General features: G+C 47.8%; 2 protein-coding genes across 3 annotated transcripts; one reads left to right on the forward strand and one right to left on the reverse strand.

Annotated features, from left to right (window-relative positions):
* Window positions 1–57,099: 57,099 nt before the first annotated feature.
* LOC142574181 (solute carrier family 2, facilitated glucose transporter member 8-like) lies at window positions 57,100–88,532 on the reverse strand. Of its 2 annotated transcripts, XM_075683331.1 has the most exons (6): window positions 88,169–88,532; window positions 78,845–79,106; window positions 71,109–71,348; window positions 64,912–65,094; window positions 60,946–61,128; window positions 57,100–57,852 (listed from the first exon to the last, which is right to left on the reverse strand). In XM_075683331.1, exons 1-6 carry the CDS (start codon window positions 88,495–88,497, stop codon window positions 57,241–57,243), a joined length of 1,809 nt encoding a protein of 602 aa, XP_075539446.1. In that variant the 5' UTR covers window positions 88,498–88,532; the 3' UTR covers window positions 57,100–57,240. The 2 variants fall into 2 exon arrangements, with proteins under 2 accessions (XP_075539446.1, XP_075539447.1); XM_075683332.1 differs by lacking the exon at window positions 60,946–61,128.
* A 29,627-nt stretch (window positions 88,533–118,159) lies between these two features.
* On the forward strand, window positions 118,160–139,157 carry LOC142574752 (solute carrier family 2, facilitated glucose transporter member 8-like). The gene is made up of 5 exons (XM_075683770.1): window positions 118,160–118,390; window positions 122,053–122,250; window positions 135,205–135,444; window positions 136,544–136,843; window positions 138,843–139,157. The coding sequence occupies exons 1-5, from the start codon at window positions 118,160–118,162 to the stop codon at window positions 139,155–139,157; spliced, it is 1,284 nt and encodes a 427-aa protein (XP_075539885.1).
* The last annotated feature ends 5,022 nt before the right edge of the window (window positions 139,158–144,179 follow it).

Raw genomic sequence — 144,179 nt, forward strand, 5'->3', positions numbered from 1 at the left:
TCGAACACTGTGTGCGGAGCTTCCGTCGAATCATAATCCTTGCTCTAGCTTTGTAACTATACCATAAAAAATATATACGCTATATAAATATGCTATCAAAGATGCTATATTGTAAATAAGGCAGCGTCAGCATTGCGATTCTTGCGGTGGAATTTTAGTCATCTACCGATTAACTTAAAAACGCAGCTGTACTTCATTTATTTACGCTCAATACTTGAATATGGAGGTGTTTACTGGGACCCACATACATCTGAGCTTATAAATAAATAAGAAAATACCCAGAACAGGGTAGTTAGACTTGTTATTGGTAACTACAGCCGGCAGCTTAGCATGACATTAAGCAAACCTAAACTTAAATGACAAGAGCTGAATGTCCGTCTAAGGCATGCCAGAAAAAAAAATTTCCACGATATTTATTGTTGTAAACCAGGCATAAACCGTGAACAATACATCCAGGCACACCATTAATATCAAAGTGAGTGGACCACTGTTTGAAGGTCAGGGAATATTCTTGTAGGGGGGGGGGGCTCTTGCGTTATTCTTATTTTTTTGTTAGAACTGTCCAAGATGGGAGCAGTTTGCCATCGAGCATTGTATATACCACATCATATGATGCCTTTTTCCAGGTATTTAAATAGTTTTTCATGTACCCAGTTAAGTCTCTAACCTCCCTGCTGCATTGCCCTACGGGGTGATGCAAGTAACTAATAAATGCAAAATAAATGAATGCGAAATTTCCCAACTCTTTTTGATAACGCGAACCTAATGTTGCCATTGATGTGACTCTGCCTAGGTCGCTATAACCTCTGAGGCGAAGCTTAGGTTCACTGGCCCTTAGGACAATAAATACAGTCTCTGTATGCAGAGTTCCAATAATTGTGAAGCTGACAATCTCAGTCTTGGTAATCGCAGTGTCACGTGAAAGTATGCGAGCAAGACAATCGTACTTAAGCTTCCACAATTTCGCTTTAAGCGTACTTTGCATGCACTGGTGATGTCATGTCCCAGGGCGCTATCCAGGCTCCCGTCAGGGGTTGAGGAAGCGAAGAACATGCTTCCCAGAGCCACCATGCTGCATGTGCAGATAGTCACCGAAACCGCCAACGGCTTCACGCGGCCGACCATGTCTAGTAGCTGAGAGGCCAGTAGCGTAGTCACCAACTGCATTGCAAACAGCATATCATCGCCCGATTGGAGCGGAACATCTGATAATTGTTGAGTAACATGGTTGAGAAATGGCAATGTGACGACTCCAGCGGCCTTTGCAGAAACTGTCCGACTGAGAACAGCTTTCTCGCGGCGAGAGGATCCCGAAGCGCTAGCGCGTGCCGTGCCTCTCATAAGTTCTATATATGGTGGCGAGAGAAATGTGGACATATGACACTGTTATAAACGCCAAGTGTGTTTCACACATCAGCGATAAATCTTCTGGGACACCATGCTTCAGATGTACGTGAATCAATACAACGTGAGCTAGTGTGCTTAGGAATATTCGAAACAAATAGACGTGCGGTTTATTTCTATTCTATTTGAAGCACACAACAACATTCCCGTTTTGATAAGTTCTCTTCTTACGGTTGGCACTCGTATATGCAAGCGATCACTATTTCTCTCGCTAATCGGCCTTATAAACAGACGCTCTGGTTTGTACGTGCACCTAATTTCGAGGGCTTTGACACGGTAGTCCAGTATCTCTGCGTTCACGCAATGAAACGACCCAACTGTATCACTGAAATTTCCACTTTGTGAGTTGGTTAAGCAGCTCGCACTCCTGACCTTATTCATTGAGCAATTCAAAAGAGCCTAATGTCGCTTTATAAGGAAACAACATATATAACCAAGTAATAAATGCTTTTTGTTTTCGTGATGACTTTGTGTTAGTAGTGCAATGTCTAGCAAAAGCGAATGACGAACGGCAAAACGGAGTGGTTGGAGATAACGTACAACTGCCAATTGTTTGCACAGATACTGAGTTCCTTCTTCCTACGCGTGGCACTCTCGCAGGCCTGGATACAAATCACGGATAATAGCCACGTTTGCCAGTTGACTTGCCAGTAAGACACGCTGTCGCTAATACAATATTTCGAAAAGTCTGTATTCTGTACGCTAGCCCGGCAATCTTTCTCAGACATCAGCTGTCCCTCAGCGCACCATATGTTGAAAGGGGCCAGCACTCGGTGAAAGCGTCTCGTACGTACGACGCTCACGAAAGTTTGTCGCTGCGCAGGTAACGGTCACTTCATTTACCGCGCAATGCGTATCAAGAAACAATGCACAGAAAGTCCTCTGGAAGTTGTCTAAGTATGCGTAAGCATAGTTCAACTTGTTGGTGTGCGCGCAGTGCGGCGTCCTTGTCAATGAAATGAAACTTGATCCGACTAGTACAAATGACAGCGCTGCGGCGGAACGAAGTGTAGCTGACGGTGGTGCAATGTTAACTGATGACGCAAGCAAGCTACTGCAGGCGGTGGCACCAGCTCTGCTGATGATGCCCCGATCATTAAAAGCAGTTATCGCTCTTAACGCCTTGTGCATGGGCGTTGAACCATTACGAACCCTGATGAACCGCACTACGGCGGCGGCTACGTCCGGCGCCGCCACGAGTGTATCTTGAAAGCGATCTGCGATGGCGGCAAAGAGCGCCGACTGCTGAAAGCCTCGTGTGCGTTGCGTTCTCGCCACTGAGTTCGCGTTGAAGAGAGACGTGCGGGCCCCAATCTTGAAAGCAACCTGCGACGAGGGCTCAGTGGGGCGAGTGCCGACAACTCCGTGTACTCTCTGTTCACGCCGCGTAGCTCACGTAGAAGCTAGGGGCAGCACGAATTTGAATTCGCTCGCTACTGCGGCCGCTACCTTGAAAGCAATAATCTTACGGGTCGGACGGATTGTTCTCGTTGGGTAAGCCCCGAAATGCATACGCATTTAAAAAGGCCTGCGATGGAGCCACCGCCGCTAGTGTCACGGGCGGTGAGGTTTTCGCATCTATAGCGTTTGACGCCTTACGTGCGTCAAATACAGACGCCTTTGCGTGACGTCATGGTGAGCGACCCTTTAAAACCTCTAATTTATGGCAATGCAAACGGAGAGACGGCATTAATAGGCAGGGCGCCGTCACATGGATCGCGCCATATGTTTCCGAAAGAAGACAAACCATTAGCACTCATCCTGTCGTACCTATGCCAATGCGTCTATACTTGCAGACAACTTTCTGTGGCTATGAAGAGAAAGCTACGGGGCGGAGATTCTCCACATGTGTTACCGCGTCAAACAGTCTGTCATCGTTAGACAGTGCTTTTGTTTGATCGCGACAGACGCTGAATCGACGCAGCTTCCATGTGTGGCGCTTTCGTGTTTGCCCAAACGAGAAAGGGAGAAGCCGTAAAATAAGTAAACTTTTACACTCAGTACTGCCTTTTGTCTTCTTTAACTGTTGTTAATAAGGTGTTTATGTTTTCTATTCCCCAGCTTCAAAATACCTTGGATTAAAACACAGGACCCTTTTCAGAAGCGCTCTCTTTTTGCGCGCTTTGCCTCCGGAGCTTTTCCCTACATAGCCACAGAAAGTTGTCCGCGAGTATAGATCGTCGAGCTCACGGACGCCAGAATTGCAGAATGGTCTCAAAAATTGGACGCGCTATGCGCTCTTAACTAGGGTCTGAGGTTAGTTGAAAAGAAGCGAAAGGTCATTTCAATAGTTACTGGCGATCAAAGATTGCGAGACCGTCCTTTACGACAACTTACGCTGACGGGGGAGCCATGGGTACGACCACATTGGAGCGCAATATTTCCGCATTATGCTGGACAACTGCAGAAAGTCAGTAGTGCACGTAGCATGCGCAGCTATACGCAAGGGCATTTCTCTAGAACGTAGTGCGTTTACGTTTGGTTGGGAACGCTAGTCAAACTGTCTAATAAAAACACAATTGACAAGAGAGAGCAGGACAGCTATCACATGTCGTTCTAAAAGAATGTGATGCCGTCAATGAGAATTTGACGTAATACAGCTTTTTCCCTCCAAAGAGCCATTTCAGGTTCCTGTGGTAGTGAGCCCACTAGAATTTTTTGCAAGAGCAAGCTTCGGCAAATATAAACACTGGATATATGATCTGCGAAGTCAATCAACCAGTGGCAAACGACAATTACCTACGGGGAGCTTTCTGAATTCGGCTCCTGTTTCGCAGGCCCTGTGGATTATCCCCGCAACCCTGCCAGAGCTCTGAGATTGGCGTCTTTGACTCAAAGCGCTCTAGCGCTTATAGCTAACGCCCTCGGTTAAGGACCCTTAAGTGTACCAAGCATAAATGAAAAAACAAATAGCAACACTCTTAAATTAACACTTCAGTACCTAGCAAGATGCTTTGAATTGAACACTGGGGTTTTATAGTCCAAATCCACGATTTCAGTATGAGGCACGACTTAGCGGGGGACTCGGGATTAATTTTCACCACCAGGGTATAGTGTGCCCCCAATTCACGGGAAGCTGCATTCAGGGGTTGTTTAAAAGCGGATAGTGTTCACCGTACACAGGCATGTACAAATTTTCAAGTAGAAACCCTTGAGTAGCTGTCACGCCGTAAGCATTCCAGCAACTTCTCAGATTGCTTCTTTAACGCCATTCCTGGTGCAAGCACACTTTTTGCCAGAGACGCAGACTGTGCCAGCCGAGTGTAACTTCGGTAAGCCGGCAATTCTTGAACGATTCGTTGTAAAGAAAATGCAAATCCCACGGACTCTGGGAATCGGTGTAAGCGAAGCTTTTTCTGCTATTTGCGTTCATTTACGTTGTTTCACGGGGACATATTTACGGCATACGACAGTCGTGACGTGATGTCAAATGGTACCTTGCCCGCTCCTCTTGTATTTGTTACTCTTGCTTGGTTCGACGATTTATGCGAGCCTTCGTCTCCTCGGAACTAAGTGCACGCTTCGGCGCCATTCTGGTTTTTGCTTTTGCGTTGTAGCTCACAAAACTGCCTCCTCTCTATCTGTCTATTCCCTCACTAACATTCTTACCTCCTCCCTCTACTGTCGTAGCTGTTGCGGGTGAGCATGGAGATAAGCGCGGCAGCTCCTGCACTGCATTTGTGGGGGGTCACGCCAGTTACGGCTTCCAGAGGGCACTGCGCGCATGCAACGCGGCGTCAATGTTGGCACGAGCTTCTCGGGTCGCATTTCCTCCGTGCCACTCTCTTGTCATGTACTAACGCGGTAGCGTTAAAGGCCCCGTGTCGTAGTAACCTCGCTGTCGACGCCGTGGGCGTTGCTGGGCGAATAATCCTCAACCACAACTGCACAGGCCCTGCACGTGGCGCATACCTTGTCTTACATTCTTTACAATGTTATTCCTCGGTATTTTGAGAATGACAGCTCTTCAACAAATATGACGAAACAAGACAACGACAGCGCATGCCTTTTATGTTTTTTAGGACATGGCCACTTCTCAACCACGTCCCGACGTGGTCGGCGTTAGCGGCGTGCAGGACCACAGCAGCAGCAGCAGCGGAAAGTCGAATAGGCAAAGAAAGCTTCACTTTAAAAAAAACCATGTAGAGGAAAAAAAACGCGCCTAATCTCCCGGAAAATTTTAACGTGCGACGGGTGTCATCTCACGAAATTGTCCTTAGCCGGGACTAAGTGATGATGACAACTTGAAGCTGAGCATGATATCGCGAGATCGACGCGAACTTAAGTAGACTTTAACAAAGCCTTATAACGTGAAAAGCGTCCCTAAGGCTGCGATATGACATCCTTCAGAGCCAATGGAGCAGACTTTGGACGTAGAACCTCATGAATCAAATGCGACTAGGAAAGCAATAAAACGCAGTGACTTCAAAATAGTGGCATGTGCGTTCTCACGGTTCCAGAAAAAAATACACCACTGTTCCGAGAAATCAACTGAATAACTGCTTTTCGCAGTAAACAAAGGCCACTTTTGTTCAAAGCAAACCGAACTGCCTCGTCGCGTTACGTTTTTCCTAATTCTAACCTTATTTATCCGAAAAATTTGCCGACGATTACGTTACTTCCTAATGCAAAATGTGAGCGCAGCTATTCAGCTGTTTCGGCTTTTCCATATATTGAGGCAAAGTATTCGAGCAAGATATGCATGTACAGTTACAGACAACCTTTTATTCTTCACACATATTCCTTCTTCAAGAAACACTCCACTCCAAGTCCTTGATTGTCATGAAGGAAGCCTTGTGGTCGGAGAAACAGATGGATATATGCTCGACATGCTGCATCAATGCCTGGTTCGGCGTAGCGTACTTCTGGATTCTGGCGGCGACGGCGATGGGCCTCTGCTCGGGCAGCTCGTTCAGTAGCAGCGGCAAACCAATGACTTCCACCGGTTACCTCGCTCATGGCTCAGAAAGAACTGGCGGAGAATAAACTATTTATATCAGACGCTGGGCGCGTCGGAGCGCCTTGGCTGCGTCCAGCTACGTTGACGGCACCAGTGCATCTAACAATCGGTCGAACTATAGACGCTTTCTCGCCAACGTCACGTAACGTGTCCGCGCGTTCACGCTACGTCGGACTATACTGCAGCGAACCTGTGTATGGCTAGCCAATTCGTCCGTCCGACTGTCCGTGTGTGGGTTGCCTGTACGCCGAAAACTCCTCCGGCGCAAGCCCATGCGCATGCGCAAAACAAAAAAGGGAGCACAAGCACAATAGCACAAGGCCTATTTACTCCAATCCATGACGTCATGCTACCTGCCCCGAAATTTCAATTGACAAGGCTGGCGTGATGAAAGCGGTGCCGCCAAAATCACTGTGGCCTGCTCTGGAGCACACCCATTAGATTCTGTGGCAGTCGGCCCAGGTAACATGACGCCATGGATCGGAGTGAAAAGGCCTTGTGCCGTCTAGGTGGTGTTGGATTAGCTGCGCCAATAGTGACGTCGTTGCTCTCTGTCGCAGCCCAGCACGCGCCCGGCAGTTTCTCTCCCACTCTGGAATGGGTAGGCCACACGTCATACGCACTCCTGAGCAGCAGGCAGCTTTAGATTAGGAACGCCGGGAGGAGAACCGAGAACGAGCGCGTCTACGTCGTGCCCATGGTACAGCTTGGCACAAGAACAGGCTCGTGCAACCGAGCGCAAGCAGCAACTGCGTACCGAGGAACTGGCAGCCTACCAAGGCGTTGTTTAATGAACGGTGGGGATTAACCCAGCCTACACGTTTCAGCTTCGCTGGTTAACCACCTGTGCGGAGTGCTTTGGTGGGGCTTTTTCTGGGCCTTAACGGCGAGCCCTTTCATGGGTGAGTTCTAGCCGTCGCTTGTCGAACGCTGCCCGTACCTCGGGGAACACACAACGCGTGGCCGTCCCATTCCCGAGAATGAACTGAAGGGAAACGAAGCCGGCGCAGCGCGCGCGAAACCCTTTCCTGTCCTTTCCCTTCCCGGCCAAATCGAAACGGCGCGCGTGGCGTTAGCGCGCCTATGCAGCTGGAATCCTTCCTAATGACTCATGCTCCGGCGCCTGCGCAGCTGTAACCTCATGAAATTGCCCTTTCCTGCAGCTGCTGTACCCTGGTAGCAGCTGGGTTTTTTTTTTTTTGCATGACCGCGGCAACGCCACCGAAGCTTGTGAGCCAATGCAAGCTTCGCTTGAAAGTAGGTTGGTTTCTAACTTTAAACATGTTGCTTGTATATCAGGTGTGCTAAGCACACTTGTGTACAGGACCAACATGGGGCTGTATTACATCAATGGCTTTGAGGTAAGGTAGGTAGGCACCGGACGTTCTTGCAGAACCTCCATTCCGAAAACATATGACCACGCTCGGGCGAGCTATGCCCTGCTTAAATGGTACTGTCCCTTGGGGGCTCCCCTCGTCATAATAGAAAATGAGCCTAAATACTAAAGTTTTTAACGTTATATGCCGAGAGTGATGCGGTATGGCAAACCTCTACGGCTAGCACTCTACCCCGAATGGTGCGCCAAAGCCGGACATAGTAAGCTCAGGATTATTTAGGAAAAACATGCTTCCAGTGTTCCGCACCTGCACACTGGCGAGTATGATGTAGAAGTCGCGTGATGTCGATGTGGAGCTGGTGCGCAGGGGCCCGGTGGCATAGTACAAGATCATGTTGACGCCAGAAAACTGCTGCAACACTATCATCATCACGGCGAGCATGTAGTGGCGGACGGGCGTCGGTGACTTGACATAGATGACTTCGATGGACTGCAGGACAATTCGTCAGCTTAACGAAAGCACCTTTAGCAGCGATAAAATAGACAAAGAACGAAAGCTGGTGGCCATATTTCTACTGGCGCGAACTTTTGTTTAGTCATTGCGCACGACACGCGGCCAAACGCTTAACGTCAAAGAATGGTCTACTGAGTTCTACATCATTAAAAGAAATAAAACGCGATTTCATTAACTTAGAGTACTTATTACAACACAAATATATTTACATTTCGCGCTATACAAACGAATTATGAAACAACAAGCGAGTAAAGCAGATGCTAACATAACAATAAAAACGTGACTTCCCATTGCCAGAAAACCACCAGTACTTTCGCCGATAAATAAAAAATAGGGGGTTTTACGTGCGAAAAACACTTTCTCATTTTGAGTCACGCTGTAGTGGAGGACTGCACAAATTTCAACCATCTAGGGTCCCTTAATGTGCACCTAAATCTAAGTACACTGGTGTTTTCGTATTCCGTCCCCATCGAAACGCGGCCGCCGTGGCCAGGATTCGATCCCGCGAAGTCGCGCTGAGCAGCCTAACACCATAGCCACTAAGCAACGACGGCGGGTGAGAGACTGCAAATAATTTTGCGTAAATGCTACTGTTGGTGCACTCACGCATGAGCAGTCACTTCCACCCATTTGTGAACCTTCCACTATACCATGGTTCACTAGTCGGATTGTTGCGCTTAGTTATGTTCTGAGCATTAACACTGGTTGGAAGTTAGCTATTTCCCTTCTCTTACCCTTTTGTTGCTTCTCGACGGGGTTTCTTTGCGGAAAAATGTTTTATCGTGCAACACCAACTAGCATGATCTCACACAAAGTTAAGCTTTCTGCAAGTGCAAAATGGAGTGCCATCTTGTGATTAGTTGCGCCGCACCAAATTCCATGCTGTCGTAAGCACGCACCACATGCAACTACAGGAATCACGGTATTCTCGTAATATTTGTTCAGTTTGAGGCAAGTCACTATTCTTGAAAAACAAATTTAGAGCTTTTTAGCAAAAAAGAAAGTCGCACTTTCTCCCCAAAAGGCGAAGCATCGATTACGAGAGCAAATTAGCAGACCGTCATATGTAGCAACGATAGCACCTTTATCGGCCTTATCAACTTGTAAACATCCGCTTTCTCACTAAATTAACAAGCATCGCGTCAGCACGCACAGAAAACATGAACGCACGACATTGGATGGCCGCAGACACGCTCTCAAAACAAGCAAGTGAAGTCATCTTCATACTGTCTGCCGCTTCAACGCAAAAATATGCCCCGAGAACACACAGCACGCAAAAGCTACGAGCCGCTGACGCACCTAGACTTTGTCCCCAACGCAGATTGTTCTCCACGCGACCGCGCGCAGCCGCCATATGTGCACATGCAGCGTGCACCATATGTGCACATACACTTTTCAGGTATTCATGCCGCCTACTGCAGCTCTTCCTTAGGACCTGTAAACTTCTTAAAGTACGCGATTTTTTACTGTGAAGGAAGTCAATCGGGACAAATGTGGCGTGATAGCTTTAATTAGCGTACGTTACAAGGGAAAGGTATCTTGAAACAGAACAAAAATATATTTCCGTTAACAGTGTTGTCTGACGGTAAACTGCCAATCAAGCGTCACCACGTTGTCCAAACGACTTCACTACAGTGATTGCATTGGTGCCAGCGGCGAAATAGAGCACGCAATGCTTTGCATTAGCCCTTTTTTACGTTGACACTCACTATCAGCTTCACTTACCTGCAGCTCACCATCGGCCTGCGAGATGACGAAGCGTAGTCGCCTCAACGCCGCCTGGGCCTCGTCGTGCTTGTCTTGTTCCATTAGCCAGCGCGGAGACTCGACTGCCCGCACCGCGAGTAGCGCAGCCAAGGCCGACGGGATCGCGCACCACAGGGCCAGCAGCGACCAGTCTGTGAACCGTCCCACCAAGTACGCGTAGAGCACGCCCGCGGCTATTCCAGTGTTTACCGTCCCACACTGTGAATGATGCAATCAGCGAATGAATGAACGAATTCACGAACAAACTTAGAAAGAATGAACATAAATGTACCGTATGTGCTCGTATAATGTTCACATATCTCGTCATTGGCAGTAAAGAATTAAGGGTCCTTTCGTCGAGGAATCACCACGCCCTACAGGATCGCTGCATCGACTGTTGTCTGCTGAATTCAGCTAGTGATGATCATATAGCATGACAGCCGACGACCATATGCTAAGTTTAATGCACGCAATTGGCCATGTGTTACCACAATCTATACCAAACCACAGAAGGCAAGGCTACCGCCATATTCTGAAGCTTATGAGTTGCACGTGGGTACCTACCATCGGCTTTGTATTTTTTCCAATTGCTTATCCATCGGGCGTTGTGGAAGCTGCACGGCTAGTTTCAAGCAGACGGCTGATGACAGTATGGATGCAGCGATGCGGTTAGCAATAAAACCGCCATCACCGACGTCAGTGATGACACCGATTCTGAATAAGCCGAGCTAGAGTCACTTTATTCGGTCGTTTAGTTGCTGTAGGTTGAGCTAGTGTCGGCAAATAAGATGCCTTTGCAGTTCCTGCTTCTGTAGAACATGTGTTATAATGACAGTGGTAACCGCGATTTGGAAGTCACATTTTCTTTAGAATTACTATAACTGACTTGACAACGGCAATTTACAGCCACTTCGCCTTTAAATTTTTGTCGAGTCCTCATAACATAGTGTTCAAGTTTTGTCAGAGTAAGAACCACACGCCCCTATTTCAGATAAATTTTCCGCCTAAGAAAGTACGACAGTTATGGCAGCGAATACGGTACTAGTTGTAACAGGCGGATAGCGTACCGACGCTCTTTCTCATAGGTAGCAGGCTCCGTGGCAATGATACTTTGTGTAGTGCTCAAGGACGTTTAGCATTTCTCTGATAAAAGGAGGAAATACACATTGCATCTGGGCGTCAGTGTAGAAGTGGGCGCGCTACAGGGCCCTGCGACAAAAAAGCGAAGCGACAGTTGTTTTTGCACAAGTTTTCAATTGTGACTGTCACACTTCAACTCTATGTTGTGAATCCCTTATGGTAACATGATGTCCTCAAGTTCTACGCAATATTTGCGATATTTCCAATATTTGCAATATTTGCGACATAGAACTATGTAGCGGACTTCGCCTCACCTCTGACATTGGAGAACAGTGCGACGGATAAAGACGATGCTAAGTCACTTACTGTAGACTGTCATCGGTCATGGTTTATTTATTTTGCTATCATCGCACGTTTTCCAGCTGTGATGCTACTGGCGTCGAAGAATGACCTCACATGTCGTAGCACGTCATTATGAAATGGCTGGAACGTGATCATGGCACATAAAGTAGTTGATATTTGCACAATGGGGGGGGGGGGAGCATAAAAATATAGAAAACAAAGAAATTTCATTTCCCACACGAGAGCCGAAACATTTTCTTATATCTAGTTTTGATGGTCAGCGCCCAACTTTCAACTACTTACATTCTGTCCTCCCGATCAGACGGGTTTCAGTGAAACCCTTGATTGCGTCATGATGATGTTCAACATAATCTTTGACTTGAGAGACGCAGTACGGGTCTATTACAGGCCGCAAAAGGAGGACTTGGCCTGCTAATTCTGAGGTCCCAAAAGGTTGCTCGGTTGGTAGTGGCCACTAGAAGATGGGTATTGACATTGCTGCGCTTGTACTCCGATTAAGAAGAGGGCAATGCGAGTATGCATGAGCGCTGGCACTTCCCGTCACCTGAGCGTCAAACTTCCCCAAACCGCCAGAGTTTCACCACTGACGTCGGCAGGGGTGGTCGTTCTCCTAGTCCCCGCTGGGGAAATTACCCGCAGCGCCCTCCGGGGTGCAGGTTGCCCTGTGTCGATACGCCAAAAATACGCCCTACGCTCCCCACAAGGACGATCTCACGACGACGATTACTCACGCCGACGACATTGCCCGTGCCGATCTCATGGTTCTGGTGGCTGGGTATCATTCACCGCACTTGTTGACACTGGCCCAGACTTCTCGGTTATGCGGCAAACGCTGGCCCACCGCATTATGAAAGGGACGACGATGTGGACAGGGCCCCACATAAGAAGTGCCGGGGGTCAGCTAACGGGAACATGCACCGCCCGAATCTACATCAGCGATTCCAGCTTCTTTGCCACCTTCACAATTCTCCTGTCTACTGCAAGGACCTCATCTTGGGATGGATTTCTTTTGCGAAGTCACGGCGCTGTCATAAACATTCCGGAACGTCTGGGGACGTTTTATGCCGGCCCATATGCCGATGCCATGAATGACGGGCAACCTGAGCGTTTACTTTACGAATCGCCGACGATCTGACCATTCAGCCGCGATCCTGCCGCCTTGTATCTGTATCATGCAAGAAGCCCTACCACAGGGATGTGATCGCTGAGCAAATCGTTGCGCTATTGCTCAGGCAAGGCGTTTCCATTGGTAGAGGCGCACTAGACATGGCTCACGGACATGCGGATGTCGTCCTCACGAGCTTCAGCAACGAACGCCGTCACATTCAGAAGGGCACCGCAATTGTGTACTGCGACGACATCACCCAACTAAAAGATTGATTCGCTCTACAAGAAACGACCGTCCCGCCCTCGGCACCTTTGTCTGGCGGCGTCATCTCCACCCTGTTGCCAAGCCCAGTGGCAGCGCCTATTGCAACTGATACAAAAGTTCGAAGATGCCTTTTCGATTACGTCAAACGTCAAACAAACAAGACTGACCAATTAAGCATCGTATAATCACTGATGATACTACGAGGCCAATTCGGCAAAATCCCTACAGTGTAGCTTCAAAGCAACGTGAAGAAGTTCAAAAGCAAGTGAATACGACGTTCGAGGATGATGTGATACAGTCGTCTAAACGTCCCTGGGCGGCATCCGTGGTGTTAGCTAAAAAGAAAGACGGCACTTTGCGATTCTGCATCGATTACCACAAATTGAACGAGGTCACGAAGAAACATGTCTACCCGCGTTGTACAGCAACGCATCGACGATTCGCCGGACAGGCAGTGGCATGCACGTTATTTTCCATCAATGGACCTACGAAGCGGATATTGACAGAGGCCGATGAGAGAGATCGTGAGAAAGCTTTCTTCGTGACCGCCGACGGTCTTTACAAATGTAAGGTCATTCCTCGTGATTTGTGGTCAGTGCCTGCCACTCTCCAGCGTTTTATGGACACTGTACTATCAGGCTTAAAGTGGCAAGCATGCTTGGTCTATCTAGACGATGTCAAAGTGTCTCAACTAGATTCTAGGAGCCCCTGAGCCGGTTACTAATTGTTCACGAAGCCATACGCTCGGCTGGCCTGATGTTCAAGCCCGACGAATGTATTTTCGTTTCAGTGAACTAGGCTTTCTACGCCACGTCGTCAGTTACAAGGGCGTACGACCTGACCCAGACAAAACAGAAGCTGTGGCAATGTTACCGACACCCTCTGACACGAAGGCAGTGAGGCGCTTTTTTGGGGCTGTGTGCCTATTACCCATGGTTTATTGGGAACATCGCATGTATTACTGCACCGTTAACACGCCTGACACCAGACAATGCTCCCTTTTCGTGGGGTAAAAATGAGCTAGTAGCATTTAGTGAACTGCGCCTGCAAACCCCTCCTGCTCTTGCATCGACCAGGGTGACTCTACAGAACTTCACACTAGCCCCGTTTACATGAATGCGACAGTGGCGCATCGCATTTCCAAGCGCATTTGGGAAAGGCGATGCGACGCCGTTTACATGTAGCGCCTTAACTCTCGCGAGAACGTAGCGCCACATGGTGTCGTATAAGGGAAGTGCAACCGACTTCCGGTGTAACTGGTTTCCGGTAGTAGGTCGAGTGCACGTTGGTGGTTGAGTGCCGAGAAATAGAAAGTTTTAGTTTAGCGTACGCAACTTATAGCGTACGCTATACGCTATAGTGTAGCGGACGCAAAGCCGCGCACGTGTTTTGCAGCTTTAGTAGGCCAGCGAGATTTTCGGATCTCAGAAGCCATATGCCGTCGTTGCGGCTATTTTCTGACTCTAGCGATAGGTAGCGCTGACATCTCGAATGTTTCTTTCGTTAGGCTTCGACTCGTTCGAAACGAGAAGCGATCTCGAAAACACCACAAGGGTATCTACAATACTCTGTCGTCGAAGCGGCCTGAGACTAAGCGAAAGCCGTTTACACAAATATTTGCTGCGAACAAAGTGCATTTTACAAAAGCAACGAAAAATTCAATTCGAAGCGGGCAGCCGGGACCGCCGCCATGTTGATGGCTAATTCCTTCCCATCATTCCTAATGCGACGATCCTGCGTTTACATGCTCCGCGAGAGTCGACTCGCGCCCGTAAATCTACCCTCGCCTGGCGCATTAATGCGATGCGCCTTCCTAGCGCATTACTGCTGTTTACATGAATGTGATGCGCTAGAAATGCGATGCGATGCGACACTGTCGCATTCATGTAAACGCGGCTACTGATGCGAGCAACGGTGATCTGGGTGCCGTGCTAGTGAAGTGGCAAGATGGCTCCGAAAAAGTAATCGCCTATGCCACCCGAACGCTCTCTCGTACGTGGGAAAACTACTGGACTACCGAGAGGGAATTTCTTTCCGTGGTTTGGGCGCTTACTAAATTTCGGCCACATTTGTACGGCCATTCGTTCAAGGTTGCCAGCAATCATGATTCTCTTTCTTGGCTGACGAACTTGAAAGATTGATCTGGCCGTCTGGCGCGCTGGAGTTTTTAGGTTCAGGTGTTCTACATGACCCCAATTTATAAATCAGGGAATAGGCACAAAGATGCAGACTGCCTCTCGTGGCGGCCTTTCGAGCCCGCAGGTACTGATGACGTGGATGTGGATGGTGCATTTCTGGGCATCGTCCACGCCGTCATCCCTTCACACGAACAGCGCCCCGACCCAGAGCTGCTACCATTTATTATTTCTTGGAAGGCCGAAGACGTTCCTCCACTCTGTGTCAGGGGACTGTCGTCGTTTTCTCTATGAAATGATGTTCTCGATAAGAACTTTTGTGCCAGCAGCAGCATGTACCTGCTTGTCATACCGGCATCACTTCGAAAAGAAATACCAAACGCATGCCCGATGAAACCACCGTATGTCATCTAGGCTACACGAGAACATTGTGCTAACTCCCATGCAAGTAATACTGGTCAAAGTTACCCACTGCTGCAAAACATAACGTACAAACATGCACCGACTGTCAAACACGAAGCACCTCCTGGCAAGCCTGCAGGTCTCTTACATCCAGTCGAGGTGCCAGGCCAGCCATTCGCCCAAGTCGGAATGCATTTCATGGCCCCATTTTCAACTTTTACAGCCGTCAACAGAGGGATTACTGTTGCCATCGATTACCTGACGCACTACGCGAAGGCGAAAGCTACAAAGCGGGGCACAGCAGCCGTAGCAGCTAATTTTTTCGTCGAAAACGTCGTCCTTAGCAACGGCGCTCCAAAGTAGTCTTCACAGACAGGGGAAATGCCTCCACTGCCAAACTCCTTGACTCGGTTCTCAGGCTCAGTGGTACAAGCCACTGGAAAACAACCACATATCCCGAGACCTAAGGACTAACCGAGCGTCTTAATAAGACCATCGCAGAGATGCTATGCATGTCGACGTGAAACATAAGAACGAGGATCAGATTTTGCTTCACGTAAGCTTCTCCTATAATACAACTCGACAAAAACTATTCGAATGACACTGGTCTTCTTCGATTTTCCACTTCTGGCTACCCATGGGCTGCCAGAGCCAGCCAGAGCCAGCCAGAGCGTCTTCGTTTTTCTCGGTTTGCTCCGCCCACCGCGCTACGCACTTCCGCCAGGCGTTCGTTTTGCTTGGGCTGGTTGGTTCTGGCTACCCGCGGGCTGCCAGAACCTGCCAGGACGATTTTGGTCTGGCTGCTCTCTGAAGTTCTCTGGCTAGCAGACGATGAAAGGAGGCGATGGGCGCTCGCCACCACCTTTGCGGGGACTTCGCGGATTGCAACGCGGGCGCTTGAGCACTTAAATATACCTCACTCAGCCAACTGCCTACGGTTATCTTCGGATTTCCTTGCCTCTAGCGTTATCTTTCTACATGCTAACGCTCCGTTCCGCATTGCGAAGCGGTGTGATACGAGCAGTGGTGAACCGTTTGAAGCTTTTATGTGTGTATGTGTGTCTGTCCCCTGAAGGCTTCTTCGCGGCAGTGATCAGCGCGACGCGCTCTCATGTGCACATGTTATCTGCATCCTGTTCCACGCACGTTGTAAACGCTCATTCACACATTGCAGTACATATTGCGTTCGTCTTTTTCTGGTGGCGTTCCTTTTCACATATCTAGCGTATGTATATATCTCCTTTTTCTGCAGATAGCGAAGGCTTTGCTGCTAGCCCGTGTTCGCATCGTTTCTCCGTCGTACGCTTAGGTGGCAGCTCGAAACCGATGTGTGTTCGACTCCAGGCCGTTGATCTAAGAATGCACTGATTGCACTCGGTACATTAGACACACGTACATTGGCTTATTGCGCTCATGATCCCGACCAAATTAATAATGTTTTTTTTTTTCGTGTGAAGCGTTTCGCTGGTCACAGGCGGCGTGCTCATGCGCCAGCCTCGTCCCCAGCTCCTTAGGGTCAAAATGAGAAGCACAATCAGCCACAACAAACTTACTGAAATCGAAGCCCAAGCAGGTCGGCACGAAATTTTATGCGTACGAGACATACTCGATAACCTGCTTTTTCATGTCTTGCGATGACACAACGCCAACTCATCAATGTCGCCGGTGGCCGACGTGATCGCTGCGAGCAGAGATCCTGGAGCTATCGCTTTCGAGTATACAATCACTTACGCACGATTTCGCGTCTTTTCTTCCGCCGCGTAGGAGGCCATAAGTTGCGCTGCGCAAGGTGAGGTTGGCCCAGTGCGCGTCCTGCGCCGAGTCGCCTGAAAGTTATCGTATTCCTGAATGCAACTATATATTTTCAAGCTGGCCACGCATAAATGGGCCGACTACGACGAGTGCGCGCCGGCCTCGCTGGGCGCTACCATGCTGGTAGCTTGTTTACATTTGGCCAGCTGTCCCGGCATTCGATTTTGCTAACTTCGGGCAGGCTCGGGTTGTCTTGGGATCCCAGCCCACGTGACTTCCTATCAGAACCGGAACTAGCTGGCTGCCATCTGGCTGCCAGCGGCCTGCCAGAACTCTGAATATCGAAGAGTCCCACTGTTCAGCTTAGTTCACGGTTCTGAACTCATGACCACGTTGGATACAATGCTCCCGCACGACTCTGACGACATACCTATCGACGTTGACGAATTTACTCAGCGCACCGAAGAAGCCAGACGGCTTGCCCACTTACGTAACTGCCTTCAGCAAGACCAAGATGAAGAAGGGCGCGATCTCTGATGCAGGTCCGTTTTCTAAACTCCCGGCTGCAAAGTGTGTGTCTGGATACCCATACAACGCGATGAACCTTCCGAAAAACTGCTAAAAGGGTACTTTGGGCAGTACAAAGTGATACGCCACCTGAGCTACGTGAATTGCGAGGCCGTTCCTGACAGGGACAATAGCTCCAGTTGCCGCAAGCACGTAAGTTTGCGGCGACTGGAGCTACCCAAAGTAGTGCATTCTTGCGTTTCGCCTCCGACGTGCGGTATAGCCGGCGCAAATGCAACGGACGCCGGGGCTTCGTTCACAGCGGCGGACATTTTGGCCATTTCAGCGCTCCCGCAACGCTTCTTGCCAAGCGCGTCCAGGCATGTTTCAATGCCACGTGTATTCGTGTGTGTGTGTGAGTGTGCGTGCATGTTGGTGCCCACGCTTGTCAAAGCGCGGCAGCCCGGGAGAGGAGCTCCCCTACTGTGAAGCGAGGAGGCCTGACCGGCGCCGGCCCGGCGGATGCGTCACTTCTTGTCTCAACGTGTCCGTGCGCCACCGTCACGGGCGCCTCTCCCGAGCCGTTCTTTCTTGCCTTCTACTCCGAGAGTATAAAAGCAGCTGCCCCCGGACGCCAAGAGAGCGGCTTCGAATTCTTCCGTCGAGTAACGTGCTCTTCCGTCTCTCCACTTCAGTCGACCTGACCGGCCGCTCTTTTGCGATGCTATATTAAACAAGTTGTTCTGTTAGCAATCGACTCATCCTTTGCCAGGACCTTCGGATGCTTCCAGCTGTGCCCCAGGCCACCAGGCCAACGCTACCCTTGGGGCTTGCGACCCATTTGCAACAGCATGCCGTACGGATGAAGTCGTACCTGTCCAACTAACTTTTCTTTGTTGTTTCTTTTTGTTTAGATTTTGCGTGTGCTACTTTGTGCCGTTGTACACCACCCTCATTCGCTTAAATTACGCATCGGGACGATGCTTCCTTCGGAGGCACGCAGATGCCGCACCTGTACTCCGATGAAGAAGAGGACGATGAGAGTACACATGCGTGTTTTTATCGAAGCGCAGTAAGGAAGTCTCCATTGCGCTCAGTATTAAAAAGGTGACCTGACGCTGTGCCTGCTGAATAGTGCTCTACGACCCCTGTTTTCGACGTTTCGACAATATGAGTGCAACCCCTGACGTCCAACACAACCGTGACCGAACGGCTGGCAAGGCACCGACAGGCGGAGCCACTAAACCGGTAATTCGCTAGAGAAAGCGCTTTTAAATATTCCTTGCTTGTGCGCACAATCACTGAGTAAAATGCATTACCCTTATTGCTCCTTACTGGCACAGGATGTATTGAGCGTCCTAACTTTTAAGCATGTTGGAGTAGACCATGAACTAAATAAGGAATTAATATGCTTTCAGTGAGCACAGAATCGTCGCATTCCACAGTAATTTCTACTGTAAGAGTTCTGTGGCATAATTGTGTGATGACCTCCATTGGCCCACTATCTGTCTGCCATTATAACTCCGCCAAGCTTAGGTGTCGCGAGACCGAGGTCATGCCAGGAGCTGCTTTACACGCGTTCTGCCGAATAATTTCAGCTGATGTCACTACATTAAGGCACCTTTAACGTGAATCTGGAAAACGTGGGTATCAAGTCGAGCTGATTGGACCTTATTAGGCCTCATTTCACTTCGATTTCACCAGCAACACGAAGACCGTCCACGTTTCGACCACAACTACATCCGGCTAGTGGGAGGCACTAGTCGACACATTTGTATTAAGTGGTCGCGTCTTTTGTAATGGCCGCAATTGTTATTCCCATTGAGTACAGGCGCGGCATTTGCGTGACTCCGAAGGCAGTATCGTCCCGATGCGCAGTGGAAGCGTATGAGGGTGGTGTACAACGGCACAAAGTAACAGACGGTAACCATCGGTACAGAGGTAAACATCCAGGATGTAAAACATATGCGGTTTCGTTTCCGCAATAAGCTGACCAAATCTATTTCTCGCATCGAAGTGAAATGCACTCCCCTGCCATCCCTTCGATTTTCCACCCTTTACGCCATCGCTACGCATCTCTGAACAGACGCTTTATATACCCTCATACCTTCTATCAATATTTGCTTGGATAACTGAACGATATATCCCACAGAGGTGATGCCACGTCAATCATATCATCGACAAATTTCGGTGATCCTTTCTATGTAACGTGGTTTATTGAACGTTCATGTAGACTGCGTGGCTGTTTCAGAGCTAAAAGAAGAGCGCTAATTAACGTAAGTACAGAGATGTAGTAGACACGTCGAGAGGTGACAGTCAGAGCTCACTGGTGGTGTACGCTGTATATTGCATGATCGCAGCCTTAGAGCGTCGTCGCGAAAAATTCACCAATTGCAGCAAGTTTCGTGCTGTGGACACATGTGGCGCATGTGCGGCTATGCGTGGCTACTCTCACTGCTATTCTATTTACTGTAATGAAGCCGTGCCGTCATGACCGGCTATTGGGCTATGATTTATCTTGCCAGAGACTCCTCTAATATGATCCCTTCAGCAATCTACTTCAAGCAAAACTATCATGAAACTGATGCCACTGTCAAGCTCTCGCCCATGTTCACGTGCCGCGGAGATTTCATTTCTGTCAAAACATCATCATCATCATCATCAGCCTGGTTACGCCCACTGCAGGGCAAAGGCCTCTCCCATACTTCTCCAACAACCCCGTTCATGTACTAATTGTGGCCATGCCGTCCCTGCAAACTTCTTAATCTCATCCGCCCACCTAACTTTCTGCCGCCCCCTGCTACGCTTCCCTTCCCTTGGGATCCAGTCCGTAACCCTTAATGACCATCGGTTATCTTCCCTCCTCATTACATGTCCTGCCCATGCCCATTTCTTTTTCTTGATTTCAACTAAGATGTCATTAACTCGCGTTTGTTCCCTCACCCAATCTGCTCTTTTCTTATCCCTTAACGTTACACCTATCATTCTTCTTTCCATAGCTCGTTGTGTCGTCCTCAATTTGAGTAGAACCCTCTTAGTAAGCCTCCAGGTTTCTGCCCCGTAGGTGAGTACTGGTAAGACACAGCTATTATATACTTTTCTCTTGAGGGATAATGGCAACCTGCTGTTCATGATTTGGGAATGCCTGCCAAACGCACCCCAGCCCATTCTTATTCTTCTGATTATTTCCGTCTCATGATCCGGATCCGCCGTCACTACCTGCCCTAAGTAGATGTATTCCCTTACGACTTCCAGTGCCTCGCTGCCTATTGTGAATTGCTGTTCTCTCCCGAGACTGTTAAGCATTACTTTAGTTTTCTGCAGATTAATTTTTAGACCCACTCTTCTGCTTTGCCTCTCCAGGTCAGTGAGCATGCATTGCAATTGGTCCCCTGAGTTACTAAGCAAGGCAATATCATCAGCGAATCGCAAGTTACTAAGATATTCTCCATTAACTTTTATCCCCAATTCTTCCCAATCCAGGTCTCTGAATACCTCCTGTAAACACGCTGTGAATAGCATTGGAGATATCGTATCTCCCTGCCTGACGCCTTTCTTTATTGGGATTTTGTTGCTTGCTTTATGGAGGACTACGGTGGCTGTGGAGCCGCTATAGATATCTTCCAGTATATTTACATATGGCTCATCTACACCCTGATTCCGTAATGCCTCCATGACTGCTGAGGTTTCGACTGAATCAAACGCTTTCTCGTAATCAATGAAAGCTATATATAAGGGTTGGTTATATTCTGCACATTTCTCTATCACTTGATTGATAGTGTGAATATGGTCTATTGTTGAGTAGCCTTTACGGAATCCTGCCTGGTCCTTTGGTTGACAGAAGTCTAAGGTGTTCCTGATTCTATTTGCAATTACCTTAGTAAATACTTTGTAGGCAACGGGCAGTAAGCTGATCGGTCTATAATTTTTCAAGTCTTTGGCGTCCCCTTTCTTATGGATTAGGATTATGTTAGCGTTCTTCCAAGATTCCGGTACGCTCGAGGTCATGAGGCATTGCGTATACAGGGTGGCCAGTTTCTCTAGAACAATCTGTCCACCATCCTTCAACAAATCTGCTGTTACCTGATCCTCCCCAGCTGCCTTCCCCCTTTGCATATCTCCCAAGGCTTTCTTTACTTCTTCCGGCGTTACCTTCGGGATTTCGAGTTCCTCTAGACTATTTTCTCTTCCATTATCGTCGTGGATGCCGCTGGTACTGTATAAATCTCTATAGAACTCCTCAGCCACTTGAACTATCTCATCCATATTAGTAATGATATTGCCGGCTTTGTCGCTTAACGCATACATCTGATTCTTGCCAATTCCTAGTTTCTTCTTCACTGTTTTTAGGCTTCCTCCGTTCCTGAGAGCATGTTCAATTCTATCCATATTATACTTCCTTATGTCAGCTGTCTTACGCTTGTTGATTAACTTCGAAAGTTCTGCAAGTTTTATTCTAGCTGTAGGGTTAGATGCTTTCATACATTGGCGTTTCTTGATCAGATCTTTCGTCTCCTGCGATATTTTGCTGGTATCCTGCCTAACGGAGTTACCACCGACTTCCATTGCACACTCCTTAATGATGCCCACAAGATTGTCGTTTATTGCTTCAACACTAAGGTCCTCTTCCTGAGTTAAAGCTGAATACCTGTTCTGTAGCTTGATCTGGAATTCCTCTATTTTCCCTCTTACCGCTAACTCATTGATCGGCTTCTTATGTACCAGTTTCTTCCGTTCCCTCCTGAGGTCTAGGCTAATTCGAGTTCTTGCCATCCTGTGGTCACTGCAGCGCACCTTGCCGAGCACGTCCACATCTTGTATGATGCCAGGGTTAGCGCAGAGTATGAAGTCTATTTCATTTCTTGTCTCGCCGTTCGGGCTCCTCCACGTCCACTTTCGGCTATCCCGCTTGCGGAAGAAGGTATTCATTATCCTCATATTATTCTGTTCCGCAAACTCTACTAATAACTCTCCCCTGCTATTCCTAGTGCCTATGCCATATTCACCCACTGCCTTGTCTCCAGCCTGCTTCTTGCCTACCTTGGCATTAAAGTCGCCCATTAGTATAGTGTATTTAGTTTTCACTCTGCCCATCGCCGATTCCACGTCTTCATAGAAGCTTTCGACTTCCTGGTCATCATGACTCGATGTAGGGGCGTAGACCTGCACAATCTTCATTTTGTGCCTCTTATTAAGTTTCACAACAAGACCTGCCACCCTCTCGTTAATGCTATAGAATTCCTGTATGTTACCAGCTATATTCTTATTAACCAGGAATCCGACTCCTAGTTCTCTTCTCTCCGCTGAGCCCCGGTAGCACAGGACGTGCCCGCTATTTAGTACTGTATATGCTTCTTTTGGCCTCCTAACTTCACTGAGCCCTATTATATCCCATTTACTGCCCTCTAATTCCTCCAATAGCACTGCACTGTCCAAACATAGTCCGCGTCAAATGTGGGCAGTTTCACGTCTAGCTGATTGCTTCTTCCTTTCATTTACACCCACCTGCGGACGTATTGTTGATAGAAAAGGTAGCTCGTACTCTGAGCGTTCTGGCTCATTGGAGAAACATATCGCTAATTTGGTAGGGACATCGATCTAATTTGCCTACGTCTCGAGCACGTTATGTGCAACTGAAAGATAAGTTATACTGCATGCAGTGAAGCCGTATTGGTCCTGAAAACTAATCACAATCAAATATAACAAAAATAGCACAAGCAATTCCATTTCGTCCTATTACGCAGCTAAAAACAAATGACAGACTCAACTGCAGTTACCGTCTACGTAATACGTAGCGTTCATATATTTGTAGGCGTAATACTAAGGGAACTGCTGCGAGGAAAATGGTAATGTAGATAGTATGTGCCGTAGGTCATAATCATCATCAGCCTGGTTACGCCCACTGCAGGGCAAAGGCCTCTCCCATACTTCTGCGACTACCCCGCTCATGTACTAATTGGGGCCATGTCGTCCCTGCAAACTCCTTAATCTCATCCGCCCACCTAACTTTCTGCCGCCCCCTGCTACGCTTCCCTTCCCTTGGAATCCAGTCCGTAACCCTTAAAGGCCGTCGGTTATCTTCTCTCCTCAATACATGTCCTGTCCATGCCCATTTCTTTTTCTTAATTTTATGATTTAGGTATTGTTCTTTAAAATAAGTAAAACAATCATTCGAATGACAAGATATAGGCTCGAAAGCGAACTAAAACCCAGTTGCGCGTTCCCAGTGGCCTGGGCGCTCATAGTAACCACTTTGGCGCAAAATTTTGCACTCCACTATCACGTGCATGAGTGAGTGAGTGAGTGAGTGAGTGAGTGAGTGAGTGAGTGAGTGAGTGAGTGAGTGAGTGAGTGAGTGAGTGAGTGAGTGAGTGAGTGAGTGAGTGAGTGAGTGAGTGAGTGAGTGAGTGAGTGAGTGAGTGAGTGAGTGAGTGAGTGAGTGAGTGAGTGAGTGGCTGAATGAACTTTTATTGGGTCCACCAAAACACGACAAAACATGCACCCGGCTTATGTCACGACGGGACGGACAGGTCTAGCCTGCCGGTCTGATCGCGGGCGCGTTTTACGGCCAGGATTTGGTCCTCTTAGACGGGACTTCGCAGGCGCGCGTCCCACTCTTCCTTGGTGAACTTCGGGCCCAACGACCCGCACTACCAGAGCATGTGAGATAAAGTAGCAACCTCACCACAGGCCAGGCAAGAACAATTCGGGTAAATGTCAGGATATATGCTGTTAAGGGACGCCGGATTTGGGTAAGAGTTAGTTTGCAGGAGTCTGAGAGTGACCGCCTGCGGCCTGCTTGTTGTTTGGAATGAGACGGCGGGAAAACCCTTCTCTCTAAGTAAAGTAATTCAGTAATTTCATTGTGCGTGATAGGAGCGCCTCTGTGTCCGGGGGAGAGTCGCCATATCGGGGGGCAGCTCGGTCGCTAAAGACTCACGCAGCCTCGTGGGCAGACTCGTTGATGTTCAGAGGAACCCCCTCAATCGCCCCGACGTGGGCAGGGAACCAAAGGATGTAGTGTATGGAGCGTTCGCCGTGTTTGGCGCCCTTAAGAATTTCAACTACCTACCGGGCTACCCGGCCTTTCTGGAATGCCCTGACGGCCGCTTTCGACTCACTGTACACTCTGTCTCTCCGACCGTCTTGCATGACGAGTGCAATGACCACTTGCTCGGCCACTTCGGGGCCCGTCGCCCGGACCGAGGCACAGTTGATGACTGTGCCTAGCGTGTCCACGACGGAAACCGCAAAAGCCTTGCCATCTCGGTACGCGGCTGCGTCCAAGAAGCTTGCTTCAATCTTGCCCTTTTATGTTTGATTTAGTATATTCGACGCTCATGGCCCTGCGACGACCTGCGTCGTGCACAGGATGAACGTTGCGTGGCAACGGGGCGACAACGAGCTTCTCCCCTATTTCTCTGCAGATTTGGGTGTTGTCAGCGAAATTCTTGGTGGGGACGAGTGAGATCTCCTCGAACATGCACCTGCCGGCCGGCGTGGTGGACAGCCCACTTAGCTGGACCCTTTCTTGAGCCTCCGCTATCTCCGCCACGGTGTTGCGTATGCCGAGCCGGAGGAGGTCCTCGGTATCCATTCTGACGGGCAGCCCGGGGGCTCTCTTGTATTTTCTAATGATGGCATTGGGCTTGTCCCGCCCGACTCTGAGCCAGTTGTGAATGACCGCCGTGTAGGTGAAGTGACACAACACAAAGCCGTTGATGAACCGAAGCAGGTTATCCTCCTGGAGGCCACAGTGTCTGCTCGTGACCTTTCGTCTGTTCGATCCCTTGTCGCTGAGCTTTGTAAATTGCCTACTGTAAAGAAAGCGCATACTTATTTACTTAGATTAAGCTTATCGCTGTACATACTGACAAAGTCATTCTTAAGAACACGTCACCTATAGTATTCCGATCATTGTATGTTGCGCTGTACTGTTTCTTTTTCCCGTTTGTTCCATTCTGTACTGTGCGGTTCATTTCACACAACGTAATGTTCCTGTGATGAGGCTTACATGCCGCTGAGCTTTGTAAATTGCCTACTGTAAAGAAAGCGCATACTTATTTACTTAGATTAAGCTTATCGCTGTACATATTGACAAAGTCATTCTTAAGAACACGTCACCTATAGTATTCCGATCATTGTATGTTGCGCTGTGCTGTTTCTTTTTCCCGTTTGTTCCATTCTGTACTGTGCGGTTCATTTCACACAACGTAATGTTCCTGTGATGAGGCTTACATGCCAGGTCATGACAGATAGCTGTCACAACTTGATGTTGGTATACTACTAAACTGTGAGGCAATATAGCCTCCAGTTTTCTTTCCTTTTTATCATTGCATACGTATTTATGATACAATTTTAGAATAGCTACGCAATTGTTACTTGGCAGTGGAAGCACTTCTTCTAATGTAATGCTTTTGTATTTTGCAAAATATGTTGTAAATAAGTAAAGAATCAATGAGCGAATGAATGAATGAATGATCGAGTAAGTCCCTGCTAACTTATTCGGGTAGAAAATACCACTATACTGGTGCCATGACTATACATGGTTCGTAAACTGACTGCGTCAACTAGTCGTATGTGCCACCTCCTTTGGGCAGCAACTTCACCTACCAGCGACCCCCACTAGCACCTTAGTGATGTTTTTTCGCAGCATTTACTAGCTTTCGGTCAGTAATTGATGTGGCCATTTTTACGAGAGTGTAGCCAGCCTTCGATCGCCAAACGCGATAACTGACTCGCATGGCGGCTGGCGATGTTTTGCGCCACTGGCGAACGCTGGGGAAACTAAGCTGGTGCATGGTGATATACGGTAAAGCGAAAAGCCTTTGTGATGCATCGTAACGGCACTTAGCCCGCCAAGCGATCACCTAACATGCAATGCAAGAAGTGCCTTCCACTACGCGGTAGGTCTGTAGCGTTTGAATCGCTGAGCGCTGTTCATTCCGTTCTCATTCGGCTTCTTCCATCTCATTTGCTTATTTCTTTCTGACAGGGCTCTTCGCTTGCCGACTTTCTTATTCCTTCCATGGCGCGCTGTATTCCCTCATAGGCAATAAACAAACCTGCTTGCCCCTGTTGTTGGGCGGCGCGATTTCGGCGGCGTACGCAGGCGCGATGAGCGAGACGACACCGGTGGCGGCACCCACCAGGAACCTTGCCGTGTAGAGGTTCCAAGAGTCGGTGGAGGCCCAACCGAGGCTTAGCCATGCACACAGCGAGCCCAGGCAACCGATCGTCATCGCCCACCGACGGCCCAGCCAGAAGGCCAGGCAGCAACCCCACATAGAACCGAACACAGCCGCCAGCGGAAGCAGCGATTCGAGCCTGCAATTAAAGATAGTTGTATCTTGTTGGGAACGCACAGACATTACACGATGACCGTAGGAGCTACCTAGCTGTGTAATGTAACGGTGTAATGTCTGTTTATACTGTTCAATAATTCTCTTTTTGTCTATGGATGGTTAGTCCGTGCAAATACATGCGTTTTTATATATGAACATAAAACGCATACATATGCCTAGGCAACTAGTCTACGATCTTTATTCGATGAATTTTTTTTAAACGAGAACTTTTGTAGAGATTAACCAACAGAAAGTACAATGTCACAGCTCACCTGGATATATCATTGTACAGACACCGCATTAAAACGTCTGGTGACTTTTCATGTACTGCATATATAAATTAAGGAAGGATGACAACTACGCTTTAATGAAGCTTATCTTGTTCGTTGCCATTCTTCTACAGGGCGTGGTGTTAATCTTAACTGGAGTGACTGAGCCTATTTTAGGAGTGTTCCGCGCAATGTAATAACTTTTTTTTTCGATTGAACGAATATTTTCTGTGAGGGTTTGAATCAATGGCAATTGCCCTTGAGAGGCCCAAATGAATCACGTGTTCTAATAAAGGCCTATTTTTACGCCTTCCAAGCAAACATTTGTAAACAAGTGAATACAGTTACGATGGACGCTTACCCTAACATTCTTCAACATGTGTGAGCAATTACTTAACCACTTGAAATATTCTTTGTATTCAGTGCATGACCCCATAATGATGTGATACAATCCCGTATAATCCGATATTTACGGTCGTGAAAGATTAGGCATTTACTTCCTACGCATTGCAATAGTGGAAGCTCGGAACTCTAAAAACGTGTTTCTCAACGGTGCCGACAAAGAGTGTGGCACTGCCAAATACCAGTTATTCAGAGTGGCACTTTTTGCGACATGGTGGATGTCGAGTCGACACCGCAGTAGTGTGCACCACTTGCCAACTTCCACTTTTCCTAAGAGAAATGAAAGGAACAATAAATGCTTTGAGAGATGCCATGGATACTATTGCAGTAAAAAAAAACCGGAAATAAGAAATTAGGCTGCTCGTACCTAGCGTACAACCTCACATCTGGCATATAAACGGTATTTCCCGTTTTTGAACGGCCGCTTCGACACAAAAGCCCGCTGCCAGCCCGTCGTGATTGCATTGGTTTGCCCTTAAGCAGCAGCTACAACATCTAGACTACGACAAGTTCTCGCGCACGCACACACACCACTATTAAAGTAGGGCGATTCAGAATAACGGACAAGTCCGTGTCCGCTTTCGTATGTTTGCAGAAGCTCATAGGACGGCCTATATCCTTTGGAAACACACTGTAGGAAATAACAAAAAATCAAACCCCTTGATTTTCATCATGTTTCTCGGTCAGTATGTTAGTTACCTTAACTCAACGGCAACAAAATCACGTGAAAATGTTTTCCTCGTATGTTCTCTTCGTTTTCTCAATCTGAGTCCTTCGTAGCTTGGTAGATCTTAGTACCATTTTTCGAGTGGCTCTGGTTGCTGCACTTTAGTCACGGTAGCGTTTGTAGTGCACTTTTTCAAATACAAAAGCAACAGCCACTTTACTACATTTGAGTAGAGGCAAGATTTTCATTGTTCTGATATATTTATTGCTTCTTTAGCTATGTCTACAGGTGCAACGAGTGAAATCAACCTTAAAGAACAAATAAATATGTGGATTCGGTGCCCGATCCTATGTTACTTTCGGCGCAGCAGCTTTTGATTCGGTATTATAACATCGTGTTTCGTTTACGCGAAAAGACGGAAAGAGCCGCAACGTACATCCGCAGTACGAGGTTGAAGCATGGTCGGGGTGCATGCTGGAACAATTACAGAGTCGCAGCATGTCGCAATTTGGGCAGCGGTGCTATTGTGTGATTTTTCATGCTTTACATCGTGTACTTGCTCGCATTTTACACATTTCGTTTGCGCACACGCACGCAAACAACAGAAGCATGTAACCGCGGTTTTTGAAAGGAGCCCTGTTTGGGACGCGGCCATTTTACTGCCTTATGTCAGTGAAGCACAGTGGCGTGGAAGACACTTCGATCATTCGCAAATGCTGCAGCCATCGCACAAGCTGAGTTTACACTTGCAATTTTGCGATCAAGTGTTGACAAAAGACATTTCAGCTTCAATCTTGTGTACCTCAATTGGAAACGGTCTAATGCGTTCACAATACCGCTGTACGCTGTTTACTCTTGTCGCCCGTTAGCCTTTGCCAATGGAACGCAGTGCGTTAAAAAAGGAAATATAGTTTGTGGGAACACATTGCGGGTGAATTAAGTGGCGCCGCATTGGGCCTGATTCACACAGCTGACATTCGTACCGGTACTGCTGTCCGTCAGGAGTGAGTTTCCTCACCGGTATCTCTTCAAAAACGAGACGCCGGTGGCGTCCTAAGTCAAAGTCTAACAACGGAACCATTATGTTAGATTTGTTTGCAGCGCAACGTACCATACGGTGTTATATGTACGATTTACAATTTTTCTATAGATATGCATGTTTAGTCATGTTAACTTTATACAAACGTCATATTCAGCAGCATGCAACGCAGGAAACTGACCCAACTCCTAAAGACAATATATTTCTTAGTGAGTTACCGCCACTTTTACGTATCGAGTGTATACGTTTCAGCCTCGTTTCGTGGGCCTTTTTCCCTGCTAGTGCACTCTAATTTTGCTTCAGTCATCGGGAAGGTTGATTTGAAACCAGTGATACCGGTGGTTTCCGAAGTAATGGTGCCAGTGATGCCTAGATCTCGAAGTTTCATCTGGTATCAGTTGTATGGTGCTTCTGGTCGAATCGGTACCGATACGCCTACCAAGATAGGCGCGATACCAGATAAATCTGCTACCTGTAGTAGGCGCTTTCGGTGAAGTCGGTACCTGTACGCCTATCCGTAAGATAGGTCTGGCACTGATTGTATGGTGCTCCCAGTGGTATCCGTACAGGTACGCCTATCGCGAAGATAAGTATGGCACCAGTGGCTCCGGTGCTCCCGAAGGTATAAGTACGAATAGTACCACTGTGTGGTACAGGCCGGTACCAGTGGTTTTGGTACCTCTGCCCATATCCCGACGATATTCCAAGTACCTGTGGTATCGGCACCTATAGTACGACTATGTGTTCCCTGCTACTGTTGGTTACAATGTGCGGTACCGGTACTGATGGCACGGGCAAATGGGGTAGCACGTGCAGTGTCAGTGGTATTGGTGGCACCGCCATTCAATACCTTTGGTACCGCCATGTTGTACCACCGTACAGTGCCACCACGCGGTGGTACTAGAAGGAAGGAAAGCGTTCTCACATGCTTTTCTTGTAACCGTGTTTTCATACGCTCTCACTGAGAGGCTGCGCTTCCCGTGAAAAATGCCGTCCCTGCTGTTTTAGGCACAACGGGCCTCTTCGAATAAATTTTATTATTTATGCGATCCACTTCCCCCTCCCCTGGCTCGCTCAAGAAGACATTTTAAGCATCGCCATCAACTAGAAGTTGAGTCTTCTAGTATTTTTTTATTAGCTCTTGCCCCTGCAGAATAAATATCTTCATACCCATTTAGTCCAATTGACAATGAAAAATGAAAATAGCTCTCTGCATCGACGCCTAGAAAGGAATTCTGAAGGGCGTTGTTTTTTAACGACAGTACTATACAATTTGCAGACTCCTATGTCCAATGAACACGGTCGTTTCTGCACCAGACGTCGTCCTTGAAGCACTGTACCTTTTAGGCTGGCAGTGCCACTAAACGTCATCGGAGTCGCCACTCAAATACTTCAACAAACCCTGATATCCTGCTTGGTAATGTATTGCATGAGAAACTGTGCATTATGCATTCTGCTTGGGAAAGGCAACATAAAATATTTTGTTATGGAAAGTCTTGTAATATGAGGCTGTACAATAATGTGCGTCTGTTGCTGTGACTAAAACCGTTTAATTTAATGACTTAGTTCACTGAAGCCCTTGATGAAGCGTTGGGTTTGGGCATCCTCATACCTTACCTTCCGAGAATTTAAAGTAAAATTTGCTGCTCCTGCTCCTGCAGGTAAGTATATCCACTAAAAATCGACTGAGATGCAATTGTACATTTTTAAGGAGAATTAAGTAACAAATATGGAATTTCTAAAGTTTCTTCAACTTGCATATGAAAACACAACTAGATGTGCTAATATGATACTTTGTATTGCAAATATGGTCCTTACCATAATGTGCTGTATATTGTAGAATTATCAAACAAATGTATTTGCTAGTATGACATTTTGGGTTTAAGTCGGGGTCTGAATCATCCTTCATTAAGTATAATTCTGTGGTTGTCAGCCTCTTCAGATACTCTTATCTGATGCTGTTGGATCTTGTAAGTCAGTTTCCGTAAGATGGTGCGTATTTTGCTACAATTGGGGATTATTTTAATTTGTGGGAGAAGGAAAACCACACAGACGCTGGTGCCTGGTGTCCACAAATTATAGCTTTAGCCGAGCCCGCTCAGTCAGTCGGGAGCCTGATTGCGCCGATTCCACGCGTTAAGTCAGCGGGCTCGGCGTGTCGTCCACGTTTCTTTTGTGTGTGTGTGTGTGTGTGTGTGTGTGTGTGTGTGTGTGTGTGTGTGTGTGTGTGTGTGTGTGTGTGTGTGTGTGTGTGTGTGTGTGTGTGCGTGTGCGTGTGCGTGTGTTTGTGTTTGTGTGTGTGACCGGACCATTGTGGCATGTAGTAGTATGCTACAATTTCATTCAAGCCGCTGAGATGAGTTTGATTCAACTTACTAAATAGATCATACTGTGTGCTGCTGAATACTAATCTCCGATTGTGAAAAAGAACAATAATGTTTCTAAGAAAGGTTGGTAGGTAAATTGAATGAAGTTTTTTGAGCTCAGCTAATGAGCGACCACTGTGTACAATTGGGCTACAGTTCGGGATGAATTCTAGCGGTCAACACTTATACAAAGACATCCGTGAAATGCACGAAGTGTCATGCCCAATAAGCGCCGCCTGCTTTTAGAACCAAAGTGACTGCACTGACACGCGAACATTATTGAAATTGTAAAGTGGAGTGCTGGAAATTTTGCCTATGGTAATATGGCCTGATATGTTTTTGCGCAGAAGCTGCAGATCAGACTTATGAATGGGTGCTTTCGGCTCACTCAAGAGAAAATCTGCGTGGTGTTCTTTATTCTATTTACCGAACACATATTATTTAGAAATATCGTAAGGCTCCATAAATATTTTGTTTTGCATCGTATGCCCAGATTTGCTTCTAATATTGCTAGCAATTGATTCACTTGCATAAATAGCTTACCAACCGTATTCCGATAAATTATTCTTGAACTTTCTGAAATTAAAGGCGAGATTCATTTTAGCTACACTTTATTGGTAACGGGACCACGCGTTTAGTGAGGGCTACGCAATTAAGAAATTACTGGAGCGCTGATGAGTACTTTATTCAAGAGGTATTTATGCAGTGATCGTCCTAAATTGAGAATAGCAAGAAAGCTACATTGTCAACTACATTAATGACATTTCATGTAAATAATTTGGCGTACATAATAAAATTTCAGGATCCTAGCCAGGTAAAGCTAATGGCATTTGGCACAAGCGCTTAAGTACCAATTTCGAGCAGGGTGGGTTCCAGAATTGTCGTTTGAATCAATGCTAATTGTACCAGTAATGTACAAATCACCAATCATTGTGGCACACTATAGTGTGTAAATTCAGTGTATTTCAGGCCAAGACTCTGGATAACGGCTTATTATCGCATTGCAAATGTTTCACAGCTTGATTTCCGTAACCAAACTCCGTGACCTATTGCAGGTTTAGAGGTTACACTGGACATTTTTTATGTTTTATTTGCTTACATGGTGACGGCGTATACTAAATCTAACGATGGCAGAACTGAAATGCTACTTGCAGATCACTAGCAAGTATCTCAGATGAATGTATGCTTCTAATAAATGCCACGTCATTTGAAATATAACTTTAATTTACATGTGCAAATGTACACTCCTATTATAAATCACAGTGTTTAGAGTACACGTCTAAATTATCGTCAGTTCTCTCACCGATAATATTACATCTACATATTAAACGGTACATTAAGTTACTTAAATATGTAACCGCTATTTAAATGTACACAACAATCTGAAAATTCACACTTATCTAAGTTACCGCGTTTAGAGTGAGGGCACAGCCACAACACGTGCGCGGCTACTCTCCCACCTCAAAGCATGCCGTACCAAAAGAGTTGGTGGTCGCCGTTTCTGGTTAGGTTGCTCGTGGTTTGCCTGAGGCTTTGGACAGCTGGCAGCGAGTAGCCCATGGAGGCGCCCATGCTCACTGAGCCCATCCATCCGGCCATCAGCGAAGAGAACAGCGTCATGGGGCCCTGGGCGTTGGTTTGCAGTTCCGGCGTCTCCCCACTCTTGCGAGTGGGCGGGGCCGCCTGCGTTCGGCCATAGTTCGGCGACCCGATCGGCGAACGCGGGCCGGGGCTGCCGGGAGGACTACGGGGCGCTTGCCCGAGAGAAGGAACCGGCGACGCCACCGTGACCGCGGCTGGACGCGGAGAGGACGGCGAGGCTGCCATGCTTGTCGGCTGTCCGTCTTCTTCTTCTGCGTCGTCTTCTCCCTGCTGTCTGCAGTTTTCGTGCAGAACGTTCAAATGATGAACGTAACGATGATAATTTCTTCAACAATGACATGCACGGCGAGTGATATCTCAATGACAGCGTGGTGTTATGAAAAGTAAAAATGAAAGTATGAAACAAACCGACGGTAATTCAAAAGGGAAATGCGTAATGGAGTAGTCAGGCTTGCGTAAATGACAGGGATATCTTAGGTACTATTAGATTTGGAGGTCGTTCCCACCGCTGTCAACCAGATGTAGGATTTGGAGTCCGGCTTGTAGGACGATCGGAGGAACTTGGGGCGACAGGACTAAGCGAGCAGGGTTTATTTACAATATTTACAGTTTAAACAAGATATACATCGACAGTCTAGCGTGACTCCCAAATGGAGCCCGCAAGACGAACATAAAGCACACAGCTTACGGGCACACAGCTCACGAGTACATTTTGAGCACAGAGCACGACGCCGAGCACGCTCTAGCAGCCGACAACCGCTGCTTATAAGCACTCGGTTCGACGTCATCGTTCGACGTCATCGTAAACTACCCGCCCCTTTTGGAGGAGGAGGGCTCACACACACGTGCCGCACAGGTTTCAGTGCTCTCTCCGAGGGTACACGACCTTTGCAGCGCAGTCGTCGTGGTATCCATTGTCCTGCGTCCCCGTAGTCGGGTGGTCACGCCCGAACAAAGCCGGCGCCGCTAAATTCCAGAGCTGCCGTAGTCCGCAGTTCTCCAAAGGACGTTCACGGTTAGTTAGCGCTGTCCTCGCTGGTTTTCTGAAGGTCGCCACCACCCTGGATTGATCGACGCACCAGCAGCGGGCTGAAATAGCTTTGAGAGCAGTACCCCTGCAGGCAGATCCTAACAGCTCCTCCATGGCCCGGAAAATCTCGCCTGGCCAGTGCTGGCAGCCGCTGGGCACGAAGAGAATGGCTGGCGAGCAACACGATGGCTTTGCTCTCTGCAACCCCTGCGCACTTGGAATGCCTTCAGCCGCCTCACAACAACTGGCACAGAAGAGTCGATCCCGGCAACACAATACCGCTCAGCGTGCAAACGCCCGGAATCAGCTATTAACCCACCAGGCTTCCTGTCAAAATTTCAACGCAAGCCACCCAACTGGGAAACCACAAATTTTGCCCCAAACTTGTGTGCCGCCAAAGCGAGCGTTCACGTTCCTCTTGAGTTCGACCAAACCCGACCGTCGCGCTGCACAAGAGTAAAGGTTTACACATAACTCAACCGAAGGCTCTCAACCACCAATACCCGAACATATCTTAAGCAGCCCAACTTCACGAACAGCCTGTTCTTACCCTATCGCAGTGGCGTACTTATCTGACGTACTGTTGCCACTGAACAGTCTGGCCAACTCCGTAGGCACGTAATCACAAACGGGCTAGCTTTGTGGTCCCTATTCCGAGCGCTTACTTGCGTCTTACGCAAACGTTTCATCATGCTTACTCACATTTGTCCCTTTAGTCCATTCAGGACACGTAACTTAACAGAGCAACTAAACGTGCGTAACTCACGCACTCCGCAGAACCCCTAAAAATTGCGTCTGCTAATAACTAGTTCTACGCACGCGTACTAGTGAAGTCAGAATACGGCTGCCCTCAACACACACGAGCAACCCAGTCATAAACCTGCTTCCTTCCGTCAGCACAGGATATGCGCTAATGAAACTAAGAAAGCATTTTAGTGCAAATTACGCACTTACTGAAATCCTACGCGTTTAACCTTAGAAAATAAAAAAAACAAAAAAGAAGGTTAACTAATACACACACGCGTTACGATAGGCCCCTCACCGATAACCTTGACACTCAGGTTACTCACGCACAAAAAAAGCCTATCTACTTATTAATTAACACCTCGCGAGTCTAAATGTTTGCCTGAAACGCATCTTTCCAATCTCGGAGCTTCTCGAACAAGAACACAAACAAAGCTCAAACCTTACACATTGAAAGAAATCCTAGTCTCAAATAGCGAAAATTATCCAATGCTCAAAAATAAAACAAAACAACACGTTTTACTTCTACGGAAGCTCTCTTGGCCTCCCGTTCCAAACGCTTACGACTGACTCATGCTTTTGAGCCGTACCCGAGGTGGTCGCGGTTCGAAAGCTACTCTGGCTACCCAGGAACAACAAAAGGGCTGACTCACTATCAGCTCCTTCAAGACGTTATAGTCTCCTGCCAATTTGTGTCGTGGCGCTCCTCGTTCATCACGAACTCGACTGACCGCGTCGCGACTCCCTACTACCTGGTCTCGTCTTGCTACCTTGCGCTCCTTCGCACTACATGCTGCACTACGAAAAGAACGACCGAACGACGAGGAACGTAACTGCCCCGTGCCCTTTGTCCGCGTCTGTGCAGAACATGTTTCTCAGTCGCTTTTTGACCGGTGGCTTGAATGTGCTTGATGCGCAAACGTCGTCAATGACGACCGCACCTTTCTTTTTATTGCGCCCTGCCTTTTAGCGCCTCTCGCCGTCTTTGGCTGCGCTACCTTAGTTACTGATTTCCTATCCTTAGGGCGCTTCTTTCTGCGGCGCTTTCTCTTTGAACTCCCTCTCATGTCGCCTTCTCGCGCCTCGTGCTGGCCGGTACACATTTCGTCGGCCCTGATCGGTCTCTTACCCGCACAGTCTGACTGATTCCTAACTAAATCATCGCTCTCGTGGCTACCTAAGCTGGCGGAGAGCTGCACCGATCCCTGAACAATGCAGTGGTCTTCCCTTGAGCTACGGAGCTCGCAATCCTGCGAACTGCCCTCGACTTCATCGTCCAGCTGGCACTTCTCTTCGGCACGCAGCTCTGACTCGACATGGGTGCTCGCGTCTGTCGGGTCAGCAGTACTCTCTACTTCGCTAGCAACCTCGCTAACATTACGAGCGACGCACACTCGCGGTAACTGTGCCAATTCATTCGCAGCTGGCCTAGCTGCCTCTACAGTGATCTGTTGGCACAGCACCTCGTCGCTCTCACTCGGGCCTTTAACGGCCTCTGCTGCCACTAAAGCTTTGTTAGCTGCTAGTACTTCGAGTTTACTTGTGAACGTGCTGCTAGTCTCGCAGGTGCTACTACTTTTCTCGGCTTTCGACTGAAATCTGCTATCAACTTCCTTCCATTTTCGCTGCGTCCAGCCTACACATTTCTCAAGCCGCTGTTGACTTCGCTCGATTTCCTGCTCCAAACCTTCAATCTCTTTGTTCAATGTAGCAACGTACTGCCTCGTTACTTCTGTTAGGCCTTCTTCCTGCGAAATTCTTTTCAGTTCCTGCCTAGCTTTTTCCTGTTCTTGCCTAAATTCTTCCTGTTCTTGCCTGATTGCTTCCTGTTCCCGCTTTTTGCTTAGAATTCGGTTACCAATTTGTTCTATGAATTTCAAGTTATTGTTACTTTCGAGAATGATTTTACGAATCTCTGCTTCCGTCAAGTCCTCCTCTACGTCTACCTCGATCTCTTCACACAACCACAACAGGTCAGCTCTCGTCAAATACATTAGGACCATGGTCGCTACTTTAAGCTTTGGCTCTGCTGTCACACAATACTTGCTGCGATACCCACGCAAATCAGAATACAAGTAAAAGATCCCCAGCGAATCAAATCCAAAAACACAGAGAAATTGAAGCCTGGTAAATCTTACAGCCACATATCACCAGTCCTTCTCCGCCGGATCCAGTCAGTTGCAAGAGGTGGTAAATCCCAAGTCGCCTCCAACTTGATCAGCATACCGGTCGGTCACCATGTGCCAACGCCCGTCAGCTGCCGTTGCTGTCTCGGAGTCGTAGGTCGATCTACGAGCCGTAGGCCGATCTCACCGCTGCCATTCAGTTATTAGATTTGGAGGTCGATCCCACCGCTGCCACCAGTTGTTATGATTGGGGGCTCAATCCCATCGCTCGTAACCCGTTGCCAAGATTGGAGTCCGGCATGAATTCGAAGGTAGCTGGTCCATGCCGTCGTCCAACTTATCCACGCTGAGGACGTTGATGAAGGGAAGGACTGCTTCTCATCGAGAACGAGGAATAACGGTTTATTTACAGTATTTACGTGCAGTTCATCAGTCTAGCATGTCTGCGAGAGAAAGTACGTCAGTCTAACACGACTGCTTGAGAGAGTGTCTTAGACTAACATGACTGCTTAAGAAAGTGTCTCGAACATCCGCACAACAGCCCTTTATAAACACTCGGTCTTCCCCCGATTCCAAGGTGGCGGAAACGTTCGTCCAGTCATCGTAAACACGCCGCCTCTCCGCGGGACGGTTTACACACACACACGCACACAGACAGGTTCTCGGTTCGAAACCGACATCACACGAATTTCGTAGAACTCGGAGCCCCGCGCAGTGCGCCCGGGTAGCCTTTGTCTTGCGTCTTGGTCGGCGCGTGGAAAGGGGTGTCCGACGTTCCCGCGGCAACTCCCCCACTCGTAGAAGATCAGGTCCGCGTTGGGGAGTTCGGTAACAATAGTTGGCCCGCCGAACTCGCTCAGTCACAACGGCGACGAGGCTAGAGCGTAACGGTGGCGGTTTCAGCACAAAGCCTGCTTCGTCAAGCGCATCCTAGCTGAAGCGATGGAGAGTTGAGGACGCGCGTATTCTTCTCGACACAAAGTCGATTTAGTCACGCCGTGGCTAGAGGTTGGCGGCGGCGCTCGAGGAAAAGATGATGCCCGCGGTCGCAACTGGTTGGCAAAACTTGCACTGCAGCTGGCCATTCTTAACAGTACTTAATAATGTGAATTAATCTTTTTTAAGAAGTTGAGCTAAATAACAACTCCGACAGTTTGAGGTGAGTAACTCATATGTTTAATTGGTCTTTTGATGGAGAAGGAATCATTCGTGGAAATTTGATATAGAGCTACTAGAATAAAGAAAAGGATTATTAGAATAGGAGAAAGTTATAGTGGTAATATTTTTCTTCCGCAGTGGTGATATTTGCATAACTTGAGAAATTTTCCTCTCACCGATGCTTCAAATGAGTTTGCGTACATCAACTCCGCCCTAGATCACGGTAAAAAATTGGCAGTGGTTTAGCTCGGCTATGCCAGGATATACGTGCTGAAAGCTAAGGCATAGCATGGTTAGCCTTGGTTAATCTTGATTTGCAAGTCCAGGTTAGTCTGGTTGTCTAGATATGTTGCGGCGTTTAGCCAGTTGTTCAGCGCGCCATTCGTCTGTATCCTGGGCGATACATTTCCTCTTCATCTCGTTCCGATGTCGATTACAGGCCTCCTCCTGCTTATCATAATTGTCGCATAATTGTCGCAGAATGTGTTTCAATCCTCCAACATGTTATCCGGCATGCGACACAGCAGGAGAAGCGAGCGGAGGCGAGCGCAAGGACGAGGAACGCAATGTGACGCCATACCAAACGACGGCGGCAGAAAGGCGCGGAGCTACGTAGCGGCGGAACACCTGTGGCGCGGTGCTACTAGTGACGCATGCGCAGTAGTGACTAGGGAGCGAGAGAGAGAGAGAAAAACATCCGCGACGAGGCGCGCGTTGTGACGTCATGTGTCTCCTCCGAGCACCGCCACGGCGAAATCGCAAGTTCGCGGCCAGTAAAGCTTTCGCTTTAAAAGTCTCCGAGGGTCTTTTTCGCTGGACGGAAATCACGTTTGACGACACTGCGATGAAGAAAATTTCATCATCAATACTGCCTTTTTTTATTTCGCTAAATACATTCTTAATTAGTTCCATCCTTGGCCAGTCCCCCACAGCGTGGATGAGTGATACACAAATTTGACACGAGATCAACGTGTAGGTGACAATACAATTGCCGCATCAGCGCGAATAGGTTCTCAGTGGCGCGCAAACGCGCACACACACCGTGGCGCTTTGATGCTGGTGATTTCAGTCGACTGTGGTCTGATAAAACACGGCAGAGGCAAAATTAGCCCAGTAAGTGTTGCCTTCCACTTCCGCATTATTGCACGAAACGGGTCTTTTCAGCCAATTAGATATGAGCCGCTCAGTGTAGGCAATGTTATTCATTTTTATAGCAAAATAACGTGACCCCCTATTAATGAGGAGAGCATTTGATTGGGCTGTTCAGACAACCCTGCCGGTCACCGCCCGATGCTTGCATCCGCGGTTACGCAAGTTTAACGCCAGGAGATTGGACTAAAATTATATCGGAATATTTTTATGTTCTAGGGCCCCATGACACTGTAGTGGTGAAGTGGGACGACTTGTCTAGCCTACGTATTTGTTAATAAATTTGGAATGCCTCTGTAATATTTTCCGTTCCTTGGTGTAGATAATATGTTTCATAACGTTTGGTAAAGCGCTGACACGCTAGAAGACACCATCTATGGCTCGTAGTTATGGTATCAAAGAATCCGGTGTTTCGGTGGCATAAACACGGGTATACTCGATTTTTTTCTTTCTTTTATTCTAGAGGCCCAAAGCGAAGAGATGTAGAAACCTACCTACTTACCGGTACGTATCTTGGATGATCCCTAGAATGCAAGCAGCGCTAACCGATTCTTGGCCGAGATCAGATGGCCGGCTGTGCCTTTTCACTGTGAAACGAACATTTCATTCATATGGTATCTTCCATGACCTCTTACTTTGTAAGTTGTTATTAGCGTATTCCAGGTCTCCAAAGATCTGTGTACGCGTCCGGTTTACGAAAGCTTTCACGAGCTCGAAGTACAGTTCAAGGTGTTTTACAAGAGTTCCAAGAGAAATACTGTGGTGATAATTATACTTGTATAGGAAACGGTGTTCAGTGTATTTTATGTCAGTTTTGTTTAATAAGGTTTCTTGCCCAATACTGGAAACCGATAGTAGCTGCTGAGTATTGCAAATATTCTTTGCGGTTACGCTTGCAAAATGACTGTCCCGGTCTCCGCGGGACAAATGACACTTATCAGCGTACAGGATAATAGTGAAGTCTTCATAGAAACCTATACGCTTTGCCAAGTGCCATGTTAAAGGGCGGCTACAAGAGTGTCGCTTTGGAAAGCTTTCAAGATTTCTAAGCAGACTTTGTATAAAACGGATAGGGAGCATTAGATGCACAGAACTTTGTTGGAAGATACAGCGGCCGTCTTAAATGCTCTTGCTGTTTTTAAAGCATCATTACTGCCAATAAAGGACAACATGGATTTAGTATGCTGAGGCATACCTCAGTCGGAATAATAACGTGGGAGGCGGTTGAATTGGAGCCGCCACGCGTCAGGTACGCCCAACTTTGTGTCGGGTGCTAAGCGCCCGCGTAATTTCGTGGTTTTTCAACAAGAGACTACACCAACTGGCCTAAACTGACAGCTTAGAAAATCTGAGTCACTTGATTTCTCACTTGGGTGCCGCATCTGTAGTGGTGCGATGAAGGCGCGCCATGCAATTATTACGAGCCTCTTTTTTACACTGTGCGAATATTTAAATATCGCTTGTTGCAGACAGTAAAATTGAAGTTCCTGAGCATGGTTTCACAAAGGGGCGGAGTATACATACCCGAGAACTCTAAACACATACTTCAAGATATGCAAAACATACTATTTAGGTTTTGAAGTTATTCAAAGAACATGTTGCAAATTACAATTTATAGCTGGTGAGTTTGCGAAGCATATTCATTCGAAACGAATTCCCAGGATGACACCAGTTTCGGAATATTTATTCCCGAAGTGCGAAATAAAATAAATCGGCGTGCCAGAAGCTTTTGCGCTTCAACGCTTAAAAGCGTGTATTCGTAAAAAAGAGGGAAAACTGCATTTTTACCACATGTTGCACAACGCGTATTTCGAAGCCGATGTCAGCCTCAGAATTTCTTCGAAGTGTAAATGTCTTAAAACTAACCGGATGTAGCTTGTGAATAGTAATATGTTCTCATAAAGTAATAAGGTAAAACCTAATTCGTGAAACTTCTTTGAGCGCAGCTCTTAGGCGCCCGCATCTACGGCGAGTGCCGGCGCCATCCCTCGGCGTCCTCAAAACCGAGGGAAGAATCACAGCGAAGAATGAAAGAACGAACGTGGAGCGCGGATGAAAGACGACGATAGCGAAGAGAGCGTGAAAAGGAAAGCGGAGGAGGAGGGTGCAGCGGAACCACGAGGTGGAAAACTGATGGGTGCGCAGCAGCTCAGCGGCGTCAGCTGCATCTTGCTCTCTACTACGAACCTGGTTCCCCGACAGGAGTCCATGGACAGCCTCGTCATGCTGTCGCTCATTCAAGGAAGTACAGCTTTTCCTTTGTATTAGTCGGACATTTCTCCCACATTTACGTTTACCAAGCCACTGTCTAAGACACCGTCCTGCTCGTAGGTGTATGGAAAAGGAGAGTTTCAAAAGCAGACTGGGAGTCATTAGATGTGCGGGCATATTGCGTACCTTGTAGAGTTTCCAGTGCACGCAAACGTGTAAGGCTACCCTCGCAAAGCTGTTCAGGAACACGTGCAGTCGTGCCTCACGACCCGTTGAGTTGTTTTGAAGACGATGGCTTTGTTTGGCGGCTTCACACAGCTTTGCGTATATGTGATTACGGTATCGAACTGGCGTCTCGGTCAATAAACTGCCTTTTGGGGGTTCGAAAGCGTCGCAACGGGTTACGAAAGGCACCAAAATGAAGGTCTGAACGAAGCGAAAAACGTTAATTAATCGTAGAGTAAGTAAAGATAACCGCACGGTTCTCTGTAGCGTCCATTTACTCGGAAATTAAGGACATGGTATGGTACCACAGACTCCACATCTACGGGATCGGCCCACCTACCCTCTTAAAAAAAAAGGAACGAGTGTTCACCGAAGTGAATGCGAAAGAAGACAACGGCGACGTACGCGCGTAAAAAACAAAAAAAACCAAAAGAATGCAATATCTCGACAACAATAAAAGAAAGAAAAATGGTCAAGAAAAAAGAACTTAATATCAATAAAACGAAGAAAGTACTGCAAATATGGGGAAGGTGCCGGCTGTTCCAGCGAACACTTCCAAAGTTTTTTAAAGGTTGCTGGGGCAGATAGCACAATTCTAGTTCATGAGCTGGTCTACTCGAAGACGCGGACACCACTTGCACAAAAATTGAAATGCGTATTCGACTCATTAACAAAAATACACTAATTAGGTTTTACACTAATTACCTTATGATCCAATTCTAGCCCTGGAGTTCGGAAGGTGGATCCACTTGGAACGATTTCTCAGGATGATACCAGCTTCGAGATAATAAGTCCCGAACTTTGCAGATACATTCATCGGCGTTCCAGTTACTTTCATTATAAAACTTTGTTTTTTGCTTTCAAATACAAAAGGAACAGGAACGCCAATACCTGTCCCCGCAAAGTTCGAGAATTAATATCCCGAAAATAATTTCAACCTGAGTCGATCTGAACAAAGCTGTGGTGAGAGAGAGAGAAAGAGAGATAGCAAAGAGAGGAAAGGCAGGGAGGTCAACCAGACGAGCGTCCGGTTTGCTACCCTACACTGGGGGAAGAGAAAGGGGGAACAGAAAGAGGAAAGCGGGATAGAGGGAACACTGTCTGTGCAGCAGGCAAGGCAAAACGACGCATCTTAGCATGAAACGCGCAATGAACTTCGGCGACGAGCACGTCTCGGAAACAGTAACCCAGGTTGCGGTAGTGACACAGCTCCACCGCCACCTAAATCATTTAAATTCTGAGACGTCACAAAGGTCACGCACGACAGCATATGCTTCTGAAAAGCTAGTTGGCGTGAGTGCGGCCATTTTAGCAATCCCTGGCTAGCTTTAGCAATTTTCTTCTCGATTTAGCGACGCATTTTACTATTTAACCACCGTCAATCTTTCTACGCCATGGCAGAACAATCCGCGATATTTTGGCGACTTATAAGTCGCTAAAGAACGAGAACAAACGAGAACATCCGCGCAAGTTGCAAGAACAAAACGAGATCCCCCGTCGTTTGTACAGGACCCAAGTACCTACGCTAGCCACTTCCAAACAAGTTACAAAACATTGTTTTTGAGTTCTTCCTAATGTTTGTTCACAATATCACTCAAGATGTAGCTTCTAGTACGCTGAAGTTTTATTTCTTATTTCCAATAGGCGATGTGGAAGCGACAAAAAAGAAGAAAGTACCCAACAAAAAAAAAGTTATTTCTAATTCGACGCCTTTTGGCCATTAGCCCTCGGCTATTGGTCAAAAGTTTTCGGGCTGCTCCGAATTCACCTGCCTGTGACGCGACGTCACAAAAAGGCAAAAACTCACCGCGTCAAAGTAACGTGTACGTGATAAAGATGTATTAATATACCGAAAACTGAATTTTCTTCTGAGTAGCCGCAGGCTGTCCCGTTCCGAAAGGAATAAAAAAAGGCTACCGCTGATCGCTCATGCATTGTCTGCTCGCACCTGCACTAAATCATTGGTTTATTTGCGCATAATAAAACATTTTGCGTGGCCATGTAACGTCTTACAGCCACTTTCGGCACGTATACGGACTCCCTAGGCCAACTCTTCCTTGCCGAGGATCCGTTTTATCGGCATTTTTAACCTTCCGTTGCGCGACACTGCCATTTTTGACTACCCACCGCAAGATAAGTAGGGGAAAGCGGACCAATCTCACACGCCGGCACCACCCCCTTCATCCGGTTATGTATTTTCAGTGCAATGACTCAGCCCTATTCAATCCCTCTCCCCCTGAGCGTGCCCCTTGCCCTTTGTCAGCCAGTTAGATAAGACACGCTGCTCAGTGTAGGCAATGTTATTCGTTTTTCAAGCAAACAAAAGTGACCTTCTATGAACGAGGAGAGTGTTTGATTGGTCTGTTCATACCGCCTTGCGGGTCACCGCCCGATGCTTGCCTCGGCGATTACGCAAATTTGACCTCAGGAGATTGAAATTAAAACATATTGGAATAGTTTTACGTTATAGGGCCGATTCATACTGCATGAAGCTTCCCGGTGAATAATGGGCAGAAAGGTACAATTCGACGTACAACATGGCTGGTCTGGAGTGCGTGTTGCATTTGGAACAGTAGGCGTGCGCCCCGGATGCGCCGTTGACATACAGAAAAATAACGCAGCTTTCATCGCCGTGCCATAACATACAGCCGAGCGCGCGTCAAAGAATAGTGTTATTCGTTTATGAACGCGGAGAACTACAAAATTTCCGGCGATATAGTAGTTCCAGTCCCTTAATGTTTGTGCTAAGAAAAACACGCCATCCTTGACCTCTTTTCTTTTTTTTGATATCGTACTGAAATTTTAAACATATAATCTCAAGGCAAAATCCACACTTCAGCTTCTCTTATCCGTTCTTATGCAGATATAGCAGTGAATTCAAAGCCCTATGCCACCGATCTGCACTATGTTAAAAATCAGTGCCCGCTGCAAACTAACGGTATGTTTACGGTATATTCCTCACATGCATGCACACTAGACAAACATGAAGCGCTTCGGTAGATGATTTATGCAATGTTAGCATTTGTTATTCCTTTCCAAAATTCTTACTTCATTTATTACTTACTCGACAGTTCTGGCAATTATTTTCACGAAGTTCAAGAAAAATTTAGCCGTAATTTATTTACTTTTCTGTCTTTGTTTAGCGAGATGCGCTACAAAATATGGCAACGTTAGTTGGCGTTCGGCAACAAACGCGCCGCTGCAACTTAGTTGCGGGAAGGCGCGTGCCCTTGCATAGGCGGCGAACGTCCGGCCACTGGTAATCATCCACTAAAATTCGAGAAACAGTATGAGAAATTTATTCTATTTAAAACGCGATCGCGCAATGTAGAAACGGACACGAAATGAATAATGTTCTCCAGCTTCTACCAGAAACGACCGACAACGGAGCTAGCGCCCAGCTGCTCAACAAAACAGTGGAGCAGTCTGGTACGGTCAAGTTAAGGACGCAGTAAGCGCAGGTGTTATGGGACGACCACGTCGATCAAGAGCCGTCCGGCTTGCCTGTACTGAGCGCGTTAGTGAAGAACGCGTGTTTCTTGGTGGGGAGCGAAAAGTCCTTCTACAGTAAGGCTTCACGAACTGGGAAGCCTATATTTAACCAGAGAAAAAGATCCGGTTGGCTGCCCTACACTGGGGAGAGAGGGGAGGGGGAGGTAAAGTGGTAACAAAGTAGAGATAAGGAAAGGAAGGAGCCTAGACACACAGTCACCATCGGTCACTGGCACCGAATACTGTCATCGCACAGCACGAATTGTTGCAGGGTGAGGGGCTCAAATACCGGCGAAAACGTGCCGGCGATAGGGTTCTAATTATTCCCCGCAAAGCCTCATCAGCAGGAGCAACGGTGGCAAGGGATCGTCGCTTCGGCGCGAAATTTCTTGTTCTCATCCTCTCCTTCGTCGCTTCGGTTCTTTTTTCTTTTTTATTATTATTTTTTTACTCGATTGTAGGTAGACGCGTAAGCGACGAAGTCCTTCTGCAGTGCAGCATGTGGTTTAAAGGCATTTCGCTAAAGTTCGGAATGCCGTTTGCCGCTTATATTATTTTCCGCTTCTTTACCGCGTTGGGCTAGCTAGGCAGCACGACTGCATGAGCGCATTGTGTTGTATGTTAAAGCTACAGAAGTTTGCAAGAACTGAAATTGTTAGTTTTATGTGGCCCGGTAAATCCTCGCAGCAGCTGTCGCGCACTTCATGTTTTTACATCTATTTTATGTGTGGCTACGCACATGTTTAACTGTTGCTAGTTGCTTCATGCATAACTCTTGATTCTTTTGAGCTGCGAGGTTTTCACCCTGCCTCGTTTGTAAAGGGTATAAATCACGCTGTGTCTTATCGGAATGACACCAAGCAAGTGCTTCTTTAACAGCTTTATTCATTTCGCCCGAGGGCATCTTAGATACCGTGGTATTTTGGGAAATGTGTTTAGAAAATAGGTAGCTCAGGGCGAGAATTGCTAATAGTTGCTGCATATGGTATTTTGTTCCATTTTTCGCTGATCCATTTTTCGCTGAATAGTTTGCGTCACGTTTGGTAAGTCATCACACCTTGATGCTGTCTGAGCAGACTTAACACGCCGAGTGATTTGTTTGTTTCACAACGTAGTCGCTTCTTGCAAGTGAATTTTGTACTCAACTGAATTATTTCTTATTATGCTTACGCCGCATAGGACTAAACCCGGCCTTGCCGCCAGCGCTGGATCTAATTTGACTGGCGCTGCTCTGCCTTTAAATATATCATGTGGCACCTCTCTCTAGTAACATTTAAAAAAAGTACTGCAACATTAAACTATAACTTTGTACGTTTCCAAACAGCTCCCTTAGGGAATTTAAAATTGCAAAAACTGCAGCGCGAACTGCAGTTCATCGGCGGTACAGCGCTAACACGCGCTTTTATTAACCCGTGCGTTTGGCGGCTTCGTTGACTATAGTGTACGCGTTTCTATCAATAAATTCGCAATTATTCTTCTTCAGGCGACTTTCACTACACTTATTCAGCGGCGTCACATGTATTCATCGGCAGAAAAATCACAACGGCATATGCAGACATCGCACCGTGCGGATTTGTTATCTAAGTCTGCACTAACGACGGGTGCTTATTATTGAGGTACAGAAGCAGCATTACGGCAAGGGTAGAATTAAAAAAAAACACGGTCGAGACATCGCATTATTCAACAAAATTTGTCGGCTAGTTTACATGAGCTCCACTTAATGTAAATGTTCTTCACGGCGTTTGTCTGCGGGACGCACCTGGCGCGTATGTGGACCATGTTGCCCCAAACGCCGGTAACATCTTGTTCATACCCGCTCCCACAGAGGTCTGCGTCTTCCCTACAGCTGTCACCGCAGAAGAAGTAGTCTGGCGCCCAAACAAAGGACAAATCGCAGCCGCGAACTTCAGTCACCCTTGCTGCAAAGCGTTGTCGTCTGCTACTGCTCCCGCGCGTATTGTTGGAAGCGCCCGCTAGGTGGCTATCAGTGGCGCCTCTATAGGCGGTGCACGAGGCCTATATGGTCCCGATATGCATCTCACCATACACATAGAGGAAACACTGGCGGCACTCATCTGCCACTACAGTCAGCGATTTACCTACTAAAATTTCACAGTAACACTGCTTATCTCTACTTCGTTGCTCTTTGCATCTACTGCAGTCTCTGGTGGCATCACTGGCAGTGCCGTTCCTGGACTTGGCAGGTCGACGCAAGCAGCTTACTCTCTCCGTGATGGCGTGTTTGGGGAGCCTGGTCACGTTGGGCGTCGTCTACTATTCAGCCTCCCCAGCAGTGATGAGTGGGAGCGAAACTACCGTGACGGATAACTCGGCTGCGGCTGCACTCGCTGCCACTGCTTCCACTATAGACGACTCAAGTACGTTGACGTTCGCCATCCAGGTGAATAAAATTAGTGCGTGAAAGACACTCCTGCAAGGAATTACTTAAAATTGCAGTTTTGCTTTTTCAGTTCTGTTTTGGATTGGCTGGCAAAAAAAAATTTAAAAAGAAGCGCGGAAGGTTTTCTGTCCTCTGCGCACTCCCTTCTCCGCTAATTGCAATTACGACAGTGTGTGCTCGCCGCGTTTTTCTTTTTCAGCATTATGTAACGCACGAGACCTACAATTCTATTGTCTTTAGACGATCCTTCTATCAGGCGAGAAAGAATCCCCGTTATCGCTTGCGAAGCGTTAAAGAAACGCCTGTATGTTTTTTCTCACCTGAAATGGTGAGTAGTGATGAGGCCCCTTTTAATTTATTTCTTGATGCCTTTAGACTGACATGTACTCGTAAACAAAGGTCACCTCTGTTTCCTTCTTATAAATGTCAAACTTTTCGTTTTGATTTTGTTCCAGTCTACGGATGCCTCGGGGTCTTTTATAAGAAGCCAACAAACACTGAAACTAAGGACAAAATAGGGGAAATTACTTGTGCTTAATAAATGGAATAATATAAACGATAAAATAATGGAAATGAAAGTGGATGAAAAAACAACTTGCCACAGGTGGGGAACGATCCCACAACCTTCGCATTTCGCGTGCGATGCTCTACCAATTGAGCTACCGCGGCGCCGTTTCCCCAACCACCACCTTCGGGAAATGCGAAGGTGGTGGTTGGTGGACCAACCTGAATGAAATTTCCGGCCTTTCAGATAGAAAATCAAATTCCAATGACGGTTGGAAGCGGAATATTGGCCTGACTTTCTTTTGCGGCGATTCCACATAATTCACAACTTCAATAAGAAAAAGCACGAAGCTTACAAATCTATTACTCAGCTCTATGAACATCGCAATTCCATGAGCTGTATCCGTTAGAACATCCAAGGCGGAGAAATCTGATATAATAATTTTTATCTTGCATGAGTTCTTGACAGTGTTTACAAGGGTTTCGCAAAGTTCCTACTCACATTTAGATGTTGTACTTTAGACCTGCGTATACTACATCAATTTTGTCCATTTTTAACGTAGCATTCGATGAAATTGATAGAAATGTCATATCGTTTTTCACTACTGAGTTACAAGGTTGCAAACTTGAAACTGTCGTTTTTTTAAAGCTAGCAAATATCATCATGCTTATTAAGAAAATTGGCCGCGTGAAGCAAAATCTGATGTCTGCATTCCATGGAACATAACTCTCTTCTTTTGAATGCTACAAACTCTCTTCTTATGAATGCTACAAACCCCATCACTGGGGAATGCTACAAACCCCATCACGTTGCACTGGTTGCCGAGGAAAGTGATTTCTTTTTTTTTTCCACGTAATAGGATAGGCACCTCCGAGCTAAAGCTTCCTGGTAATATTTTGTTCTCATCCTTTTTTTTACCCTAGTCATGCTTACTCCAAATGCGCGCCCATTTCTCTCCAGCAACATCACAACGACGAAAGGTCACGTTCTAAAAGTAACGCACAGCCTTCAGAAGCACATTCAGGCTATTGCCTCCAAGCAAGACGTCGCACCGGCATCTCAGCACGTAATGCAGCCGACTGCCGCCGTTGCAGCCCCTTCCGGTAATTTGAGCAAAGCAGCTGTGGCCTACAAGCAACGGGCGCCTCACTCAGTAACGACTGGCACTTCATCTAGCTCGTCGGGACGTTCCACGGCGTGTCGAAGTTCTACGGCGTCCGGAGCGAGCGACGCTTCCAGGCGCGCTTCAAGCGCCAGTTCCCTGCAACCACCGCAGTGAAGCGCGCGAGTGCTACGGTACCGGCGCTCGAAAGACGGAAGGCAGGGGTCCTAAACTACACGAAAGGGCTGCTGCGGCTGCCACAATGGCCGCAAAACGTTTAAAGTTTGCCCACGCTCTATAACGGATGGCCGTTATTTTTTTTTTTTTTTGTGCGCGTGCTTGGGCCCCCTCAGGTACTCGCCTTATGTTTTCGCTTCAGGAACATCAGAGATAGGCACACGTTCGTTATTACCAAACACACATGAACTCTGGAACTCCCAGGTATTGTGATCTCAATAATAGAGTCCTTTTATCTGCAACCTGAATAGCCGCTCGGCGGTCGGTCTTTTTCTCTTTTGTTTCTTTTCTTCTTATATATATAGATTTCTAGAGAGAATGTCGAGCGCTTGCAGACTCCGCAGAGCGGAACTATCTACAGCTCTTTACCTCGAAAATTATTAACGTGACGTTCGCAGGAACAAACAATGGGATTAGTTCGTTCTCGAACAGAAATTTGCCTCACACTGGAAAAAACGGTAACTCTATGCCTATATCGTCATTTGTGCCACACTCGTGCGCCGCAACTTTCGGAATGACATGGTTGCGTTCTTGTGTTTGCATGATGTTTCTAGGTGCACCAAGCGCATTGTTTCATATGACACCTTTGTGTTTTAATTTCTGACGCACGTCATTTGACGAATTATCACGTTGACAGGGGCACATTCGTCTGCATCGCCATGCGCACGCTCCCTGTTTGTTATAGTTCTATAGCACTCTCTGGGAACCAGTCCCCAGTTGTATGTTAACATAAGTTCTTTTGGTGGTGGTGGTGGTGGTGGTGATGTTGATGTTGAAGCAGGCGGGGTTAGCCTGGCATACATGGCCGGCAATTGTTCCGCCTGATCCTCCTTCGAGTTGTGATCAGGAATGTGTCACCAGGTGTCGATGAGCCCCGTGTCTCGCAGGGAGGCTATCAGCAGTCGTTGCGGTCTCTTCCTGAATGCCGCGGGCCCTCCGGGAAAACAACGTCTTCAAAGGTCCTGTGCGTCAGACCGCTCTTTTGTAGGTTGGTGACCATCGCTTTTCTTTCTGTGCAAACTGCGGGCATAACCAAATGAAATGTTCGATGTCGCCAATGTCACCACAGAAAACACAGAGTGGGGAAGCGCGAAGCCCAGTCTTGAATAACCAAGCTGGGGTGTACGCGGAGTCGGTCCTGATGCGGTATAGAAGCGTCGCTTGTTCGCGTGCAAATCCATGAGTCACACAGGATTCGTGTGGATTCTTGTGCATCTCTCTAAAGTGAAGGCGGATTGCACCCTTAGGGTTTTGAAAAGCTTTTGGAGCTTTCACTTTTCGAACACATGTCAGCGCTAGGCGAGCAAGGGCGTCAGCTTCCTCGTTTCCATCAATTCCTTCGTGTGATGAAATCCACTAAAACCTTATGTTAAATCCTTTGCTCGTTAGGTCGTCAATCAGTGCCAGAAACTGCCTTGTAAATTTCTCTAGAGGTAGGCCCCGATGTAATGCTGACTTGGAATCCGTCAGCACCACGACATCTCGTGCAGAAAAGGCCCGTAGTTTCCGCAAAGCCGCGGTGATTGCGGCGCTTTCTACTGTTGTAGAGGAAACTACGCGATCCAGTCGGCCAGACCATGACACATCAAGGGATGGTATGCAGAATGCCGCTGCACAGCTATCTGTTTGTGCGCACACCGAACCGTTGGTGCACACTTGTAGATGGGTTTGAAACACAGTGCTCAAGTGGTACAGCACAATAAAGTTTGCTTCGGCAGTTGAAATGGTGCCTTTAGTCGGTAGGTGGGGTACATTGAGGCTGCAGGTAACGTCCGAAAAAGACCATGGAGGATCAAGGCGACCTCGTTTAGGCCATTCCAATCCTAAATATCGGAAGGTGTTCAGCGCCGCATGGAATTCTGAGCGAGTTCTTGCTCTTAGCCGCCGGAGAAGCCCCGTGCCTGCGCGTGACTCGCCCAGCCTTAATAGCTGCGTCAGCAAGGCCTGAGATGCCAAGAGGCGGAGTGGAAGAGACTCTACCTCATTAGTGACTTTCTTGTTTGAAGCCGCCGTTGGAACTACCATCGCCAAGTGAAGTCCCTTTCTGTGCACTGCCGCCAAGCGCTCGAATTGACTCGATGACGGTGATATCAGAGGGAGCTAATAGAGAATGCGGCTTGTTATCAGTGCAGCGTTCAATTTAAGCACGGATATAGGATTGTTTCCCCAACGTACACCTGCCAATCAACGAAGTGCGTTGACTCTTTGCACTGATGCAGCCACAACACTTTCGACCGCACCACGCCATAGTAGCTTGTTGTCGATGGTGACGCCCAGGAATGAGTCGCAGGAACATGAGTTGCACGAAGAATTGAATGCCCTCTGATATTCAGCGTCAGACGTGTTGACTTGCGTCTCACTCCCGGGAAAAGCATGAAGGCAGATTTTGCTGCTGATAAAGATAGGCCAAGCGTCGATAAGTGGCGATCGATAGTGGAGATTGCGGCTTGGGCTATCCGGGCCAAACGTTTGTGTTGGTACCCGGAGATCCAAATGCAGATGTCATCTGCGTAGATGGACATTTTAACTGCCGTCCGACCTACTTTCAGGGCATCTGGAAGGCTGGCCATGGCAACGTTAAAAAGAAAGGGAGATAGGACACTTCCTTGTGGGACGCCGAGGGAAATTCGTCGCTTGTGACTCATTATACTTCCGAGCTTAACTTGGACCCATCAATCACTGAGAAATTCATGGACGAATCGAAGAGCATTTCCCGAGATGCCCATGGCTCGGAGTCCGTTGATGATGCCTGTATGAAGCCTTGGCAACGTCCATAAAGATGGCGAGTGTGGAAAGGCCGTGTACGCGATGGAGCTCGATATAGCTTAGTAGATCCAAGACACTGTCCTGGGCACTCAACCGTGGACAAAATCCGGTCATACATGATGGCAGTCTATTTCCTTGCTCAAGATACCATGTTAACCTCGTACATATTAGTCTTTCCATCAACTCTGATACGCATGATGTTAGCGATACTGGCCGATATGAGGTGAGGTTTGCAGGATCCTTTCCGGACTAGAGCACTGGCACCACCCATGCTGTCTTCCACGCTTCTGAATTCTCTGCTGTGCTCTAGACGTGATTAAATATGTCCAGAAGGGCTCGTTTTCGTTCATATAGCACATTTGTCTGCATCTGATTGCTGATCAAATCGGGACCCACAGCACAGCGTATTCTTAATTTGCTAAGCGCCAAATCCAACTCACGAAAGGTGAACGGCGTATCCATGGTATGGAATGCTTCAGACCGCAAAATCCGCAAAATAGTCAAGATGGCTCTTGGGCTACCCATCAGGACCCATACCGAGGATCTCTTGAAGCTGGGGCTACATAACACCGCCGAGGAGATTGCCGAAGCCCAAGAACGCGCGCAACTCAGTCGCCTGACCACCACAGCGGCAGGTAAACGCATCCTCGAAGAGCTGGGTTACCACCCTGCGGAATTCCCGATTGTCAGTACCCCGATCCCTAGGTGCATTCGAGACAAGTTCGCAGTGGCCCCTGTGCCCCGAAACGTCCATCCCGTCCACAACGAGGGCAGACGCAAGGCCAGAGCAGCAGCCATCCTCAAACAGATCAAGCAACACGACATTAGAGCAAGCTTCGTCGACGCCGCGGAGTACAGTGACAGGAAGACCTTTGCCGTCGTTGTGGTCGACTCGAGCGGGAACATTTCCAATAGCGCCTCGATTCGCACTTCAGACGCCGGAGTCGCCGAGCAAGTCGCCATCGCCCTCGCCCTGCTAGACGGTCGTGGGTCTGAAATCTATAGTGATTCGAAAACGGCAGTTAGGGCTTTTCAGAAGGCCAAGGAAGTTGTTCGTCTTCTTAGCGGCTCGAGTCCAAATGCTCGCAAACCATTCAATTCACTGGTTTCCTGCTCACGTAGGATCAGTCGAGGGTGCTCCCACGAACCTCAATGAGTCTGCCCACGAGGCTGCGCGTGACCTCACCGACCGCGCTTCCTCTATAAGGAGCACTGACTCCCCTCCTCTCTACGGTCACAGGGACGCTCCCGCTACTCACAACGAGATTATTAAATATTTCTACATGTCCAGAAGGGTCTTTCCACCCCCTCACCCCAAGTTGAATAGGGCGCAAGCCGTTTAGCTTAGGCTTCTACAGACCAGCACATATCCGTGTCTGTCCGCTCGGCACGAGGCTTACCCCGACGTAAATTGCGCGACGCCTGCCCGTCCTGCGGCCAGACCTCGGCTCTACCTCACATGCTCTGGGAGTGCGGGTCGACATACCCCAAGTTCATCAAGGAGGAGTGGGACTCGCTTCTGCGAGCCCCGCTCTAGAAAACCAAATCCTGGCCGTCCGGCGTGCCCGCGACCGGGCCGGTGGGCTAGACCTGCCGGTCCCCACGTGGGACTAGTCGGGCGTGCGACGAATTCGCGTCCTCGCCGGACCTGCAATAAAGTTTAGTCACTCACTCACTTACTCACTCACTCACTCGGGGGCGCGCGCAACGAGTCACAAAAGTAGTGGCGTTTCGTCGCCTTCTCACATGGCCTTTTCCTTCTCCCGCCCTCCCTCCATGTATGTGTGTTGAGAGCGCGGAACGCCAAGACTTTCGTGGCTGTTTTGGTTCTGCCTGTTCTCTGCTTCTTATCACCTACCTCATCTGTACTATTCTATACACCTGCTATCTGGACGGCTGCACGTTAGTAGAAAGGCAGGCGCTGCAGTTTCTGCAATGATTTTGCGGGGAGTCACGCATAATTACAGCCATCGATAAGGTATTTGGTGGTGCCCAGGGGGCTCCAGAGGGCTTTGTGGACATTCGACGTGGCGCAAAAGCCCAAACGAGTTTCTCCTGTCGCCTATCCTCTCTGCCACCCTTCTAACTTGTATATACAAGCTCTGAGCCACCTCCCTATGCGGCGTGCAAGGAAAAGAAACCCCTCTTTACACCGCCTCATGCACACGCCTCTATTTTGCGAGTGTTGAATGACACCAAGACATTCATCACCTCTTGGTGACAAGTGTGGCGAACCTTTCCGCACATCCCCTTCTGGGGAATTGCGCTTAGAGGGAGGAACATGCCTTACGGCTGAGGTTGAAAGAGAGCCTGAGAAGACATTCGGCTTAATTTTGTTGTGCAGTTAGGGGCTGTGTAATTTTATGTTCCACGACAATTATTGTTCTGAAAACCTACTTTTTTGGAAATGTAATAAAAATTGATAAATAAGAGCATGTAGGGTAAATTACGGGGTTATTCTATTTTACACAACGACACGTTTTAGCAGTTGCCGCTTTCGAAGAAAAAAAATTTTGCTTCTCGGCGCCTAGCGCCTTATAATGCTGAAGCCTATTGTAGTAGTAATTTTATACTTTACTAGATTTTCAAAGCATGGCGGCTATGACGTTACCGGTTTTCAGGCGCCTGAAGCACTGCAAAAATAGGGCCTTTGATATCCTGGCTCTTGGTACTGCGGAGTGCCATAATTACGGATGTCGTAAGGCCACCGCGAAACCTTATCCTATCTCAGAAATTTGTTGCCGTGTTATGAAGCGATATCACTGAATATGAAGAGTAGGTAATTAGCACTTTTCGATCTGTTTTTTTCGCGCCAATCAACCATCGACGTAAAGCAGATCAGTTGGCATAGTTACTTTGTCTTTGCCTTGATGCAACGTGCCATCAATTTCGTGTATTGTAAACAATCCGCCGGCAGGAGGCAGGGACGACAGCCTGTGAATAGGGACGCTAACAAAGTTACATCTTTTTATACACTAAGGATAATTTCATTCTTTTCATGCAGAAAAGTGACACTTGGAAACAGTTCAGCTTCTATTTGTCTTCGACTTGTGCCGTTTCTCAGCTCTCTCACTCAGCAGCAGCTCTATTTTTCAGACTTTTAGATGTTTAGGAGGCAACGTTCCAGCACCATGTTACTTTGAGCTTCGCCTCTTTTTCTTCTTTTGAAGAATTATCGTGATGCTACTATGCTGAAATGTTCCAGCTTAGCGCGTAATATTTATGTATCGCAGTGCACTGGCCCGATTATCTCGTTACAAAGCTGATAGGTGGCCTTGCAATAGCAGTGCGTAGTAAAGGTCTATTTCCGCTCGAGCAGCACGCCACACCGCCCACCTGCCCACACACATGTGGTAAGACGAAAACTTGCAGATTTCGCAGACTGTTGCACACATTTCTGTTTACGCTGCATGTGCGAGCCCAGTGTGTGCCAAATATTGTGCACGAACCTGCGAAGTGTGCAGTTTTCTGCACGACCTAACGCGTGCGGCAAGCAAGCGGCGTGGCTCAAGCGCAAATCGGCCTTTAATTAACCAGCCCGAAGGCCGGGGTAAAGCTGTGTAACTGGTGCGCGGCCTGCAAAGTACTCCTCTATCACCACACCGGTCAGTTGGTGTAGCGCAAGCTAATTTTCTTGAAGTGTGCTGATGTCACCGCAGGCTTGTTTAGTTCCGTAGAACCTTTCAAAAGATCAGTTCTAACAGTTTACGAACATATTTCTTTAAACACTTTAGTAGTATTTTGTCAACAATTCGCCGCCGACTTGGATTGGAACTGTGATTTAAAACGAAGATCTTGATTCCCGAGTGCGTTATATATCGACATTAGTGTGTGTTACAAAAATTCATCAAAAACTGTCAAGTTACATCCCATTTTAAATATTTTAGGCAGAGAGCACGAGCTCTTGACGTATTGAAGGTACATGTCCTTCAGAAAAAAATATATTTTGATATATAATAAAACATATTCTTTACACAAAAGTACCATATGTATTTTAAAGGAGTAGTAATGTTATTACTTAGACAAAAATTAGAAGGTATGTTAACGGTGTACATAAAATATTCTTTATAGAAAAGTAAGTAGGGGCCTTTTAAGGGTTTATGAACAAATGTTCTTTATACAAAAATAAGAAGGAAGTCTTTTAACAGCGTAATTGAAATATTTTTTATACAAAGTAAGAAGGAAGTCTTTTAACGACGTTTTGAGAATATTCTTTATGAAAAAGTAAGAAGGAAGTATTTTAATGGTGTATTTAAAACATTCTTTATACAAAAGTAAGAAGAAAGTCTGTTATAGAGTATTTCAAATATCCTTTATGCAAAAGTGAGAAAGAATTATTTTGACAGTGCATGAACAAATGTTACTAGTATATAAATGAAACTAGACATTGAGTAAGGTAAATAGAAAGTTGGTAGGAGTTCGAAATAATGTTAATAGGCTGCTCACATAAAAGAATATATTAGGTAAGCATTAGGTGGTCACCTTCTACAATAGTATGATAAGTACGAATTAGGTAAGAAGTGCTTCGATGAAAAATCACTTGCTATATGTTAGTCAGCACCGCGTTATTTGATAAAGTTAACACACATTGAGGATATATCGCAGAGTTTGATTTTACAGCGAAGCAAATGACAAAGAAAAAGTTGGTTCTTATGAATATAGTCTAGGATAAAATAATAATAAATACTAGAAGAGCGTAATAATAAATGGCTGCAGTGTATTTATAAACAATGCGAAACTACAAGTCAGCCCACGGCTTGAAGCCAAGCACGCGGACACTGCGGCGCTGTAGCAAAAAAAGGTTATCCTTTCAATGTTCCCCCTTGTGATGGGGCTATTGCTTGCTTGGGACGGTGGCGGCCGCCGCTTTATCGGGCTTTGGTGCTGCGCCGCCTTCGTTTTTGGGGGACATTGTGGCTTCGTGTGGATCTTGTTTCGCGTGGCCATCGGCGTGAAGGTTGTGGGCGCGGGGGTGAGCGCGCTCCCAGTGCAAGGGCGAGCGCGGGGTTGGTTTTGCTGTCGGAGCGAAGGCATTTTGATGCCCGAAATCCGCCACCTTGCGGAGCTCGTGCTCCTTTCCCCGCTCTCCCTGCTGATTGGTCGAGGAAGCGGTAAACTCGACGGGCGCCAAGGGTTTCTTGGGTCTGTCCTTGTGGCCTTCGAGCAGTATCGTCTCAAGGGACACGCAGCTGGTGTCCGGAAGCAGGAAGACTGCGGCAAGGCCGCCGGCGAACGTGGAAACAGCTGCCAAGCACGTGAGCACCGCGAGCCACGGGGCGGAGAGGCCGACTGTCGAGACTAGGCTGACGACGGCGAGCGCCGAGGCCCAGTGGAAGACGCAGACGCTGCCGAAGTCACTGCCGCAGCCTCGAAGAGGGGCCAGCTCGGTGGCCAGCACCCAGGCGGCGGGTCCGAGGCCTATCGAGTAGCCGATGCAGAAGACGACCTGCGAGCACAGCCCGTGGTTATATTGCTCTTGCGGAGCGCAAGAACTAGGACACGCCGATGGAAACCAATGCAGGGCGCTACTTCCAGCTAAATGATGCAGTCTAATTTGATAAGCATCCTAATTTCGTAAAAGCCAGTGTGCATATATATCCTGTTGTCCATGCAGGCACATACGTCGGGGCCGATACCGAGCGACCCAAGTTGTTTCGTAATTGGCAATCGAGCAGCAGCCAGCACCCACAAGGAGCGAGGCAAAGGCAAATGGAGCTTGGCTTTAAAAAAATAATAAGGAAACGACTTCTTTAAATAGCGATTACCTGCACGCTCGAGGTGCGTAGGAGCTGTCAGCATCCGCGTGCTGGTACTCTCATGGTATCACGCGTGGGCAGGGCTGCAAGGTCTACGGATACGTGCAGTGCGTGCGGCTTCCGAATTGCCGAAGCTAATTCGCACACATTCATGCCGCGCTCAATCGGCTTTGCCGGAGCCAGGGCAGCATTGTGGCTAACATGGGCGCTGTACGTATGTACAAAGCGGTCCTGCTGGGCGGCTTTAAAGGGATAGTGAATAAAAAATTTGTCGCCGAGATTTCTGTCTCCAGTGATAGCTGTCGCACCGAGAGCGACCAAAACAACACTCTTTCTGAGGAGAAGTGAGCGAAAAGTAATTATTTTAGTGAATATTTCTCAAATCACAGCACCTACCGGCCTCCTCCGAAAGCTCTGGCAAAACCGGATATCACGTCACGCTTACCCACCTCGAGGCTCATTTTTTGCGAGCGATCGTCCACACTGAGTGCGCGAAGGGGCGAGTTGACGTTTGCAGCAACGCGCTTTCTTTGTTCGACCGTCCTATTCGTACCGCTTCCTCGTGTGAGCTGTTCGAAAACCTCGTCTTTGATCTCGTGGATTTGTGGTTTGATGTGTGGAGCAGCCGTGTCAACGCCGCAAAATGCCGAGGGTCTGCTGTGCGCATGTGAAAACGGCAGGCAGCGGTAGTCTTTTTCTCGCGTACTTGTTCACGCTGTAGTTTTGCGCACAGGTGCCGTTTGACCGTAATTTGTCGTTTGTACGACGTTCTGAGCCAGATGTTTGGCCAATTCTGCCAGAATGAATCGAAATCCGCATCATCTGAAGCGACGGCTGACGATAAAAATTTGCCGACATGAGACTGGTGGCGCCATCTCATGTGCACCAAGGGAAGGAGTGCTCGGCTGCGATGAAACAACGGGACGCTGAAACCGCTGCGCATGTACTCGTTCACTCCGGGAATAACAAGACGTTCCCTGTTTACAGAGGCGCATTTCAGTCACTGCACATGCCTGGCTCCAATCCTCACCCGTTGCTTCATCGCATCTATTCTCAAAACAGCTACTTGCGCGCATCAAGCACCTGCCGCGCGAGAGTCGGCAGCCGACTGTTATGCTCACGCCGCCGGCCACACCTGCTCCGATGGCATAGGTACAGGGAGGTCTACACGCGTCAATATCTTCAACGATTTCTATGTTTCTTTTTCTTTTTTTTGTACAGTGTGTACTGACGGCACCTGTATTGTGCATTGGTGGCTTTCATGTTTTACGCGCTAGCAGCTACCCATCCAAGCGTGCGGAGCAAGCCGCTTTGCGCAGAACGCAGAGTAAATTCCTTACGTCGCCTGACATTGCATAGCCTGAGGCATAAGCGTCCTCGCTCTGTTGAAGCCAAACATGGCAAAGCGTTTGCGTGAGTGAATCACGCTGGGCGCACCGCCTCGGATGCAACATTGTCGATGAGGCGTGCGCCTCTCGTCTCGCTAACTCATTTGTGACAGGTGCGAGCTTGCGATCCGAGCCCCAGGAACCGCGTTTAAATCTGGTTTCCCCCTATGATGCCGCCCCTGATCTCTCGAGGCGAACGCGTGTACATGGAATGCACAGCGTAAACACCACTTTGCTGCTCGAGACTCCCTCGGCACCGCGGAGGGGGACTGCTGCGGCGGGTCGTCGTCAATTTCGCTTGACGACGCGGACGGATCGTAGGCATACGCCTTTATCGTTCGTGGTCGTTCAGTAGGCCGCTCATCCAAGTCGGAGTCATAAGTTCCGCTCATGCTATCGCTCTCACTAGAACTTTGCATTTTGCACTGCGCAGCGCGAGGAAAACAAAACTGCGCAGCCGGCCAGCTCGCTCCGCGACTGCTGAGGGTACGTGTGACGTCAGATCCGCCGGCTTGTTGTCGGGAGCGCTTTGCGAGTAACGCGGTGGCCGCTCATAGAGAGTCAAAAATAAAGCCATCCGCTCAAAAGTAACCCGAATAATGACTATATACTATAGCAATCGTGTCTTAGGAATGCAATTGTGGGGTTTTCTCTATATTCTTCGATTTTTATTCTGTATCCCTTTAAGCAAATCACACCCCGTAGGAAGTAATGGTCTCAGCGGAACGGACACTAAACGTTTCTGTATATTTGATCCTTTCTTTGGCCGTTGACGAACAGCGTTGGTTTCCCTTTGGTCTCATCTTGTGTACGATCGAGATGCGACGTCTACAAAGCCGCTGCTAGTGCTACTCATCACGCCAGCTTTCCGATATGTCTTGAGCTGAAAGCTACACCGTCCTATCACTTTGAATGCTCCGCTACGCCTTCGGGAGAAACTGACTTTTTGCAATAAAATGCAACCTAAAGCGGAATTTGTACGAGGCTGTAAGTTGTTTAGGGGCTGAGAGTTCATTTTGTTCAGACGGAGGATCTCTACAGACTCACTGCACATTTTTCTTTTGGTTTTATCTTTTAGTTCGGCAAGAACCTCACCAACTTTAGCAGAAGGAAGAAAGGAGTTTAAACGTTGAAATTCCAGCAAACGTACTTTTTTCTCGTTGGTACACCAACGAAACTTGCATGTACATAAAGTAAATCTCTATCTATCATCATCGAGGGGAAGCTTATGTTCAATGATTGGTAGCACATTGATATCGGTTGCTGCTTACCGCACTTAATTGCGACGCTTGCAATGTTATAGTGAACACTATTAGTGAAAGCCACTGTGCGCCACATGACGGTGGCAGCGGGCTAATCATAACAGGAACGTACAGAATTTTACGACAAGCGTACTTTGCATGCATCGGTGAGGTAAAATCCTGGACCGCTGTCCACGTTCCCGTCCGCATTTGAGAAGGCGAAGAAGATGCTTCCCAGTGCCATCATACTGCATGAGCAGACAGTCACAGAAACGGCCAACGGCTTTATGCGGCCGACCATGTCCAGTAGCCGACATGCCAATGCCGTAGTCACCACCTGCAATATTCTTTTTTTGTTTTATTGTAGCCTCTGCACCATAAGTCATCGTAGGGCATAGGTCAAATGAGCAAGTCGGTCTTTGCGCTTATAGCTCCTGACGCTCTTGTGGTGTTATTTACCAGTTTCGACGTGCAGTTACTGCCCAAATTTTGAGCGAATCTGTATTTACTAGATGCACAAGACCATAAGAGTCTGCGCACATGTGCCATGGTTGCAAAATATTACATCAGTAACGCAATATTTAGTTAGGGACGATTAAATTGTAATGCTCTAATGTTGTCGGAAACTGAGGCTATGTCCGCTATAACACTGGAACCGACATATGTGCGCATGAACTGCGCGGTGCCGTGCATGGGTGTTTGCATAAACGAAAATTTGTTATTGAAGAATTTTTTTATGATCAAAAATTACAAATTCGTTTATCTCTCTCACTACAGAAAATTGACAGCTTCGACATCAATTTAAGCCAATGAATATAGACTGGCCGAAAAGAACTCGTCTACTGCGGATCTACGGTCATTCTGTGTGAATTGAAGGCATTGAATAGGTATTGCTGTGTAATGTAAGGTTACGCCATTAAGTTCGTGGCCGGTACAATGTAAGAATTCCTTTGTCGCTCAGTTATATATTTTTTTTCTTTGATCGCAGCTGTTAGGCGCCCGTTCCTGCGCCGAGCGTTGGCGTCGTACCTCGTAACCGAGCAAACGAGCACAGCGAAAGATGAGAACGAACTCGGAGCGAATCGGGCGATGAAAGACGGCGAGAGCGAAGTTAGCGTGAGGAGGAAACGTGGAAGAGGAGGATATGGTGAAGGCGCGGGAAGGAAATCACAGTGCAGCGCAAGACGGACTATGACGACGATGGCTACGAGATGGAGACTTAGTAGCGCGCCTCGTTAGGGTGCCTCGATGCGCTCGCTTGCCACCGCTGCGTTCGCGGGGGCGCGCGTATCGAGGAACTCTAGGTGTCGTCTGTTCACTAAAGCACTGCACGAGCGAAGGTCCGTCTGCGGCGCCTTATGTGACTCGCGTCCATGCTTCATCACCCGCTGCCTCTCATGATCTCCCGACCAGCGAGACATTTGCATCACACTGGCCTTCGTTTGGAACATGCAGCACGAGACAGATTGCCTGCGCCAGTCAATATATGGCGAAATGAAAACACGTATAGAGCAGCGTTAAAATTTCGCATTGCCTACCATGGCTGCTATGTGGCCATGGTGTAGGGCTGCTAAGACCGAGGTCGCGGGATCGGATCCCGGCTACGGCGGCCACATTTCGATGGGGGTGAAAATACCCGTGTACTCAGGTTGAGGGGCACGTTAAAGAACCCCAGCTGGTCCAAATTTCTGGAGTCCCTCACTACGATGTGCGTCATTATGAGCTTATATTTGGGCTGGCGCGAACAACCTTTCTCGTGCGGCACGTTTCAAAAGGAGCGAAGAGGGCACGGCACCTGGCCTCCGGACAGCATGGCTCACCCGCTTCCGCTGTTTGTGCGGGTACTGTCGTGGATCCTGCATGAAAGGTCAGCCACGATAACGATGACTAGCGCTGAAATGATGCCGTTTTTGGCGTTTCACTCTGACCATGTGACAACGAACTTTTCGTTCGTGGGATACGAACTGCAAGGTGTGGCGTCATCAGCAACAGACCTACTAAAGGAGCGACGCGACTACGACCGGATCAGAGAGCACGGCACCTGGCCTACGGACAGCATGGCTCACCCGCTTCTGCTGCTTGAGCAGGTTGGTCCACAGTGCACTGATTGTTCCTACCGAAGTGATAACAGATTTTTGGTTATCCTGCTGTGCCCTCGTAGGTTTTGTTCCATTCTTATTGACTGCTGGTCCATGATGTTGCTATTAGTGTCAGGAGACATAGAAGAAAATCCCGGGCCTAAATCGACCGACAGCTGGGGAGGATCAGGTAACAGCAGATTTGTTGAAGGATGGTGGGCAGATTGTTCTAGAGAAACTGGCCATCCTGTATACCCAATGCCTCATGACTTCGAGCATACCGGAATCTTGGAAAAACGCTAATATAATCCTAATCCATAAGAAAGGGGACGCCAAGGTATTGAAAAATTATAGACCAATCAGCCTACTGCCCGTTGCCTACAAAGCATTTACTAAGGTCATTGCAAATAGAATCAGGAACACCTTAGACTTCTGTCAACCAAAGGACCAGGCAGGATTCCGTAAAGGCTTAAATAAGGTACGAAATCATTTATTGTCTTGGTGGATGGTCATCGTGATGAAAGGTACGCGCACACATTTATTGTCTTGGTCGGTGGTCATTGTCTTGATCGGTGAGCAATTATAGTTTGTCGTGGTGGTGGTGACGATTGCCTTGCGGTCACTATGGTACACACTGATCAGCTCGGGTACAAGGTTAGACACATTCTTAGCCAGAATGAAATCTATGCACAACGAATGAATGGCTCGCGCTCAATGTAATGCACTACTTGACAGCTACTGGTTTTATTAATGTTCTCCAGCGTGAACGACTACCGCCACTTCTGGGGGCCAGAATAAACTACCCAGGCACGAATTTGGAGCGTCGATGCCCCGAGGAGCCAGCGGAAAAGTGGCACGCGTGACATTTCGGCGGGACCGCCGGCCGGCGTAATGCAGACGCGCGCGACGTACCCGAAATTCCAGGAGAGCGGAAAGAAAGTAGGCACGCGCGGGCTTGGAACGACAACAAGGAAAGGGCGCTGAGCTTTTTCTCGCGCACATAAAATTTTCACGGTAGTCTAGCCATAAACAACTCGGCTGTAAAAAGTAACCCGTGTCTCAATGAATCCACACAGAAAAGCTTACATTAGTGTCGCACCTCATTTCAATTTCTGCAGATTGAAATTTTTCATGTCGCGTTTACAGCTTATGTCGAGAAATTACGTGAACTGCGTTCACGTGGAATGCCATTGACTATTACAGTTAAAAAGGGAACGCTTCCGTTGCAGGCATTTTTGATTACATGATTCTCGAATACTGAAGAAAACAGCAGCAATATCTTCTGCTAGCATAATCAAAATTCACATAGGTAACGCGTAAGTTTGTAACTGTTTGCTCGATGCATCTCTGTATCTTCTGTTAGCACTCATTATGTTGCACCATCAGAAAAGAAGCTACACGTAATATGCCACACCAATAATGACGTTTGCTATACCTTATTTCCGAAGGTGTGAGCCTATCTTGTTCTAGTTGCAAGTTGTATGGAAAACTTGAAGCATTAATTCGTTCGGCATTTAAATGTTACACGAACTGCGAGGACAGTGCTCCGATAGTTTTTTTTTTTTTTTCAAGTGGGCACATTCGCTGATGCCTTTCTAAGGTAGCCGTACCACCCTATGGACAGCCAAAGTGAACAGATTACGGAAAGCTGGTGCAAGATGAAAGCACAATTCGTCTTGAGTTTGGGCATGCCGCCTTCAAATCTGCTTTGTGTGGTAGTCTACGAGACCATCATGGTGTAGCATTGTTTTAATGAGTGTGAAATGAAACTGGACTGGCACTCGGGCTTTTCCAGAAAACCCTATCCCATAAACTTTGAACCTGCGTCGACCAACACAGCTCTGCTTATATGACGTGGCCTTGTGAGGCATCCGTCCTTCGCAGAACCAAAGTACTTTGAAAGCTCAAGTTGAAAACCTTGTATGCTGGGAGTGACGTGATATGTGACCTCCCAATGGCTAACTCCCTACTCCGAATAGTGCGCGAAAGTCGGGCATTGTGATCAGAGTTGAAGAAGAGAGCACGTTTGCAGTGTTCCGTACCTGCACACTGGCGAGTATGATGTACAAGTCGGGGGAAGACGATGTGGACGTGGTGCGCAGCGGCCCGGCGGCATAGTGCATGATCATGTTGACGCCAGAGAACTGCTGCAGCACTATGATCATCACGGCGAGCATGTAGTGGCGGACGGGCGTCGGTGACTTGACATAGATGACTTCGATGGCCTGTAGGACAATTCGTCCGCTTAACGAAATCACCTTTAGCAGCGATGAAAGACACCAAAGTAGGTAAGCAGAAAAGTGACCGTCTCTAAAGTGATGCACACTTTTCTTAAGTGATAACGCGTACCTTTCGAGACTTTAGCTCCTGCTTGGACCAAATGTTGGCCCGCAGTATGTTCAAATAAATAAACAAACACATCAATCAATTAATTAATAATTACCTAAATACTTAATTAATTACTTAATTAATTATTTATAACATTTTGGAGGGGTGCGAAATGCAGCAAACACCCTTGTCCCGTGGATTGGTGGCACGTTAAAGCTCCCCTAGTGATCAAAGTTAGTCCTGCGTCTCCCACTACGGTGTGCCTCATAATCAAATCATTGTTTTGGCACGTAAAACGCCAGAATTTATTCAGTCAACTTTTTAGCGTCACATAATGGGCTAGTTGGTCTTTCTCGGTTCCAAGTGTAACAACGGGACATCGTGAACAAAAACTGAATCGAATAACAGACAGGCACAAGCGCTGACATTGAACGGGGAGTTTCGATTGCAATCGAAAAACATGTCACGTTGCGGAATGCAAATGAACAACGGAGGAATAAGTAAAAAGAGTATCACCGGTTAAAATATTTATGAAAACATGATTTGTCATCGCCTGTACCAGGTGCGCAAGCTGCCCCCAAAACGACATTTCTTCCTGCGATAAACTTACGGATGGCTCCCTAACACATCTTGTGCCTTCATGTACCGTTTGCTTAGTTTCGATGATTACGCGTGCTCACTGATCATGATGTTTGCCGATGTCATTGATTTGTTCCTGCGCTGCTGCTGCTTTAGCATGTGCTGCTCTTCTTGCTTATGCCTTCGCTGTTTTAAGGCGCAGCTATTAGGCGCCCGGTCCGGCGGCGAGCGTTGGCGTTGTCTGACGGCTTCAGCGTAACCGAGCGAACGAGCGCCGCTAAGAATGAAAGCGAACGCGGAACGCAGCGGGAAATGAAAAAAAGTCGATAGCGCACGAGGAGGGTGCAGCGGAACCATTAGGCGCAAAGCGGAGGAGGAGCGGAGGTTAGACATTCTGCGCATGCGCAGAGTTGCCGGTGGCCTAGGCATCTCCAGCCGCGTGGGCAATCTCATCTGCGCTTTCGAGGGAGGGGGGGGGGAGGGGAGGGCGTCGTGAGGTGGGGAAGGCTGCGCTTGTCCGTGGCGTCAGCTGCTGAGGTCAGTCCCCAGTACCAGTGTGTGTAACGGGGATCGCTGTTCCTGCAAGGGGTGATGACGAGTGACTACAAGTAAGGTTTGATTTGACGCTCTCTAGGGTGTTGTTGCCTCTGATACGAGTGGCACGACTTCGCCGCGACGAATGACCGATCTCATCGTTGGTGGAACGAAAAGGTGAGAATTAAAGCACAGTGCCATGCAAGACGGGCTGTGCCGCGACGATGACTAAGATATGGCGCCAGAGTAGCGCACGTCGTGTCTATGAAAACAAAGCGCTACATGAGCGGAGGTCTCTCTGCGGCGACTGCTGTGAACCACTGCCACACGTGAGCCACGCGCCGCCTCTTGCGATCCCCCGAATAACGACGCAGACGCGCCACACTTCGCTCTGTTTGGAAGGTGCCATACGAGACAGATTGTCCGCGCCAGCGAATATATCGCGAAAAAAAAAACACGTATTGAGGTGCGCCCAAATTTCGCATCAGGCAGTATCGTAATGGTTGGTGAGTTTTATTCTTTGATTATACATTCCGCGGCATGAATACATGCCGACTCCTAGATCGAACACATCGAACACAGCGCTTGTCTTTATCGATTCTCCGGTCTTGTCCTCGTTTAAAAAGTTGCGCTATAATTCTTTGAACCACCCGTTTGAGCTCATAGGAACGACGGACATAAATCAATAAGACAGGCACAAGGCACAAACGTTTATTGTCAAATAACTTTCTTTATTTAAAATCTTCATTTTACGTGGGTGAATCAGAGAGCGTTTGTCACATTTTTTTATTAGCCAAAATGGGGTACATACAGGTAATTACAATAATAGGTACTATTCTACGTACTTTACACTGTTTCCCATAGTTTCCATACCGGTTCAGACATTTGTCTCATCGCAACAGCAAATTTGAGATGGCCCTGTGTTATGCTGTCGTCAGTCACCGACGCACGCGGCCTCTCCAAAGGTTCATTGTCATGCAAGTATTCACGGCCTTTTGCGAACTCACAACACTACCACATCACACTTCTCCAAGCGAGAGAGCTTTCCCAATACATGGGTTGCATTTCCTTTTGAATTTCAATGGGCGTTCCCCTTTTGCTCCATAGAAAGCGAATCACGTTGCTCGTACACCGTGGACTTGTGAAACACAACCACCATCTTCAACAACCGACGCCAATGCCGTGTCGCGGAGCTACCCGCAGATAAGGACAAGCAGATCCAAGAAACGTCCACCGCTTGGAATGGATATGTTGACTTTGCATTTACAGCCGCAGTTTGGCAAAAAAAAAATGGGGGGGGGGGGGGCTCTCTGATTCACTCTCGTATATGTGTATAACTTAGTGATGCACAAATGCGCAAAGTGCTTAACAGAAATAATGTAACAGTGGCACACATCAAAGTTTGGAGAAAGAGATAGCGTGCCGGTACGTGCACGTCCACCGTCGTTTGTACATTCAAATATTACCGAGATACCGAGTGTTCACTGCTTGTAAAAGCAACTGATGGCCCACTCACGTATGAGCTGTAACCTACAACCATTTCTACGCCTGGTCGGTATCCTAGTACTCTGATATGTCCTCAGTAATAAATCTTAAGTTGAAAGCTAGAACCCGCACTTGTTTCATCCGCTTTGTTTCCGTCGTTTCTGTATGCCTAAATGTTTGGTCACTCAATCCCCCTCTCATGCTCAACCCCTCATAATGTTAAAAATTTCATGGGTGTTCAAGGGAGGGCAAACGTGCGAGCAGTTTCGCTGCCTATTGCAACTGGTCTATAGGGCCCATAAAGATTAAATGCAACGCTTTTTAGAAAAGTTGAGAAATACATTTCACTTTGAAATCAACTATTTTAAAAAGCCAAAAGAGCCCACCAATGTGTTTAGTAGAAGGGGAGTCATTGACATTCAAAGATCGCATTCTATCCCTTTCGCTGTGCTCCCGGTCCTTCTTCAACGCCTTGCAATGGGATGGCTACGGCACAGCTAAGCGGTGCCCGCAACGCTCCATCTACAGAACTTTAAGAGTGGCGTGCAGTTTAATTTTGGATGTTCATGTAGACGCCACTGCTTACCATTTTAAAGCGTACGACGCACCTAAGTCGGAGGAAATCTCTGAAATTCCAGGTGAGTTCACCGCTCTTCATCTTTTCTCGGTGCTACAGCGTACTAGATAGCTACGCGTGGCTGTGTTTTATTGGGATAAAAATTATATAGACACTCCTGCCTCATATCTGCCGTCGTCGTCGCTGTCGGCATCGCCGTGATGTTCCATGCAATGTCCGAGGGCGATAACATCGTCACCGCGCGCCGTGTACTGTATGTGCGAGTGAGAGCGTGCGAGGGTGAGCCGAAGACGATGGCCGCATCTCGTGCGCTCAAGGGAGGAAAGTGGGAAGGAATCGCAACGTCTTCCGTCGCGCTCAAGGCACCGTGGGGAGGGGAGGTATGGGGCGTACTGCTCCAGCGGCAGCTGCGTATGGCGCAGCCGCACGGGCCTTATCTTGAAAGCGATTTGCGATGGAGACAGTACGCAGAGTTCTGATAGCTTAATCGTGTGCGTTGTGTTCTCGCCGCTTAGTTCGCGCTGAAGACAGGTGCCGCACGAAGGCCTTTCGCTCGCTGTTTCTGCCACACATTCTCACTCCAGTGTTTTGACAGTGAGAGCGCGCGGTGATCGAGTGAGATGTGTTCGCTTTCGTTTGTGCGCCGGTGACACCATGCTTGTCAATTTAGTTAATAGGCGAATGTTCACACGTTTATACGGCCCATAAAACAACTATCCTTACTTTTTATAGCTGACTGTATAAGAATCGAATTGCGGACGCAATCGATGCTTCGCCTTTCGGGCGAAACAGCAACTTTTTTTTTCTCACACCGGCTTGCATGGGTATCAGTTTCCCTCTCGAACTTACATCTACGGCAATCACACAATTTCATAGGGTCGAACGAAACGCTGTCTTTATGTTCGCCCGTGTGAGTATGTCGGCAACACGAACAACAAGCGAACGATGCCGCACTCTAGACTAGCATTGAAAGGATTCCTAACATTACGATTTTCGAGGTGGACAAACTTCGAAGACGTGCCACCCGCGAAGCAGACGATCTGTTCGAGTCAGATGCTGGCTCTCGGGCTGGGTCACCACGTGCCAGGAGGCGCGTCACCCACAGAACCCATCAGAGCACGTGGTTGTCCGGGGACTGGGAGGTTGAGTGGGCAGAAGGGGGGCGAGGGGGCTGGGCAGCTTTCATACTGCCACAAGGCAGGAATCTCTGAAGCCAGGCCGGGGGGGGGGGGTGCACGTTTTGAGCAGAGCACGTACTTGGTGGGCCACTTCCTGGCCACACCACTGGTGGTATGCCATTGTGTCTATACAGCAGCGGCGAGTCGTGAGCGTTTGCTGTCAAACGTACGCGTGGTCTGACTTAAGTTTCACGTGCTTCGAAGCGAATTGACTGTTGATACCTAATCGAAATTTGTGAGACCCGACGGCTACTACACCGATAGATAGTCTGGCTAAAGTTTCGTTCCGATGCGGGTGGGTGCGGCCTAGCATGAGCAGAGGGTATTCGGCTACATCCGGGAGCGCCTAATTGTTATCGAAATTGGAAATACAACTTTTACTGCTTAGTAAACAGTGTCAGTAAAAATACACACTAACACTAGGTAGACGCGCACTGATATAAACTCATCCAGCCACCCTTCTTCACTGATGTCAACTATCGGCCAATGGGAGCGCTCTATACGGACCTGCCCGCTAACATCTAGGGGCAGCTGCAGGCAGTCCCTGAACGTCTGCGGAGCAGGCCTCTGTTCAAAAGCGTGTGGTTGACAAATAAGTGAACTAGCGGTTCGCTTGTAAGCGCCATGCGGCGAGCACGAGTGCGCATTCGGCTGAGGTATCACAGCAGCGCATGCAATCCACGGACTGTGTTTTTATGTCGATAGCAATTTATAGGCAGTCCAAGCAAATTTTCGCCGTCGTTGTCACCGTTGCCGTTAGCGTTGCCACGAAGCCCGCATGTATTTATGTATGTGTATGTTATGTGATTATGCCTGCCGCATGTGCTGGTTATATTGCAACGCAATTCTATAACTGAAGTTTTTCATACCAGGCCTTACGTTCTTGACTGAGCTAATCTTGAGAACTTTGAGTATGCCGCCCACAAGCAAGTCTCCCGAAATAGAACAATCCCAGCCCATGCCTTTTATCTTCAATCTTCTCAGAGGAATAATTAATAAAAGGGCGAAGTAATAACAGCCCTCAAACTTGAAAGCGATGTAACTTTACTGGCGTGACTCTATACGGGCAACGTAGTGACGTTTGTACGATGCCGTTACAGGAGCTACAGAGTGTATCGAAGCTTTTACGGGTGCCACAAGTTTTGGCGCACGTGCGTATGCCGGACCTGTCTATAGGTTGGACACCGTCCGAGAAATCCAAGCGCAACGCTAAAACTTGCTATCGCTGTCAGCGCTTTGCCGTTCAGGCGAAACTGCCAGTTTATTTACCCAGCCCCGACGGGTCTTTCAGGGTCCTTTAAGGCACGCGATTTCTACTGTGAAGGAAATGTAGTGACACATCTACGTCACAAATTTTTTCAATGATATACGTAGCAAGGACAACTGCAATTGAAACAAAATAAAAATATATCTCTATTACCAATGTTGTCTGACGCCGGCCAACCGATCAAATATTGCCACCTTTTCCTAACGCATTCACTTCAGTGTTTCTACGGTACTAACAGCAAATGTACCGCGCAACCTTTTTACATTGACACTCAATATAAACTTAACTTACCTCCATCTCACCATCCGCCTGCGAGGTGATGAAGCGTAGACGCCTCAACGATGCCTGGGACGCGTCCTGCTTGCCTTGTTCCATAAGCCAGCGTGGAGACTCAATTGCCCGCACGGCGAGCAGCGCAGACACGGCAGATGGCACCGCGCAGCATAGGGCCAGCTGTGGCCAATCCGTGAACCGTCCCAGCACGTACGTGTAGAGCACACCCGCGGCTATGGCAGTCTGTACCGTCCCACACTGTGAATGCATGAATGAATGAATGAATGAATGAAGGTAGAAATGAAGAAATAAAGTAAAAGTTACCGCATTTACTGGCATAATGGTCACATGCGAATAATCCTCTCCCCCTCCCCACTCCTGCATTGGCCATCAGAAATTAGCATTTTTTTCTTCGAGTAACCAGTGTACGCTAAAAAATTGCTGCACCGACGATCGCGTGCTTCTTATGGCTGATGATGATAGTGGTTTATTGGAAATACTTTCAAAATTAGCCGAAATCAAAATCAAAATCAAAATCAGAAAAGGCGCCAAATTTATCAAAATTATGCATCAGAGTTTCTGTCATTGATGTATTGAATGCACCGAGACGTGAGGCAGTTTACGGTATTCCATTTCTTTGCAATTATTAACTGCCACTTAAGTATGTCCATGTAAAAAAATGTGATTATTAAAGAATCCGAAGCCGCTAGTCAGTTTGAACGCAGTTAAATTTAACGTAGTAATCTAGAACTTCGACAGGAGATGAGCGGTACTCGACAACGCGCGCACCCACATGCCGGACCACGCTGGTGACAGAGGAAGTGCGCGCAATTCTTTGCAAAAACCGAATATGACGACAAACAAAGCACACTCTGCCTGTCTACATGCCCCGCCTGGTTTAGACCCACTCCGGGAGAAGCAGCTCTTGGTGCAAGTAAAATTTTTGACGCCTCCAATGTTTTGCGTCACAAAGCAATTGGATGCCGGGACACGAGTTGGAACACCCTACCAGGCGAGATGGAACTCCTGTTTAGCGTACTACGTCACAGGGACCGATTGATCTTGCACGCCTGAGCCCTGCGGACAGCCTTCACTGGGTGGTGAAACAGCTCTACCAACCCATTACTTTGCGGATGGAAAGCGCGTTCTTGGATATGAAATATTCACATAGATAACCATCTTATTATATTGCACATCGTAGCGGAGGTCCCCGGTACGATTTTTGCCACCGTCCACGTGCACGAAATGCGTGGTACACACCAGCCTTCCTGCATGGCTCGTGAGCTGGCGAAGAGCTCGGCCTCATAATGACAATCCCTGTCAGTTATTACTTCCATACGAGGGACAAAACCCGCTAACCATGTATGTCGAAACGAGGGTCGAAGGAACTGATGCACTGTAACGGCGTCGCTTTAGGCCTCCGGGTAAATTTACCACTATGGTCAGAATTTAGCTAAACTCTTCGTATGGCGACAAGGGTTCTACTACATACGCAGGGATGAAGGCAAAACACGCATCAGAAACAGTGAACTTCCTTAACAGGGTGGAAATGTGCCGCGATACTTGGCACCGTGATACCTTGCACTTTTCACAAGCAAGACAGGAGTGCGTCCAATTGCGAATGTCACTGTTCATTCCAGGCCAAAAGAAATGGTCCATACCATGACGTTACGATGCACGAACGCGAGAATGTGAAAGCGAGGGAAATTGGCAGAAAACGAGTCGGCGTAATGATGGAGGCACGTAAGGACGTTGAAGCCCGGAACCAGCAATAACGTTGCAGACAATTTGTATGTCGGTGTCTGGAAAGTACATTTTTTAATAGAGAGGAGGAATTCGACAACCGGAGGACGTGTAGGTCTTCGTCTCGTTCTTGTAAATCTGCAAGCTGTTGGAGCGGGAAATTAGAGCCACTGAGCGTGCAAGCCAGCTGAAGGTATCCGCAGGAACGTTACCTGCGCCTTTTACTTGCTGAATGTTGGTCACGAATTCAGACAAGAATGACAGACGACGAATTTCACGTGGGCTGTAAGCAGTGCAGGCGCGTCTGAAGGCTGTAGTTTGAGGCTTGTGCTTCACCCTCAGGTAGGTGGCAACGAGTTCGCGTCCGAGTGTACTATATCATTGCTCAGTTGATGTTAGTCTTCTGAAGAAAAAGAAACGAGTGGTCTCCAGTGGCTGCTGAGGAATTGCTGACGTACTGCTGAAGAACACCGCCGATAACGTATCCCGAGGCATCTACAACGATACTCTAGGGGGTCTGTGTGCTAAGTGTGCACCAGAAGACAAGCAAACGACAGGACCTCTTTGATAGCAATGAAGGCATCATTCGCGGCAGCAGACCAAGCAGGGATGGGTGAAGTTTACTTTGTTCTCTGAAGTAGGCTCTTGGTGGCTTGGATGATGACGGCACATCGAGGTGCAAAGTGCTTGTAATAATTCATGAGTCCCATAAAGCAGCGTAGTTGTTGCAGCGATTTTGGGCGTGGCAATTCAGTGATGGCTTTGACTCTGGAAGGAAGGCGATTGATGCCACTGGCCTCAACCAAGTGACCGAACAACTCAAAGTATAGAACACGGAATCCACACTTTGCTACGATTATGATATGACCATGCTCGATGGTATGGCCGCAGAGGCGGCGCAGATGGCGCAGTGGTTCCGAAGTCGAGGCATTGGCGACCAGGATAGCGTTCACATAAGCGAACACGAACGAAAAACATCAAAGGATGACATCAGTGAAGCGCTGAAAACTGCGGGCGAATTCGAACAGCCCACAAGGCGTGACAATGGTGGCCTTAGGAACGTCCACCGAAGGAATAGGAATTTGGTTTATCTTTTTCAGGTTGATCTTAGAGAATATTGTGCATTCACGCCAGCCCATCATGCAGCTTGGTATGTCGCCTAGGCCATTGCGGTCCAGAGAAGTTGACAGAATAGGAGGCCCGTAGGGTTGCCAGCCCCACTTTTATTTCGCAAACATGTGCAGGCGCGTCGATCAGCTGACTGGTGACAAGTGAGCAAGCTAATCTCAACCATTTCCTCGAACTCCTGCCGTGTAATGCGGTACTTTTCAAGGGCGAGATGGCATGACGTGGCATGGGTCGGCTGGCCGTTGGTGACAATATGATTGACGACGGAGTGCTTCACAGGCTTAGACCAAATTAGGTTGAGTGGGGATAGAATGAAACTCCCGGAGTATCTCCTCCTATGGTGCGGTAACTATCACACGTAGAGGAAAATCTGACGGGCAGAGGTGAGAAGAAGTCATGACTGAGAGACCTGTGTTGCAGTCAAGCATTTTCTTACAGGCCATCTCAACCAGAAGAGAGGAGTGGGAAAATAAATCTGATGCTAGTATAGCGTGGCTGACGTTGCCTACCAGGAAAATCAAACCTTGCGGTCGCTATAGGCCAATGCTTACAAGCAGTGACCTGCATCGGTACACAGTAATGCTCGTCGCGTCACTGCTTTATGATGACAAATTGAGGAAATTGGGAAAGTTCCCTATCTTTGTACGTTGTGCGGCTGTGGTGCTAAAATTGGTGCTAAAATCGAGGAACGACCTTAAATGTTGAAGCAGATCAATACAAAATCGCTGGGAAGTAATCATGATGCTCCTAAATGCGATCTCTAAGTTGAGAGACGTAGCGTTGGTCTACTTTAGGCCGCACGAGGAAGAGTGGACCAGCTGGTACGCGATTTAAAGAGGGGTGCGAACAGGGCACATATATATATGTAGTACAGAGGACGAGCACCAATGAGCTTTCAGAGTTAACTGGTGGTGTACAGAGAACCTAAAATGAAATTGCACGCTTACATAGTCGCAGCGAAGAATTCCGCGATGATGACATCATTAAAGTTTTCCGCATAAGTGATCCACGTGGGGATTTGTCTCGCTGCTCGCTCTTCTATTCGCTGTGATGAAGTAGTGCCGTCATGACCTGCATCTTCAGTTATGTTTTCCTTTGCAAACATTCCACTCTTATGTTCCCGGAGCCTACTTCAAATGACGCTCTATCTTGAAACCTATGCGAATGGGCCTTCATGGGCCGTCGATATCTGTTTTCCGCCCAAACCAACGATCTGCGTTAAATATGGGAAGGTGATTTATGGACGACTGCGACTGCCTTCTACTTCCACCTGTCGGCGTTTTCCGTCTAAAACGTAGCTAGGGCAGTTCTTGCTCCAGGCCAAATACGTCATAAATGTTGTAGGGACATCGATTTAATTAACCGACCTCTCAGTGAAGTACCTGCTACAAAAACCTCCGTTATACTCCGGTTTCAAACCTGTATTTCCCGCGAGAACTAGCCTAATTAAATTTAACTGGACCATTCAAGCAATGCCCGCTGTTACCTTGAGTGAAAATAGTTTACGGAGTGCTCATGTTACACCTGAGCAGATATGTGCAGTCGCATTTTGTCGATGGCCAACAGCCGCTGCCTAGGCCGATTTCCGATGTCCTTTAGCCGCCTATTATAGCCTAATCTAGGTGAACCTGCGTGTTATTTTTGTTCGCCTTGCAACACTCGACTGACTAGCTACAGATTTGAAAAATTTGATCCTGTTAGTCCCCGTCTCAAAGTGACCGGAGTTGCAGCTACTGTTCTGAAATCGCTCTCAGGAGGACTGACTAACAGGCATCCTAGACCTGAGTTTCTCCAATCTCTTGCTGGAAAAGCTGCAGCTCAAGCTTCGTATCGGTACACTAAAGCGAGCCACTCTTCACATTCGCTTTCTCTATACCATGGCTGTACGGCACCCTTATCGCTTGCAAGCTAGCAGTATGTTTGGACGTCTTGGCCGTGCGAGGTGTTTTATTAGTATCGGATGCATTAACGACAGCATCCTCTTCAGACGATCCTTTCTGGGAAAAGGCGTTTCGATGAGCGGTAAAATTGACGTGGATTCGTTGGCAAGATGTGCAATACATCCTCGTATTGTTGAAGCCCGCATGCAGTAAGCACTGCTCCTAACGATGCCGACGATGCAATTGCTTTAATGATAACTCGTCACCAATGCGACCCCATAACTCGCGCGGCTCTCACCTCCAGCCCGCTCTACAACCACTCTGCTCCTTCCCATCTGAGCTGCATCTCACGCACCACAATTCCCCTGATACCAATACTGCTTCGTCTTTTTGTAATACATTAAGAGAAAACGTGTTGCAGCCTTCAGGGAGAAATAATGACGCAAGTGGAGATTCTTCCGAACAATTAAGCTGCAGAAGAATAATGGCTGTAGCGCAGACGGACCAGTTCTCGAGTGAATGCGTGGCGTTTACTGCAGAAAAGATTCCAGTCGGTGATTGAGCAAGTTTCATTATTTGTACCCTGCGAATGGGCTGTCTCGATTTTAGCAAGGCCAATTGGCCAAGGACAATTACTTGGCGAAACTGGCCATGCTTGGGCTACCGTGAAATGGAGTGTTTCACACTGGTATTGCACTGAGGTATTCAACTAGGGCTTCTTTCTACTACGCGCATTTAGTGTCACCGTGTAATCTTTTATGCGAAGCATATTACTAGAGCTCAACCCAGCTTCTCAGGCGCGGCGGTGTCGCCTTCAATACCACGTGACACCGTGACGTCATGACAGAGGAGAAACGGGGCTCCAACTCGCGCCGTCGTTCGCGGCGTCGCGGCGGTATATAAGCAGTTGCGCTTGTTTCTAGGTGGCTTTGGCTCAACTCTTGCAAGATGGGCTGGGTGGGAATCGAACCAGGGTCTCCGTAGTGTGAGACGGAGACGCTACCAGTGAGCCACGAGTACGATGCTTCAAAGCGGTACTAAAGCCCCTCTAGTGAATGCGGTGTTGCCTTAGAAACGAGCTGTTTCTAAGGCTCAGGCGTGCGTCGCTTGCTCAGGCGCACATTTCGTTGCCGCGCCGAACGCTGCGTTGCTCGACGCTCACCGCGTCCAATGCGGGGCGCGTAGTCGCTGCGCCGTAGCCCATTGTTTTACACCCCTTGGCGGGTCGACGGGAACGCTGTCGCGTTCCACTCTTGAAAGCGAAGCAGAGTAACGCATGAGTTGTTTCTTCGTCTAGCCGAACCAAATATAGCCAAGCAACAGCAGTTCACCAGGCTAAACAGTGGTTCAACAACTAAAATAATGGCTAGTATGCTTCGCATCCTGGGCTTAACCTTAGCTAAGCCACAGCCATTTTTTTTGTGTCTTTTCAAAGCGGTCATTGGCATGGTGAATCAGATGCGATTACCTTTTAGGTTTTTCGCATTTACGAAGTTCAACTTTACCTTAAACCCACTTGCTGACGACGTCGATTGTAAAATAATCAATACAACTTTTCTCACCAGAAGACCCCACGTCCACTTTTGTGTTTTCATTTTGTACAAATTTCTCATATTCGGTGTTCGATTCAACATTTAGAAGTTCTTTTCGAATATCGGCGTTCTGTTCAAAACTTTCGCTTCTTCATTATCCCTCGTTTCACAGCCCGAGGAAACAACAGGGCAACAACAAACAGGGATAGCGCTCATAACAATTTGTCGTCTTGTTACTATTTCGCACCATAGACTCTTGCTAGAAAAATGAATACTAGCCAACTGAGTCCGCCACCTTTCTAGGGCCTCAATGACTGAATTGCAACAGCTTGAAAAGAGCAGCGGTTTACTACGATTGTGAAAATGTGCATCTTTCGAATGAAGTCACAGCATTTACCTTGTACAGGTGTACCGAAAGAAGCGGTATGTCTGCCATCAGTACAGGGAATAGGTTTTTGCTCTTCCACACAGTTTCTTGAGCCATAACTATTTTCACAGACATTTTGCTAAGCTCACGGCCTTAAAGTGAACATCTCTTCATGTGGGAGCGTTTACGTTTACCTAAATGTAGCCACCGCACCGGAGCCTGTAGACCTTTTTGAAAACCTATCTATCGCCACATCGGGTCTGTAACAAAAATATTGCACACTCAATCTCCTTGAGAGTGAGTATGCAAAAGAAATGAATGAATGAATAAAAACTACATAAATAAATAAACCACACGAACCACTAGCGCCAGACACCACAGTTTGCAATCACATGTCACGATGGCTGGTTATTGTACAGTGGCACTGTATGCGTGCGCTTTCGCTTGAGCGTCTGTCACGCATTAGAGAAGAATAAGATTACAGTAGTTTCATGGGGCTAATGATAGGTGGACTGGCTCTTTGGCAGAGTCCAGAACACAGGTGGAGCATTGAATTGCACAAGCAGAGCGCTGGCACGAATCACTGAGAAACGAGACAATTCATGTCCAAGTAGACTGATGTTCTAAAAAGAATATGTTCCGTAATCTTGTTTTGAAACCTTTATTTGTCAGTACGCATGGCAAACTTTAGAAAACCATGAACAAGATATATAAGTGATGGTGGTATAGATGATGCGGGTTAAGTGTACAACTTAACCCGAACCATTCGTCATGAGGTCGAGGCCCCACAGCCTGCGGCCACCTCCTCCTCCGGCGATGATCTCCTTGATTCAGGCCGTCGTCCGCCAAGAATTGTCAAACGTCCGCCTTCACTCCGTTCATCCCGTGCACTCTGAACCTTACTACGTCTCTTAAAGATAGAGACCAGCTTGCCATTACATTAATTAAAAATATTTTCTTTTGCATTCTACTCTAGTGCGCTCGCCGTTTTCATTCGGCTTCTTACATCTCATTTTCTTCGTTCTTTCTGACAGGCCTCATCGTTTGCCAATTTTCTTATTGTTTTCGTGGCGCGCTGTATTACCTAATAGGCAAAAAACAAACCTGCTTGCCCCTGTCCTTGGCCGTCGCGATTTCGGCGACGTACGCAGGCGCGATTATCGAGGTGACCCCGGTGGCGGCACCCTCCACGAACCTTGCCGTGTAGAGGATCCAAGAGTCGGTGGAGGCCCAACCGAGGGCTAGCCATGCACACAGCGAGCCCAGGGAACCGATCGCCATCGCGCACCGACGGCCCAGCCAGAACGCCAGGCAGCAACCCCACAGCGACCCGAACATAGCCGCCAGTGGAAGCAGTGAGTCGAACCTGCAATGCAAGCGATGCTTCAATGCTTCATGCTGGCATACATATACTTCATACGACTTATTCTAGTGCCTACTCATCAATATTACCGATTCACTCTGAAGAGTAATATGTAATTGTACCGTACATTCCCCGACTACTCTAATAAAAAGGCGATTGCTGCTTTAAAAACGTTTCTAACGGGGTAGAGATCGATGGAAAGAACTGTGCGATAGCATCTTGGAGTAAACTTGCTTCACGGCAGCGAAGCCATACACCGATACCCTGGTACAAAGTGAGCAGTTACATGTCCCAGTTTGCGCACCACTTCGCTTTGTCTGGTTCACCAACTGCCATGTATACCACACAAAAGCACTCGCACGTAATGTGACCGCAAAAAAATTCCGGGCTGCTGGAGGAACGAGGCTTCATTCGAGCGACGCACAGTCGCTGTCAGTATTGTAAATTCACTACTTCTGACTCCTGCACATTTAGCTCAAACACACACACAGAAGGATTCCCGTTCCTTCAACATTCGCGAAGGTTCATTTCACAAGGAGAGCAAAATGAAAGCACGATCAACGTAACACGTTTGCTTATTTTACACAGGCGTGATTTTGGGTTCTAGCGCGAAGTGAAACACGGACACGGACACGGAAGTGAACCACCGAGCGCGCTAGAACCCAAAATCATGTTAACGTACCAACTCGCCCAAATGTCAATCCTTTTGCATTACACAGGCGCTCAGAGAAAAGAAAAAAATTCGCGGCGCACCATCGGAGTGGGACACCTCCGTAAACTCAAGAGCTCGACAAAGCCCCTCCTGACCACATGACCCCTCCAGTCCAACGCCTCCGTTTGCTGCGTCCCCATCAAAGAGTTATATTGATTCAATCTTATATTGACTCTCTATCCGAGAAGTGGGACTTCGCGTTTTCGTGCCTGCGTACTCTGTCGACCCGTGGTCTGGAACACTGAAAAGCCTATAACCTAACCTAACCTTACCTAGTTAACTCTACAGGGCAAGCCTCCATATCACCCATACTTTGAAAACAGTAACCGCAAGCATAGAGTCAATAAAGAGTACTAAATTATGCGTGCGCAATCTTAGCCAACGGAAACCACCGGGCTTGCAAAAGAACGCAAAATACGAAAGAACCCCAGAGCGGTACAGAAGAACGCAAGCCAGGAGACGCCCTTTGCGCTTGTATAGGTGCCTTTCAGTACCAAAATCCGTTAGCTTACGACGCAAAATGCAAAAACTTCCCCAATATAACCACTTGTAGAGGAAAAGCACCCCATTAGGTGCGTGCATTGAAATTTGTAACCCCAATGGCGCTGCCTCATAACTACTCTGTGCAGGCGCGCGGTCACAGACTAGGAGGTGCGATTCAGATGATTTAGCAGAGAGGCTCAATCAACACGATACTGAGTCCTATAAAATATGGTGGCGCCATCTAGTTGAAGCGCCTGCAAATGCATCCTCTCAAGCATCGCAAATTTCGCATAAACATTTTATATATAACCATATGAACCATGTGAAAAGTCTACACAATGAATTTCGCATATTGTCCATACGTACGTGATATGCGTAAATGCTTCTTATTGCATATCTTCAGCATTATTAGCCTCACAAAAAGAAGTGGTAGCCACTGGCGGTGCTTTTTGGTTGCCTGTTCTTTCGCGCAGCTTTTCCTCTACAGTCAGCATACCAACTGCATAATAGCAGTATAGCGACGTCATCGCAGTTGCCTCTTTTTTTCCCCAAGCTTTAGCTCTAGAGTGAGCATAATGACTATCTTCTCAAGTTCCAGCGATAGCCACAGAGAGCGCAAAATCATCTGCGGCTTGTTTCACCACGAAGCACATATGTTGAGCTACTTGAATACGGTGGCAAAAATTTAATCGTGTTTTTTAGGCTAAGGGCGCTCAACGCAGCTAAATATTTTATCTATAGATACAGCTGTAGTAAGCAAAAAATATACTTAACATGTCAGGTTTTCGTTAACCGAGTATGCCATTTATTTTATTGGACATTTGTTATTTAGGACGTGCTTTATTGCTTGAATCAACGTTTTATACCCCACGGACGTTCGATAAGCAGCAGCCTATTGGTATCAGTTGCATTGCGGGCCGTTTGCTCATCCAACTTGTGCTGCAATAATATTTAGGAATGGGGTGATCATTTTTCGGAGCCTTGCAGTTTTACGCAAGTACTAAAGGGAACTGTGTCACTATTGCATACGGAAACTGCAAGCAGGGGCGGAACATTATAACTGTTCTGAAAGCCAGCGACTCACTTCGTCCTTTGCGTCAATAAATGGCCCGCTCCCATACCGAAAGTGGGAGAAGGGGGACGCGGACAATAAACGAGATGGCGCAGCCTCCGAAGTGCGCGTCATAAAAGTGCACGCTAGTCGAAGAACGACAGAACACTCCGTTCCCCGTCAGTTTTCCTTTTCTCTCTCTCTTCGTCATCGGCTCGGACATGACTCGCGCACCGCCGCTGCGCTGCCGTTATCGCTGCGATCTGACTATCGGCGCACAGCGTGATAAAGACAATGGAAAACGAAACCAGGCATTACAAAACAGAAGATCCTACATTGCCTGCACGAATTGAAATCGAAGATCGCAGCACCAACGGTCTGCACTGCGAAATCAAGAACGAAAGTGCGGCAGTCACGAACTAGAGGGAAAAAAAGGGGCAACCAGATAAGAGATCTCAACGCTCTTCCCGTCATGACTCTGCAGTCTGATCAGCCGAGCAAAGGAAAGTCTGGAGGTCTGAAGGCACACGTACGAAGACCAGACAATTCCAGGCACTTCCCATCGTTCCCGTGGTGTTTAAATGATGGCAACGCAACAGTTCCCTCTAGCATTTTTTGTAGGAAACTCTTCGTTTCGAGCAACATCCCACACGTTCGTCTTAAAGCAATTTACTTTTGATAATAGTAACCTCCCATGCGAGTTTATGCGTCCAACTTTTGATAGCCGCTGCCACCAAGCGAACGCGTTTCAAGACGCTGAATTGCGCGAATATTCATCGCTCGAAGCGACTTCAGCCTGTTTGGAGACTTCCCACGAAAGCTAATTAGCCTTGCGGCCTGTGGGTGTGCGCACTGGTGAGAAAAAACGCAACTGCTTCGCATATCCATCAGTGAATTTTTTTGTCTTCTTTTTGCGTGCGAGGCCTATAAGGCAGGTTTCTGGAGTTATTTCCTAAAGCTGCGAGACTTTCAGTAGCAAAGTTTTTCAGACGCGCAGCTTCAGGATTCCAAAGATATTTTCTAGAGCTCTGACTATATCTCACATTTATTTGTGCAAAATGATCATATTGCTTATTGCTCTTTAAAGTCAATTAAAACAAGACCCTTGGTATTCTGCCACGTTGCTGTCATTGCTAAGAAGGATTTCTGAATTTCGCGGTTGTACGTGCCAAAGCCGCGATTTGATTATGAGGCGCGCCGTAGTGGGTAACTCCGGGTTAAAATCCGCGTCTGTTCGGCTTTTTTCCCTCATCCACCTCCATTCACATCACCTTTGTATGTATGTGTGTCTGTAAAAGGAAATCAGTAATTTAATCTATCAAATCAAACCACCAGGAGATTTTTAACGCGCGCCCAATGCACCAAAGACTTGTGTTTTTTTCCATTTAGCCCCTGTGGAATTGGGGGCGAAATGGGCAGCGTGGTAGAATAAGAAGAGCCTCGGTGCATTGATATTAACGAGCAATAAAAAATTATCGTTTACCACATATGTGAGATAATCAAGAAAACAGTGTTGCGCGTGTGCTTCTCTGTGATGCAGCGTTCTTCTGTGCACTATTCTTAGCGAGATATTCAATCACGCTCGCCCATGCTTCCACGACGATAGTAATCTAGGCTGCTTTTATTGTCCTCCTGACCACAGGCTCCACGACCCTCCTCCTCACGTTTGTTCACGTTTTACATGCTCTTGTCACCGGATATACCTCAAGTCAATCGTGAATACGCCACAACAGGAAGCAACGTCATGGGTGACAATAAACACAAGGTATGTTTTGAACGCTTCACCTAGAACCGTGATTTGTTTGTCCACTGACTAATTTTTGTTTCACCATTTTTGGCCTACATGCTTGTCAGAGCTTATCATTTTTCTTTTCGGGAAGACGGACAAAAGAGAGATTATTGGTCTGCACTCTGCCCGAACAAAGCCATAAGCTCAAGGGTCACCTAATGACAGCAAGTCCTCTTCAACTCTGTGCCTCGCCATGAATTGTTTGCAAGTTTACCAGTAAGGTGTGTGTGGGCACTACAGGAAAGCAGCAGTCAACAGTTTTGTATTATACAGAAGAGGAGTGCTAAAATTAGACACACGCGCTTGCTTGCTTTTAAGGCAGTTTTTGGGACTAACGGAGACGTAGCATGTTGAGTCCTGGCTTGCTTTCTTTTTTCTGTCTTTACAATCATGACGACCAGAAGAGAAACAACGCAACACATTCCTACTTGTTAATTCATCATCTCTCTCATCTGCTCTTTTCGAAGCCGTTTGGAGGACCGATGCCACCTTGTATCACATGCTTCCTAGCAACAATCATTTCTTAAACAAAACTGCACACACTTTCAAAACCTCTAGTGCTGTACTGACTTGACCGTTCGCTGGGGCACTACAGGTGACACGAAGAGACTGTACGTTCGGCGTTGAGGGCTGCACTTCATCCCTTCAGATTAGTCAGCGTCTGCGTTAATTAGTGGCTCAGGATTTCCGCTTCGACATTCTCGTAATTACATATATAACCCGAAATATTGCCACTCGGTCGTTGAAAGCAAATCCGCATCAGAAATCAAGCGCGTGCGCCGTACCTCGTAGTAGTCTCGCCTCCCGATAGACAGCGTCATTTCGTGCACTCATAGTAAATCTCGTAACCGCGTGATCATCTGTACACGCACACGCAACGCTCTGAAATAACTGTGAAGCCTAACTTCTGCAGAATGCTGCATACGTACAAACAGAAAGTTGCAGTTTCGCCCAACAGGCGAAGCATCGATTGGAATAGCAAATTAGTGGACAGCTATACGATGTAAGGATAGTAGGCCATATAAACTTATAAACGTAGGTCAGCCACCTAAATTAAGAAGCATGGCGTCACGCGTGCACATGCAAGCATTAACACTTCTCACTCGATGACCGCGGAGCCTCGCTCTCAAAACGCTGTAGTGAGGAACCGCTGCAGTAGCAGCGGGTGAATTCACATTCGCGATGGCTTTCAAGATACAGCGGCCCGGGCGCGTTTTTACAATTGCTAGTAGGTAAAGCGGGGCGGGGCGCTTTTGACGGCGCTCGACATTTCTGCGCAGGCGCGAGTAAGAGCTGGCACGAGAGAGAAAGTCGGGGGGCTTTTGCTCCTTGAATATATGACTCAGCCTAGGCACTACCGAGGAGGTTTCTTTGCGCGCGTTGTATTCGTTTGTTCCCTAGACATGCCGGCATTGCGGAGTGCGGTCGAGTTAGTTTATACGCTCCGCCGCTTGCTGCCCGCGTGATGAGGCAGTGGGCGCGGGCGCCGCTTGGTGGGGCCCTATAACGTAAAACTATTTCAATGTGTTTTATTCCAATCTCCTGATGTCAAATTTGCGTAACCACCGACGCAAGCATCGGGCGGTGACCCGCAGGGTTCTCTGAAGAGACCAATTAAACGCTCTCCTCATATATAGGAGGTTAATTTTGTTGGATTTAAAAACGAATAACATTGCCTACACTGAGCGGCTTGTCTTATCTAATTGGCTGACAAGAGGCCAGGAGCACGCTCAAGTGGAAAGGGATTCGATGGGGCCGAGCCGGTGCACTAAAAATTGACAACCGGATGAAGAGGGTGGTGTCGGCGACCGTGATTGGTCCGCTTTCCCTTACTTAGCTTGTGGTGGCTGGTCGAAAATCATGGCGGCATGCAATGGAAGGTTAGGAATGCCGCTAAAACGGATCCTCAGCAAAGAAGAGTTTGCAGAGCGAGGTCGTCAACGTGCCGAAAGTGCTCGAAAACGTTACACGGCAATGCAAAAAGCTTTGTTGTACGCAAGTAAATCCAAGCTCTCTGGCAGGTGCAAGTAGCCAGTGTCTGAGCGATGGGAGGCAGCCATTCTTTATTACTTTCGGAACGGGGCAACCTGCAGCTATTCAGAAGAAGATTCGGTTTTGTTCGGTATATTAATGCATCTTTAACTTTGGCGCGATGAATTTTCGCACTTTTGTGACGTCGCGTGAGAGGCAGGTGAAGTAGGTGCTGCTCGAAAGGTTTTGACCAATAGCCGATGGCTAATGGCGAAAAGGCGTTGAATTGGAAATAACTATTTTTCTTTTGTTCGGTCCAGTTATGCATAATCAGTGTGTACGCGTCATATCAGATGGAGAGCTATCGCGATTTTCGTGACGTCGCGTGACAGACAGGCGAAGTGGTGCTGGTCCAAAAAAGTTTTTTTCCGGTAGCGCAGGGCTGATTGCAGAATTGGAATAGAAAAGTTTGGAATAGCTTTACGTTATAGCGCCCGTGATGCTGTGTGTGAAGGGGCAATGTTTTGAATAGTGTTGTATAAGTCGCGGGTCGCTTTCTTCGTCGCGACGATACATCGGATTTTTTACAAGCATGGCTCCAGGAGGGCGCATGTAACCAGCAAAGGGAGGCCTCAGGAGAGCACCTGAGGTTATATTAAGGCAGTCGGCGCACGATCTCCGGGGCAATCAAGCGGCAAAGGGGGGATCAAGGCTGGAAGCAGGGCGGTCCGTGGGTTGGGGCCGCGGAGGCCGAAGCCTGCCAGGGGTTGCTCACATAAAAAATTGGCTGTCCGCTGTCGCGGACAGCCGATCTTATACTCCTTTGGCACGAGCAGGCCTCTGTGAGCCCCAACCCGCGGGCCAGTCCGGGTTCTACATTTGATCCCCCCGCTGCCGCTTGGGTGCCCCAGACAGCGAATCCCCCCGTTGATGCTTTGGTGTCCTGGAGGCGCCGCCAATAATGCGAAATAATGACACGTTGTTTTCATTAGTTAAAACATGATTGAATAAACGTAATTGCGTCGAGCCGCCAACTTGCGATGCTAAGTTCAGCACTACCGCGCCCCGCGACTTCTGCCAGCACACCTAGGGACAAGCGCATACAACGCGCGCCAAGATACTCCTCCGTAGTACCTAAGCTGAGTCGTATTTTCAAGGAGCAAAAGTCCCCACATTTCCTCTCTCGCACCCGCTCTTACTCGCGCATGCGCGCAAACGTCCGTCGTCTCCGCAAGGGCCACGCCCCGCCGCACCTACTAGGAATTGTAAATACGCGGTCCGGGCGGGCACGCGCTGCCGCTTGGACCGCCTGGAGTAGAACGGCACTACTTCTTGCTCTCTACCCTTTCCCCGTGGTCTTGCGCGCGACAGAAGACGGCGTACTTCCTCCCCGTTTTCCTTCGTTGCGTGAGCGAGATTGAGCTGCGATCGCCAGCTCGGCGACCTTGACGGCGACGCCATAAATGCGTTCGAAGTGTCCATATAATTGCTATTGGAAAAAAAAAGAATTAACATGGCCTGGTGTGAAATGTAACTTGCAAATAATTAGCAATCGCCTAGGAGAATTGGATACTTCAAGGAAACATCAATTTGTATAAAATATAAATACTATATATATTGCGCAATAATTTGTGAAAAATGTGTGCTTCTATAAGTTACCGTGTTCAGAGAATGTGCAATAAAGCACAATAAAGCACCGAACGCGATGCCTTTCCTTCCTGTAGCTCTCGTTGGACATAAGGAAGCAGCAGCAATATTTCTATAATGCGCGTATAGCTATGTCAGTTTTTACAGTGGCGAGAAGAGTGAATGCGCCTGCCAGCAGCCGGCTGTGCTCTTTAATCCAGCTCAGTTAGCGGCTTCCATTGCTTCGTAAGTGGCTTCAGCTGAAAACTAACTAAGCGGGATCCTTGCTCTAAGACAGCGGCCCACGCTCGGCTTCCATGAAGGACGCCAGTGGACACCGAGACAGCAGGCGACCAATAAATATGCAGATAGTGCTGGTTTAACCGCACACAGTTTAAAGAGTGTACCTTGAATAAACATCTTTTGGCTACCATGCGCCTTGCTCTCGGGGCCTTGTATGATCAGATGCCTTCAATCTGCATCGGATGAATTACACAGACACAGGCTGCAGATTTTGTTTCTGCAATAAATAGGCTCAGGCATGTGCTCTCTCGTCGTATATTCAGTTGAATTAACGCGTACTGGTTCTGAGCCGGGCCATACGCACGTCCAATCTTGTCGGGCAGTTTTTATCAGCTCATTGTTTGAGTCTTCTTTCTCTGCCGAAGTGGTTTTGCTCGAGGTCTGCCGCAGACTTCCCTTTCACAGAAACTAGGTCATCACCCCGCATCACTCAACACTGGACAGCACAATACAACGGGCACATGTATACATGGCCATCTATACTGGCGCGCTACAGACGCAATGACCACCGACTCTTATTAACGAAATTGCGCAGCGCAACAACAGCCACTACCTCAACGTTCTCACTGCAACAACTGCCAAGCACATCACTCCTTTAATTAAGCGAATCGATTGCACTGGCTCATACATAAGTTTTCGTACTGGGACCTTCTCCGCTAAGTGCACGGGCTTTCGTGGAACCTCACTACGGGTCACGTTTGTCAGCAAACGCCTAGCTCTGATATGCACGCGTCATTGTGTGAGCACTCTGCTGTGTCTGAAGATTAAAATGCCGGGGTGGCGCACTTCTCTCCGCAATCTGAGCTGGCAATTGTGGGTTGCGCCTGTCTTGTCGCAGTGCGCGTAAATGTGTACCCTTCTTCTACACGGGTAACCCACGTGTGAATGAAAGGCGAGAAATCACTTGGCGAGATTAAGCGCGTCTAGAGTTGGCGGGACATGAACGAGGGTTTCGTCGCGCGCAACGGCAGCATCGATGTGAACGCGCCCGTTTCGTCGGCCGTTCATCGCGCGGCTCCACGCACGATAGAAAGCTTCCGGGTGTGAACGCGCCATCAGTGTCCTCTACAGCATTGCCCCCGTTGCTGGGCACGTGCGTGGTAACTCTCCCGATTCAAAGCACGCCGTACCAAAAGAGTTTCTCGTCGCCGCTTCTGGTGCCGTTGCTCCTGGCGTGAATGAGGCTTTGGCCAGCGGGCAGCGAGTAGCCTATGGAGGTGCCCATGCTCAGTGCGCCCATCCATCCGGCCATCAACGAGGAGAAGAGCGTCACGGGGCCCTGGTCATTGGTGTGCACTTCCGCTGACTCTGCGTCCCCGCGACAAGGCGTGCTCGCCGGCGAGTGCACGGGCGAAAGCTGGCCGGCGCTGCTGGAAGAACACCAGGGCCTTCGCCCGAGAGGGGGCCCGATCGACATTGCCGGAGACGCCGGCGGACGCGGAGACGGCGGGGCTTCCATGCTCGTCGGCTGTTCTGTTCTTCTTCTTCGTCGTCGTCGTCGTCTCAGCGCCGCGTGAAATTTATGTTTAGAGCACAAGTTAATGATGATGCATATGATGATGATCATTTCTTCAATAATGACACACAGTAAGTAATTCTCCTGTAACAACGCCGTGAAATAAAGATATGAATGAGAATGTGAAACAAAGGAATGGGTAAAAGAAGTAAGTACCGCCTAATAGAGTAGACAACTTCACATAAAGAAGAAAGAATAAGAGAACCAAATAACAATATTTAGGTGGCCTAAATGGTTATGGTATAGCAGTATAGTAGTATGATGTAGTAGAATGTTAAGTTTGTCTTTCTGGTATTTGCATTGCATAATTTGATGAGCTTGGTCGTAGAAATATGATACAGTACAAATAAAATAGCTAAATACTAATGGGGACGCCTTCTTGTATCGAAGAATAATAATTACATGGCTTGGCACTTTTTCCTGTGGCTTTACATGCTGAGCGATGTTTTGATTAAAATAGACAAGAAAAATATTGGCAGAAAGGCAGAGAGGTTGGCCTGAGCTATTACATGCTCTGGCCTGCTGGTCTACACTGAGAAAAACGGACAGGAAGGTAAAGGATTCATGAACGACAAGGACTACAGGAGGTAGAGTTGCTTCTAAATTACAGCAGCAATACATATATTCAGCCGCAGATTACAAACAAAATTTTTAAGTGTTTTAACAGAGTAGGAATCGCAGTTCACAACAGTGTGATGAAGAAGAAATGCCAAAGGGTTGGGTGTGAATGGCGGATGGAATGAAGAGTCATTGTTCAAGATAAGCTGGTTTCACGTGGTAGCATACGTCACTGTCTCTTCTTTGAGGCGAACGCCAATGTTCAAGGTTTTCTCTGAACGCAAAACCACGCGAAAGCGGCCTTCATAGGACGGAGTCAATGGTGACTTGATAGAGTTGCGTCGCAGAAAGACGCGCGAGGTTGTGTCCTTTATCGGGAAACTACACACTGGCTGCCCGCGGGCGATACGTGGTGGTGTAGGTCGAAGCTGGTCGAGCCAGCAATGCAGCCTCTCTAAGTGCTACACGGCCGCTGGCGGAGTGCCTTGCTGATTGCCCAAAACCTGGCCTGGAAGGCCGATTGCTAACCCATAGACCATCTCAGCTACGCTCACTCCCAGGTCACCCTTGATTGTTCTTCACAGTCACAGTAGCAATAGATGTAGCCTTTCCACCCAGTAGAGTTTGTAGAGCGTGACTGTCAATGACGCCTTCAGTGGTCGGTGGAGACGCTCGAGCATGCCGTCGCTCTGTGGGTGGTAAGCCGTGGTGTTATGAAGGCGCGTACCGAGCAGTCTCGCCAGGGCAGAAAAAGCGAATTTTGCAACTGCCGGCCTCGGTCAATAATGCGCAAGGGGCAACCGTACCGCGACACCCACGTTGCAACAAATGCTCCCGCCACTGTTTAGGCCGTGATGGCTTGTAGAGGCACCGCCTCAGGCAACCATGGTAACGGTCTACACACGTGAGGAGGTACCATGAAACCTTGGCCGGGCTGAAGAGGCCCCTCCAAGTCTAAATGCACGTATCTAAACGGCTCTTTGGTGTCAAAACGGCTACAGGCTGAACGCTTGTGCCGGGTCACTTTCAAAGCTTGACAGGCTTGGCAGCTTTTTGTCCCGCTATGAACGCCTTTGTAAATCGCTGGCCAGACGAAGCGGTCTATGATAAGCCCCTGTGTCACTCTGATTCCGTCATGGCTTAGCCCATGCAGTGGATCGAATATTGTCCGCCGAAATGGATGGGGCACGAACGGGCGAGGAGCTGCCTGCGATCTGTCACACATGACAAATGCTCTTGTGTAGGGAAGCGGCACCTCCGCAAGCTGAAAAGACGAGCCTCTTTCCCCCAATTTGTGCAGCTCGGGCTCGTTTTGCTGGGTAGAGGCTAGAGCTTTGAAATCCACAGAACCAGCAGGCACAACACCAATCCGCGACATGCAGTGCGTCAGCTGCATGATTTTCGGAGACAGAGATATGGCGGATGTCCGTAGCAAATTCGGAGTAAAGTTGCCGAAGCTCACGTTCTGAGTACGAGGAACTATTGTTCTTGAAAACGAAGGTTACGGGTTTGTGGTCGGCCAGAATGTAAAAGCTACAACCTTCAAGACAAAAACAGAAGTGCCTAATTGCACCTTATACGGCCAACATCTCCCTCCCGTAGATGCTGTAGCGAGCTTCTGTAGGGTTCTGGCACTTTGAAAGGAAGCCCAGCGTTCTCCAGTCTGTGCCATCGTGCTGCTGAAGTAGTGCACCCACTGGCGTGGTCGACGCGTCTACCATAAGGCGAGTTGGCGCGTCGGGCTACGGATGAATCTGCAACAATGCAGTAGCCAACCGCGTCTCGGCTTCCTGGAAGGATAGTTCGTGTTCTGAGGACGAATGGAAAGCAGGCGTCATGTGTTTCTTTAGTCGCGTCGCAGAACGTCGGTAAGCGGCGGAAGAGCATACGCAGAGGGTCGTATGAAACCTGTGAAAACTTAGGAGCCCTGAAACTCGCGCAGCTTTCGAAAGAGGGTTGGAGTGGGGAAGCCCTCGATTGACCGCACCTGTGATTACAGTGGCTTGATGCCTTGGGGTGAAGTGCGATGTCCGTGAAAATCCAGGCTTTCCACTCCGACAATGAATTTCTGGCGCTTTAGTACCACGCAGTGTCCATTCAGTCGCTCGAATAGAAGGTGAAAGTGCTCTTTGTCTTCTTTGTCTGTACGACTTGCAATGAGAATGTCATGAAGGTAGACAAAAATGAAAGGGAATCCACGTGCAACCTCGTGCACGAACCTTTGAAAAGATTACGCCGCATTCTTTGAAGCGTAAGGCATACGGACAAAGTCAGATAGGCCTAATGCAGTAGTGATTGCTGTCTTCGGAGTGTGTCTGCGTTCGACAGGAATTTGGTGGTACGCGCTCATGAAATCGATCTTGCTGTATATTTTGGCTCCTGCGAGATGGGCGCCGAAATCATGTATGTGGGGAAGGGAATATTGATCCGGAGTAGTGAAAGCAACCAAAGTTCGGTAATCATCACAAGGGCGTCAGTCGCCACTGTGCAGCTTTGCAACTAGATGAAGAGGTCAAGCCCAATTTCCGGATGAACCACGAATAACGTCGAGCTGAAGCGTGTGTTCGAACTCACGGCGGGCAAATTCCAACCTCCCTCCAGCGAGCCTCCGTGGCCGCACTGCGACAGATGGGCAGGTGAGGGCGATATGATGCGTCACCCCCTGTTTTATGGTCTGCGCGTCGTTTCGGGGTTTCGTGAGTTGCAGTTACTCAGCAAGTATCTTTTCGTACTTTGATACCCGGCGAAACGTACGAATGCCAGATGAGGTCAGGTTGGGCTGCACGCCATGTACATCGAGGGATGTGACGTTGTCTTTTAGGCGTCGATCGCGAATACTCACATCAAGGTTTAAATGGCTGAGGAAGTCCGCTCCCAGCATGGCAAAGCTGACGTCGGCGATCACGAACACCCATCTGCGCAAGCGCCGGAGTTCGATGTCTAGCGTAAGTGACAAGAGCCCATACGACGTGATCGCAGCGGTGTTCACTGCGTGAAGCGTGAGTGTGGACTTGCCTCGGTGGTTATCTGCAGCCGTGGCGCGAACGATAGACAGCTCGGCTCTGCTGTAGACGAAAAGGCGGATGCCTTCGGTACGGTCGACTACGAAGAATAGGCGGCATTCTCGAGAGCCGATGTCGCATGCTGCCGTTAGCGACTGGCTGCTGTTTCTCGCCGACGAAAACGGCTGAGTGTAGCGATTTGCTTGTTCGCGAAAGCAAGAGTGGTACCAGTTGCGCCGAAGTTTGTCACCAATGTTGCTGCCCGTCGTCAGCTTCTCCAGTGCACTGGCAAGGCGATCGACTGTTTTCTACAGGCACGAGAGTCGGTCTCCTGGCTCTGAGACTCTCGCAGAGGCGATAGTTACCTGTGCCGCAGACGAGCAGTCACATATGCGCTCAGCGAGTGCAGCTAGCCGATTGAGGCTCAACACGCCAGTACCATGCGTGTGGCTGTGGAAGACGTTGCAAGAACAGCTCGCGCAAAATTGGAAGCTGGCTCTCGTTCGCGCAGTGCTGACCCAGTACCTGACGAAATCAGTGCAGCAGTTGTGGCGGTTGTTTGGTCGCGGAGTTCCTCGGAGAGGTGCTGTTGGAGCCTAGTCTTTTTCGATGGTTCGGGGCGCTACAGAACCATGCGTTTCAGGTCGTCCTATGGGGTGGCCGATGGCGTACCTGCTAGCAAGTCGTCTATTACATCGGCGATGTCGGAGTGTAGCGCGCCAATGACGAGCAGGTACTTTGCTGTCTGTGAAGTGATGCCGCTGGAGTTGGCAACGAGTCTCTATTTCGATAAACCAAACTCGGGGTCTTTTGGGCCTGAAGCGGGGGGGGGGGGCGAAGCTGAAGCTCTGCGGCTATGACAGGACCCGTAATCGCGACATCGTCTCTTTCAGCAGGAGTCGAAGCAGCAGCATCCGCGGCTACTGTTCGAAAAAAAAACACAAATATCTTAGGTCACCACTTGTCGGGAGCTTGGAGAAGCGTAGGCAAGGAATACACGTTTTGACAGGTTTAAGAGTAGACCAGCAATATTGAAAAGTGAAAGCCGGTTTACCGAGTAGCTGTGGTGGCGCCCCATTCAGGCAGCCACCTTCACTCCAAGCAAGAGCAGGGGCAATGCCTCCCACGGCGAGGCAATGCGAGATAAACAGGATTTTCGCGAAGTGGGGACAACATAGTGACGGATGGTCACTACACCTCCAGGACAGCTGGTATCTCCATTATATGAAATATCTCCTCGTAATCTATGAAAGCCATATAGAGAGGTTGATTGCACTCCGCTGATTTCTCGATTACCTGATTGATGACATGGAATTTATAATCAGCTGCAAAGCACTGGGCATAAATCTCGGCATAAATCTGACATTCTGAGACTAGTACCTAAGCATTTCGCATTACAGTCACCAAATGATTACATAATTGAGCAAGCATTTAGAATTTTTTTATTATCTTTTACATAAAAATGGAGATATTGCGCTGAAATGCAGAAAGTATGCGACGTGTGAGAACAAAATCCCTCTGAAGAACACACACCGGAGTTATTATAAACAGGCTGGTAGTCCATCGTACATTTTCGCTAGCACACAGTGTATTCCGTTATAAAAATGGTAGCATCCAAATTCAGAAACCATGAATGGAACAGAAAGGAAAAGCAATTCATCATGTTGCATTTCTAGATAGCATTTTTATAGGATTTTCAATTTAGGCGTTGCGGAAAACGCTCCCTTAGTAGTGGAGGAAGTGGAAGTCAATTTTTTCGGAATATTTTGCTTTTTATGCGGTACTGAAGCTGACATTGTGATTGTAGGAGTTTCAATGGATATTCATTTACTTGATCCTCTTTTATGCCTATAATGCCCGCAATCCTTAGATAAGGAAATACGTGAGGTTCCATTTCCAGGGCACCCAGCGCCAACTTGACGTCTAGCACTTTTCAAAATGTAGTTATGAATGTAACTAACGTGTTTACTGTAGTTATTAATCTACCGAATCTTGATTAATACGCTGATCGCAAGGCAACTCCTGTATTGCGTCGATTAGTGTTAAAGGAGCGTGCAGGATCTGTCATCATACCTAAATAATTTGCGCTAGAGGGACTTTCTTACACCTGGAACATGCCTTGGGTTTGCAGGAATGAGACCATTTTGTGTTAAACGGACGGAAACGAGTACCCGTCTTCCCCATAAACAAGGTAATACATTTATTTTTTATTTGGTTCCTAAATTGATGCAAAAATGACATGCGTCGCTCGATGGCGAAACAGTTTATCCTATCTGAGTACCGTCACGTGACCAAAAAGCCCCACATATAGAGTTAGTACTTTCCAGAGAAACTGTCCCATCGCGTATCAGTGTGTAGGCGTATTAGGGGAATGTTCTGGCGCGCTGTACAATTTACTGGGTCGCTGCGACCAATACCAATACGAATGTGGTATCACCAATGACAAGCGGAAGACCAGGGTCATACCGCGCACTCATAAGATTTCACATCACATCGGGAAAATTGCTGGAGGGTCCGGGCTGCGGGTTGTTTTCTCGGCGCTCAACAAAGTAGCACCTTTATGCAGGCTGGCCAACCGAGGCGATGGAACGACCCAAAAGTGCAAGAAGAAACACGTGAAGAATTTCGTGGATTGCCGCAGCGATGCTGTGTACAACGTTCCTCTGTGAAGTGGTCTCTCACATATCGGACAGCTGGTGCGTTGTGTTAACGATCACCTCAGAGAGCATTCATGCTCGCTCAGAACCGGCCAAGGAAGCAATCTTGATTTGAACGTGTCGAGGTGCAGCGGTTGCAAACCCGAGTTTGCGTGCAGCACTGTACTGACGACGTATGTACAAGAATCGCCTCACGTGCGAAATATTTCAGGCCCACGCAATCCATTGAAGAGGCAAATGCGTCAGCGTCCCATCTATATAACAGATAAGGAGCTTGACTACATTGGATAACAGCAACCTAATGTGCATTCGCGTCAGTATATATGGTTTGTGTACGTTCAAATGAATCATATGTTAATAGTATGCGCTCGTGTTTGTTTCCTTCCTTGTCCCGTCCTCGTGAAGTTCACCCAAATGTAGACTATCTACAAGCACTACCTTCTAGCAACCGGATAGTCCTTCTTAATCCCGTCTCTGTTTTGTCGCCTAACCTCAGCTGTAGTCTCACACTCGAAATTTGAAAATATACGCATCTGGATGAGAACAACAATGCACAATGTGATTGTTCTTAAAGAAACATCTTTTTTTTTCATGCGGCTAAAAAGTACTTATTGCAAACAATTACCGCTCTCATTCCAGTGCAATTCCTTATTACAAGTTTTTCTCGGCAAGAAAGGTAAGAAGAAGAGGAAGAAGAAGAAGCTGCTTGACCGGGTGCTATTCTACGTGACACAAGCTTCTGCTTTACTGCTCCCTGTCTACTACTCGCCGTTTCAAATCATGGCTGCGAAAAGTGCGTCGCAAATCTTGGTCACGAACAAGAGGTACGCGCAGCAGGCTGCATCGTCGAGGCCGCCTGTGGCCGGAACCGACGCTCAGCGGGACGCCAACGCCAAGCCATGCGAGTTAGGCCACCAGTCGATTCCAGAGAAGAGGGCCCTCGGAGAACGCACCGCAGACTCCAAAATGGCAATGACGTTGTATGGATCAGCGGCGGCCAGACAACGTCATGGAAGGTTCCACCTAGACTGCGGTCCCATGCCTCTCATGTCTCTGGTGCCCTGCTGGGCGGGGTCGCTGTGCGTGGGCACGGCGTTGGGCTACTCCCTTCCAGCCGGCCGCAGTTTGCATCACGCAAAGGACCGTGGAGCCTTCGACATCACCCATGCCCAGATATTCTGGTACGCCAGGGGAGATGACCGCTAATGTGTACTGCCGCTTATGCGAAGCAATATGTAAGAAGCTCTTAGCAAGGTCACGCAAGGTCATTTTCAATACTCTAGTTCACCCTAAAAAGTCACTTTCCCGCTTTAAAATTTGGCACAATAACGCTACATTATTCAGCTTCACTGGAAATCATTAATTAATGAAATTTAACGTGTAGTATGGGTTCTGTTTAGGTCAGTCACGCGACCATAGAACAATTTGGGGCCCACTGCAGTCGGGGCACGAGGGTCACATCACCCGCTTCGCCCACTTCGTGCACTAGGGGCGCACCTACCGCGCAACCTGCACGCATTTCGCACAAATGCACGTGCTCACTGCTGCAATTATTACACAACGGGCGCCTCTCGCCAGTCTCTCCAGCTGCTCCTGCTCTCGCACTTCAGACATGCCTCGAATAACGAAGGTAAGCGCAACTTCTACGTCGTGCGCCAGAACAGTCAGAGATAGGCATGCGTTGCCCTAATCTTGAGGAAGAAGAGACGAAAGAACGTCTAGCACGCAATAGCTCAAACAAAGAGCCACTGTATAACGCTTCGCATCGTGATTATTCCCCTTAATTCCCCTTATTCCCCTTAGAGTTTCGATCGTATTTCTGGTGCAGAGGCGGCGCGCTTTTGAGCACATTCTCACTTTGTAGTGACGGTGTACAACGACGCAGTGCCGAAACCGTGGGACGCGAATTTAACTCTTTATTGTGCGAACTTGTAACCAGCGAAACAGGTAACACTCGAGCAGAACGATAGCGGAGAGCAAAGTCGGTGGTCGTAGAGAATCTCCTGTCCGCGTTAAGCGTGTTGACTGTTTATGAGTGACTTGTGGAAGATTCCTTCTTTATCGATAGTGCTCGCATGTTTTCCTGACTGTACAACATTGTTCGCCCCCCGCGCGTCTAATCTGGTTACGCAGAGTTTGCCGAAAACGCGGACAGGAGATAGAACTAGCGATAATATTCGAGAGATGTCTCACAATGAAACGTGCGTCTTTAGCTGAGGGAGAACTTTCAGCATTTGTTAGGCGGTGAAATATGGCCACCGCATCAAAATAAACAAGCCTAATAATAAATACCAAAACCACGATATGATATGAGACACGCCGTAGCGGGGCAGTCCGGACTAATTTCGACCACCATGGGTTCTTTAAGGCGCACCCAACGTACAGTACACGGGCAGCTGGCAGGGAATTAGCCATCGTTGCAGGGTTTTGACCCCGGGCTCTTGAAAACATAAACATGTACGCGCGTCAGTAGGCGCGAGCGCCAAAGCAGCGCACACGTTTATACTTGTAAAATTTTAAAAATACACGAGTGCCTAACAGTAACTAAAGGCTAGTCGCTCTGCGATAAGTACAGTAAATGTGACTTGCAGTGCGATGAGCAATATTGGGCCCTCTTACTGGTAGGTATTGATGTTCGTCTATGCATGTATAGAAAAGTGCGCCCCCTTTACCACAATATTGGCCGAACTTTTCGCCGCCAGATAGTTCCTTAACAATGTGATCTGTTCATTGGTTAGTGAACATTAGAAAACAAATCACTGTAAATTACTAATAGTACCTCAGATGAGACAGTTTCATTCGTGTTTTCATGTTAAGCGTACCAAAGCTACGCTGCAGCTATGTGACAGACGCTGTTATGGTGTCCACAAGGTTATTTTGACCATATGGAGTACATCAGCGTGCAGCATAGTGAAAGCACGTGGCCGTTTTTTTAACATATCGCTCGTATCGAACTGTGCTCGTAGCGGCTGAGAATTACACCCGCGACCTTGCGTTGCGCATGTGCGAACGTTCTTAATTGTTGTATTTGCTAAAAAATATATCACCGCTCAAGCACTCCATATATATGGTTAAGCAGCGAAGCTGAAAGGTGCGGGACAGGTGTTTATCACTGGGTTAATAATAATACCAACGGTTCATTAAACGACGGCTTGGTAGGCCTCCGGATCCTCGGTACGCAGTTGCTGCTTGCGCTCGGCTGCACGAGCCTGTTATTGTTCCTGAGCTGGAGCATCGGCACGGCGTAAACCAATTCGCTCCCGATTCTGCTCGCGGCGTTGCTGATCGAAAGCTGCCTTCTCCTCCGGAGTACGTATGACATGTGACCTACTCATTTAGGAGCCGGAGAGAAACTGCTGCGTGCGCGCTCGGCTGCGACAGAGAGCAACGGCGATAGTACTGGCACAGCCCCCCAGCCATGCGCCTCTCTTCCTCTTTCCTTTTCCGCGACTAGGCATGGTCTTTTGCCGGAGGAGTTTTCGGCGCACAGGCGACAGACGGGCGGACGGACGAATCGGCTAGCCATATACAACTTTGTTGTAAAATGGTAACGCCTGACTATTTTCAGCGTAGAGCTTCATTGAACAATGCAAAAGGGAAACACTAACGTGCATACGCACGCACACACACACACATACACACACACGCACGCACGCACACACACACACACGCACACACGCAAAACGAAAACTTGAAATGTGAGGTTAGAACTTCGTACAAATGATGCATGCTCTTATAGTGCGTAAATTTAGGGGCCCTGAATTAGTCCTCGGGCTTGGTGAAAAAAAAATCCTCGGATACCACACTCTACCGTGAACACCCAAGCAAACTTCTCAACTCCTGCGTAGCGCACAGAGCTCACACGGTGAAGGCAAAATTATTTTTTTTTCTCAAACTCACTCTTTTCACTAGAGGCCTTCTCCTCACCCTTTTGGGGCTGCCAGTTGCCTCCCCTTGGCTTCAGCGAGCATTTTCTCAAAGAGGGCTGCCATTGTCCAATAGTTGACGTCAATCAAGGAGCGTGTTTGGAACAGTGTGCTTCTTACCGCTGCTACTGTTTGTATTTATTATGCAATTTGCTAAATAGACAGAAGGAAGCGAAAAGATGCGCTTCGGAATTGAGATACCGATTACCTACTTCTGGAAGAATTCAACTATCGTGTGGTCACGCTCGGCGGCGGCCACCCATGTAGGCATTGAACTTTGGCCGCCACGCTTATCGGCGAAGTAGCCATCGCGCCTCCTTACTTTATAATGTTTTTGAACACTCAGCCAGCCTCTAACCTAGCAAAACCTAACGTCAGGACACTGGCACGCTTGTGACGTGTTGTGAAACCTCGCGTCGTAGTGAGCTATTGATAGCACTGCAAAATGTGCAATTTGGATGTGGCTACTATCCGTTGGTCAAGCTGGTGCAGGACAAAGCCAGTCTACAACACAAGCGCGATCACAATACAGCACATGAGCGCGAGCGCGCACTGCAACTCTGTCGTACGCACTTCAGTTGGCCACATCTACGTGAACTGCACAAATTAGATGTGAAATGTGGGCCGCCGTGACGTTCTGTAGGCGGAGCGTTGTAGGTACGGCCCTTTTCCGCTGTATCCTTCGCAGTGCACAGCAAGGAAAATGGAGTGAGACCCCCGCGAATGGGCATCAGATGCCATCTTTGATTGCAAATAACTGCTCCTCTACTGAATGTATTGAAATACTTACTGGAACTTCAAATAGATTTCTTGACTTCGATAAACCTCTTTCCTGGCCCATTTTATCATTTTGCAGAATAGGTGTAAGCGTTGTCATAGTTAGTTTAGCTACTCGCAATGTTAGCTTCGTGTTTCCCAGGCTTGCGCACAAATATCGTCATTCTCCTGTCATTAAAGATGTTATACCACAGAACGCCAGCATAAATTTAGAGAAGAAAAACTACCTTCCCCACTACACCACAAATGAGAGTAGCGGTGGCGTCGTGAACTAAAGTATGCGACCAAGGGATGGCGCTGGCAAAATCAAAACTAACATCATCATCATCATCATGATCATCATCACGTAGTGAGCATTATGGTCGCTCCGATAGCGCTTCGCGGGGCTGCTCGCGCTGCTTGCTCGCTGGTTTTTGGCGTTTTGTTACCGCTGTCGGGGTGGTATTCGCGTGTACGGTGCCCTAATAAGACTACAGTTACTTTTTTTATGCGGACAGGTGACAGAGAGGTCTCAGCTGTCAAAAATACACTTCAAACAGGTCACCTTAGATTATTTATTTTCAAACGTGAATGAAGCTGTACATGCCGACAACTTTCGTACAAATCAGGTGGACTTAATTCTGTCAATCACTGACTTTACAAAGTACAGAAACAATGATAGCCATCCATTTAATGGGATGGAAAGCTGAAAGTTTTCATCCGCTTTAATTTCCATTTATTTATTCTTTATTTAATTTATTAAGCACAAGTAATTCTCATGATGGTTGAACCAGGTTGAACGATTGCAGCGCCAGATTTCCCTGTAGTTAAACTAATATGAAACTCTATGCTCTGAAGAGACGCTGAATCGACGCAGCTTTAACGTGCGGCCGTTTCTCGTCTCACCAGACGCAGAAGAGAAATGCCACAAAATAAGTAACCTTTACACTCAGTGGTGTGCTTTGTCTTATTTAACTGCTGCCAGTAAGCTGTTTATGGTTTGTCTTCCCGAGCCAAAACTTAGATGAAAACGCGGGACTCTTTTCAGAAGCGCAGGCCCTCGCGTGCGTTTTGCCTCTGTAGCTTTGCCTTCATAGCTACAAAAATTGTCCGCGAGTATAACTAAATTAGCAAGCATGATGTCACGTGCGGACTAGCCAACATTACCATGTTTCAATCGATGATAGCGGGAACCCGTTGTCAAAACGCTGCAGTGAGGAAACTCAGCAGCAGCGAGCGAATTTACCTGCATGCAGCCACTCCCATAAACTCGAACTGCGCCTTAAGAACACGGCACAGCGCAGGACTGTTAACCCGTCTGAGATGGCTTTCAAGATACAGCGGCCCTGCCGGGCGCGCGCGGTCGCCTTGGCCAGCCGCAGTAGAACGAACCCCCCCCCCCCCTAACCCTCCTCTCCCCCCGAAGACTTGCGCGTGACAGAAGGCGGCGCGCTTCATCCCCGCTTTCCTCTGTTGCGCGCGCGAGATTGAGCCGCGATCGCCGGCTTACCTTTGCACGCTTTCACTCGCACATACAGCAGACGTCTCACGGCGACAAAATATCGCCCGTAGACTTTATACGGACATTCACGGTGATGCCAGCGGCAAAAAGGTGCCTGTAGTATCCATATAATTGATATCGCAATAATTCTTTTTGGAACGCACTGCACTCACCTTTATCATCTGCTGTTTGAAGAGGAAGAAAAATTGTTTTTAGTTATATGTCAGGTTTGCGAACTGTGTACTAGGCCGGTTGTATGAGCTTGCCATATTTAGCTGTTCCTTATGGTGCAAGGCTAATTAGTGATTGATGTCATGCTAACTATACATGAACGATGTAAGAGTGACTGCCTGAGGTTCCGCCAACATTTTCTCATAATTTCGTTCAGCTCCTTTGATCGTTTTGAAATTTGCATTTTCATGTCACAACTTATCTTTGTGAGGGAGCATATGACACTTGGTCGTAATGCCCGCCAAGCTGATTTTCAAAACGCAGAGGACAGAGTTTGCGCATTAGCAAGCAGGAGCTTTGTAGCTTGTTCCTGTACTGGCCGTCATGGTTTTAATGAGTAGAAAAGAAGCAAGTTAGGACTCAACTTGTTCCTTCTCCGTTTGTCATAAAACGGTACTAAAAGCAAGTAAGCTGGTATGTCAGATTTTCACATTCTCTCTGGCATGATGCAAAACTTTAGGCTGCTCCTTTCCTGTAGGGCTCGCAGCCCTCTTATTGGTTAACTTGCAAACATTTCATGGTGAGGCCCGTATTTCAAGAGGACCTGTTGTCATTATGGTGATCATTGGGCTTCTTATGGCTTGGCGTGGCCAGCTTGCAGAACCTGTAATCGCTCATTCGTGCGTTTTCCTGAAAAAGAAATGCGCGGGACAATCATGCACCTAAGAAACAGTGAAACTAAAGTTAGTTCAATAAACGAACAAATCACCATTCTAGGTGAAGCGTTCAGAAACAAACCTTGCGAGGTTTCGGCGCTTGATGTTATTTCCAGTGATGACGCATTCACTGTTGTGAATGTGTCACACACACAAACACACACACACACACACACACACACACACACACACACACACACACACACACACACACACACACACACACACGCACACACACACACACGCACGCACGCACGCACGCACGCACACGCACACACACACACACACGCACACACAAAATGCTTACTTGCGTCTGCATTTATTTCAATGTTGTCCTTGTGTGACATGTGCTTAGACAAGCTTCGATTAAATGAGAATTGCTTCTACTAGATACAAGCAATGAACACAGTAATTTTAATACGTCTCAAATGCAATTAATCTAACTGTATAACCGGAAGTACGGTTGCCGCTGATGTGCAGTGGATTTGTCCTGGTGTATCATTTACGCATAAAGAGCGAAAACTATATTATTTATGCTCTACTCCATCTTAGGAATTGTAACAACGTGGCAAAATAACAAAAGTCACGTTTGAAATGCTTTTCAAGAGCAATAAATTTATAGCTAGTATTATTTTTTCCACTTTTAAGAAAGGGTTACAGGAATCCCTTTTATCCGGCTCCCACGCAAAAAAATCCAAAGTTGAAACTACGAAGAACTGCTTTTCTACTCACAGGTGCCCGCGCCCAGAGGCTGCAAAGTAAATCCGCGTTCGTAGGTAGTCCAAGTAGGCTGTGCCCGGTTCCAACGGCGGATTTTCGGGCTTGCTAGCACTTTCTATTTTTTTCAAGGAACACACAATTACGGAGCCAGAGGCGCCAGATCACTAACAAGGGAAGACGTGCATGAAGCCGTTATGCAAGTGAAACACTGCAGCTGGTAAAATTAACCTTCTGTAAACACGGTCGCTTGGTGGCGGCTATCAAATCTTCGACGCAAGGCTAGCTGAGATATTGTTGGCACCTAACTAAAATGAACCTGCGTGATGCTGCTAAAAGGAAACGACCACACAGTTCGCAAATGTTACCGCCGTGCAATTTTAATTGATAAGCGGCATGGATACTATTGGGCTGCTGCTTATAAGACTTCAGCGAGTTCTCAAAAACATTATTCAAGTGATAACGCATAGACTATAACAACAGAAGTCCAATAAAGACAATGGTCTGCTTACTTTGTAAACAAGAATGATACGTTAACTATGTTTGTCGGTTGTTGTATGTACAATTATGGACCAAATATGTAGCCGCTTTGAGCGCTTCTAGCAGAAAAAGTACAAGTTAAATGTATCCCACCAAATTATAGCAGCTCAAATTGCGCGCTTCATGCTTTGCCCTTCTGTGGCGGTCGCTTTAGCTTGTGAGTGCGCGGGGCCTGGTTATAGTTTAGCGTAATAGCGGGACGAAAAGGCGCATGTTTACATAGCTTATTTTTTTAAAACTGGAAGACGCTTAAGCTTCGCCTTTAAGAGTGGAACGCCTCCCCCCCCCCCCCCCCCCTATAGCATTAAAAAATGCCTGATTGTTTCTCACGCTTCGCGGCAACTGCAGCTTTCTTGCGGATGCATGGAGGCGGGCGCGATGGCGTTGCAAGCAACCGAGCGGGATGAATGGTAGAAAGTCAGAAAAAGGGGTTAGGGTTTGAGTTTCCGTGCAACAGAATTATGTTTCCTGGTACATTCAAATTGAACTCCGATGCCATCATGTCCGTATACGTTGTGCTTAGGCGGTACTTTCCGAGTTCTCCGAAGCATGTTATTTTGAGGAATCCAATTAGTTCAATAACGCCTCTGCGCCACGCGGAGGGCCTGCGAGCTTGTGGTGCCGAATGATTTTTCACCGTACGACGTCTGACGCCAACAAGAGAGATTCTGCGACACGGGGCGCTTAACGCCATCGCGTTAATACGACCGCGGCCCCGGCTGCCGCCTTTTAACTGAATTTGGCGTGGATTTTGTAGAATGGAGTCCGTAGGAAGTGACTATGTAAACAGCTTTTGCTAAGCCTGAGGCCGCATCGATGACAGAGTATCATGGATAACATTGCAGAGTTTTGGGGATCGCGTCTTGTTTCAAATCTTATCGAGGCCTAACAAGAAACGATCACGATCATCATTTATATGGAATCCTCTTTGTTACAAATTGTCACCTAGCCTTCTTGAGTTAATTAGGTATGCTATACATGTATTTCAGTCTAGCATTGTTGTGTAGATATTGACCGCTAACGTTAAACTAGAATTTCCTACTCTTGTCTTCTCTCCGTATGCTGTTTACGAACTTGTTGCTTTCATTAGCAGCGTCATGCAGCGGGACGACTCCACATTTTATGCATTAGCTTCAGAGCGCTCATGCGAAGAAAGCCCGTCGGTCGGCTTGTGTACGGCAAAAAATGGCAGAGGACTGGAGAGCAGGCTGACGCAGGTGCAATATCAGGAGGCACAGACAATACAAAAGAGCAAGCGCGCCGCAAGGAGGCAATTACGGGGGCAGCGGTGCTGGAGAGAAGAGGAGGGAGCACGCGTCACACGTGATCCGCTCCGGATCTTGGGACACAAATATAGAGTTAGTACACTAAGTCTGGAAGAAAAGCTGGCAAGAAAAGGCGGCAGCCGCAAATGCGCGGCCATGTTGCGAGGTCTCATTTTTTGTAGCGTTATTATTCAAAATAGTACGCAGAAACAAGCATTTACACATAGCGCATGCCCATGGGCAATGTTTAAGTTTCATTTGATGCATTTTTAAGCATGAAACGCCTTTCGCTTCAGTTTTCGGTGACCTTCAAGTGACCTTGAGCCAGAAACCAGAGCGGTCATCAGGACACTCAAACGAGAGCACAAAATGAAATAACCCGGACAACCAGTCAAAATTGGACAGCGTCCATATGGACCAGTGCACGGTATGGCATGATGTGGTGTGGGGTGGTGGGGTTGTGTCGTTCCGAACATGCACTACACCCGTTTTAAAATTGTGGCTAGTATCATCTCCAAGCAGTCCGCTTTGTCGGTTGCTATTTTATGTTTACATATAGTCTCCATTACAGGAGAGCCAGCAATTTTTCAGAAAGATGGGATGCCTATATTATAAAATTTTTTGCAAAATTTACGGTGCCTGAAAGGACAAGTTGCAAGCACATGAACTAGGCAACGTCAAACTACTGATGGAGGCTCTAGATCGCGTTAATTGCGCGTTTCGTTTGAAGCACATCTTGTTGTCTGCGCCTGCACGCCTGCGCAGCATATCAACATGGCGACGGCCTCACAGCTGCCGATTTCAATGCGTGGGCGCTATGTGGAACTTTTCCGCCGGAGGTAGTTATACTTATTCCATGCAGTTAGGACCCACAGAAGTGCCAGAACACCTGGTGCGGAGCCAATGAAAGAGGACAGGTGGTGACAGCACCGCACTTTGGAATGGAGCCCTCACCCTTGGCATTCGGACGTCAGTAGATGCACTTGGCTCACGGACAAGTGAGGACAGGGGTCCCGCGTTGAGATAGTCGTATTGGCGGCTGCGTGTATGTTCTGTATATTTAAAGGTAACATTGAACTGGGCGCCTTGTACGAGTGGTAGGAGGGATCCTGTACAACTGCGTCGACCGAAAAATTACGGAGTTAAGCGACGAAGAGTCTAGCACGTCTTACCGATCGGCGTAAAGCGGGAACGCACGAAAGGGGCGCAACAGCGGAAAAGTAATGCATTACTGTCGCATGAATACAACTGATCGCCCTTAGTTTACTATCTTCGTATTGCTGTTTTTTTTTAATTGCTGCAGGTTCGGCTTGCTGATGTCCCTAGGCGGGGTGTTCGGCTGCCTTATCGGAGCGCTCTTAACGCAGCGCTACGGCCGTCGCTGGAGTTTGGTGACCTCGGCGTTGGGCCTGCTCGCCACTTGGCTATGCATCGGCTTAGCGCGGGACGTGCACCTCTGCTTCGTGGCGCGCTTCGTCAACGGCTTCTTCACCGGCTTCGTCTCGCTCGTGGTGCCTGCGCACATCGCCGAAATGTCACACGCCGCGCACCGTGGGTCGGACGTAAGCAGAGCGGAAATTCTCGCTGAGTCGAACTCTCAACTTAATGAAAGCTGCACGCAGAGAGAGAGGTGGGGAGGGGGGATAAAAATAATAAATACATTTTCTTTTAATTCTGGTTTTCAATATTTCCATGACCCTTGCGACGATTATAAAAGAAGAGCAGTAAATACATTCTTGTAAGTGCACACAACATCGAAAGAAAATCATATAGAATACAGTGCGACATACTTACATTGATACAAAATTGGACATTGGTGTCCTGTCTTCCGTTCGTGTGCAGAAGAAATCAAATAAATGACAACTTAAACACTATACACGACTTAAAAAGCGTTCACCGCAATGGTCCCGAGGTTTCTTGGACGGGAGCGAGTAAAACTACCTTTAAGGTGGTTCCGCCAGTGCAAGTTCCCAAATATATTTTTTAAATCTATCTTACATCTGTTCTATCTTACTGCCGTCCTAGTAGAAGAATCCTCGATCTCGCATTGATGCAGATCAAACCCGCGCCGCATAATGTATCCGTACGTTAAGGGCGTCTTAGTTCAAGAAAACTCAGCTTACGCCTTCCGTAGTCGACACCATAACAGTTTCGGTTCTGTGGTTAACAGCATTGAAGTCGTGGGTATGATTGCGGTTTAGTAGCAACTGTTGAAATACTGCTGGCTGGTGGACGCAGGCACCACGGTTAATCATGTGTCCAGAATAATGTGCGTCTCCTATTGGCCGCGTTTTCACTCCGCCGCTAGCACATAAGGAATTTGCCTTGAAAACGTTTAAAACCAGCCTCTGCCGCATCTGTTCCTTCTCCATTTTATCAATTTGTCACAAGCATAGACTAAGGAACAACGAAAAGAGGAGAATATAGAAAGCAGTTTTAACCATGAAATGCTTTTACCCCTCGTTGTCGGCTACCCGCCAGTGTCCTTGAGTCAAAAGCCAGAACCGTCACCTGGGTGCTCAAACGAGAACATCCGAGCAAGTTGCAAAACAAAACGAAATCATCCGGGCAACCAGTCAATACCTTAAAACATGCGGTCTCTCAACCCGAACCCTTTGTGAAAGACCGCATTACATACGCTAGTTACTGTCCAAGGAAGTTGTCAAAAATATTGTTTCCGTGTTTTTTTCTTTTGTTTGTTCACAATATCGCTCAAGCTATAACTCCTGAAGTTTTATTTGTCATTTGTAATAGGCGAATTTTAAAAGGCAGATACAAGGCACCATACACTGACTACATTGTCAACATTTGGCGCTTAGTGCTCTTTTGAACGCCAGCGGTGCATGAGTTCTGCGGCGAGGGTTTTGCGTCGCCCCGCAAGATGGCGCCACGCTGCGTGGCGCCTCCTTCAGGCGCTTCTATCCACCGCCGTAGCTTACCAGTTATGGTGTTGCGCCTCTAAACACGAAGTTGCCGGATCAAATCCCTGCCACGGGGGCGGCATTTGGATGGAGGCGAAATGCAAAAGCACCCCTGGTCCTGTGCATCGGGGGCTCGTTAAAGATCTACTGGTGATCAAAATTAATCCGAACTTCCCCATTGCAGCGTGCCTCATAATCAAATCGTGGTTTTGGCACGTAAAACCACAATTTAATTAATTCTTCTTCTAGCTGAGCAGTGCGCTCGGTTTCCTGAGGTCTTTCGCTGCCTGTCGTGTGGCCTTCAGCCGGATTTCTTCTTCTAGCTGGGCAGCGTCCGTATGAAACGGTGCGCAATATGACTTGGTGTGGTGTGGTGGGATATGGTGTGGTGGGGTGTACCGCTGCGAACATGCATTCACCCATTTTAGGAGTGTGGTTAGTGTCATCTCCAACCAATCTGTTTAGCGGTTACCATTTCATGCTTACATCTACTCTCGAATACTGGAGAGTCAGTGATTTTTATGCCAGCAGCCCAACATGAAACTGTTTTCTCGAACATGTAAGGGATTTACGCGCGTGATGAAGATGACCATATCAATGGGACCCCATTCGAAACGAGGTGGCGGCATAGAGAGTCCCGTAAGCAGGCTGTTTGAGATAATAAGAATTACATACATGCATAACGTTCTGGAATTCTTGCGTATCTCTCTTTGAAATTTTATATATTCAATAGAACCTCTATTTATATATTTGACTGTTACCTATTTCTGTATTTATTCCGGTTCTATAAATATATTCATTGCTTCATTTCCACCAACACTGTAAACGTTTCTTGTTTATCTTGACTGCCTGACCAGCTAATTCTCCCATCCGCCTTGAAGCGTAGTGCTTCTTTGTGATGACGTAACGTCAAGTGCATGACGTGCCACTTCATCATCACGTGCACTGATATCAGCAGCGGATAAGCAACCGCTGCCTATAAAAATCGCGTCAAAAGAATGAATGAATGAATAAAGCCTTTATTTTAAGGAAGGGGACGGCTCTAGGCCGCTGATGGGGATTAGGAGGGAAGGGAATGTGGGTTCCCGGACTGTTGGCTGAAGCACAATCTTGGACCTTCCGCTTTATGCAGGCTCGGGTGCATGTTCAGTTCCGCCGCTCTTACATGGGCTGATCGACCCCTTCTACACTACTCGAAACAGGCCACTTTGTCTGCCATATGTCGCAATGGCTTTCTGCGTTTCATGGTTAGTTTGTATTGCAATTCCTAGTGTTCTAATGTATCCTTGTAGTAAATGCTGAATGTTGGATCTCCCTTGTGAAAAAGCTGCACAGCTCCAAATGAGGTGTTGCAAGTCTGCTCTGCATGACTCCTGGCAATGTGTGCATCGGGTATAAGTCTTCGCAATCGTAGCTTGTCTGGGTTGGTGCCATTTCTCAAGTATGTGTGTTGTGTATGCAGCGTTGGCCATAACCTTATTCAAAAAAACCCCTTCCGTGCGAGTAAGCCCGCCCTTGTCGTGAAACACATGTACTGGTGTAGTTTCTAATTATCTCCGTTTACTGTCTGCTTTTATTTTAGTACGAATGTAATGCACCAGTGCTCTGCTAGGAGAGCCTTCGGACAATATCTTTAGGTATGGATTTTGGTCCGCGGAGTTTGGCGAGGAAATGGAGTGTGGGGAGCTGTACGCGTAATCAAGCCCACCCGCTTGCGCGGCAGCTGCGTGAGCGGCTGCGTTTCCCCCATCCGTACAGGTGTGCCCCGGTGTCCATAGGATTTCAGCATTTGTCCCACTGTCCTGTATTCTCTTTAGCTTTTTTCTGGTGTCGTTGGCCACCGCATCATCTGTCGTAGGCCCCGTTAATACGGCCACTGCTTCGTACGAATCAGTAAGGATCCAATAATTATTTCGCACACTCTGCTCTACAATGTCTCCCTTGTTAATGGGAATGGTGTTGACCGGTCCCCATATAGCTAAGAGCTCAGCGTGCAAGCTTGCACCCCCAGGAAGCTGACATGTGTGATAGCCATTGTGTGGGGTGCAGATGTGCTAACCCAGGCCATGCTTGCTATGTCGTTTGTGATTGCAGCGTCCGTGTAGATGTCAATGGTGTGCTGCGGCGTTCTTAATTCCAATCTTTTTTTCACATATTTTTCTAGCTTCCGCATTTCGTCTGGCGATAGGGCGTTGTAGCCTCCGTATGCCCAGTGGTGCTTCCCATGGTGGCGTTATGGTCGCTTCCGCGGGCTCTGGCTTCGCATGGTCTTGTTTATCCCATGCCATGAGCTGTTTTCCTTGGGTCGTGTTTTCCAACCGGGATCGCATTCGAATTCGTGCTTCACTGATTAGGTCCCGTATGGGTGGAATCGCTACGAGCTTGAGCAGGTCCTCGTTCCTCGTGTGCTTCGGTAGCCCAGTGATAGTACGGAGGGTGGCCCTGTGTAACTTTTCGATGTCGCCGAGGTCTCGTTCAGAGAATTCGTACATGGGTACCCCGTAAAGAATCCTACCAACCGCGACCGCTTTTGCAAGCGTTTGGCACGCTTTCTGACGCGCTCCGCCATACTTGCTCGATATTCGTCTAACCATGTGCAACAGCGGTCTCCATTTTTGCTTTAGTGTGCGAATCTAGTGCTGGGGCTGTTGCAGTTAGCAATCTGTGCTCCAAGAATCCTAATTTGTCTATTGGCCGACGTAATATAGCTTTGGCCGATGTGTAAAGTGATCCGCTTGTTTACATTGGTTGCTTTCTTTCCGTCTACTCTGATCAATTCTGTCTTCTCTGGCGAGAGTTGCAGTCCGAGGTTATATAAAGTGTTGCTAAGGCTCAGGATCGCTGCTTGTAGTTCAGTTTTCATGCTCTGTATGTCGGAATAATCCGCCGCTTCCGTTCATATTGTTATATCGTCGGTGTAAATAGTAAAACGGGCTGAAGTGTCTCGCTCAAGACTTTCTGCCACATGTGTCATGGCCAGATTGAATAGCATAGGTCCGAGGGTGGAGCCCTGGGGCACTCCCCTATCCAAGTAATAGGTCTTCGGACTCCATCCCGGTGCCTTGCCATGGAGCTGGATTGGTCTGCTTTGGAGGGAGCTACGTATCCAATTGTATGTTCTTTGGCTAGGGTACCTGGTTGCCAATTCCTGTAAGATGGCCTCTTGTTTCACGTTATCGAATGCTTTACGCATATCGACTGCAAGAATATAGTCAGGCATCTGTTTGCGAGGCTTACGGCTGATCACTCTGCGGAGCAACCAGAGGCAGTCATGTGTGCCCATATTCGGCCGGAAACCTGCCTGCGCCGGATGCAAACCCGGTTGTACATATTCGAGGTAGTGCTGCATTCTTGTGTGTAGCATTCTTTCTATCAATTTGCAGACAGTTGACGTTAGAGCTATGGCGCGTAGGTTAGCTGGTTTCGTGCGGACTTTGCCCGGCTTCGGTATAGGGTAGATGAGAGATAGTTTTAGTGAATCTGGCACTAGTCCGGATTCCCAGGATGCACTGATAATTGTTAAGAGCTGTTCTTGAGCTTCATTGCTGAGGTTTCGAAGTTGTTGCCAAGTCACTCCATCGTGCCCGGGAGCTGACTTCGTTTTGCCTTGTACAAAAGCTACTACGAGTTCACCCCGCGTAAAGGGCGGGTCTAGCTGCTCTTTCGCGTTGTCTATCGTTGCAGAAGGCAGCGGTTCAGGAGGCGCCTCGGCAGCATGTGGGAAGAAAGTGTGGATGACGCGATCCTCCAGCACGGCAGGCTCTTCTCGCAAAAAGAGCTCCGCGAGAGGAGGTGCGCCTTTCTTGCTCCCAAGCAGGCTCCTTAACATATGCCATAGCCTTTTTGGGCCGGGTTCCCGGCCGAGCTTCGCGCACATATTGTGCCACATGTCCGCTTCGAGTTGTTGTTGGTATCCCTTGATGAGTCGGCGTTGATGTTTAAGGCCCATTGGATCTTTGTGACGCTTTCCTTTATACCGGTATTGCTGTGTGAGGTGGTTGACCTTCCGCCATAGATTTGCAAGGTACATATCCATGTGAGTTGCAGTGTCATCGCATGAGATAGTTTCTCTGGCCTCCGGCCGTGCCTCCGCTATCATAGCGCTGAATTGTTCAAAGTCCGCAAAAGAGTCCCCGGTAGCCATCCTAAATTTTTTCCAGTCAAAAAACACCGTTTCTTTCCTTTCGGATCTTTTTGCGATTGAGCGTTATAATTATTGGTAAATGGTCGCTACCCCATGTCGTCGATTCTACGTTCCATTGCCTTATGAGCCCTGGAGTGGCTAGTGTCAGATCGGGCGTTGTGTCCTGTTGCCGCGCGTCTAGCCCTATGCGGGTTGGTGTTTCTGGTGTGTTGCATATGTCCAGAGTTGACATTTCTATTGCATCGTGCAGTATGCGTCCTCTCGGGTCAGCTTTGGCGTAGCCCCATGTTTGGTGCTTGGCGTTAAAATCTCCTACCACTAGAATGGGAAGGCCTCCGGCTTGTTCCTGCACCTTACTGAGCCATTGGTAGGAGTCATTCTGGTGCTTGCCCGTTAGGGGTCTGTCGTACGTGGAGACTGCAACCATTGGCCGGTGGCCGCGTGGCCATAGCTTTACTGCCACAATTTCTTTAAAATCATTACAAAAATCTGGTATTTGCAGTTGAGTTACGGTGCAGTCATGTCTTACTAAAGGAGCAGCTTGGCCTTGCGCTTGTTGGTTTCCTTTGCCCTGGTGTAGTATCGTAGCCTGCTGAAAGGTTCGGTAACCTCGAATAGTACAATGTCCCCTTGTCTCCTGTAAAAGCACGACAAGGGGTTTGAATTTTTTAATTTGCTTCCTTAGTGTGTATCCATTCTGCACAAAACTTCGACAGTGCCATTGGATGCATATAGGCCGTGCCGTCATCGTTCATTTGCTGGCTTACGCCTTTTAGGTTCGTCATGTTGCTTCTGAATATTTGTCTGAATTTCCGTGAATATCGCCTGCATATGAGTTTATATTGCATTCGTTACTGTCTGGAATTCCTCCCGTAGGTTCTTTCCGAGGCGCTGGGTCTCAGTGTGTCATTCCTGCCTTAGGATGCTCAGCATCTCCGCATACGCCGAGTCTTGGGCTGTTAGTGGTCTTGGCACTGCCGGTGCCTGGTCCTGCTGGGTCTGTGCAGGTCCTGCGTGTTGCAGCTTTCTAGAGTTTGCCGTGGTTTTCCGACTAATTCATCGCGCGACCCGACTGTTAGAACGCGTGCGTTTTTCTCGGTCTGCCGGCGTCTCTGATTCACGTTGCCGTGGCGTTGGCGGTGGTTGCGTATCTCGTTGCTCTGGTGGTACTCGTGCGAGTATTTGCTGCAGCATTGCTCTCAACTGCTGATTTTCTTTTCTTAGTTCTTTTATTTGTTGCTCATAGTGAGCGGATAGCGTGGGTTGTGTGAATGTTCCCGCCATTACTTTTTCAGACCAGGTCACTGTCCTCTGACCTTCTTCTATGTTCTGCACGACTTTCTTAATGTCTTTCGGTGCACGGCTAGGACATGCTGAGTTTAGCGATATGTGGCCCTGTTTCTGGCATGCGACACAGAATAGCTCTTCGTCGCATTCGTTGTCTTCAGGGCGTTTTCTACCACACTGTTTACAAACTTCGTCTGAAGGGCAATACTTGGCAATGTGTCTAAAGCCGTGACAATTGTAGCAAGCTATAACCTTCGGCCTGTACTCATGCACCCTTGTGATCTCATAATCGAACACTAGCCTGTTTGGGGTAGATTCCGTGTTAAATTTTAGCAGCAGCATGTTTGTCTTCCCGAGCAGGCGTGCCTCTAGGATAGTTGCCGTCTCGCATCTCAAGTGATCCTTGATATATTCAATAGTCTGGCCGGGACGCACATTGATGACTCCCAGACTGTTCCCCACCTTCTGTGTTGGTGTTCTTTCAATTATCACTTCATACGTACGAACGCGACCGCTCATTTTCTCAGCTAATCGTGTCAGCGCCGCAAGCCTCTTCGCGTGTTCTTCATCCCTGACAGCAACCTTTATGCATTTCGCTGCAGGGTCGTAGCGGAAAATTGATAATTCTGCAAGTTCCCAACTTTTTGCCGTCATCTCTAGTGCTGCTGGTATAGCCTGCTTAAGTATGTCATGCAAGTGTACCTTGTTAAGTGGCGTGATCGAGAGCGCAAAATGAGGTCGACTCACCCGCTCGACGCGAAGCTGTTCGGGCTTGACTTTTCTGTTTGGTTTGCGCTTGCTGAAAAAGGACCATCCATGGTCCTCCTCGTTGTCTTCGTCGTTGCTGTCATCGTTGTCGTCCTCCCTATCATCCTGAATGTCCATTTGGTCGTTCACTTGCGGCTCCCTCCTTTTGGCCTCTTCCATCGAGGGACGCGCCACGGCATCTTCGGCTGCAGCTCGGCGTTCACTCGGCGTTTCGACGCTCTCTGCGCGCTTCGCTCGTCGCGTTGTCTGCATTTTGGAGGGGCTATTCTTCAACTTTTCGGCGTCTCTAAGCTGAGGTGAGCATGGAGTTCCCGCGCTGGGTCCACTTGATTGCGAATGTTGCTGTGGTGGCGACATGATGCCGTGCTCACCTGGCCGTCCTCACCGAGGCCGCACTCGGGCTAGGCCCAGACGTGGTTAGGCTTAGGTCAGCGGGTCGCCGTCGAAAACGTTTTCGTAGCAAGAAAAAAAAAACGTCAACTGGAGCCGTGGAAAAGCACACCACACTCACAGAAAGTACTGGCAGTGTCGTTGCTCAGCGTTTTACCACGTTGAATGTTAGTTCCACACAAGCTTAAAAGAAAACATCGAAGAGCCGAAATGGGACACGTCTTCACACTCTGGCGATCGCAGCGCCCCCCCTCAAACGAATAAACGCAGATTCCTTGTCCTGCACCGCCCACTATTTTTTTCTGGAGTATGGCTTCTCGGTTGCCGCACGCCATAAATGAATTCATTGCTTCATTTCCACCAACACTCTAAACGTCTCTTGTTTATATTGACTGCCTGACCAGCTAATTCTTCCATCCGCCTTGAATCCTAGTGCTTCTTTAAGGTTCTTATTAGGCCTTTGCGCGCACAAAGACAGGACGTGGAAGGAAGAAGGGACACACAACACGACGTCCTGTCTTTGTGCGCGCCAAAGTCTAATACGAACCATGTACAACCAACTCGGCCAAAACGTAACGTTCTTGAAGGTAGACGTTCGCTAAGGGTCTTGCAGAGTGAATGCCAGAACGTAACGTTCTTGAAGGCAGACGTTCGCTACGGGTCTTGCAGAGTGAATGTCTTCAATTGCGATGTGCGGAGTTGTTTCCGGACTTCTGTAGGAGCAGACACATGCCTTATCTTATTGCGAATACTTGCTCCGGTATGTTTCTGTTTTGTGCAGCCAGCTTAAGCGGTGCCCCGTGGCAAAAGGCACGGTCCTTTTTGTTATCATACAGATTTTCACTCCTGGTTTATTTCTTCCCCTACCTGTAAATCTCTACGGTATGTTATGTTTCTATCCTCTTCGTTCAACCTACCGTGTCTTTTTTCAAATTCCTTTTTGATGACTCCCGGTTGTCTGCTCAAACATTCAGTTACAGTGTGCACAGACATGCACATTTCGCTTAAATTATTAGAAAAAGATTTTCCACTCGCCGCGGCTCTGCTCTTGCGAAAATTCGCAGACAGATCACTTTTAAGGTCAGCATAGCTCACTGCTAAACTTGGCACGGTAACTTTCTTGGTTAAAAAAGTGCAAAGTTGCCTTCGTTTATAGGGATGCAAGCTGCTACGATGACGCCGCTAGCATAAACTTACGTCGTCGCCTGTCAGCAGCTGCAGAAACCGGCCGTTTAGGGAGGGTTGCCACCTATTGCGCGCTCCTCTGAAAGACGCAGTAGCAGTCCCAGAACGGCTCCTTTCTGCAGTTGCCGACAGGCGCAGACGCAAGTTTGTGCTTGCGCCGCCTTGTGATCAGCTTGCACCCGCATAAACGAAGGCACATTTGCATTATTTTAGAAACTAGGCAAGTAACTGTGCGAAGTGTTACATAGAACGACGTAGACTCTAAACTAAAAAGCGAAGTTTCTGTGACACTTGAGCGAGAACAGAGCAGCAGTTAGCGCAACATCTTTCTTTTAATAAGATTTTCAGCGAAATACACACTTCCTTGTATTTGCGTGGTCCCCAACTTTCATGACTTTTTCCTCCATTGCGAGTGTGCGCTACTCAGGCACATTTGTGCGCTTTAGTCGCCCTTTTTTTTATACATGTTCCGTGTCTTTCTCGAAAAATAAGTTCATTCTACGCTTCGATGAATTTGGAAGAAGCTCAACCTTGCGTTTCGATGAATTAGAAAGAAGGCCATCCTGTCTCATTGGTGGTTTTACCTTGGGCCCCTAGTACCAAGCAGCCCATTGACATTTGCTTATCTTCCGACATTGGAAGCATCTCCGATTCTAAGCACAGAACTGCCTTTTTGAAACCTTGGAGGTGGCACAAATGCTCATTCGAAAATGCATAGCACCATCTCTTATTTATTTTAGCCTCAATGCGCCCCATATTTCATAATAGGTGCGTTCCCCTTTTCCTTCATCTCCATATTAGTTTAGTGGATGCATGAGTAGGCATTTCTTTTTCGTTTGTGTGTAAAGCCAGCTATACATATTGCTTCACAAAGGTATGACTTGCTCCTTAAAGGGCCCCTGAAACGGTGCGGACACATTTTGTAGACGCGCAGGGTACAGCTAATCATTCGAACCACAATTTGTGTGAAACCTCTCATATTAAGAGAGCTACGGACCATTACAAGTTACCCTCATCCATAGACATGCATTTCTCCTCAACTCGTTCGCCGAGTGATCAGGGCTAAGCTCCGCCTTCACTGGCTTTGTGTCGTGATGGCAGGTCGTATCGTCGGCTTCCGGTTCTCTAGGAGTGAGCGCGCGAAGCCTCTCCAAACTCTCCGCCAGCTGCTTGGCAGTCGACCCCAAGCGAGAGCTATCGAAGCAGCGTGCGTGGCAAGCATACTGTCGCAGCGCCGAACGTATCTAGTACGCCGGTAACCGAAGGCGAGCTGGGTGTTTCGACGGAACGGTACAGGCGTAAACTCAAGCTGATGAAGGAACCTTAGCGTAGAGGTACGTGAGTTGCCTGAGCTCTGCGCCACGATCCAGCCATCCGTTGGCGCAGACCTTAACCAGCCACACAAAAAGCTAATATTGCTCTAAGTGTAAAAAAATTTTATACATTTACAAAAACAACGTGTTAACGATTACACTCCTGCGAGAAAGTCACACCCTCAGCAAAGAAGAACATATTTCGTTACTGCTATTCTCTGTGGCACCAGGTGGCAGCACCGTGCAGACCATTCGCATTTGCGCTTCTGCACACCCCGTGAAACGACACGGTCGAGCGGCCAGGCCCTGCCCCCTTGCGCTTGCGTTTACCCTGATACCGGACTCGGGAAACGCTATTGCGTTAGTAATCTTCCGGTGATAAGTGACGGCCGCAAACGCGCCAATCCTAGCGCCGATCGGATAGCGGTAGTTCGATGCGCTACAACCAGTCCGCTCGTCTGCTACCTTGCAGAAGGCCACGATGTCGCAGCTTGACATATTTCCAGTCGCTACGTTTGCAGTCCACAACGCAACAAAGGCGAATCATAGTGCTCGCGAAAAGACTGACACCGACTCTGACCGCGGAGCTCTCGTCAAAATGGAGCACGTTGTAACACAAGCACATGACGCTTGCTGTGTGCCGGAAGTGTTAAAGTATAGTGAGAAATTGTTCTTGTGCATTCTCTTTCTGTGACTTTCTTTTTTTTAGAAAAAAGAAACTAACATTTAAAGTATTACGAAAGCCATTTGTTCACCAAAAATTGTTGAAAAAGTATCCATGACGCGCCCTGGACAGCGAATCGGATAGCTCGCCCTACTGACGTCAATTGGGTGATTTACGTCATATGGGTAGGGGCGGCTGAATGTTCCACCGAGCAGTGTGCTGCGATCGGCAGCGATGTACATTTTTAAAGTCTTGTAATAAATTACACGCTTTGCGCGGAACACTTAGTTGCGTCAATTAGTGATCAGAAGGATCTACTCTAACGACTCAGTACGTTTGTACAAAACCGTCAAGGGTCCCTTTAAGTGGTACCACATCGTTGCTTGGCTCTTCATTAATAATAATAATATTTGGGGTTTTACATGCCAAAACCACTTTCTGATTATGAAGCACGCCGTAGTGGAGGACTCCGGAAATTTTGACCACCTGGGATTCTTTAATGTGCACCTAAATCTAAGCACACGGGTGTTTTCGCATTTCGTCCCCATCGAAATGCGGCCGCCGTGGCCGGGATCCGATCCCGCGACCTCGTGCTCAGCAGCCCAACACCACAGCCACTGAGCAACCACGGCGGGTAGGCTCTTCATTGACGAACATTATTCGATATGTCTCTGTGCTAAGACTAGGCCCCATATATGTCGCTTCATTGCCGAACGTGCTCCCAGATCCCTTGATTTGCATGCATCATCCCAGGGACCCTCTGATGTACGTAACTTTTGCTCATTCGGTTGAAGATACATGAGACCATATTTCACAGTTTTGGAGTCGTCTTTCTATGCCCTCAAGGTGAAGTCTGAACAACAGTCAAGACAAGAGTGCATCCTTGCTTCAGTCGTCGCTGATTATCCACCAGTTCATTGAATGTGCGGCTTTCCCATACAATTTATATTCGGTTATCACTAACATCTCGCTGCTCAATACCTGCCCACCTACCTGCTCTAAGAAAGCGCGACAAAGGTCCGTCCTCCCTCCTGCCCCCTGCTGTCAAATTCGAACCGTATAAAACCCTGAAACGAAAGGTCCGGAGTACCGAGCACACTCCTCCAAGTTTGCCCGCGCGCGCTATGCAGGGAGCGACGCACCATTTGGTCCTCACACTGGGCGTGCTGTACGCGCACGTGATCGGCCACTTCCTGGACTGGGCCTGGTTGGCCTTGTGTTGCGCGCCGTCCGCCCTGCTTCTGCTGCTGCTCGCCTGTTGCCTCTTGGTGGAGTCACCCCGGTGGCTGCTCTATCGCCACCGGCGACAGCGGGCCTTGGCAGCCTTGCTGAGCGTGCGCTCGCCAGGATACGAGGTAAGACGTCTGCCGAAACACTTATCGGCATGTGGATTTTAAGATGACTGCGCATACGAAACGCAAGCTTATTTATTTATTTATTTATTTATTTATTTATTTATTTATTTATGTATTTATTTCAGCGGAGCTGTCATGTGCTAGGTTCTGGCGGTTTGTCTGCGTAGGTAAAGAAGATGGCGGCCACCCCGGAGCTAAAAAAGCTAAAGTATAAAGCAAAAGCTTATCGCTGGGTATGCCCCAGCCGCGTTTTACCCGGATGAAGTGTCAAAACGTATTGTGATAAAGAAATGTAGTGATAAAAGAAGGAAAACCGGCATAGACACTGTTTAGAACGGGTTGCGGTTTGACGTCATGGGCTCTATTTATATAGGCAAACCACGTAACCTTGCCTCAGTTCCCTTCCTGCCGTGCAATGGGTAGGCCGTGTGCGATGAGGAGTGCGGAAGAGCAGCGCGCCTACGAAGAACACCTTCGTGAACAGAAGCGGGAGTGTGCACGGCGGCAGCGCACAGCATGTAATGCGGACAGTCCCGCAAACGCAAAGCGTATGCACCCTTGGTTAGATCATCCCTGTCGACTCCACTCCCATCGTGATTGTGGGTGATTTCAACGTACACGTGTCTCGGCCAGACGGAAAGTGGTTCGTGGCGTTTCTCTTGCATAGGCTCGGCATTCAATGTTACACAAACATCAGTGTGCCCACGACGCGTCATCGGTAGTCTATAGACCTCACATTGGGCAATAAGCTTTCCGTTGTCGCCACAGAGCCAATTGCCGTATATCACAGCTATCATAAAGCGATAGTAACCTTGGGGACGAAATAGTAAAACTAAAAATCAAGCAAAAAAACACGAGAAATGAAAACAAAAACAAAGCAATGTCTATGCAATTCAATAAGTCAAGTAGATCGTTAAAAAAGGGAACTGATTCTGGTATGCGTCTTTTATATTCCGTCAAAATAGTTAATATCAACTTACTTATCACTATATATACAGCTCCGCTGGTAATCCACCTTCACAGAGCGGAATGAGTGTGAATTTTTATTTATTTATTTATTTGTTTATTTACTTAAACAGGACATTACGCGTAATGCAATTCTTTTCATAATTGCGGAGGGCAGAACACCGATAAAAGGCTCAGCAGTTTTCCAGCCAAAGACATATGCCGGCAACTTATCACACTCGTGACTTGACCTTGTAAAATTGTCACTTTATGCAGTCTGTGACAGAATTCACAAATGTTTCTGTAAGTAGGAGCTAATCGCCATTGGATTAACGACTTCTCTAATAATATGTCGGATATCACAATTGGCTGAAGTCTGCTAGTATAAAACATTTCTCGCATAATTACTTTATTCTGAATATGGGCCTTGTTCTGGAGGCTCAACGTGAAACATTAAATGTCCGCTTCGTACGGAAAGACAGGCAGTGGGCCGCTTGCAGAAACCGTGAAGCGCCAATCTCGTTTTATTTGTTATAAGTTAAATAAAATGTTTTGTTCGGATATTATTTCCTCGTTCCTTCAACGGTCTCGCTTCACGTCGTGCGTACGCTTTGAAACCCGTGTTATACGCCACCAGAACATTCTGATATGAGAACGAATACGCTCTAGCGCAGTAATATTTACCGCGGGAAGTCGGTCCCACGGAGGGTATGGCATTTCAGTAACAGTCTGACATACGTTAGGCGTGCGCAGCCACCTTGACTACACCCTGCTCTCTTCAGACATATATTGAGATACCAATGGTATGTACTTATTAATTTCCTATACCTAAAAGGCCTTAGTGTGAGGCTTTACATTAGGAATGGGTAGGAGCTCAACAGCTGTAAGTTTCGTGACGAAATGCTATTTGACGGCAGACTTGAATTGGAGGTCAAATGTTATGAAAGGAATTTGGGCAGGGAGGTTGTCGCAGTCTTGGGCAGTACGCAAGAAATATGATAGGATTTTCGGTACCCCGTACTTGCACGCGTAGGATAAACGGTGTATTGATGGTTTCTGCGCGACATGAGATGCACTGTTCAAAAGATATCATTGTTTGGGGCTAAATAGCATATCTTTTGAAATAGAGCCGTGATATCGGGGAATGATAGGCGAGTGTGGGAAGATGAAGCCTTGATTTCGGTGGCCAGTAGATTGGGCAACAAGATTCCCTAAGGACAGAAATATTCATTGAGGCCCTCGGTTTACCCGGCTTCTCACGGTGCCTGACATATAAAGTCTCACAATTACCCGTGGGAAAATGAATAGTATTTTCTACAGACGAATCATACTCATATTTACAAACAAGTATTTACGTTAGACTGGTTCGTAGAATCCGGTCCCAGCAAAGATTTATATTGGGCATTTCATTATCGAAGGTAAGCGACAAGAGGCGAACGGCTATTATGAACGAACTGCGTTGTGTATTCGGGCTGTGTTTATGATCGAATTCATGGAGGAGATCACTCCTGCACAAAGTTGTTCGGCCTCTAAATGTCCACGTTTTCCCTTAGGGAGCCTACGAATTTACAGTCTCGATTAGCGTCGTGTAATTTATTGTTTACCCGCCGTGGTTGCTCCGTGGCTATGGTGTTGGGCTGCTGAGCACGAGTTCGCGGGATCGAATCCCAGCCACGGCGGCCGCATTTCGATGGGGGCAAAATGCGAAAAACACCCGTGTACTTAGATTTAGGTGCACGCTAAAGAACCCCAGGTGGTCGAAATTTCCGGAGTCCCCCACTACGGCGTGCCTCATAATCAGAAAGTGTGGTTTTGGCACGTAAAACCCCATAATTTAATTTAATTTATTGTTTGACCCAATCTCACTATATTTGTTTTCGCTAAAGCTGATGTTCCTTGCATTAGTATTGCACTGAGCTCTTTCAACGAACCCCAAATGTTACATACTACTTGCATTCGCCTACTTAAAAAGAAAAAAAAAAGATAGTAGGCATTTTTGTGCCAAAGCCATACATGATATGATTGTCGTCGTATAGCGAAGGACTCCGAAATATTTTCGACCACTGGGGTTCTTTATCGTCTACTCAATGCGCTGTACACGGGCGTTCCTGCCTTTTACCCTAATTCAAAGGCGCCCGTCGTGGCCGGGACTCTCTCGCGCGCTCTGAGGCTTTGTAGCGCAACGTCTCAGTCACTATGCCACCTAGATGGCTTGCATCCTTAAAGTGACGAGAAGTTCTTTATTTCATTAGTCATATCCGTGGTGCACCCAATACGATGACACATTTTTTTATTTCTCATACACAAGCTACTCAGTCGACCTAACTTTTCAACTGTTAACGGCTGTAGACGTATCGAACAACTGTAATTTCTTTTTACGTGCAAATTCCACGGAAGATTTATTTTTCATCTTGTATAGAAATTTGTATTGTTTTTTTTTTCTGATTCAATACCAAAATGGCTGTCTAGTGGAATATTAGTACACATTTGAAAATTTCACTATGCGAAACCCCTTACATATAAATGTTTGAAGGGGAGCGCTATGGGGCACTGTGCGATGGTTTAACAGTTGTTTGCTGTAAAAAAAAACGCAGCTTAAGCGGCCAAGGCCATCTACATGTAACTCGGTGCTAAACGAAAGTTGTTACTTCGAGCCTTTGGCTCAGTGGCGCTTCGGTAGTGGAAGATCTGTGCTTGGCGGTCATGTCTCCGCGCAGGCTGAGACGGAGGTTGAGTTCGAGGCGATCTCCGCCATCTTCCCCATCTACAATACGCCGCCGGCGCACTACTTGCTGGCCGTGCTCGTCATGGGAGTGCAGCAGCTTAGCGGCACCAACTGCATCTTGCTGTCTACTACAGACCTGGCACCCCGACAGGAGTCCATGGACAGCCTGGTCATACTGGTGCTCATTCAGGTAAGCGTGTTTGTTGACTATTTCCTGCAGCGAGTTAAGCACATTCAGATGGCGACTCTTTTGACAACCCGCACGCACGAAAAGGCAAAAGAAAAGCTTGACAAACTCTCATGAGATCGCCAGATATGCAGGCATGTTATGTACATCATAAAATGTTCAGTGCAGGCGAATGTTATTGGGCTACCTCGCAGGAGAGTGCAGAGGCATCTGCGGTCATGCGACACCAATGCCTTACGGCAGTTATAGGTGTCTTAGTCTCGAGAGCAGGTTAGTGCATTTAGACTAGCACAGCACTTTGGAACAGCAGGGTTGGAAACCAACCGTGAGAACAACTTGAGCCACTGGGTAGGTGGCGCTGTGTAGCTATTTGCCGCTATTCAACGAACCTCATTGACGTCGACATGGGTTACCGTGAATGCGCCGAAGGGGTATATACCCCTGTTCAATTAATCTCTTAAATGATGAAGATAATTAGGGCCCAGGATCAGACATCTCAAATCCTGGCAGTCCATAGGGCTCGCGAGAGGGCCGTCAGGTTACACCTGATGGTCCCCGAGTGGACCTAGCCAGGTGACGTGGAGTTTGCTTACGTCTATAGTGGACCAAATAAAGTTGTTTCACACACTCACTCACGCTCACCTAGAGTAGCGTGAATGTGCTACTCGGTCAGTGTCCTTGTCAGTGAACGTCTGTGATACCAACCTATAAGTCACTGGGTATGCGCCTCTAGGTGCTTGCCGCTCTTGTGGGGAGTAGGTGTTTACCACGCCATCTATTGTTTTGCTCTATATGGAGCCACGTCCCAAAAAAAAAAAGATTGTGAGAAAAGAGCCAGGCTGCCGGGTTCGATGGGTTTCTCAGAGTTCGCCATGCATTTCGGAAGCCAGGCGCAGCCCCCATAGTCCCTGAAGTGAGCGGCCGCGCCGCTCTAGGAGATACATGGTGTTTGGAAAGGATATTAAAACAAAGATGGCAGTGCGCAATGCAAGTAAGGCGGCGCTATCTTGTTTGGGATCAGGAAACACGCAGAAGCAGAGGATAAATTCAAATCCTCTGTTGCCACCATTCAATTACCGTTTGATTCGCCTTTCCAGTTTCTCACTGGACTGGCATGCAGGTAGAGTAACGAGCGGGAGAGACGACAAGTAATTTATTGTTTATGTTGACAAGTATTACAAGGAAAAAATTCACAGGATAACATGTGTACACCTTGTTTATGTAATTTAAAGGCTGTTTTTAATATTTGTGTAATATTCCTATAAAATAAAACGCTTAATACAGAGAGGCAAAACACTTGTCGGACGTGGAAATGTGGAATGGTGTTTTTCGGGCTTTTTCATAAGTCTAAAACACCAGGAAGCTTTAAGTACTCTCATTCAGAACATAACTGTCGTTGTCCTTGCGAAATGGCGATGTTACCAGCACATAGTGAATCCGGAACTTATTGCTGCGGTTTCTGAGTATGTCAAGTTGTATGGGCTTTCGGAGCACTGCATGGAGCTTGCGCAGTTGAGTAGAACTACTTGCATACTATATAACCAATAAACTGAAAAATGCAGACACCGAATAAAGTACATAAAGCTGTTGTAACAGGAATTCATACGTATCCACTGCATACGACTAAAGCTCAATATTCCCCGCAGGGGCGTCTGCGTCAGCAGGCGTTTGGTGTGTTGCGACACCAAGTACCCGAGCACACGAGGGTTGGACCCTCCCGCGTGTAGCCGTACGCGGCTTAGCCGTGTCCGGGGAAAGGGGGATCCTCGGGGTTGAGCCGATGCCGGGTGTTCGGACCTTTAAGGCCCCCCGGCGGAGGCAACACACCTCTTTGGCCTCTGCTTCACGTAGACGGCACCCCCGGACTGACCCACCCGGGGGAAATCTGCAGTCGCCTTTTCCTGTCCCCCTCTCCAATCTGCGTCTTTCTCTCCGCCTTTTTCATCTTTCCTGTCTTCTCATCACTTCTCCTCACTTACTAGTTTCCCGGCGGCGAGGGTTAACCTTGTGTGGCTAGCCAGCCATGGTTAGGCTGTATTTAGTTATAGCAGCGATGTACGGCTGGCGTTGGCAGGGTTTCTCTAGGAGGAACTTCTGTCACGTCCCCCTGTTGGGCTCCATGGTGGGTAATCGGCATCGCGGCCGAAAACCCAACTGTACTTATGGAAAACGCTTTTCCTAAACTCCCTGATCGCCCTCAGAAACGAGGGCGCACCGAAGAGGTCTTTCAGTTTTTCGGACGCCAAGTCCACAATTTTCCTCGTTTTCACGTGATCCACTCAGAAAAAGCAACGAAACAAGTGCGAACAATCTCGCCATTCCTTGTATCGAAGGCTCTTAGCGAAGTTTTTGGTCCAGGATATAAGGCGTCGAGGATGGCTAGCGGTGACCTCCTCTTGGAGCTCCGCGATCAGAAGCAAATTGAGAAACTGCCTAAACTAGTATCATTTGGGGAGACCCAAGTAGTAGTAACCCCGCACCACACGATGAATACCTCCCGCGGCGCTGTCTCGGACGATAATTTGCTGGAGCTCACTGAGGGTGAGCTCTTGGAGGGTTTCAGCGAACAGAATGTTATAAATGTCAAAAGAATTAGGATGAGGCGAGATGGTAAAGAAATTGCGACCAAGCACCTAATCTCACCTTCAATTCAAGTGTCCTGCCCGAGTCAATCGAGGCCGTGTACATCAAGCTCCGTGTAAGACCGTACGCGCCAAATCTCCTCCGATGTTTCAAGTGCCAGCGTTTTGGCCACAGTTCGCAGAGCTGCCGAGGCTGCCAAACTTGTGCGAAATGCAGCGCGCATGAACACTCCTCTGAAGCTTGTGATAATTCTTTCCACTGTGTGAATTGTGATGGGGAGCACGCAGCGTACTCGCAGTTGTGTCCATCCTGGAAGAAAGAAAAAGAAATCGTAACTATCAATGTAAAAGACAATATCTCATTCAAGGAGGCACGCAGGCGGGTATCATACCTGCCCAAGAAAAGTTTTGCCGATGTGACGCGTCAGGGGCCAGCGCCACAACGGTCTCCGGCGGCTGTCCGTCCCACACCCAGTGAGGCAGCAGTGACGCCATCGGCCCCCGCGGCGGCTGCAGCTAACGCTGCTACGCCAACACAGCAGACGGGGCCATCGATTATGAAGGTGGGCGCAGTCGAGGCTGCCCCAACCTCCCCGGCCCCTTCCAGCACTGGCAATAGCCGGCGCAGCCAAATCCCTCAGGGAGCCCCATCGACCTCCGGGCTGGTGGGCGCAGGGGTCTTGCCCTCCAAGGTGGGCCTCTCTCTTGTAACTTCTCGCTCGCAAGAGCACGTGTCCGGCGCCTCACAAGAAGCAATGGACACTACACCTGTCCTCAAGGCGCACCAAATGCCTAAGGAGCGGCGAGGCTCCCTCGAACGCTCCAGAAAGGGCAAAACCCCCGTTACAGGGCCTCGAAAGAGCTCTGTAACCATAGCATCACCTCCGTTTCCATACACACAGCACTTATTTACTTTCAATATGGATACACAAATTATTCAATGGAACGTCAGAGGTCTTCTTATGAACCTTGATGACGTGTAAGAGCTTATCCAAAAACACAACCCAAAAAGTGCTGTGTCTACAGGAAACACACTTAAAACCACAACACACAAACTTTCCCCGACCGAATGTCAAGTTCCGCCAAGATCGCGATGATGCTGTCGTATCATCAGGCGGTGTTGCCATTTTTATTCATAAAAATTGGAGGACGCTTAAGCTTCGCCTTCAAGGGTGGAACGCGACAGCGTTCCCGTCGACCCGCCAAGGGGTATTGGGCTACGGCGCAGCGACTACGCGCCCCGCATCGGACGCGGTGAGCGTCGAGCAACGCAGCGTTCGGCGCGACAACGAAATGTGCGCCTCAACAAGCGACGCACGCCTGAGCCTTAGAAACAGCTCGTTTCTAAGGTAACACCGTGTTCACTAGAGGCGCTTTTGTACCGCTTTGAAGCATCGAACCGAGTGATCCTCCTGATTGGCTAAGTGCTTTGGACAAAGTGACTAGCCTACATCGTTCTTATCACACCACACTGATCCGGCATTGACTAGTTGTTTTTTTATGGCCATGTAATACTCACATTGTATTTTCTTTTGCCTAGCCGGTAATAAAAAAAAAAAAACTCGTGGCTCAGTGGTAACGTCTCCGTCTCACACTCCGGAGACCCTGGTTCGATGCCCACCCAGCCCATCTTGGAAGTTGCTTTTTATTTATGAAGTGCCTGCCGTGATTTATCGCTCACGGCCAACGCCGCGGACGCCGACGCCGACACCGACGCCGACGCCGACGACACCGGCTTTTCTGCGACACGAGCTCCTTAACGCTATCGCGTTAAAAGGATTTCCTGCCAGCGTTTACAGCTACAAACGCCCCTTGAAGCAGTGGCGGTTCGTGCTGTTCTCCTAAACAAACTTATCACTATGTGCTCGCTCTACATACCCCCACATTACAAATTAAGTAAACATAAATTTCAGTCCTTCATAGATGCATTGCCAGAACCTTATATTGTTCTTGGCGATTTCAATGCACACAAATACCTGTGGGGCGACCTTCGTATAGATGCGCGAGGACGACTTGTTGAACAATTCCTTTTCTCTTCTGGTGCGTGCATTCTGAATAAGAAAGAACCCACATATTACTGTCTTGCCAACAAAACCTTTTCTTCAATTGATCTCAGTATAGTTTCTCCTTCTATTCTGCCTGAACTCGAATGGGAAGTTACAAACAATCCTTACGGAAGCGGCCACTTCCCCATACTGCTACGAACACCTAAAGAAAACGAATAACCACCACAGGCTCCTAAGTGGAAGCTTGATACAGCTGACTGCAAGAAATTCCGAACTCTCAGTAGTATTTCATGGGATGACATGTCCTCGTTAGGAATCAATGCTGCTGTGGAATATTTTACAGCCCTCATAATAGATGGCGCAACTAAATGTATATCACAAGTAAATGGCTTGGCATGCAAACGGCGTGTCCCGTGGTGGAACGACGACTGTAGGATCGCTCGTAAGAAACAGAACAAAGTGTGGGGGTTGCTACGCGCCTCTCCCACTGCGGAGAATCTGTTTAAGTTTAAGAAAGTGAAATCGCAAGGTAGGCGAACACGCCGACAGGCTAGAAGAGAGAGTTGGCAGAAGTTTTTATCCGGTATGAACTCGTATACAGATGAGGCCAAAGTCTGGAACAGGGTTAATAGGATAAAAGGGCGACAAACATATTCACTTCCTTTGGTAAACACACAAGGTGAAACACTGAAAGATCAGGCAGACTTACTAGGGGAACACTTTGAGAGCGTGTCGAGTTCAAACCATTATTTGCAATCCTTTTGAAATACAAGCAAATAGAAGAATGTAAGCCAATAATACCAAAATCCAGACAGAATGAACCTTATAACCGGCCTTTCAGTATTGCTGAGCTGAGAGCTGCCTTGAACACATGCAAAAGCACTGCACCGGGACCTGATAGAGTCATGTATGACATGATCAGAAACTTACATACTGACACCAAACTTACACTACTCACACTTTTCAACGCTATTTGGGCTACGGGATACCTTCCATCTACATGGAAAGAAACGATTGTGGTCTCTGTTCTTAAGCAGGGTAAAGACCCTTCCTTGGCAGCAAGTTACCATCCGATAGCTCTTACAAATTGTCTTTGTAAGCTTTTTGAAAAAATGGTTAACCGCAGACTTGTACATTTCCTTGAACTCAACAATATGCTCGATCTCTTTCAGTGTGTCTTCAGAGAAGGGCGATCCACAACCGATCACCTTGTGCGCATTGAGGGAAACATTCGCGATGCCTTTCTACATAAAGAATATTTCCTATCCGTATTCCTCGATATGGAGAAGGCGTACGACTCTACGTGGCGCTATGAAATCTCGAGAGACTTGTCAGGAATTGGCATCCGTGGCAATATGCTCGTCCTAATAGAAAGCTATTTGTCCAACCGTACATTCCGCGAGAAAGTCGGCAATGTAATGGCGCGATCTTTTATACAGGAAACTGATCTACCTCAAGGAGGTGTACTTAGCTGCACGCTCTTCATCGTGAAAATGAACACCCTTCGTGCTTCATTACCGCCAGCCATTTTTATTCTGTTTACGTAGACGACATACAGATGGGTTTCAAATCCTGCAACCTTACAGTATATGAGAGGCAAGTACAACAGGGCTTGAACAAAGTGTCCAAATGGGCAGAAGAAAACGGATTTAAAGTGAACCCCAACAAAAGTTCTTGTGTGCTTTTCACAAGAAAGAGAGGGCTCATTGCAGAACCCAGTATCGAAATGTATGGTCAGCGAATTCCCGTGAACAAAGAACACAAGTTCTTAGGCATCATACTTGATTCTAAATTAACTTTTATTCCACACATAAACTACCTCAAGGTCAAATGCTTAAAAACAATGAACTTACTGAAAGTTTTATCCCACACAACATGGGGCAGCGAAAGGAAATGTTTAATGAATCTCTACAAGATCCTGATTCGATCGCAGTTGGACTACGGCGCCGTGATCTATCATTCTGCAGCCCCGAGCGCGCTAAAGATGCTAGATCCGGTCCACGATCTAGGAATCCAACTGGCCACTTGAGCTTTCAGAACAAGTCCCATTGAAAGTTTATATGCAGAATCAAATGAGTGGCACTTCATCTGCAGAGAACATACATCAGCCAAACATATTTTCTGAAAGTCCACTCTAATCCTCAACATCCATGTTTTAATACCATTAACGATATGACATATGCTACACTCTTTCATAATCGTCCCTCCCTAAGACAGCCTTTCTCGCTGCGTGTGAAGGAACTTAGTGATGAAATGCATGTCCCACTCCTCGAGCTCCGCCCAATGCATCCAGCCAAGCTGCTACCTCCTTGGGAGTGGCAGCTCATACAATGCGATATATCTTTTGTGCAAGTCACAAAGCATGCTCTGGAGATTGAAATCCAAATGCATTTCCTGGAACTCCTGTACAAATACTCCTGCACGGAGTTCTACACGGATGCATCGAAGTCACACAACGGGGTGTCCTATGCAGCCGTCGGTCCATCCTTCTCGGAATCCGATGTACTGCATCCGGAAACGAGTATCTTTACGGCTGAGGCCTACGCACTGTTGTCGGTCGTAAAACATATAAAGAAATCAAAACTCCAGAAGCCAGTTATATATACGGACTCCCTTAGTGTTGTGAAGGCCTTGATGTCATTCTGTAACAATAAAAATCCGGTAATTAATGAACTCTACTCCGTCCTGTGTAAAGCATATATATCTAACCAACGTGTGATTATATGCTGGGTGCCTGGACATAGGGGCATCGAGGGTAACGTTCTAGCGGACCAGATGGCCACATCAATTTCATTGCATGCAGTTAATCCTACTGCTTCGGTCCCTGTCACAGACCTGAAGCCTTTCTTAAGAAGGAAACTGCGAAACCACTCGCAACATATGTGGGACGCAAAAGTAAATAACAAACTGCACGTGATAAAGCCACAGTTAGCTTCTTGGCCCTCCGTAACAAAATCACGGCGAACAGATGTCCTATTCTGTCGCCTCAGAATAGGACACACATTTGGCACGCATAACTTCTTACTCACTGAAAATGATCCTCCAACCTGCGGTAGATGCGGGGAGAGGCTGACCGTCCTCCACGTCCTCCTGCAGTGTCGGGCAGCCGAATCTGAGAGAAAGAAACATTTTTCTCTAGCATACCAGCAGCACATCCCCCTACATCCCGTAATGCTACACGGCCCAGAACCTTTATTTGACACCAACGCAGTCCTAAGTTTTCTGAAAGATGTTGTCTTGCATGTTGTTAGCCCTACATGTTCGTAGCGGATCCTCTCTTCAGAGGATGCCGCTGTGATAGCTCTTTATATAGCACATGCCTCTAGGCCCTTGTGTTTCAAGGGCTCTGGCGAGGCAGCAGTGCTCGAAGTAATTTTACCATCGTATATATTTTCTATTTTGCATCATTCTTCTACGATGGATTTTAATGTTCATAATATGCGCCATTAGTCATCGCCATAATTTTATAGCACGTAGATATTACGAACTTTACAGCGACTATTTTTAGGCCACGTTACAACCAAGTCACGTCTTCCATAATACATCGTCAACATTACCACTTGTCATGGCGCTCTTTGGCCAAACCTGGCCCTTGCGCCATAAAACACCACACATCATCATCAAAGCTCAAAATTGTTTTGAGCGTCCTGTCACTGCAACAATATAAAACACGGCACCCTAACGCCTGCCATGTTTCACGGAGCTTCTCCGTGACAAAGCGGGCATCGAAACAAGCATTCGAACCAGCAAAAGCACGTCTACACGTGCAGCTCCTTATATACCCTTTCAGCTGCGTCTTGCAATCCAGCCATCTGCGTCGAAAGCGTAGCTCAAACTGGTTATACTCGCATTTTCGAACAAAATAGCTATATGCTTCGCCGGATCCTACAACACCCAAATAGATTACTCAAGCACACTAAGTGATGACTCTAGATGGCAATAACATATCGTAACTTTCGTCCATTTTAATTTGGAGCAGCGTCTTTCCTTCTATCGCCGGGAGCAGCCAGAGGTAATGGATCCTGGTTGCGCTTATACTTGATTTTGTCCGACATACACTGGATGGCATAGCATTTTTTATAGTTTTCCATACAAACAAGACTGTGGCAATTTAGCAGTAAATGCGACAGAAATGCATTAGCATTACTTCGCGCTTTTTGAGGTCCCGCATCCATGAATTAAAGAGGGTTCGCCACATTGCAAACACAGACAGACAGACAAAGAACTTTACTAATCATCCCGAGGAACCGCGTTAGGGTACCTCCCTTTTCAGGGAGTCCCCGTAGCCGTTCCGGGCCGCACCCACGTCAGTGTCGGAAGATCGTGATCCTCCGCCCTGTCGCAGGCCGTCTGGACAGCCGGTAGTTGCTCTGAGAGGTCGCCGCTCGTAAGGGCTGCCTCCCAGTCGGTTACAGTGGTTAGTGATGAGCTGCTTAACGCAGGGCACTGTCAGAGCATATGCGATAAAGAGCAGTACGCCTCCCCACAATCTGGAGAGTGGGGTTCTACATTAGGCGCGAAGTGACTGAATCGGCCCCTGGAAGAGAATTACCCCGTTTGGAGAATGCGAAAGGCCGATGATTGCGGTCTATTAAGTTTGGGATGTGGTAGCGGAAAAGCTACCGAGCAAGTTGATAATGTGCCAAGATTTCATGGACGGTGAGAAGCGAATCCGTGTACAGTCCTAAGTTGTCGCCCGTGAGTCCACTTGAACCGCCGCGGTGTCTAAGACCTCGCGCACAGTCATGGGCCAACTCGTTGGCATTAACAACTTCAGAGTGCACATTGATTCCCATATGGGCCGGGAACCATTTGATGATATGAAAACCAGCAGCCCAGTCGCTACCGAGCATGGCCTTCACCTCCTTTGAGGTCGAGCTGGAGGCGAACGCTCGGGCTGCAGACCTGGAGTTTGTGAAGATAGTGGGACGTAGAGGGTCCTTCAGTGCTATAGCTATAGCAACCTGCTCGGCTACTGTTGTAGAAACCTTCCGCACGGATGCTGAGTTAGTTAGAGTGCCATTGGAGTCCACCGAAACTACGGCATAGTGATCAGAGTGCTCGTACTGGGCGGGTTCAACGAAACATGCCAGAATCGTAGTGGCCGCAGCTACTTTTAACAAGGAACGAGCCCTAGCTACCCGGCGCCCTACATTGTATTGAGGGTGGACGTTACGTGGCATGGGATCTACCTTGAACTTATCTCGGACCATGGGTGATAGGATCACGTTGCGCTCCGTGATTTCATCGTGACCGCATCTAACGGATTCGAGGATGCGTCTCCCCGCTCGCGTTGATGAGAGTCGTATTATTTGGGCCACTCGTTGGGCCTCGATGTCAAGCCCGTGTCTAGTAGGAAGTGTTCTGTGATGTAGAGTGCCTCTTGGAGCGCACTCTCAACTGCAGCGTCAGACCCTCCCATGCGCCACACAGTAATATCATCCGCGTAGAGGGCGTGACCCGTTCCTCTTACTGTGGCCAGTCTGTCCGAGAGGCCCTTCATGGCGATGTTAAACATTAGGCGAGAGATGACCGCCCCTTGCCGGGTGCCTCTCGCTCCCAATCTAAATTCCTCGGATTTGATTTGCCCTATTTTGACAGTGGCTTTGCGATCTCTGAGGAAGGAGCTAACGTACGCATGGAATTGTGGCCCAGGCCCAAGTACAAAATGGCGTCTAGCACGAACCGGTGCGAGATGTTATCAAAAGCCATGGACAAGTCTAGAGCAAGGATGCCCCGAGTGTCACTAGTGTCGTCATCAATGATTTGCCTCTTTATATGTAGCATGACGTCCTGTGTGGAGAGGGCCGGTCGAAAGCCGGCCATGTTGTGAGGAAATAACTCATTAGTTTCTATGTGCCTACATATACGGTTGTGAATGGCATGTTCGGCCACCTTACCCACGCAGGATGTGAGCGAGATAGGCGGTATGTTCTCCGGTGCAAGAGGTTTCCCTGGTTTCGGGATGAGCACCACTGAGGCTGTCTTCCAGGAGTCGGGGACGAGGCCCGTTTCCCAGATTTTATTGACTTCCTCGGTGAGCAGCGCAACTGATTGTTTGTCCAAGTTGCGGAGGAGCTTATTAGAGATGCCATCCGGGCCCGGTGCAGAGCGACCGTTGAGCGTTTGGAGCACCTCCCAGATTTCGGATTCCGTGAAGGGGGCGTCGAGCTCCCCCCCTCTGCCCCCCCCACCCGTTAACGAGGATAATCCTCGTCACCGGAGGAGCCCAGCGGAAGATACTTTTCGGCCAACTCTTGCAGGAGGACGAGTTCAAATACGCCCGCCGCCTTTTGATTATGAACTATGCGATCGATGGCTAGTCTTTGATTGATTTTGATTTGCGAATCGTCGAGTAAGTGTTTGAGCAGGTTCCATTTGTCCCCCGTTCCCATCTGCCCATCAACCGAGGAACACACTTCATTTCATTGCTGTTTGGGCTGTTCGATGGAATAAGTTTTTATTGTACGATTGAGCTCCGCAATTTTCTTGCGAAGTCGGCGGTGGAGTCTGTGCGTTCTCCAGCGGCTCAGGATAGAGTTTTTGGCTTCTAGGAGGTGCGCAAGGCGCGCGTCCATCCGATCTACTTTTAGGTCAGTCTTAACCACCTTGCTCGCAGCTTGTACGTCCTTCTGTAGTCTTGTGAACAGAGTATTGAGATCATCGTAGTCGGTCTGGTCCGCCTTTTGCATTTTCCGGAAGGCATCCCAGTCCGTCACTTTAGTTTCCCTGGTAGGGGCTGTGCTAATTGTTAGGGTAATCTCCACAATGAAGTGGTCGCTAGTCAGGTTCTTTCGCAAATTGTGCCATTCTTTTCCCTGGGGCGTTCTTGACGAACTGCAGGTCCGGAGTGGTGTATCGAACTACCTACGTGCCGGTTCGCGTCCGGTATTGAGGATCCGTAATAAATTCCAGTGAGCAGTCAGCAACTGCCTGGACAAGGAGATTGCCCTTGGTGGATTAGTGGGGGTATCCCCAGGCCTTGTGGGGTGAAGTCACCCGCTATCACTATGGGGACCCCCTTGCTCAGAGCCACCGCCTTTGCCATGATCGTGGCGAATGCCTGCCGTTGATCCGACGGCGAGCTGTATATTTTCAAAAGGAAGACACTGCTCTTAAACCAATTGTTCCGGATAATTTCGACCATAATGATTTATCGCCCTAGTTTGGCCAAGTGGTAATTTGTGTACTTGAAAGGAGCACTTCCGTACGACCGAAGTTGCTAAACCCCGCTTTCCTTCCTCCCCTATCGATACAACCCGGTATCCCGGGAATGTGGTGGCCTTGCCTTGGCGAACAATAATTCGTATGTGCTAGTGTTCTTTCAGGAGCCCATTCGCTCGACATACGTCGTGTCTCTTCGAGGAGCGAAGTGCAACTGGCGGGGATCCGGAGCAGACCACCGTCAGTAGCACTATATATTATATATATAGACGGGAAGGATGGGGGTTGTTAGCCTCTTATGATATGACTATATATATATATATATATATATATATATATATATATATATATATATATATATATATATATATATATATATATATATATATATATATATATATGTGTGTGTGTGGGGGGGGGGGCAATTGAAACCAAAGGGCTTTTTGACGCTGGACATAAAAGAACATATTCAAAACATAAAGGAAGCGACCTACATTATAAAGTGATAAAACACTGCGTAGCGTACGTCGCTTCCGTTTTTTAATATATATATCGGCGCATACACGTACAACCACACGTATACAAGTATGCGGTTGTTGCGCCATGAAGCTGAATGAAGCGCTGAAGGCTAGCCGCGGTCGCCGAAGCCCTCTGTGGGCAGAAGTCGCAGTAGGCGTAACCACACGAGATGGTCCTGATGTGGTCCGATGGCCTGCGTAAATACCTACGAGTAAAGTGAAACAAAAGGGGTGATCTCTGCGGAATCGCTTATCGCGTTCTTTAGGAGTTCTGCGACGACGCTTTCGCACCTTTAGTGCACCAGTACGTGATGCTGTAAATCTCACAACGAGATTTCATCTGCAGAACGCAAGTACCTGCTTGTTGCTTCCGTAATAGCGGTAGGTGAGTATTCTGTTGATAGCCGGATACTCGCATGACAGTTTTGGGTTTGTCTAGGTCAACAACGGCTCAACCTCAGCAACAAGCTTCGCGTGGACGGCTCTTGCTGCTGTGGAGCCGCAGCACGGGACAGATGGCGCAACAGCTTGCTCTTACCGGGGTGCAGCTGATATGAGCTCCGAATGTTCCTTTTTCAACACAAAGAACCCGCGCACGCTTCAGGCACTCTTGTCGAACGTCTGGCTTGCTCAGTGCTACAGTAACAATTCCTACAGCTTCTTCATTCTTCTTTTCACGTACTACAGTGTTTGGCGGCATCTACGGCGGTGCCATTCCTGGACGTGGCAGGTCGACGCAAGTTGCTCGTATTCTCCGTGATCGTGTGTTCAGGAAGCCTCGTCACGTTGGGCGTGGTGTACAACAATTCATTCCCGACAGCGAAAAGTGGAAGCGAAATAATCACGGCGGACCCATCAGCATTGGTGGCACCCCTTGCCACTGCTTCTACAGTATACGAGTCAAGTCCGATGACGTTTGCCATCCAGGTGTGTACAATTAGTCTATGAGATACAGTGCCTCGTAAAGTCCTTATAATTGAGTTCCTTTTCTTCATTGCTGTCGCGGAGTTGCACGCAAATAAATCCCAGAGATTTCCTCGCCTCTTGCGCTTTCGTCCCCACAAACTAACATTTCGGACAGTGCGGCCTTCGCTTTCTTTGTGTGTTATGTTACGTCCAAAACTTCACTTTCTACCATATTTAGATTGGATTTCATCCATGCCAAAATGTGTTCACGTTTTCGCTTGCGAAACATCGAAGTCTGTAATGTTGTTCTCACGAGAAAAAGGTATACAATACTGACAACATCCGTTTTCATTTACTTTTGGTTGACTTTTAACCTGATATGCATTCGTAAGCAAAGGTCACTACTGTTGTGTCGTATTTATTTCCGTTACTATAGGAGGGCTGTAATTTGATAAAGGATACAGAGGAAATTTTGACCATTTATTCAAAAGCCCCATTTTCAATGAGCAATCGTTTTCAATGTGCCTTTCGCCATAATCAGTTTTGTATGCATGCCGACTGGCGCTACAACTTAGGCCGACAGAAATAGCAGGTGCACAATATCTAAAAAAAGGCAGCGCATGAACATGAGTGTCTTGATCCTTCACGAATTGTGAAAGATACAACGTGTGCGATAAGATTGTAATTCCTTTTTGAATGCAAAAACCAGTGACGTTCGGCCGATGACGCGTATAGCAGTCAACGTTAGCATTTTTGTGGTAGCGGAACGCATAATCAAATAACGGATAAACAGGCGGAGTTTTGTTGCGGTGAAGTTCACCAAATTCCGTTATGTAGAATGGGCTCATCTTATGTCGTGTCGTGGTAATCTGACAAGGAGAACTCTTCTACAGCGCAAAATTAATTTAAACACCTAATGAACGTCAATACCATTAATGATTCCCCACGTCATTGTGCTTCACTTTGACGTTGTAAACAGGATTGCTCAAGCCTGAAGCATTATTTCATTCCGAACTTTGCCTACACCACTCCGATTTCCCGTCGTGAACTCAGCCGTTCTCTTCGCAAAACGTCGTTCTTTCCGCCGCGCCACCTGGCGCTGCTATTGTCCTCGCTGCAGGCTGTCTTCGTGGCTGGCTATTCGGCCGGTCTGGGACCGGTGCCGTGGATCCTTGCGGCCGAACTGACTCCGTTGCGTGGCTCCGGCATGGAGCTGGGCAGCGTGTGCGCTACCAACTGGGCTGCCTTAGTCGTGTCGGCCAACTTCTTCTCCACATCAGGCACAATGCAGCGGCTGGCCATCACGCTGTGGGTTTACAGTGGTCTGACTGTCACCAGCGGTCTCCTCTTCTTGACCCTGCTGCCGGAGACTGCACGAGCGTCCATCGAGGACGTACTGCTCATAGGACAAAAAGTTCAGGTTGGCAAGACTTCGGGCCGGTCAGGCCGTCGAGCCTGTTCATTTTTCATTTTAGCTTTATATTCATAAAACCAGTGCATAGTTCCTTAGGGGACCGACGTAAAGGCTTGGGAAGCATAGCGTAGCACCCGCCCTCCAAAGTTATTTTGTATTTTACACACACAGCGCTACATTGGCCGAAGCAAAGTAACATTTTTAATGAGCTCATGAAAATACGTGCCGACAAGAGCATATAAATAACAAGCTTAGGCACATCAAAGAAATACAGTTTTCCTGTCATAAAATGTAATAAAAATAAGAAATTGCAGCTTTATTCATTAATGGTAAAAATTCCATGTGACGCGTTCCTTGTACGCTCATTGTTTTGGTGCACGCCAATGAAGCCTAGATGATAGGCAGGCAGGACAGGGTGCTTATGCGTTCAAAGTACAGCGACAAACAAGAGAACTCACTAATCGAGCTCCTTTTCTTCCACTGCCATGAAGTCATATCTTCAGGTACTCAGACCTTGCTGTATAAGTTAGCGTCACTCAGGTGCTCCTGTTTAGGATTTTTCGAATGCGCGCAGAATAATACAATAGCAAGCCCAGTGTATAGGATATAAGTAGACTGTATTGATCCATCGCTCACGAGCTTTTGCTCCTGCTCATTGCTTGCTGGTGTCGTTGTCATTTCGGTAAGTGTCTCGATCTCTTTGTTCTGGCAAGACATGAGTCACCTGAGAACTGAGAAAACGTTACAAACGACTGGAACACAGAAATTGTAGAACACTTCCTGCGAAATGCTATCTAACACAACTGCCAAAAATCTAACATTGGAAATAACAGTGTTCAACATTGAAACAAAAAAAATATATTTGCGTCACGGTTCCAGAAATGTATCCATATGGACCGCGTCTTGACATAAGAAAATTGGCCATATGCAAAAAAAATGTGACCGAGACGCTGATTAAGTTTTGAGACAATTCATACCATATTTACCCTGTAACTCTAGTTTTGACTCTAGTCGACGAGCGTCCTCCACGTCCTGATCTGTTTTATTCTCCGATTGTTTCTGTTTCTTCCAAAGCGCTTAAGAATGCATCAGTTGCTCGTTCTGCCTGCTTGCGCGATCTCTGGCGCACTCTCATACAGCGCCCCTCAGCTAGGGCTGTTCAGGAACATGCGCAAGGAAATGGAGTGTCACCAACCGCAACCTCTATCACGGTAACAATAAATTAGAAATACCAGCGATTGGCTCGGAAGCTGTTACCTGCTTACTTGACACTGATTCCAACATGCACGACCCAGTGTACTTTAAGCCAAAGTCCACAAAGCCGATGACATGTCGGTGTTGTCGGAACGCGCTCATTCTTGCACGAAAACTCCGTTTTACACTTACCAGGTTGCGCTGCGGAAGCTACGAATGTAATGGTGTCATTAAAGTCTCGATCCCAGTTTCCCAGTGAAATTGCTTTTAGTGTGCAGCTTTTTTATACGGACTAACTATGTCCTTAACTACAACTAAAACTTGTGGGCGTAAAATTGGTCAAACATTGCACTTGTGCACCTTTGTTCTTCCAGTAGGAGACACACTAAGCTTTGGTCGCAAGCACAAGCGCTGCACTGCTGCCGCTTGTCGAAGAAGCGCCATGTTCCGCTCGTCCTGTGGTAATGCCCCTACAGTCTGCGACACTTTCCACGCAATATGTACGTCTTATTTTGTGACGTAGAAGCATCAGACTTAATGCTATATCGAATTACGTGACGCATACATATATATTTCCTTCAAATGTAACCTACTACAGTCTGTCTTCTTGGTGAATGCAGTCAATGAAAAAAATGTCTCTAGCGTTCTCATCACTTTCTACTCTCTGTAAAACCGAAAGCGCTGCAAAGGTAAGCGGCTGCGGGGAGCAGGTGGAACCGGCTCCCCCAAGCCGGCTCCTTGTTAATATTATCTCCTCCGTATGCTTTAGCGTTGGGATGCCCACTTCAACTGTGTGTCCCTTTCTACCCAGCACCACCACCACCACCACAAGGGCACAAGGCCAGGTTCGGACGCCAAAGCACCGCCTTCCGAAGCACATGAGCAGGCTACCGCCTCGAAGCGAGACGTCGTGCCTACTGCTCATGCCGTACAGCAGCCGGTCGCCGCCGTCACAGCACCGTCGGGGCATCCGAGCAGAGCACCTTCGGCCGAGAAGCAACGGCCACGCCAGCCGGTGGCGACCGGCGCTTCGTCTGTCGCGTCACGGCGTTCAACGGCGTCCAAGTCGAGCGTCGCCTCCAAGCACGCCGCTTCAAGCGTCGGTTCACAGAAATCACAGCAGTGAAGCGCTCGACTACCGTGCCACCGGCGCTCGAAATACCGAAGTGAGGAGGCCGGAACTATGTGTATGAAAACGCTCCAGCTGCCACAATGACAGCCAAACTTTAAAAATGTTTCCTCGCTTCTTCCGATGGCTTCTTCCGCGGCAGTATGTGCCGGATTTTGTACCCGCTAAATTTACGCGCTTCAATACCCCATAGATAAGCTCACGTTTGCTCTTACCAAACTGGCACCAACTTTTGAAGTTCATGGTATTGTGCTTCGCATTATAGTGTCCTATTGCCTACAACATGAGTAGCCCGTCGTCAGATCTTTTTCTACTGTATCAGTTTCAGTTACAAAAACACATTTCTTGAGACAATAGAGAGTACTTTCGAAATGCGCGGATTACAACTATGTGCTGCAATCAAACTATCGCATAACGTTTAGAAGAATATATTGCGAGGCCTCTTGGCTCGCGAGAGCGCACGACAACCGCGACATACGCACGCGTATCTCCCTCTGTGCGCTTCTCGTGCGCCCCAGATTTCGGTATCACGTGATTGCTTTCTTATGTGTACATTGACTTTTAGGTGCACCGACTGGGTTGCTTTCTAGGATGTCTTATTCATTTATTCAGACGCGTGCTTTGACGGACTGGGACAACCAAATTCACTGGGAGTTACTCAGCTTCGTCACCACACGTCCACCTCTTGTTCGAAAGTGATATACCGCTTCCTTAGGACTAGTCCGTGGCGGCATGTCCACCTAACTCTTTTGAGATCGCCAAAGAGAGCGAAATTGTTGTAATTAGGTATTATTACGTGTGATGAAAGCTTTCCTGCAAGTCTGCTGAGACTGCAAACAATAGATGTTCGCTCTGCGTAGAGCAGATCGCAGTTAAGGCTTGTCCTTTCCATTGAAGTTTTCTTATTCGTGTTTCCTGTAATTGTATTCACGCACGGACCTAGATAACCTCTGCTTGGTTACGCAGCCGGAACTTCAAAACATTCCGGGTTCCCAAGCAAATATTCTCTATACAACTTAAGCGTGCAACGGTTTCAGTTCTAGCCTAAATATTTCGAGAATATACGCAGATTTCTCTCGTTTTAATGAGTTAGCATTCTTAGGGTAATTCACACACTTTGCGGGGGCTGTGTATGTTTGTATGTAACTGCTTTTCGTGCCTGACGGGTCACTGCGTGCCCTATGGTCGAATGGATAGTGCGTCGGGCTGCTGTACTCAGGAAACAGGATTCGAAGCCAACCATTGAACGAACCTGGTTGTGTGAGCATGTGGCAATGTGTACACCCGAGAGCAAAAGTATGTGGACCATAGGGTCGACGAAAAAACATTTTCTTCGTAATTGACGCCCACAAACGCAAACTGAACGACTGCACCAGAAAATTCATAATGGCAAGTTCGGACTGCAGTCTGATTTCAAGTTGCACTCACAGAGAGAGAAGAAAATTAGTTTTAACGCGTAATGCCTGGTCCATATACTTCTGCTCGCGGGTGTACATATGTCCCGCTATTCAACAAATTTCTAACACGCCAAAATGGGTCACTATAGGTGCAGGACTTGGTAGGTACCGCTGTTCAATGAAATACTTAGACTCCAACTTGGAGCTCTGGGCATCTGCCACTAGGTCTGTGCTGGTCTTCAATAGACTTCTTTGATGCCAACTTGGGTGTGTCATTGGGTGTGTGTCAGTAGGTGTGTGCCGCTCTTCCGTCAACGTCTTTGAGGCCAAATTGAGTAGTTGTTTACGTTCGACTGGGAATGTGCCGCTCTAAAATGACAAAAAAGAGATCCCTTAAATTTCCCCAATGCTGAACGAAATCGAACCCACGTCACAATATTTCCTCACGGACACCACCCCGATACCTTATCAACCTGCGCCACAAATGCACCGAATATGTCACTTCTCAATCAACGCCCTTCGCGCCAACATTTTAGGGAGCTGCACCAAGAATGCATTGCGTACGTTCTGCTCTTCAATGAATCATTTGCCAACCAGGGCCACTGATTATGTGTCATTGGGTGTCCGGGCAAGCGAGGTAGCGTTGGAGGGCATCGGCACGCCACTCTTCTCATTTCGGATGCCACGCGCGTACTTCTGGGCGGCGCCACTATAAGGCGCAAGGCGTCCGGGAAGCCACAGACAGCAAAGCATTAGGGAAGAGGTTAATATGGCTGGATCTCTTACAGTCGTAACTAGCGGTACAAGGTAGATTTTGATGAGAAAGAAACCCAATGAGGTGTATACAAAGAAATGCCAGATAAAAAGCATGTATAGCTTACCTGATTATATTAAGCAGGCTAGGTGACTATTCGTCACCGCCACGTTTCAAAAGGGACCATAATAAATCATCATCATCACCATGATCAACGAAGCGCGAGAGAGGAGTCAAGTTGCCGCGTGATGTATTTCAAAGCCTAGCGCACAGACGCGCGATGCATTTCGCAGGCCACGCGCAGGCTACGCGGCGGCGGCGATAGATGGCGCCGAATGTTCGGAGGGAAGCGCGAAAGACTATTGGCGCGGCAGTATATATGCCTCATACATAACGCGTTTCGACGGTGGCAATACATTGTGTGGCTATATCGATTCAATACTAAACGCATTACCGTCGACAGTCACTGTGAGGTGCGTTGTGCCGCATTCTTTGGGGAATTTGATTTTAACCGAGAAAACCAAGAAAAAGCTCGTTTGCAAGAGAGTTTAGGCAATGAATAGCGCACAGCTGCGACCCTTATATGCACTTCTATGCAAAGAACGTGCAAGATCAAGGTCCCGCTTCCACCCTGCCCCCCAAGCAATCGCGTTTTTTTCTAATTGCTTGCCGTTTCAGCCCCCCTTACAGCAAAAACAATTAAGCCATAGTGCAGGAAGGTTGAGGAGGGGGAAGGGGTAGTGTCGCGCAGAATATTTGAGGAATCGCTGCCAGGGTCCTTGCGGTCTTTGCACTTCGGTGGATGAAGTGGGCAAGTTCAATGATCGTAATCCATGGGGTGGGTCGCGCGAATTCACTTTTTGATTATTGTTTGGACTTTGGTACACGCATAACGTTGCAATAACGTCTCATTAGATCTGTGCTCAGTTATTTGATGCACTCTGGGCATCCTTAAAGCTGAAATTTAGGAATGACTTGTTATCGTTTCCTGTAGAGAATGTGGCTCCGGCCCACTATGGGGAATTGGCCAAGAAACTGGGTATGGTATGGTATGAAGAACTTTATTGGGTCCTGACGGTGAACCCTAGGTTGGCGCGGGCCGCTACCACGTTGGGACTGTCAGGCCGAGCCCTTCAGCCACATCTGGACTGCCTGTACTTGGTCAGAGAGTGATTCACTGTGTAGCATTCGCCGCCACCATTCTTGTTCCTTGTCACAGTCTGTGAAGACCGCGGGGCACTGCAAAAGCATGTGGCCAAGAGTAATGATGCCATTGCACTTACTACAGTTGGTTTGAGTTTCCCTCTCCAGATAGATCCTGTTAATAAAATTTGTACTTAGGTATCTTCTTGACTGTAGCAAACGTAATGTGGGTGGCTTATTACAATATTTAATAAAGAAACTTTGAGCATTTCTATGAATTTAGCACTGCACAACGTAAAAATACCCGTTAAACTTATGTCAGTAACAGTAGATCGAATGAATATTCAATACTTTAAAAGTACAGTAAGAAAAAAAAGAAAATATGCAGTTTTTTCTGCGCATTCAGTTGGATACAATAGAAAATTATTGGACAGCGGAGCAGACATCCCTGTGGCTGAATGCCTGCTTTGACTAATTCTCTGAAACTTTATTCATCGTTGTATTGAATGCAACTACCGAGTTGAAGAGCAAGATGTCCAGAAGTGCAACACATTTCAGTTTCAAAACATTAGTTGAGCAACTATTCAAAAGAAAGAAATGCCAAGCTCGACGTGAGAATGTAACCGGTGGAAGGCCCCAGTGAGATGTTACCTAAAAATATATTCATCCCAAAAACAGGTATTTTTCCATGAAGATGAAGACCGAAGTACGCCGAATTTCTGAAAGATAAAAGCCGAGAACGCAGAATGCTATTTATGACGTTGGGAAGCTTTACTTTTCTTGGCACGTATAATTCTGCCAAAATAAACGACTTCGTCTACTCAAAAAGGCGTCGCAATATTCCAGCAGAAACTTTTTTTTTTGCATTCGAAGGATCTTAAACCGCCACCTCCGCCCCCCCCCCTTATCCTTGGGTCATCAAGTTGAAAGCATTGATCATTTCCCTATCTGGTGGCCGTTCCCCCCCCCCCCCCCAGGAAATAGAAAGCTCATCGGTCCTTATGACTCCCAAAAGTGACTGACCAGTCACTGTGGTTGAGTGGGCAAGAGCCACATGCTCGATAAGAAACGACAATAGCAACAAGTAATAACCGAAATACAATAGTACTATGCGAGCTGAACATTCGATGGTGATCCATCGACAACCGCAGAAGTACACGAAGGCCCCCGAGTCTTCCGTGTTCTCATGATGCATGTTTGACCCTTGCTTGAGTTGCTGTTTTTTCAAACGTTTATTAAGCAAAAAGGAAACCAGGGGCCTCTTGCCAATGCTTCAGGCCTCTTGGGAATAAATAAGGAAAACTAGTTATGGAGGTTTATAGGACGGTAATAGCAGGTAAAAAAAATAAGAGGGTGAGATGCAAAATGTAAAAGAGCATCCCATGCTGCTTTAACTTGTTTGGGTGGATGTGGCGGAATCAGGAGGCCCTTAAACGATTGAGATGTTAAGTTAGTTGGGAGCTTATTGACGAGAGCCTGTCATTCTCTTTGAAACAGGGGGCAGAACCGAATTATGTTTCTAGTAGTATTCGATAACTGGCAGTTCGGACACTATGCCCGGATCTGGTAAATCATAAACGAAACAGTATCGTTTATCGGAGAAAAGGTCAGCAAGAGTCGTGAGTTGCCTCAGGCTGACTTCTGGATGTCTTATTAAACTTCTCGAAGGGGAGTATAGTTAACCAGACAAGCTAAATGCTCTTCGCATTAGCTCTTAATAGCTGT

Source organism: Dermacentor variabilis, chromosome 3, assembly GCF_050947875.1.
Source record: "Dermacentor variabilis isolate Ectoservices chromosome 3, ASM5094787v1, whole genome shotgun sequence".
Taxonomy (NCBI): Eukaryota; Metazoa; Arthropoda; class Arachnida; order Ixodida; family Ixodidae; genus Dermacentor; species Dermacentor variabilis.

Excerpts from the sequence above, each read along its gene's own strand:
- LOC142574181 (XM_075683331.1), bottom strand. The coding sequence starts at position 88,497 with ATGGAAGCCCCGCCGTCTCCGCGTCCGCCGGCGTCTCCGGCAATGTCG. Across the intron at positions 79,107-88,168 it reads GGCGACGAGAAACTCTTTTG|GTTCGACTCACTGCTTCCAC; the intron begins GTACGGCGTGCT and ends CTTGCATTGCAG. Across the intron at positions 57,853-60,945 it reads ACCTCACCGATGCATGCAAA|GTCGTCTTCTGCATCGGCTA; the intron begins GTACGCTTGTCG and ends CTGTGCTCGCAG.
- LOC142574752 (XM_075683770.1), top strand. The coding sequence starts at position 118,160 with ATGCAGGGAGCGACGCACCATTTGGTCCTCACACTGGGCGTGCTGTAC. Across the intron at positions 118,391-122,052 it reads TGCGCTCGCCAGGATACGAG|GCTGAGACGGAGGTTGAGTT; the intron begins GTAAGACGTCTG and ends GTCTCCGCGCAG. Across the intron at positions 136,844-138,842 it reads TCATAGGACAAAAAGTTCAG|CACCACCACCACCACCACAA; the intron begins GTTGGCAAGACT and ends CTTTCTACCCAG.